The sequence below is a fragment of the Melopsittacus undulatus genome, chromosome 7 (genome assembly GCF_012275295.1).
Source record: "Melopsittacus undulatus isolate bMelUnd1 chromosome 7, bMelUnd1.mat.Z, whole genome shotgun sequence".
Lineage (NCBI taxonomy): Eukaryota > Metazoa > Chordata > Aves > Psittaciformes > Psittaculidae > Melopsittacus > Melopsittacus undulatus.
Window position 1 is genome coordinate 63,021,520 of NC_047533.1, and position 144,097 is coordinate 63,165,616.

Here is a 144,097-nt window from a genome sequence, read left to right on the forward strand (position 1 = left end):
ACCAAAACCAACTACACTAGTGCAAACTTTCTCAACAAAGAAATGCCTTGACTGTATGTCCCACAAAACTCCACAATGCTCTTTGTTAGTATTGCTCTGCAAATATACATGGGGATCATTGCTTTTAAGTACAAAGTATTTTCACTTTGCTCTGCAGTTTGCTCTTTACTTTCTGGTCATACTTCATATCTTTAAAGTATATGGACAATTATGCAAGACACCATCATACAATGGGAAAAACAAGCAAATGCTAACATTGAGGACAGAGTTTTCTTTTGCATTAATTTGTGCCACCTTGACAAACCAAAGGAAACAAAATCCTCAGTGTTTTCAACAATCACTATTTTTTTGGTAAAAATTATACCTACAAATTATACTTACACAGGGATCAAAATTCTGCAGCACAGAGGTCTCCCAGGAGAAAGTACGTGTAGTTGGAACACATTATTACAGTTCAGATGAAATGAAGGAAAAGAAAATAATCTGGGGGGGGGGGGGGGAGGGGGGAGGTCTAAGTAAACTAATTCATTGCTATCCTGAAATTGTCTTAAGTATTCAGACACAGGCTGCCAGAACTCAAAACTCTGCCTGACTTGTACTTCTTCAGAAGCCAAACAGGTGAAACTGAGCTAAGACAAAAATTAGACACCGTAACTTCCGTGTTCAGAAAATCAAATTTTTGTAAGAATTATCACTTCCAGTATTTTAAGTCGATTTATGTAAGCAACAATAGACTCACAAAACCTGTTTTACTGGGTTTCTGACAGGTCTCCAAAAATGAGCTTTTTTTCCACTTTATCCTTCTTATTTAGTAGATACTAGATGAGCTCTGCTTTTTAGGTCATGGCTCAGAAAATGCTTCCTCTAGATTTGTTCTCAAAAGAAATAAAGAACAAATAACAGAATGGTACTTTTGGTTATAAGCACCAATGTATTCTATAAGAGAGTGGGAAAAAAAACCCAAACACAACTGGGCATTCGTATGAACCCCAAAAAATTAAGTGAGATCAGAAAACCTCAAACCATTATTACTAGAGACAATTATCCAAATATAAAGACATTTGCTATTAAACCATCGTGGGTTACATTTTTCCATCTGATGTCTGAATTTTAAAAATTTCTAATTAAATTTTGCTTTTGTATTGCAACATCTATTTAGAAACTGAGATTGTTAAAATTCCCTTCTCCTAGTGTACAATAACTATAGTTTCCAAACAGGGACTGAACAGCACTATAATCTATTTATATGCATACAATTTATTTCAAACTAAAACTGTGGTCAGGTGCTGCCAGGGTGTCCAATGCTCTTGCTGTCACTCAAAGTGAGGAAAGAAAATGCAATCTACACTGGCAACAGCTGATGGTGTATTAGAATGGAGAGCTGTGGTGTCAGTTGCTCTAAGATGGTCCATAATTGAAACAAAACTCTGCACCTCCACAAACCTTTCTCTCCAGCCCTCCACAAACCTTTCTCTCCAGTCCTCCCCAAATCACGTTTTGACATGGGCAGAGATGTTTGATCAGTGGGTCTGTAGTGTCTACAAATTAGACTTCAAAATGCATTTTTTTCCAGTAAGTCTGTAGTGACTGGATTTGTCATGGTTGTCGAATGTACAAAATCCTACAGTATTTTTCTTTCAGAGTACTGGATAGGTATTCTACTAATGTCTGCTGTAGTGAAACATTAGAATCCACACATACAAAAACTGTATTTAATGTTCATATTTACATAAAGCACTTAATAAGAGCAAAGTAGAATATAATGCTTAGAGACTATCTTTGAAGGCTTTCAGTAGCAGGTCAGCTGCTAGCCCAGGTGACAAGACACCACGAAGAACTTTTTCTTCTAGAAGTGGAATCTTATCCTTGACTGCCAAGTGACTCCGGAAATGTTCCAACATATTTTCTTGGATGAGATTCCACATCCACACTTTCTGCTGCTTCCGTCGTTTGGCAATCAATTCGCCACTTGTGAGCATGAGGTCACGGAATTCTGTCATTTTATCCCACATATCTGAGATACCTTCTCCAGTTTTGGCAGAGATGCGCATTACCTGTTTGATTCAGAAGAATTTTTAAAGGCAAGTAACTAATGGGTTTGAGGTTTCAATTACTGCAGCAAGTAAGATTGTATGAAAATTAAGAAATGGATCAGGCAAGCTTACTTCAGTACACTCACTTCATGAAGCTATAAGCAGCTTTGTGCTGCTTACTTTTTTTAAAGGTCTCAGAATTGGAATTCTACCAACTGTCAGGGGACCCCAAGATCCGCAGCATTTGGGGTAAATAGGCCTTGTTCAACTGCTTGTATAATGAGTAAGAATCCTTTTTAATGAGTTCTTTAGCTAAGTTATAGTGGTGCCATTTTACTTCAATGTAGAGTTAATTACTTATTCTGGTAGATATTCCCTGGCAGCTAGTCTTTTGCACTTAAACTATTCCAGAAAGGATGTATTTAGACTACGTTTTGGGTTTTGCGTATGCGTTCTAGACTAGAAATTTATTCTGCCAAAAATATTTCAGATATCCAACATGATCCTTTAAATGAAATAGTTAGGTTTCGGGGTTTTTTTGTTTGTGGCGGGGTGTTTTTTGTTGTTGTTTTTTTTTTAAGAGTCTCTCTTTCCCCAATCTAATGGATAGCATACAGCCCCTACATATCAGTATTTTATTTCTTTAAGTTTTCAGACACTGCGATCACTGAAAGAAATTTCTGATAACCTGTTTAATTCACTTGTCTCAAACAGTTATTTTGGCTCACATTTATCATGTGAGCTCTCCTCAGATCTAGAAACAAAAATTACAAAATGATGGCTAGCCTTCAAGCAGTCCTGCTGATTTAGACTTCATTCAATAGGTCAATTTTAATACCAGGGTAGGGTGTGTATATATATACACACACATATATATATATGTGTATATATATGGTATATATATATATACACCCTATCTATAAAAGGCCCTTTATATATACACATCTAAATAAAAGGAGTGAGAGAGTATGTGTGTGCTTATTTTATATACACAGACTAAAAATTAGTACTGAATCTTTTCCTTACACTTTACCATAACCTTTTGATAGACTTAATACTGCATTAAAACTAAAGGCCCACAGGATGACAATTCCAATAATCTAGACACTGCATACACAAGTAGATGAGGTCCTTGCCCCAAAACTTTCATTATGTGTGAAATAATAAAAAAAAAACTAAAGCAATAAAGAAAGCACATGAACACATGAAAGAACAAAAATAATCATAAGCTTCAGTTATGAAAGAGGGAGAAATAGCTTATGGGACATTTTAAGATATGTATAGTTTATAAAAAGCAAGACAAGCTTGTACCACTATGATGTTACCAGTAGGTCTGCTGGTGCTGAGAGTGTAGCTCGGGACAAAAATCATAGGGAGCAGGACTGGCTTTGAACAGTGTTTCATATAGTGCACCCTGAGACCAGAGGTGAAACAGAAACAGCAGCAATCAACTCTAGCACGGTGTAAACAACAGAACTGAAATTTTGATCAAAGAGCCCAGGGAGACTAGTATAGCTAGATGAGAGGATAACAATCCTAACTCATTCAGCACTGGGGGGTAAGGGGAGGAAAGAGGGGAACAAACAGCCCACCACCATCAAACGAAACAAAACCACACCCAAAATCCCACATAAACCATAATGAAGTACACAAACCTTTGGTCTCCAAACCTTTGAACGTCTGCGAAGCAGCTTCATAGCGCTAACATATTCAGCTTGTATTCTCCGTGCAGGCACAACTAAATCACCATCAGCTTTATTTATAGCAACTAGATCTGCCATCTCAATTATACCTCGTTTGATACCCTAAATGCAACAGGGAGAGAAATCATGAATACCCAGAAGGACTGTGACATGGTGATTTATCACAAAAAGCATGTCAAAATGCTTTATTTCTTTCTAGTGGCTCTTTCTGACTTTTTTATATGGGCATGAGTTAGTCATGCAAGAGTAGCACCAACGGCCTCAGCTGTTACTCGTTATGACTCTACTTTGACCCAAGAACCCTAGACATGGATATTGGAGTTTACATGATAACCTATTTCACAGGTAGAGACTTTAGTTTAACCAAAATATGACCAAGTCTGAAAACCTATTTATACTGATTTCTGTTTTCCTGCACTACAAAGCCACCCTCCAATATATAAGTAGTAAATAGGCCAAAATAAGTCAGAGTATCGTAATTTTACAGTCTAATACTTCCAAAGTCAGGGGCTGATATCAGATCCTAACTGTGCAATTTGGTAAAACACTGAAAAGACTTCAGTAGTCGCCAGTGTAACTTACAGAACACTATTGACTATGGACATTCTGCACAGATACATCCTGGGTTTAAGTTTCTCTTTCTAGTCCCTGGCAATACATAAATAAGAGAAACTGAAAAGTACCTGTAATTCATCTCCACCTGCAGGTGGTAGCAGCAATATAAACATATCGACCATATCAGCCACAGCAAATTCTGACTGTCCCACACCTAAAAAATTAAATCCAGAGTTTAGCATTTATTGCAAGCTTTCAGTCACATTAATGACAGTAATCATGACAGATCCTAGAATTGCACCATGAACAAATCCCACTAACAAAACAGAGACAACAGAAAACACAACAGTTTTTACAAAACATACAGGACTAGAAAATCGACAGAATGGGCATTAATTTTCAACTAGTTATCATGTACAAAAGCATGAGCAAAATCAAGGATGGAAGTACGCGTCTAGTAACACACCTTTAGAGATCACAACAGGCTAATTAAAACCTTAAACACATACCTACTGTTTCTACAAGAACAACATTGTAGCCACCTCCTTCACACAGCAGAATGGCTTCATTTGTGGTCCTTGTTACACCTCCGAGAGTTCCTCTGGTTGGAGATGGTCTGATGTATGCATTCATGTCCCTTGATAGCTCAGTCATCCGTGTTTTATCACCCAAGAGAGAACCTTAAACATGTAACATTGAATGATTTTTAAAAGTGCAAGACAGCTAAACTTTCCCCTCCCATCCCCTAATAAATGAGAAGAGACTGATCTCTTGGACAAAGTCAGTCAAATAAGAATATCCCAGTAACAGTTGCTCAAGACTTCGTTGAGGACTATAAAGTTACTGCCTGGTTCTTCTGTCTAGCAGAAGGGTGCTGGAAGGGTGCTAGCAGTCCTTGCTGCTACTAAACATGAAGAATTTGTTCTAGGTCAGAATGAACCTGAATGGCTTTTGTTGAGGTCTATACAGAGCAGGCCACACAAGTAAATCTTTGCTGTTTCTCTCCAAAGGGACAGGTGACTACCTTATGATTCCGATACATCTTGATGGTCTATTGTTATGTTTTTAAGAAGGCTGACATACATCCCTGCCTTCCTTCTATTCATCCAAACTTTAAATGGGATTCAGTGAGATCTCCACCTATGATGCACATTCCAAAAGATGAGAGATGCTCAATTCTTTGAATTGGTGCAGTCCTGCTATAATATTTTGCTATTCCAAAATGCATCTTGACTGTACACATTCAAGAACATCGCCTCAGCTACAGGTCACTGCAATCCTGAAGGGTTTTTTTTTTTAATTCATAAACGTTGCAGCATCTTCTGTAACAGTGGAGAAGCTGGAAAAAGGAATGATATTTCCACTGCCCATTAGAAAAATATCAAAATCAAGGCTTTATTGTTTATGTCAGAGAGATCATTAATTAAGGCATGGTTAGCCTATAATTTCCCTACAATTTTTTATTTAAGAGTGACAGATTACAGTCACACAACTTTGAAGAATTGTATATTTAGAAAAAAAAAGTTAAGGTACAAGTCAGACAAATGGTCAATGACACTGCACCAGGAGACTTAGAAACCAGTAGAGTAAAAGAAATCAAAAAATGCTTATTGAGAAGAACTAATGAATGTTCTAAAATCCAACCTGATCTACATGTCTGGATTGTAGCATCCTTTAAATAGTTTTAAATTAGCACATGCTTCCTGTCCAGTGATCAGCATTGCCACTGCTGAAATTCAAGCAGAAATGAGTGCCCTTCTACTCCTTCATTCACGGGAAAATAGATAGATAAATGCTGCTAGAGAAAGAAAACCATGGCTATCTAAAGTTTCAGACCAGAAGTTGTAAGGCAACATTGAGAGACTGGAAGAGAGGAACCCTGACAAAGTTAGGATAGCAATACGCATTTCGCAATTTCATATCACATGGGGAAAAAAGAAAACTTGATCCAACATTTTTAATATTTTACTTTTAAAAGGCCCAAAATTTCCCTCCATTTGACCCAAAGAGAGACTCCTATAGTTGAAAGGGTATTAGAAACATGAAACAAGCTTCAGTTCACACTCACCACCACTTGTACTAGAGGAAGGGTCTACAGCCAGCACAGACACTTTGTATTTTCTTTCTGTAAGCATCTTCCCAAAGCATTCTATGAAAGTTGATTTCCCAGCACCAGGGGGACCAGATAACCCTAAATAATTACATTAGAAAGAAAAAAAAAAAGTTTTGTTAATCAAATAAATACAACACAAAAAAACAACATCTAATTTGGTAACAATTCATACTTTAACACAGTATCACAACAAAGGCAAATGGACACTACACCACAACTAAGCAGTTGTAATTTGACTTGAAATACACTACCTTGGTCCTTGCAACATAGCAGTACTCACTTCACCACCTCTCATCCTACCCATACCAACAGAACATTCCAGTTTTTGGTTGTTCTTCCCCTCCAAGTAAGTTTATTTTTACTGATTTTTTCCTTCTGAACTTCAAAATATCTTATCCTAAGTAGCAACTTTTCAGATTTACTATTTCTAAAAGAAGCATTCTAAAAGCAAAAGCCCTTACCCTGAAGAGCTGTTATTTCAAAACATGAAGCAACTTACTTGCATGTCAAAGCATGCAAACTAAGATTATGACCACTCACTCCCATGATTTCTCACTCCCATGCCCAAGTTCTTGCTCTCACTACCTTTGCACACATACAAGAGATGACAGCTGGCCATTGTATAATTTAGTCACCCATCTCTTTGCAAGGGCAAAGTATTTTATAATTTACAAGAGAACCAGATTCAAGACTCCTCAGCTGAAAAGCAAGCTGCTTTAAAGTAAGGCTATAAAACAGGAAGGAACATGTTTTTCCTTTTGTAGACTGAAACAGGGATTCAGGAAGTATTTGAGAAAACACTTTCTTCAGGTAAAGGCCAGGTCTGCTGAAATACATCCTGCACTATCTAAGTGTATATAACAGTGGTATCTATCTGCCAACTACCTAATATATCAGTTTGTAATAGTTATAAAAAATAAGCCAAATAACATACCCCCCAGGAAGCAAAGGTAATTTATAGAGCTTTTCAAAAGCATTTCCCAGCTCAGTCTGTAATTCTGCTGGACAGCTGAAGTGATCTAGATTGGTTACAAACCACCAGAAGCCAACAATCCAAGACTACAGACCATGATGCTTAAAGAACAATTGTGATAATGAAACGTGTGGTCTCTAATCCCACCAAAGCAACTACCGGACAGACGTAAAAGGACTAACCCACTCTAAAGGCAAGTGGCTTTCCTTGATTTAACTTTTCTTGTTCCCTGTGGTAGTATAATACCTTCTGAAGGAGCACCTGTGCTATTTTCTTCTTCCTACTCTGAGTTGATTCTACAAGTGTAATGGATTCTGCTAAACAGGCTCTATGACCCTGGATTAGTCCACTGTAAAGTCTGTCTACGAGTCTTTGTTCTCTGTCAGAAAGTTCCTCTACTTGCTGGTCAGGGGCCATCTGCTGACTCAGCTCTCTCCTCAAACTGTTTGATGAAGATATCCATTTTGTTTGATAGTGCTGTGCTGGCGTAAGAGATGCAATGCACAGGAAATCCACTCTGGAAGTGAAATGAAAGTTCGGGAAGTAAGCTCTTCTAGAGAAACAACAATGAGGGAATCTCAGCAGCAAAGATGGGATCTTCATCTTGTTTGGAATTAGAAGTATCAGAGATACCAGTTCAATTCTGTTTGTAGACAACCTAAAGAGAAAGAAGAACATTTTTACTTCCTTCTAAGCACTCAAATGCCAGTCATCAGCTTTTATTTTATCCATACTTACTCTTTTAAACAAGACAGTTCCCTCTTTCTATTGAAAATACAGAACAAAAATGAGTTTTCAAATCTTGAATAGTACAGAATTTATTATCATACTTAAGAAACTATTGTTTTTATAAGTAAGCAGATAAATAAAAAGCACTTTTAAAGAAGACAGCCTCTAAAAGCACACAGCAGCCTAAAAAAACAGGTACAAGCCAACCAAGCCAACTCTTACGCTTACTGAAATTACTGTATATCCTACTTTTGCTGCTGCAAAAGTTTTAAAACAATTACACAAGATGAGTTTTTTGCAGGAAAATTCCAGGAAAAAAGATATTAAAAAGACATGCAATACACAAGAACAAAAGATCACAGAATGGTTTGGGTTGTAAGGGACCTTAGAGTTCCAACCCCCTGACACAGGCAGGGACACCTTCCACTAGACCAGGTTGCTCAAAACCCCATCCAACCTGGCCTTGAACACTGCCAGGGATGAGGCAGCCACAGCTTCTCTGGGCAACCCGTGCAAGTGTCTCACCGACTTCATAGTAAAGAATTCCTTCCTAATGTCTAATCTAAATCTCCCTTCTTCCAGTTTAACGCCATTTCCCCTTCTCGTCCTTCTCCAGCTTTCTTGCTGGCCCCTTTAGGCACTGGAGCTGCTCTAAGATCTCCCTGGAGCCTTTTCCAGGCTGAACAACCCCTGCCCTGACGCACCTCAGCACGGCTGACCGCCTGCCGCTCGGCCTACGCAGAGGCCCTCCGCAGGTTAACTGGCCGCTCTCTCACGAAAGCTCCTCTCCGAACCCCTGGGGAGACAGGGCTGCTGCGGGAGGGTCCTCCTCACCCGAGGAAGCAGCTGAGGATCCCCCTTCCCTGCCCTGCCTCTCGGGGACCCCCCGCAGACACCCAGCGGCTGCAGCCCCTCCCCGGGGAAGTGACGCCCTCCCGGTGAGCCGGAAGCGCGCTGCACGGGGAGAGGAACTCGCCGCGCCGCTGCCATGCTGGCGGTTTACGCTGAGGCTGCACTCTATGGTGCTGCGGCCGTGAGGCGGCTCCTAGCTAGAGGCTGGCGGATCCCCCGCCCCGCAACGGGGTCCAGCGGGACAACATTCCTGATGTCAGGAGCATCTCCTTCACCCTCCCTGTCTCCAGTAATGCGCCTTCAGGCAAAACAGAGGGCACCGTGGGACTAAAGAGGCACCTGGTTGATCGCTCGTACCAAGGCAGAATGTCAGCGGCTGACATAAATTGAACGTTGAGAGAGAGAGACACTCCCCCTACTGTGCACAGGAGACAATGCCCAATGTTGCAGCATGCCCTAAGCAAGACTTCCACATCAAAGGGTGACCCTAAACACTAATCCAACACCTTGGCTATCTCAGAAACCAACTAATAAACACAGTCAGGGCAAAAATAAACTTTGAAGGAATGCTAAAGATCAAAGAAAGACACTGTAGGAACACAACAGTGACAACCAAATACCTCTCTTTGGAGATACACTTCAAACTCAAATCTGGTTATTGCGTGAGTACACAAACTTCCATGCCAATATAATACCAATTTATTTGAGCTGTTCTTACGAGGAAGGATGTTGCAAATGATCATTTTGCTCCTGGTTTGAAATCTTATAAAATACCCACTTTGAATTTGTGCATGACAATTTGCTATTCCGTGATTTCATTTCAGGTTGTAGGAAGGTGGAAGAAATGCTTAAACCCAACCTGCACATATGTTTATTAAATCACACTTCAGTTTTCATTTTGCTAAGTTAAACAAACCTGAATTCCTTTTGTGGAATGTTGATTTTTTTAATGATTTCTCTAGTCACCCTACCACCACTTTTGTACATCCGTTTATTTCCAGTAAATAGGAATGCACATAACTGGCTGCTGAGCTGTTACTAGTGCCTTACAGTGATACTAGCGCTTTTCTAGAATGCATCAGACTTGTTCACAGTCCTATCAGATCAGCAGTGCAACTCATGGACTGTATGAAATAACAAAAGTTTTGTTCCTGACTGCTGAATGCATGATTTAATCTCATGCCTATTATTCTGGTCCACAAGACTATCATAGACAGAGAATTGAACAATCTGTTCTTCAGAGTTGAGAAAACGTGCAATTTTGTGTCCTATCAGCATGTTATGAAACCACAGCAGAAAGAGACAATGATCCCTCTTCAAAACAGACTTGTGTAAGTCATTTTGTTTAACCAGATCTTTATTCTTCAGAGCTAGCATGTATCACTATCATCTCTTCCTTAAATAAGTTTCCCCAGGTTCTGCGATTCAACTGCTGTGCTTAAACCTATGTAGCACATCCCTGCTATTTTAATAACAGCACCACCAAGAAAAAATGCATTTGCTGGGATTTCATCACAGATCATTGATCCTGCATTTTATTCCACTTTGTGTGCTTTCATCTTGAATACTTTTGTCATTGACCTTATCACAAGAACTAGATGAATGTGTAAATAAAATTGCACGTTTTGTCAGTTCTGAAGAGGACAGTGGATTGTTCAGTTCTCTTGTCTATGATAATCTTGTGGACTGGAATAATAGGAATGAGATTAAATTGTGCATTCAGCAATTAAGAAGAAAACTTCTGCTATTTTATAAAGTCCGTCAGTTGCACTACCAATCTGATGTGACTGTACACAAGCATGTAGGTGTTTTAGAGTAGTCTTCCTATAAGAATCATTTTCTAGACCTTACCCACTGGTGAGATGTAGAAATCCAAATTGTTCATGTGACCTCTTTTTTTCCCTTTTGCCTTCAACTCCATTATTCAATAAGTTTGCTTTTCTCCATTCAGCGACTATAGTCCCCCATTGTCAATTACACACCTCTTCTTTCAGTATTCTGGAATAGAGGTTATGCAGTTTTCCTAAAATTGTGCCCTCTTCTACCATCTCTGGTTTTATCTTACTCTAACCTCTTTCAGAATAGGCAGAGTATTTCCTTAGAAGTTGGACTACATCTAGAGTCTCTTTAATCTACATTCTGTCATATATCACGGAATCACAGAATCCCAAGGGTTGGAAGGGACCTCGAAAGATCATCTAGTCCAACCCCCCTGCAAGAGCAGGGTAACCTAGAATACATCACACAGGAACTTGTCCAGGTGGGCCTTGAATATCTCCAACGTAGGAGACTCCACAACCCCCCTGGGCAACCTGTTCCAGTGCTCTGAATACAGCTCTTATGCTTCTCCTGCCATTTTTTAGTGTATGCGGCCAAACATATCTTTTTTTGATCTTTATGAATTTTGGTCAGACGGAATGTTCTTGTGCTTTCTAATCTTCAACATATGGAGCTCTCTTGGCTTATGTGTTCCTTTACCTGGTCAATACTAATTCACTTAACATTGTGGCTGAGTTGTTCAGGAGCATACTTCAGTAGCTTTTCGCATCACCCTCTTTGTTTCTCTCCCTTTTTAAAAAATTGTTGTTTTTTTGGTTGGTTGGTTTGGGTTGGTTGGTTGGTTTTGAGGTATTTTCTTTTGGGGGGGTTGTGTTGTTTTGGGTTGTTTGGTTTGAGTGTTTTTTTATTTCAAATTTAAGTCATCTTTCATTTTGTTTTCTCTTGCCTTCTTTTCCCCCAGGGGTGTCAGAAGAATAAAAATGTGCATCCTGTGCTTATTCTATCGCAGTCTGCAAACCTGTCCAAGATTTAAGGAAAATTATCTGATATAGCCTCCTTGCTGCAAATCTACCCCAGATGTTAAAGAAAATGGTACTGCTGGTTACTCATGAAATGTCAGTTTTACTTCTGCACCAGTACTAAATCAAGCATCCTGTAAAGTGTGCCATGGAGCAAGGGTGTAGAGAGGCAAAAACCTTCAGACAAATTATGCTACTGAATCCCAATCATAAAATTATAGAAAAGGAACCTTCTGTAAATTATCACAGCAGGAACAGTATTAACATTAGCATCTTTGCTGAATTCCACCATGAAAAATTACATTTTGTCTAACTGTCTAACTTTAATACAAGTTTTAGTTGTATTTTTTCTTTCCCTCTCTGGCAGCACTCCAATTTCCCTGCTCCATCCACTTCCTTTTTAAGGAGACCCAAAGTAATCTGTGTGCACATTACTATCACAGTGATATTTAATATGTTCATAGACAGGGCTGTAAGCAACGTGCTGCAAAGGCAGATACAAAACTAACACTTTATGATCTAAATGAAATTACAGCAGGACAAATAATCATTGGAATTAAATAAACAGCATCAGCTTGAAACTTACCAGCTTTTCCCTGAACATGTAAAGATGTACTTGTATTCCACACTCTTTATTGGTCCTTCCATCTTTATGTTAAAGTGTCTGGCATCCCTACTACAGTCAATACTGGTTATGGTTACAGAACTATGAAATTTGCATCACTTTCAGGAAGAGGTCATGATTTTTGAGTGATGAAGTTTTATCTCATTGTTTTTTTCTCCTCCAGTGAGGATGCAAAAAGTGTTAAAGAAGGCTCTGCCATGCTCCCAAATCTCCTTCTCCATTATGCCTTATTGCAAAATGAACTTCTCATTCAGGAATACAAATTCAGTGGCAATTCCTATGCTGACTACTCACATCGTACTTGCAGTCTAACACCTGGATGCTTTCACTCTCTCTCTTCCCCCAGCATTTCTCTGTTCTGTATTAGTCCACTCTGCTCACTTGCAAATGCAAGTTCTTGGCTAGTATGAGTGAACTAAACTCATGCATTTATTGTTATTACAAGCAGTCAAAGGAAAAGCCCAAGATATTTCTTAAACTATATTAGAAATTTGGCTGACATAGCACATATTGACAACTCCATCAGGGTCCATCCTGTTGAACACACCTGCCTGTCCCTCCATCCCCAGGAACCAGCACTGCACCACTTCTCCTTCTGCAGCTATGAGCCATAGCCATTGTCTCCCATTGCACAGGAGAAATGAGGGGTCTCCTCCACTGCATCCTTACAACAGCTGACGAGAACAACAAACAAGTGTCCATTTATAGTGAGGGTTAAATCTTACCTGCATGTCAGGTTTAGCCAAGATACAGAATAACTACCCTGCGACTGTAGAGCTGAAACTATAGCAGCAGCTGAATGACCATTTGTCCTTTATATCAGAGGACAGCCCTCAATTCATTTCAGATTCACCCAAGCAGAGAACATTGAACCAGTCTCCTCTTTGCAGTGCAACACTAATCATAGGACCATAGAATGGTTTGGGTTGGAAGGGACCTTAAAGATCATCCAGTTTCAACTACCCCTACCATGGGCACGGACAGCTTCCACTAGACCAGGTTGCTCAAAGGCCCTCCAACCTGGCCTTGAATACTGCCAGGGATGGGGCAGCCACAGCTTCTCTGGGCAACCTGTGCCAGTGTCTCTCCATTCTCATACTGAAGGACTTCACAGTATCTAATCTAAATCTACCCTCTTTCAGCTTAAAGCTATCCCCTGTTGTCCTAAGCAAGGTAACTGGTGATTACAGTCTCATTTTCAGTAAAGACCATTAGCGTTTTAAGAACAGTCTTAGCACTTGCTCCAGCCTCTTTTTAAAAGATAACTGAACACCTGAAATAAAAACAATGGAAAGCATATTCAAAGCTGAAAGTTTGCCTGTTTAAATGCAGCATAAATCCAGGCCTCAGATTTTGCATTTGTGACCCAGGCAAGGAAACAGCGCAAAAGAAACAAATCTCCCCAAAAGCTCACTAACAGCTATACAAGCAGGTGTTTACTGCATACCTGCATTGGAAGGTTTTACTGCAAAGTCCGGGACAGAGCAGCAAGTCAGCTCCCTGGCTAGGTCTGGAGACAAAACTTTACCACAGCTCTGTAGTATCAGCAGCTTACAAAGTGCTAGTGAGGAGCCACAGCGTTGTCAGAGCTGTCTGAGAACCTGGAAAAAGAGATTTGAACGTTGAGCTTTGGCCGAGACCTACAAGAGAGTTATCTGAAAAAAGAAGAGGAAAAATTAATCTTCAGCAATTATGGTTTATATTCATGTAACATTTTTATAAATAACGGAGGTTGAAGTTTCTTCACAAAACCTTATGGCAGTGACTTCAGTGGTTTTTAGTTGGTATGAACTGAGCTATGATTGCAAATTAGTAATGGCATCAGCCATTACAGGAAAGTTTTCTACTGCTTATGCACAAGTTTTTTAGTTCGTTCATGATGAAATGCCTGATATAAAATGACACAGAGAGAGAACACATTAAAAATATTTTCTTATAAAAGTAGTTACTCTTTCTGTAAATGTTGACACTTCTTAGAAAAAAAATCAGTATATGGGGAAAAAAAAAACCCCAAATATTATTCATATAGTCTGCTTGTTGTAAAAGCAAGTTAAATAACACTCTGCAAGACCGATTCATTGTTAGAATTATAAACCTGGAAGGGCAAGTCAATTACCAGTAAAATGCTAATTTTTTTCTCTCAATAAAGTAAGCATTGGCTCAATTAAGAAAGCTTGGCTTAAAGAGCATGTTTTTAGCCACCAGTGACTCATGGTATCAAAATATTTCTCATGTAGTTCATTATTGCACAGCTGAAAAGGAAATAATTAATTGCTTCCTCCTGATTATTTTCAAATGCAGCAATGGAACCATAGCAAGTATGCTAGCAAACATAAGAAGCGTAATACAACCCAATGCTTGACTGTAACAAAGCACTTCCATTCCTAGCTACTTTTCGCTTAAGGAAAGGCTTGATCGGCTGCAATTTGTAAGTTCTGTAGCAGCTGACAAAGACAGGAGCAGAGGACTGACACTTTCAAGTGACTAAGTACAATCTTCCTTCTTCCCAGTGCTAAAGATTTAAGTGAATATGAAATAAGCAAAATGCTATACACCAAAATGTGAATTGCCTTAGTTCACAAGGTGAAGGATACATCAGGGCAAGGAATGAACAATGAATGCATAACTTAGTTTACTGTTGTAGACAACTCAAACATTAAGAGTAAAGACATAATCTTTCTTGCATTCAAGTGTTCTTCCCTGCATCTGCAACAGCATCAGTACTCAGAGGTCTTTGTCTCACTATCCCTGCACCGAGTGCTTCAAAAGCAGGTGATAACCACAATTGGTGGAAGTGAGATAGTGGGTAGAATTGTCCATAGGAACATAACATTGCAGCAAAACGTATCAAAACACATTTTCAGTTCCAGAATGACACTTACAGCCAAGATGAAGAGGAAAACCAAGCCCATGATAAATCTGATAATCAAGATTCAAGAATGAAATATATGAAAGCCTGAGTGTTTCCAATTTGGACCAAACCCGTGGAATGAACAGGGAAGCCCATTTCCTGCACTTAAATGAGGCTGTCATTTTATCACGCAGAAAGCTTGTGTTTCTCTGGGATGCCTGTATGTGTGTGCATGTATGTTGTATTTGCATATTCACTCTCCAAAATGCCCACTAAAACAAGACTCTAGTCTTTTTATAATGCAAAATTGTTTAGTCATTTAAATGTGCTATTTTTCCAGGCAGATGTAACAGACAGGAGGCAAAATTACAGAGAGGAAAGATTCGGCTAAAATTCAATGTTATATAATCTAAATATCCAGAAACATAGTCATACAACATTGTGAAAGGCTATCAAACTAACTTGAAAAGGGCTTGTTAAAAGAGTATTGGATCATGTTGTGTGTTGTTGCTTTATACCACAAAATAAACACCTTTATGCTAGTATGCTCTGCATTTACAAAGCGTATGCTGATGTTACAAAATGTTGTGCCATAGAATTGAGAGAATTTTTAAATAAGACAAAAAAGCCCCAAACTCAAGACAAAGGTACAGTCACAGCTGATGCAACTGCATAGAGAAAATTAGCATACAGAATATGAAAAGCAGTAGAATATTTATTTCTAGCACCAAATAGGGGTCTAGAAGGGACACCAGGAATCCTTCTGTCCAGAAGTTGGTATTTTTGTCTAATTGCTTTCCAAATTAAGCCATTTCAATACATCATTGTATTATGTTGCAAGCAGCAAAGATGTTCCACCAGTACTTCCCTTCCTCAGTGGTAGTTAAGCATTAATTTGTTCTCTAAAAACTAGTGTTTAGCACATAGAAGTAAAACGGAAATAATTCGTGTGACTCTCGCCTTCAGGATCACTTACTTCTTTTGGCCAGAAGGGGAAGCTAGCGCTATGTATTTTCATCACGCAGCTTGGATGTATTCTGAACATAAAGGAATTCAGTATTATTTCATCCCCATGGTAAATCTACCCTGTTTGGCCATGGCAGATTTTTAACAACCTGAGGAACTTAAACACATTGAACACCTATTCTGAGTGCATTCAGTAGGCTTCAGAATATAAAATATAAAAGTCACATCTCTGCCAGCATGAATTCCATCTCAGTTTTGTTTTGGAGAGTTACTCGCAGAAGACTAGCAGCAAGTGGCTATAACCCTATTTAGGAGTCCTTTACAGTGAGTTTTTTACCTTCCAGCAGGATTTTGCTGTTGCCTTCTCTACAGCTGCTGCAGTAAGTCAGGGATCTCTACGTAACATAGGAATGTCATCTTCATTCCCACATAAACCAGAAATGAAATACAAAGCATATATTTTAACCAGTAGTTCTGTTTCTGTGTTAAGACACCTTTCAGAGTATCAGTGTGAGGCGCAAACTGAAAACTTTATATGACCTTCCTGCATAGGTCAGTGTTAAAGGACTTAATGTTTTATTGTTGAGAATCATAGAATCATAGAATAGTCAGGGTTGGAAAGGACCTTAAGATCATCTAGTTCCAACCCCCCTGCCATGGGCAGGGACACCTCACACTAAATATACCTGCTATATTCACCAGAGATGGCTCTTGGTCATCAGCATCCTTCGTCCTTTTCAGACCAGATTCAACTATTTATTTGATGCTCTGCAATTTCAGTAGATGAGACAGACTGAACAACTGATCTTTTTCCTCATCAACTATTTTATTTAAGCTTCTCAGCATTAAAAAAACGGCTATTTCATTAAAGCTGAACTATCAGCCATGTTGGATGGCCTTTCTCACAGTGCTGTGGAAACAAACACCAGCAGTCAGATGACAAAAGCTGTATCTAGTTCTTTCCAAATGTTCTGGTTTTGTATCTATGTATATATCCCTAATCTGGTCTAGACTCAGATTTTCTGCTTGTTTCTACTAGCGGCTATACCAATGTCCAGCAGTGCTCCAACTCTAAATTCTGTGCTCAGCCAGAGGCTGACTATTCAAACTGTCAAACTTTAGAAAATTAACACAGGAACACCCATACAAGGTTTTGTTACATATATAATATATATGTGTGTATGTGTGTGTGTGTGTGTGCGCACCATTTCTTGCCCTTGTTTGCTGCTTGTTCCAGGAGAATATATTCCTAGTGCTATTTCCTTCTCATGTAATAAGACTGATGCTAGAACACAGTAAACTGGTGCTGAGTACTTCAGTGAGGATGACAGTTGCCAGTAGTGGAGGTCTCAGAGACCCATTAGATCTTAAAAATTACCTAAGAGGATAAGCAGAAATTGATAGTGTTGCATTAAAAGTATTCAAGAAGACCCCTTTCGTTGGAGAGTCTCTACACCCTCACCATCCCCTTCTGCTGTGAAGTTCTTGTACCTTTTATTCTGAAAAAGATGGAATGAGTGAAAACTCAAAGGATCAAACCAGCAGAATTATTTGGGGAATGAGAAGTTTCTTGATGGAATCTTGATTTTGTCTTTAAAAAAGCTTCTAATATTTTATACCAAATACTTGGCTATGAAGACCTTTTTGTTAAAGAGCAACATCTTTAACAAAAAAACCCCTTCCAACCAAATGAGAAAATCAGAGATCAAGGAGATAAAACCAGAACTCTCAGGTCTTAAGCCACAGTTTAGATTCATGTCAATGACATTTCACCTCTTCTGTGTTTCTGTTCAACTGAAGGAAAAGTAAGCAGTCATTCAAATCTTCACTTCGGCTGCTGTTCTGGAAAAACAGCATTTCATGAGTTAAAGCCTCATGACCTGTTCATCTAATTGTGGAAAGCATAAAATTTGTGATGTCATCTCCTTAGAGTGAATCCATTCATATAACTAAGCCCATGACAAGAATAAAAATGGCATCGACAGTCTGTTTTTATGACAGTGTTTGTATCATTTCCAATTACAATAGTAACATTTCTCTACAGTCATTAGTACCCTGCCATTATAGCTGTCACTGCTTCTCTGGTCTTGCTGCTCTGACAACAAAGAGAAACTGGGTAGGCTCCTGTTAGGAATATTGATAAGCTTCAGGAAGAGCTCTTTTCCAGATGGTCTTGTATGAGGCGTTCATACACCAGCCATTTCCAATGAAGGTTAAATGTTATTTAGCAGAATATGCTTCAGAAGAAAGTGAGGTTTGTTCCTAGGATATCTGTGCAAATCACTAAATTTTTTAGCTTTAATTCATCTTTAACTATACAGGCATATGGAACAAAGAGGAGGGGAAAAATATTCTTGTCTGTTTCATATTACATCAATATGTCTCAATAGGAATAAAAATATGCTCAAGTGACAAAAGAATCCTTAACATCAGCATCTCTGACAGCATTCAGTTCTTAAATGTTCAGACCAAGCCCTAAACACTCGGTCATAGCACACAGCAGGAAAGCATCCAAGAAAGCATAGAGGACACCTGTGCTATTCCCAACGTACATTTTTCTAAACCATTATTAACAATCTCCAACTACCAATTCTCCAAAACGCACCCAGATCACTTGTTACAGGGTTTTACTACTTTTACTGATAGGAATTTCTCCCCCCTGCCTCAAGTATTAAACTAAATTTTATTCTCTGCAATTTATGCCTGCTCTTTCTTGTTCTAGTCCCCCTGAAGTAAAGAAAAGGGATTGAACTCTCCCTCCTCAGTGTAGCTTTCTATGCACATTTCAATACCTTCGGGTTTGCTGCAAAAATGTGAGTACAAAACAAATAGGTCAACTAGAACCAGTAAGGACACTCTTTCCTATCTAGTCCTTATATGCACACAGTTGTTAATTCTTGTTGCAGAGCTGGATATCACATTTGTCCCTATTAAATAGCAAGATATTTTTTCAGCTACCAAGTTACCCATCTCAGTACTTCAAGGGCTTTTGGGGTAAATGCAAGTAGAAGGAAAGCTACTCTCCTTGCTCATCTTTGCTAAAACTAACTGAACAGAAAAATCCTCTCCTTCACCCCCAACTCCCCTGAAAAAAAAACCCCAACAACCAACCACAAAGCTTTTCTCCTTTCACCTCTGCACAAATTTCTACCTGCTTTTAGTATCAGAAATTGTCCATATTTTTTTCCTTAGAAATCTGTGGGACATACATTTTATCATCGTCAGATCAGAGTAGCTAGAAAAACATGCAAAACTTCACCATGAGTCAGCCCCATTATTCTGTAGGACAGTGACATGCCATCAGCCTACATAAAATTAACAGGGAAGACCACAGATAACTGCGTGTTTAAACAGCTGAATCAGGCTTGGTTTTGTTAACATAGTATTAAATGCCAAGACAGGTGATAGAAAAAGCTCCTTAACCATAAGAGACAAAATCTCCTCTCTCTTCCATTAAGAGCAGAGGCCACTGACCAGAATCTTCAAAGACTTCCAATTAAGTACAACCCTCATCTGATATTCCTTAGCAAGCAGAACACAACTGTATCTGGAGGGGGAAGAAATAAATAATAATTAAAAGCTCAAACATCATTTATATGTCACAAATCCATTCCTCTGACCTTTTCAGTTAATTTTAAATCATATTTATTTACCATTTTATTTTAGAACAAAACATTTCATAAATAACAACAGCAATACAGTAAGCACAGTGAGTTCTGATAGGCAGTTTCCTCCCTTGATTCTCACACCATGCATATGAACACTCCCAGATTACCTAATGATGACTGCAGCATCTCAGACAACAGGGCAGTATGTATTTTAGCAAAGGTTATTTCTGAAGAGCATATGGTCAGACTTTCTGGAAGCAGGCTAGGAGTACAGACCTAATACCAGTTATCTGGCCACATATTTTCTGAATTCATACATCCTAAATAACAAAGACCACATTTTAAACTCTGAAACAGAGTCAAAGAAAAGGCAAGAACACAAAAAGTTTGATCCAAGGAAACAACCTTCACCGATTAGCTTAATTGATCTTTTTTGGAGACTAACTGGACATTCCCCATGATCAGTTTCCAGGGGATATAAAATATAAGATTTTGGTTCGATTATGCATGTAAGAGTCTTGCAATTCGGGCAGCTTTTTCCTTCCCCAAGAAAAGACTTCTTTCTCACAAGAGCCATAAGAAAGCCTTATGAGATGATAAATACATCAGGATTTCCAGGAAAATACAATGGAGCCCCATTTCTAAGGGTAATTTAGGTATCAATCACTAAAGGTAAGTGCGAGAGACAACATTTTGTATAAAATAAATACATACATACATAACTGTAAACAAAAACCATTTGGCTAGGCACTCATCCTACTAAAAAGGCTTGGAAACCACAGACTGGAAATGCTGTTGCAAACACACCTCAGACTTGCACTTAAGAAGTGAAGTCATCATTTCACTTTACTCAGCTGTCCACTTGATAGTTTTAAAGTACTGGTGTGGCCTGAAGTAGACTACAGCACCCTACTAGAAGAGGTGTAAACAAACTGAATCCCAGAGGAAAATTTCACCAAGTACATGTAAAAGTGAAGAAAAGCAAAGAATTTTAAAAATGAGGTTTTTGACAAGAGGAGAAGTAGAAAAGTAGGGGCAGGAGTGGGAGCATGCCTTCCTTCAAGCATAAGGTGTTAGGATGACAACAGTGAATGATTTGCTGCATCACCACCAAAAGCAGACTAAGAAGTAATCAGTTTCATCTGCAGAAAGGGAAACTTAAGCCAAATCGTAGAAGAAACATTCTAACTACAAAGGTGATTAAGAACTGTAACAGGGTACATAGGGCATTGCAAAATACCTTCCATTTGAATTTTACTTAATCACTACACAAAGTCCTTCTGTCCATACCATACAGCACCTGAAAGCAACCATACAACACCAGAAAGCAAGCATGAGGCAGCCAGCCCATTACATGATTGGGATTTACTGCACTTGTGAATATGCTTGACATGTATGAGGCTTAACTATGCTACAGATGCAGTATTCCTAAACAAATTGCTCTCAAATCTCTATGCAATCGAAATGTTATTTTGGAGTTTTAAAATGTTTTGCCTCCCTTCATAGCCCTCAGGCTTTTAGGCTGGTCCTTCTAGAAGCTGAAATTCGTACTTCCTCTGAAGAAAACAGTAGCTGTTCCACTGGGAGATCTCCCGCTCTTGCTGGGTCAGCTTTAGCCAGAGGGAAACCACATAGAGTGAGTCCCTCCAGATTTTTCCTTCTCGTCCCTTAAGATCTACAGAGGCAGAATTCATTTGGGGGAAGTGCCAGGGAAGGAAGTGAAGCAGATCTCTGCACTCCCCCTCCCCAAATATTAAGACTGTACTTCTTCTTCACCTCTTTTCATCTACTTTCCAGAGGGGGGAGGACCAAACAAACCCAACAAAAGACACACACACAAGATCATTACTTAAGCACAGTTGATGAGACAAAATCAAGTGATATGCCTAAGTTCCGTCCAGTCATTAACATTGTGTATTTCCATGTCAATATTACTTCCAACCTAGCCTGTGTTTGATTCTAAACACTGTGCATGTTTCATTTTGTCCAACACCACAGTCTCTCAACTTTAGTTTCTTAACACTTGGTCCATTATCACTTTGAGAGGCGCTACAGCATATCTGCAGAGTTTAAGCACCTATGGAGCAAAACAACTGCAGGACTACATGAAGACTTGGGCCCTGTGTAATTGCTGTGCCAGTTAGTAGCTACTGTGTACCATAAAAATGGGACTGAGCGCCATTTCTCAGGTACTCTACTATTCTGATAGTCAGAGAAAACACCTACATAGCTCACAATAGATGCTGCTAGAGAACAGCAACAAACACAGACAGCTCCTACAAACAGCACTGACCCATTTGGTTATTATCCTCAAATAATAAAAATACTCCTTTGAAGTGACTAAAGGGTGCAACTGCCACACACATGAAACCTACATTGAGCAAAGTTACTATGTTCTACTCTCACTTGTGCCTTAAAAATGAGGTCTTGGAGAATTTGGTTTCTCTAGAGAACAGGAATTTAATGTTTAATTCCAATCACAGAATTTGTACTTTAATAGTGAACAAGCAATGCCAGGTTAACCATGTCAAATTTGCAGTCTGGATGCTACACTCCCAACAATCCACAAACAGGATACTTCAAAACAAAACAAAACAACAAACCCCTCAACACAATGGTTTACTTTTCCAGGAATACACTATATACCTACTCATGGCAACACAGTAACTTATACTCTGCTTACTTTCATTAACCAGCCCTTTTACTATGCTTTCAAAAACCCATGTAAGAGGTCAGAGGAGAAAGGTTTTGGAGATGAAGCAAGCTACAAGGAATGAGAGGTAGGAACTTCACACGGAGCATTCTGGTTTTACATTTAAAAACCCCAAACCAGACACAGACTATAATACATAGGTTTTTATAATGAAAATATGGAATTTGAGAGTGCCTAATTATTATACATGCCTAAAAAGGATGTCACCAGTCTGTTGTATTACCTGGTATTCTTTTTAAGAAAATTAACTCAGCTTTTACTGGTACTTTTAAGCTCTGTCTACTGTATGTGGTATTCCATCTCTGACAACTACATCTTCAATGATGTACACTACCTCTCTGGCTTTTACTACCAGAAACTTCAGATGATCAGAGAAACATCAACTTTGCTTTTAGTGGTGCAGGTCCAGCCCTGTTCTTGAAGAGCCGTTTCCTGTTTATGTGACAGGCATGCCACATTTTTCAGGCATCCCATATAGAGTTGTAGAAATAATGAATTTTGACTGGCTTATTGAATACACCACCTGTGTGAGGCCATGGTGATTTCCAATGCAAAGAAACATGCAATGTTTTTCAAAACACAAGGGTGACCAGAGCATGGAGAAAAACAAAGAGAAGGACACATATTCTGCATATGCTTTCATCCTCCTTACTATTGAATGAAAAAACAGCAAAAGCACACAGACAACTCTGAACCAACACTGAAAATAAACACCACACACAATGAGATCACTGATTCCACAATCAGGTGATCATTTCTGCCCCCCACTCCAGCCCAACATGATTCTCACCTGCCTCCGTGCATGTTCGGCTGTGAAGTTCCAGGTGTGACCAACATGTCTGGGATTGTTCCATGTCCCAGCACACCTATACCGCAGTCACCCACTCACAGCTGCCAGCATAGACAGGAACATTTCCCATACCTTTTCAAGTGACACTAAGAAAACCGAGCTGTGAACACACTCCCTTGATACTTCTTCAACCATCTACTCTTCCTGTATCTGCTTTTCAACAGCTCAGCTTCCCAGCTACATCTGTGTCACCATTGCTGCTCCTCTCGCTCCTCCATGACAAGGCAGTTGCTGACACAGTGCTGGCTTGAGCTTATTTTTTTTAGGGTGACTGGGGCAGAGGAGGAAGAGAAATTAAGACTAAGAACAGCTTTCAGTTCATCTCCCTAAATAATTTTATTATAAAGCAACACCATACCCATGTCGAATTGATAGTGGGGTGTGTATATTGGGGGAAAATATCAGAGGCCATTACTCTAGAAAGAAGATCATGAAAAAAAAAAATTTAAAAAAGTTTAGTAAGTTCCATGAAGCCTTCCTTGCCACTGTATGCACACCCTTTTTTGCTTTGCTTCTGTCCATTATTCACAATACAGATCAATCTGGGACTTGTGTGTTTGCTAACAGACCCTATGAGCCAGAATGGGTGGCTGCTTCCTCAAAGTATGCTCTGCTGAATGTGGCTCCTCAAATTCGAGGTTCCTACCTGCCCTGGGTTTAGCAGTAGCAGTCATTTTTAATCCTTCTCAGTAGCTGGTGCAGCACTGTGTTTTTGACTTTCGGCCTGGGAACAGCTCCGATAACACTTCTGTTTAGTCTGACCAAGGACTTTGTGAGTCTCATGCTCTGCCAGGAAGGAAGGACAGGACACCTGACCCAAACTGACCAAAGAAGTATTCCATACCACAGCACGTCACGGCCAGGATGTAACTGAGAGTCACCTGGAAGGGCTAGGGCACTGTGGGGTTGGACTACATATTGGTCAGTGCTTGGATGGGCTGGGTACTATCTGTCGGCAGGTGGTATTGTATTCCCTTCCCTTGTTATTTCCTTTATCATTATTATTGGTGGTAGCAGCAGTGGTTTGTATTATACCTTAGTTACTGGACTGTTCTTATCTCAACCCATGGGAGTTACATTCTTTCAATTCTCCTTCCCATCCCTCTGGGAGTGGGGAGAAGAAAAGAGGGGGAGTGAGAGAGAGACTGTGTAGCTGACTTCAAAACAGGGTTTAAACCATGACACTACCTCAAGATGACTTGTTAAACTGTCACATGTGCCCATGCTAAGATTAAAAGATCTTCTAGGAACCATTTTGAAGATTACATATTTCTAGAAAGTTTCATGTTTTATTATTTTGATAAGAATGCAAATAGCTCCTTTGTATCAATGTTAAGCTCATCAAATTCAAACTGAGCCCTATTGCTACATCTGTTCAAACCTGCTTCTGGAAATCATAGGAACACTCAGGGACTCTTGAAAGACCAAAAGCAATACAGATTGGCTACAATGTCCAGAAGGTACTCTGAATTAGCAGCAAATCCATCGTTACCAGTAGTGGTACAAAGGAATCCCACAGGCAGAGTAAAAGCTACCCCATGAAAGAGTATTTACAAAGTTACTCTCCTGGCACAAGATAAAAATCCAGCTCCTGGAACTGTAAGTCTTCAGAGCATGCAGATCAAAGTAGCTTCTTTCTGTACTGCTTTAGAAAGCAGCATGGACCAAATCCAACAGACACAGGGACCAAGCTGTATTTGAGAGGTTTGTAAAGTTTGTTTGTATTCAAACCACTGCCCAACTCAGGTTCAAATCAGAGCCATGCCTGGATCCAGTTTTTAAACAGTGCTGTTTCCAGCACTATGGCCTGTGGTGATATTGACTTGAAGAGGCTGGTCCACAAGCTTGAAGAAATATCTGATGGGGCAACAGCCCTCTTCCAGTCACCACACGTATGTGTGAAAATACCCAGCCTCAAAAGTATCAACAGAAGGCAGAAGTGAAGGTCCCAGAGGTAAGACAGACACTGCTCTCCTGCCAAGAACCAGCACTCTGGGAAAAAAGCGAGTCTTACTGCAGCCCTACACACATCAAGTCTTTTCAAGGGTCTCATCAAGTCTCATCAAGTTCAACTCAGTAATACAATAAGTAGAAAACCAAGAAGTACAAGTCATCATATAAGGAAGGGTACAGGAAGGGGAAGTCAGGCATACCATTTTTCTTTCATAGAATACTTAGGGTTGGAAAGGACCTTATGGTCATCAGGTTCCAGCCCCTCTGTCATGAGCAGAGATATCTCACACTAAACCATGTCACAACAAGGCTTCATTCAACCTGGCCTTCATTCCATCCGGAATGAAGCATTCACAGCTTCCCTTGGCAACCCATTCGAGTACCTCATCACCCTTACAGTAAAGAATTTCTTCCTTATATCCAATCTCAACTTCCCCTGTTTAAGTTTTAACCCGTTACCCCTTGTCCTATCACTACAGTCTCTAATGAATAGTCCCTCACCAGCATCCTTATAAGCCCCCTTCAGATACTGAAAGGCTGCTATGAGGTCTCCACACAGCCTTCTCTTCTCTAGGCTGAACAGCCCCAACTTTCTCAGCCTGTCTTCATATGGGAGGTGCTCCAGTCCCCTGATCATCCTCATGGCCCTCCTCTGGACTTGTTCCAACAGCTCCATGACGTTTTTATGTTGAGAGCACCAGAACTGCACACAACACTCCAAGTGAGGTCTCACGAGAGCAGAGTAGAGGGGCAGGATCACCTCCTTTCACCTGCTAGTAATGCTCCTTTTGATACAGCCCAGGATACGGTTGCTTTCTGGGCTGCGAGCACACACTGAAGCCGGCTCGTGTTCATTTTCTCATCAACCAACACCCCCAAGTCCTTCTCTGCAGGGCAGCTCTGAACCAGAGGCTGTGCCTGGGATTGCTCCAACACATGTGTAGGACCTTGCAAGTTGGCATGGTTAAACTTCGTGAGGTTGGCATCAGCCCACCTCACAAGTATGTCAAGGTCCCTCTGGATGGCATTTCTTCCCTCCAGTTTATCAACCAAACCACACAGCTTGATGTCATCAGCGAACTTGCTGAGGGCACACTCAATCCCACTGTCCATGTCACCAACAAAAATGGTAAACAAGACCGGTCCCAGCATCGATCCCTGAGGGACACCACTCGTTACTCGTCTCCAGCCAGACATTGAGCTATTGACCACAACTCTGCATGCACCCATCCAGCCAGTTCTTTACCCACTGAGTGGTCCACTTATCAAATTGATGTCTCTCCAATTTAGAGACAAGGATGTCATGTGGGACAGTGTCGAACGCTTTGCACAAGTCCAGGTAGATGACATCAACTGCTCTACCCCTGTTCATCAGTTCCATAGCCTCATCATAGAAGGCCACCAAATTGGGCAGGCAGGATTTCCCCTTAGTGAAGCCATGCTGGCTGTCACCAAGCACCTTGTTGTTTTTCATGTGCCTTAGCATGCCTTCCAGGAGAATCTGCTCCAAGAGTTTGCCAGGCACAGAGGTGAGACTGACTGCTCTGTAATTCTCTGGGTCATCCATTTTCTTTCCTCTTCTTGAAAATGGGGGTTATATTTCCCTTTTTCCAGTTGTCGGAAACTTCACCTGACTGCCATGATTTTTCAACTATGATAGACAGTGGCTTAACAATTTCATTCGCCAGCTCCTTTAGAACCCTTGGATCGATTTCATCAGGTCCCATGGAGTTGTGTACATTCAGGTTCTTAAGATGGTCCCAAACCAGATCCTCTCCTACAATGGGCCCAAGGTCTTCATTCTCACAGTCCCTATGTCTGCCTTTCAGGACTTGATGGTGTGGTCAGAGCATTTGCCAGTGAAGACTGAGGCAAAGAAGTCATTAAGACCCTCAGTGTTTTCCAAATCGAGGGTGGTGAGTTCTCTTGATAGCTTCCAGAGAGGGCCAAAAACATACCTTCATATAAAGAAATGTTTTAACATGTCACAGGGGTTGGGAGGGGGGAGGGGGAGGAGCAGGGGAAGAAGTTGCAAAGGGAAAATTAGAATATTCTTTACAAAGGCAAACTGTGTTTTTACTATCACGTCTAAGCAAGCAACCTGTCTACTTAAACCAAACTCTTTGATCAAGAAAAGCCCATCTGGCAGAATCCCCTCTGTAATACAATTACAGCTCATTTTACATATACTGCAATAGACAGTCGTAAGTGGGAGTTTTTATTACTGCAATGAGAGATCTTAAGTCCTGTTTACCATCTGAAGTATATGAAGATGCTCATTTCTTCCAAATGCTCACTCTACAGTAGCCTTCTCTGAGCTTTATGGATTTAAAGTCTCAGATGAGCTGGCAGAATCATAAAGAGATGATACCGACTTTTCAATTCACACCTTAGCAGCAGGATGAAAAGGGTAAATCACAAACCAGTTTCTAAGAGAAAACTAGGAATCTGCACCCACTGGAATAAGAATTCTTGTTTTCCTGAAAAATGACTGTATCAAATTCAGAGTTTTAGACTTAGTAAAATCTGGGTGTTTGACATTACTGTCGATGACTTCAGCTGCACATGACAAGTAAACATACACCAAGTTTCCACATGCCATTTTTAACTGTAAAGCATTTATCAGACCAGATTGAAAATTATACCCATCTTGTCCATTCACTGCAACAGACCTGCTCATCTCTATACCCAAGTCAAACTGGTGGCAGTTTGCTGCACCACACAGATGTGTCACCTGCAGTGGGACAGGATCACGCACGGCACATCATGAGGATGGCAGCCCCTGGGAACAAGGACCACTGCAGCCAGCCCATGCATACCAGCAGCCCCTGCAAAAGAAAGCCAGGTCCCAGCTACACAGCTTGCTTTGTTCCACAGAAGCTTCACCTCTGAGCAAGTCACCAAGGCAAGCAGAGTACAGGAGCTTCATTCTACAAGCCACACAAGTTATTTATTCTGGAGACTGTCAGGAGAGATGATGAGAACAAGTGCAAGGCTTGCTTGTGAAGCTGAATGCAGCAGTCAGACAACACAACCTCTAAATACAAAGCCCAAGCACCCTGGCTGACAATTTGTCATTTCAGTCAGATGCAAACCAAGTGATATAGTACTGTAGAGTGGAGGGAATTTTAATATTTGTCAAAACCTTTAAAACAATAATCTGAAGGAAAAGTGAAATCCAATAGCATGAATCTGTCTCACTTCACCTTCCTCTTTCAAAAAGCATTTGAGGTAACAAGGATTGAAAAAGTGGTGCTGGTGAAGCATGCTTATCTTTATTGGTGTCTACTAGTGCCTACAGCAACCCATCATTCTTTACCTGCCTTGAGCAAGCATATTGTAGAGAGGTTTTTATCTGACTGAAACATATAATGTCCAGCAAGTATGAGACAAGAATCACACAAAAGCTACTTGCAAAGAGGTAAGAAAAAAAATCAAGGGGAGTCATCAAGAGTACAGAAGTAGGGAGGGGGGCTTAGAGAACAGAGAAGAGAGAATGTCCCCTAAAAGGATAACGTAACAAGGTGTCTCTCCTCATTGAGCTGTTTAAGTCAAGGACAGAAGGGGACAGAGTAAAGACACTTTCTTTCTCTTTCACTTCAATCCTGCACAGAATTACAAATGTATTTGAAAAAGATGAGCTGTGAGATGATACATGTAAAAACCTCATTGCTCTGCCATGACTGGTGATGGTAGAGTTATGTTGTATATTTAGGCATGCATCCAGAAAAAGGTGACTGCCAGTTCACAGTTATGAATCATGAATTTCAAGAGCAGCACAAGAGGCTACAGTGTGCTGAACAGAACCAACCAGCAGAATTAACAAAGAGACCATCAAAACACAGGTAACTTCCATGATGTCAATTCAAAGATTTACAGTGTGGCAAGACAGAGGAAGAATTGAGATAGGCACACTAAGAAGGGACCATATAAATTTCATACATCACTGCATTGATTTATTGTCTTCAATTGACAACAGACACAGAACTGCACTCTGAGACTAAAAAACACAACTGCAGTTGTGGAAACATACCTACAGTAGCAAGAAAAGCGATTTAATAAGAAAGTGGCTTTATCAAACTGGACAGCCATACAAAGTTAGTGAGCATTATAAAACCAGGTCCAGAATTCAGATACAGGATATGTTAAAACATGAATTATTTCTCTCCATATCTTCCTAAAACCACACAAGTAACTATGACTTCCTCTCTTAGCTTTCAACAAGTCTTCTAAAGATTCACTAGACTTAAATGATTAAGAGGTCATCTCCACCTGGGGAGAATTATTTTCTTTCCAGCAGTTATAAGCCAAAGCACAGATTTCAAAACACATTTAGCTCCATGGAAGTATTTGTTTGCATATATGTTCTCTGATTTTCCCTCAGTTCTTTTTCTAAAGCACTTATCCATACCTTATCAGTTTCTCCTAACAGGGACCATGTCGGCTTTTCACCTTGAAGTAGTGTCTTCTGTGTTTAACTCTGCTGTTCAGAAGACTAGACCCAGGACATTATGGGGAAAGAAAACCAAATACGTAGCAGGAACTCACCTGGTTACAGAACTGACACTGCAGACTGAGTTTCTAGCTCTCATAATTCTCTGCTTTGTGAGAAGTCAGCAAGACACACTTTTCCTTCTGTCTTGTCCTTCTCTCAGTCCTTTCTGACTCTAACTATACAAAGTGAAGAAAATCAGTAAGAAAATTTATCCAAGGCACTCCAAAAGTCTTCACAAAAGCATCAGGCTAGCAGCTACTTCCTCCAAGGTAACTTCTCTATTAGTCTGCTGTGGTTTAACCCCAGCTGGCAATTAAGCACCATACAGCTGCTTGCTCACTCCTCCCTGCAGGGAAGGGGGAGAAAATTGGAATAGTAAGTGGGTTGAGATAAAAACAGTTCAACAGGTAAAACAAATGCCACACACACGAGCAAATCAAGAAAAGGAATTAATTCACTACTTCACATTGACACGCAGGTCTTCAACCATCTCCAGGAAAGCAGGGCTCCACCACATTTGATGGTAACTTGGAAAGACGAATACCATCACTCCCAATGCACACTCCTGCTTCTTCTTCCCCAGTTTTATATGCTGAGCATGATGCTATATAGTCTAGAATACCCCTTTGGTCAGCTGGGGTCAGTTGTCCTGGCTGTGTCTCCTCCCAACTTCTTGTGCACCCCCAGCTTACCTAGTTGTGGGGTGGGGTGAGGGTCAGAAAAGGCCTTGGCTCTGTGTAAGCCCTGCTCAGCAGTAATAAAAACATCTCTGTGTTACCATTACTGTTTTCAGCACAAATCCAAAACATAGCTCCATACCAGCTACTGTGAAGAAAATTAACCTAATCTACCCCAGCCATAATCAGCACACAGTCTCGGGTGCTACTCCAATCCAATCAGTTGGGTTAATACTGCGCAGTTGTGCCATTACATGAAGGCACACTTTTTCCTTACATCTAATGCCCCCTCACCACAAACAAAAAGCAGGGTAACAAATAAAGAAATTGGAATATACACTTCAACAGTATCAATAGCTACAAAGACTGGAAAGTATTATCAGAAATATTACCACTGAAAGTTTCTTGAGACACTGCAGAGCTCGTATCTTCTCATTTTAATCCCTGTTTAGGAAAGCCAGAGAGGTATTACAGCCTAAAACATAGAAGACACTAGCATTCAAAAGCAGTCACAACGTAAAACTGTCTTTTCTTACTCCAAAGCTATTTCAAACCTGCACAGAATCATCCAAATATGAAACCATCCAAACAGAAACGCTCTTAAGACTTGCATGATGGATAGTTACAGCACTGATATAAAAAAAGTTACTACCTCAGTGCTGCATTCCAGCAAAAGAAAGGAAAGTGGCTGGGAACAGCTGGAAGTTAATGTAGCAGGGGCTGAAAATGGAAAAAACAAAGACAGTGACTGAACAGCAAAGAGCATTTTTTCCTCTTTTTGGTCATCTTTAAATTCTACTTATGTTTAAGACTTACATTTGTGCTATGAATGCTTGTTTATGAAGAATACATGTTAAACTGAATTAAAAAAAATAAATAGATCTGTTCATGGAACTTATAAATACAAAAAAGCCACTAACCATGCTCTCCTAAAAAGGGAACTTGAACATTATGGACTTTTTTCTCCCTTAGCAGAGAAAAGAGGGTTAGTTTAAAAAATGTATACTGAACCAAGCAAAGGAATTAACTTTATTAAAAAAAAAAAAAAGGAAAAAAAAGGGACTGACTCTCCCAAAAGGGCTATTTATTACTCATTACAGTGACATAAAAATACATACATACATGTGGCTAGACACACATTCATCTCTGCTCTTCAGCCTTCCCTCATACTCCTCATGCTCAAGCACTGCATAGACATAGGCATAGACACTGGATCTCTAACCAAACCCCAGTTCTCTCAAACTCCATCATCCAGCACTTGACAGCCAGTTGGCAGCTGTAAAGGGACAGTCCTTCCCTCACCTCTCCTGAGCAAAGGCAGAGTCATAGGAAAAGGAGCATGGAAGCTCTTCACCACAACCATGGGAAGGAGCAGTGAGAGCCCACTGACCATGCAACCTCAGCAAAATCTCCTCTCATACAAATATTGTATGTTGAAAACTCATGGACATTTAACTAAGTGGCCAGAATACTGTAGTGGTACTGCAACCATTCTAATCTTTCCTGGCTAACAAATCTTTCTCTAGAGTACCCCTTTAGAGTATCCATTTATCTCATATGCTGAGTTTAGCAGTGTTACTAACCCGTACTGATCATAAGTGTCTAAGCTCAGCGCATCTTCATTTCTAGTTGTTCCTTCTCCAAGACTGTATCTTTATGTGGTTTGTTAAGAGTCTACTAAGAAGTGGACAAGACAAGGTTTTAATCAAATGTAAGCAGTAACAACAGGTTTTATTCAAAACTTCCAGTAAAGAGGACCCACTAGTTTTGGAATAAAGGTACTTGAAGTACTACAGCTTACATGAATATAAAAGATCAATGAGAAGAAAATAAACCAAGCAGTAAAAAAAAAAATAAAATTAAAAATATATGTTTTCTTTAAAGTTTGAAATAGACCCACACAGGGATTTTTAAGTCCTCCAAACAATCAACAGTTACTAGGTTTGGCAAAACAAGATTCTCTTACAAAATTAAAAGCCTACTTCTGTTACATAAACTGTATAAAACCGCTCAATAGTTTAAGAGCACTCTATACAATTTTGTCTTGAAATACATAGAGCTGCATCTCACATACTGCAGGAATAAATCATTTTGCCCTCTTCATGGGTAAAAGAATTAGCCAGCTGCATGATTTTTTGGGGGGAAAACGAAGAGGCAAAATTAGTCAGAATTAACAAGACGAAGCCACTATAAAAATGAAATGCACAGCAAAACTCAGACCTCAGTTTAAACTAACAAGCTATGGTTACAATATATCCTACATTTATTTCAGTTGTCATTTTCCCTTCCCCCTCCCACCTCCCCCCCATCAAATATTCCTAATTCCTTTATGGTCTAAATCTAATTAATTTCTAAACTTTCAAATACACCGTACATACATTTAGCAAAAACATACCTAACGTTCTTACAGCAGTATGGTCATGACACAATTTCAAAGGTTATTACACAGTTACTGAGATTAAACCTTATGAGTTGTTTTTCTTGGTTTTTTTTCCTTTTAGAGAGAAAAGCAACCATCAGCTTAGACAAATGGTTTTAAAATGTACTGCAGAGAGCCTGCAAAGAGCAGGCTTCACCAACATCACCCCAGAGGACAAGGGGATAACAACAGGAAATTGAAAGAGAATCTCAGAGTGCCAGCTACTGGAAGATCTTTCTGGAGCTCGGTCTGACAGATTGTGGTTTTGGCTCGGTCGTCCCTGTTGCTCTAAGCCCCACAAATCAACTTTTCAATAGTACATTACAATGTAAACTAAAATTCTTGATAGCAACAGTATGTCAAAGGGCTGTTGGTTTTTTTTTTCTTTGTCTGAATCCAACAGTTGGTCACAGAAGTCAAGTATTTTCATGGCTCTTATTCAGCTGTTGCCAGTTTGGGGTGGGGAGAGAGGGGGAATAAAAATGCGTGTGTCTGACTCATACATCTTTCAAGTACATGCAAGGCTCAATTATTTCCAAAAGGCAGGAGCTTGGGACCTTTTAAGACACTGAAGAAATAGGATTATGAGGAGAGCCCATCTGAGTAAGTACTTTATCCAGCCACTGAAGGGGACCATGAAGATGTATCTCTATCCAGCATGGAGTGCTTGTCACATCTTGGCGATGATATTCAGCTCCCCAACCCTGGAAACAGAATGGTAAGCAGGGAAAGGAAAACTATCACCTTATTTTATAATATCAAACATGTTACAAGCATACTTCAATCATCCTCTTTCTTACCGAAATAATCTAGCTTTTAAGTCATTATCAGCAGAGTAGCATAATACCCTTGAGGCACCAACTATTAACACATTTCAACAAACAAATCTGAAGGGTTGGGTTTTTTTTAAATAATTAAATTTGGAGGAAGTGCCATTTTGAGATCTTTTGATCTCATAGAATGGAAGTCTTGAATTCTTAAAGACATAACCTGTGGCAGTGCAAAATTTCCCCGTATCTCACTGCCAGCTGCATGATGTCCCAATAAAGCCTCTGAGGAGGAGGCTAATCAAGTCTTCTCTGCCAAGACCAAAAATAGAACAAACTGGGGGGTAATGCTGCCAAACAGATTAATAAATTTAAAAAAGAGGTCATAAAGTGACAACATGGAAGTGGGGGTGAGGCATTTGTCTGACAAGAACCAAAGCATAATTCACAGGATGAACATGATAAACAGAGAGATAAATTGAGAAATATTTCTCTTTGGAGAAAGAGTGCATTATCATTCCCCAGTAGGCTATTTCTCAAATTAAAAGAAAACAGATCTTGTTTCAGCTCATACCTGATTCAGTTGCAGTAATTACTAAAGATCTAAACAGATATTTAAACAGCATGCAAAATCATTTTTTAAGTGAAACATTTTGGGGGTAGGTCTGGAGACAAGACTAAAACAGCCACAGGTACACTTTGCTCTGCTCTGTTTCAACCCCTAATGAAGGAATTCCCCAACTCCAACAGAGGTGTCAGCAGCTCTAAACTGTGCAGCACACAAAGTCCTATGCAACTGTTCAGACAACACTGCCACACAACTCTTACGGATGTAGAGCTCTAAACAACTCCCTCTGTTTTAGGAACTCCTGTCCTAACAGATCTGAAAATTTCTGTCCTCCTGTCAAGCAGAGTACTTCAGCATATTACCATCTTCATTTGACTACTATGCTGACACAGCCACATTACTAATCTTGACCTTGCATGCCCCCTAGAACAGAAAATTATATATATTTTGGGAGTTGAAAGTTATATATATTTGGGAGCTGCTGGTCAAGACCGATTTAGAGGGCTATGCTATCTACGCTTCCACAACTGTAATGGCATACAATGCAGTCCCAGCTCAAGTCTCCAAAAATACTACCCCCAGGAACAGGAGCATGATGTTCCAATGGGCCTCTTACAGAGCAGGAGATGGCCTGGACAGTAACAATCGACAAAAAAAGGGACAAAAGATGATGCTACATAATGAATTGGTGTTTTTTTCCACTTTCAGGCCACATAATTAATGACTCAATTCTTTTCAAAATTTACTTGTACTGTATCTTGCCATATCCCACAAAATTAAAAAGACAAGCCTCATAATTCCAGAGTAATTATGCAAATAATTCTATATACATACAATTTATACACGTATTAAATGCAAGCATTCAACTGAAACACTAAAAATTTACAAGAGGCAATTCAGTGAAATTAGAACAGTCAACAGATGTAATAGAAATGCTTCACAAGTGACTACAGACTTATGTGAACAAACACCTTCTGCAAGCCACCTCAAGCTTTCAAAATATGTGCATCAAGACAGATTTTCGTCCAGAAAGGCAACTTTGTTTCATGACAATCTGTATGGTCTTACACTTAACAATAATTATTCTGTACCTAAGACTCAGAATTTACTAACAGGTCATTTGAGGGAGACACTGGTCCATTCAAAATCATGTCATTGAGAAAAAACAATGTGTTTTGCTTACAAAATAATCTCAAGCAAATTTTCACATACCTTCACAAAACTCATACGGAGAGTGCACATCTTCGTAAGCTCATACACTGTCTCAAAGCCGTGGTTCACCGACTGAGCCAAAAGCTGAGCAAACTCTTGATTATTGAAAATCTTCAAACTGCAGCCACTGGGGATTTTGCAGACTGTTGTGGGATGGAACCCATGATGGTAGTTGCAGTTCCGACTTTGCACAAAGATACTGCTGTCGCTAAGACATTCAGCATATACTTCCCCACCAACATAATAGAGATGAACACCTGAGAGAAGAAGGTTGACATAAAGAGGTTAGACAAATTCACACTGTGTATCTACTTTTAATGCTCTGCCTCAACAGAGATATATTTCTGCTTAGAGGTAAACATTAATTGCATATCAAACCACAGAATCATAGAATGGTTTAGGCTGGAAGGGACTTTAAAGATAATCTAGTTCCAACCCCCCTGCCATGGGAATTGCCCGTCTTTAAATTTCATTTTTACTTTTGTTTCATCAGCAGACAACTTGAAAAGAGGGGTTTTACCTTTGTATATGTAAGGGGAATCAGCAATTCCTGAATTTTAGCATGTTGTATATCCAACAACAATGAACGAGCAGTAGTTTTGATGCAGTACATTGGATGGCTTGACCACTTGAACTTTTTCCCATTATATTTATATAAAACAATAACTGGGAATGCAAGCAGAGATAGCAGAAACCTACTGCATAATCTGTAGATACTAAACCAGCCCCAAGCTGGATTCTCTCTGGAAATGTCCTCAAAGCTAGTTTGGGTAGCATGAGCTTTTTCAGCTTGCTTTGATTCTAGAAAGCTGGGGAAAAAGACTGGCCCTTACATTTCTCAGATTTAGCCATCAAATGGGCATATACACAAATCTTATAGTACCTTCCCATTCTACTGCCTGCTCCCTCACCTGCCACTGATGGCAGCAAGCCCCAGAAAAGCAACATACATGGAACCTTTGTGGAGATTTGCTGTCAATGGAACTCAATTCCAAAGGCTTTGAGAAAGTAAGAGAATTCGCCTTTCACTTTCAAAAATGGACTATTTGCTGGGTAGATCTTTAACCTCCCACAAAGTCACAAGTCAGAGAAGTGAACACATAGACTTTAAAAACTAAACCAAGGTCCAGTCTTACATGATGTGCTCCACCATGTAAGATTTTGCCACTTACTATGTGTGTACTTGTGTGAGTACATATATACTTCCACCTGATTTGCAAAAACATTTACGGTTATGTCTTCAAGTTTGGGATTTACTCCTCCCTCCTTCCTCAAAGACTAACAGTTCTACATCATTAGCTGCATACACCTACTTATTCAAGTGCATCTCTTCCACACTCTGCTTCAGTATATAGGCAGAACTCTGCTTGCAGCTGGGTTATTTTTAACAGGAAAATTAATGAGGTGTTAAATAAATATCCTGATACTTGCTAAAATGGATGGGAAAGAAAAGAAGAAAGAAGTATCAGGACTTGAGTGGCACAACACAGGTCTGGTGTACTGCATGAGAGCTGCACAAGTCATCATGTACAGTAAAGCTCTCCAGATCGAGAGCTCAAACTTGAAGACCCAACAGTTCTCTTCAGTTTCAATTCTTTCCTCCTCTAAGAAGGAGGAGACACTTCATTAACTGGCATTTACAACAATACATCCCACTGCCTGGGACATGCTGAACAATACACCCCACTGCCTGGGGCATGCTGAACCTTCAACTGTCTCAGGAGATTTAGAGTTTACTACTAGTGTAAACACCTTAAAAAATGTCTTGCAGGAATGCTCCACTGCAGAAGGCAATGTCAAGCTTTGCCAGTCATTTGCATGGAAAGAAAGCACAAACTCTCACTGAAAGAATCACCATCTTGAGAAAAATGCATTTGGAAAAACTCTTTTATCAGTTTGTCTCTCTAAATACGTGTTAGGATAGTTAATTTACAATGGAACTAGGGCTAGCTAGAGATTTCATGCCAAGAACTAGAAGCTGGATTTCCAATATACACCAATAATCAAGGTAAGTCAAGACATTTAATTAGACAAACTTCCTTAAGCTCTCCTAATTAAGACCATAAGCCTTCTGACAATTAAAAATTGATTAAGGGTAAAAGGTTCCTGTAATTACACACCAGGTGAGAGCAATACTTTGCTTATTAAGATCTGGCCAGAAAATTATGTACTTACCAACAAAAGCACTTAGTCCATGTACTTGGAAAGACCAGTTTCATCTTGAGACAAGTGACCTAGGCTGTCATGTCTAAGGTAAATGCTCACCCTCTCCCAAACCCAAAAATAGATGGAAAGATCCAAACCTTACCTTTGCCAATATGCCGCCTTGTATTCTCAATGGTGGAGTTGCGGTTAACATTCGAGAGCAGCCCCAGGCAAAATCTGTTCTTGTTGTTGGAAGGATCAGTGAAGCCATCCACCAGGACACTGGTGGAAGAAGCATGGAACGCCTCACCAACACGATTATTCAGCTCATAGTAGACAATGGAGCACCAATGCTTCGGCTCTTCGTAAGCAACTGCCTGAACATCTGTAAAGCAAGGACAGAAAAAGACGCAATCTAATGGCACCAGAATACAGGCTCAGGATGCAAAGATCAATACAGCTGCAGATTTTGGCTGCAGATCACTGAAAGATGAGCTGGATAAGCAACTGCAGCTAAATGAAGGCTTTTGTATTATCATTTATATTTGAACTTTTCATAGCCACAGACATACAACGGAATATTTCACCGTACCTTTACAAGACTCACAAAAGACAAAGGTTGGCACAAAGTATCAACAGAAAAGAGCAGGAAGCTCATGGGCACACAAGAAGCAGTGCTCCAATATCCCTGCTCAGTTTTCCACACCATGTCATGGTGCAACCCTGAACAGCAGAAAATGCTGTGATTATGTAACTCAGCTTCCTTTCTAATTTAGTAAATGAACTTCTACTTTATTTTACTCAGCTACCAAATCATCACCTCTGTGCTTACTGCAAAGTTCATAGAATAGTTAGGGTTGGAAAGGACCTTAAGATCATCTAGTTCCAACCCCTCCGTCATGGGCAGGGACATCTCACACTAGACCATGTCACCCAAGGCACAGAAGGCCACCAAATTGGGCAGGCAGGATTTCCCCTTAGTGAAGCCATGCTGGCTGTCACCAAGCACCTTGTTGTTTTTCATGTGCCCTAGCATGCCTTCCAGGAGAATCTGCTCCAAGAGTTTGCCAGGCACAGAGGTAAGACTGACTGGTCTGTAATTCTCTGGGTCATCCATTTTCTTTCCTCTTCTTGAAAATGAAGGTTATATTTCCCTTTTTCCAGTTGTCGGAAACTTCATCTGACTGCCATGATTTTTCAAATATGACGGACAGTGGCTTAGCAACTTCATTTGCCAGCTCCTTCAGAACCCACAGATGGATTTCATCAGGTCCCATGAAGTTGTGTACATTCAGGTTCTTAAGATGGTCCCAAACCAGATCCTCTCCTACAGTTGGCCCAAGGTCTTCATTCTCACAGTCCCTGTGTCTGCCTTTCAGGACTTGGGTGGTGTGGTCAGAGCAGTTGTCAGTGAAGACTGAGGCAAAGAAGTCATTAAGACCCTCAGTGTTTTCCAAATCGAGGGTAGTGAGTTCTCTTGATAACTTCCAGAGAGGGCCCATGTTGTCCCTGTCTTTTATTTGCAATGAATCCCTTCCTGTTACCTTTCACATCCCTAGCCAACTTTAATTCTAACTGTGCTTTAGCTTTCCTAACCAGGTCCCTAGCTTCCCAGGCAACATCCCTGTATTCTTCCCAGGCTACCTGTCCTTGCTTCCAGCTTTTAGAAGCCTCTTTTTTCCTTTGAAGTTTCCTCAGCAAGTAGTATAGTGTCAGGGAGAAACAACATCACACCACTGCACTAGAGACCATTTATAACTTTGGGTACCAAGAAGCATAGCAAGGTAGCTTAAATATATATATAGTTGGCAGATCAATATTTCAGCATTCAGAGTGTGCACAAATCTTTCTCCTGAGCTTCTTGAGGGAAGGGTAGGAGACTTCAAAAACTAAGAGAGAGAGATATTTGTCTGCAGAACACACATGATGCACATCTTCAGTACGAACAGATAATGCTTGGGATTGAAGGCTGAACAAGGGTATAATGTGCAGGATCCTACCAATTACGCTGGGCTGAAGAGCTGATGAAATAGAGGGAGACATTATTTGATAAGAATCTTTTATTCATCAAGTGCTACCAAATGCAAAATCTGCAACTGTTCATCACCAAAAGAACTACTTGTTGAGCAATAGCAAGGATTTCCTGGAACATGGTTTTCCACCCTAAAAACAAGCAGCTCCTCACTGAAGCTGGGAATTGTGCAGAATGCTGACAGGAAATTCCTGGTTCACAACTTCCACCCATCAAGCTCTAGAAACACATTAATTCTTGAGGTAACACTTGCCGTGGACAGGAAACAATTTCTCCAGATGACACCAAAGGTCTACCAAAGAGTTTCTTTCCCTGTGGGTGTCCAACAACAGCATAGGTTTCTTCAGACATCTCCACCCAGTGCACATTCTTTCAAGTGACAAATGCAGCTACAAATTATTAAACTGCCTCCAAACAAAAGCAGGCTAGTGAAGGGATCTGGTTGTTTTATGTGGTTTCCTTTAAATGAAAGAGACTATTTCACTGCTAAACCTAACACAGGGACTTGCTGCTAAAGATACTTTGCAGATTAAACTTCCAACTAGAGGCTGAAGTGCTAAAATGAAATCCAGATTGGTATTACAGGAAAATTTGTTTCTCTGGCCACAGATTTTCTTCTCCTAGCCCCAAATCTTTAGTGAAATCAGCAAACTAAGACTAGAGTTCATATTTTCCTCTGTTCACAGATCACACCACTATGAGTTTTCTGACACATGCAAAGCAAAAACCATAAAGTCCCGTCCCGTCTCCCCACCAACCCAGCAGATACAAAGGTGGTAAACAATCAAGATAAGGATAACACACTGTGTTATCACTGTGCCAAACTTCTGAGTATAGTGTCTACTGCTGACCAGTAACTTCCTTAAAACCCTGGTAGAAATGAGCTGATCTTTCCTGATATCCTTGCATTGTCTATAATTTCATGCCACTGTAAAAAAATATACAAAAAAAACCCACCAGTAATTAATTATTACTAAGATGTTACTACCCTTTTAATTCCCATGAAGATTATCAAATTATCAAAGCTGCAGCTTTGTCCCAGTTCTCAAAGTCAGAAAGAAATCTTGCCAGCTAGCCATTCTTACAGAATTAATCATATCTCTCTCACAGATTTCATACCAACTTCCTTACGTTTCCTTTAAGTCATGGAGAGCAGGTGTGTTCAGTCTCTCTATTCCCAGCATGGGCCAACAATGGAAATCACCCAACTTCATTGACAGGATGCAGCTTATTAAATCAAATCTCCTAAGACTAACAAATCACCATGAAGAACATGCTTCTAAAAAGTCTGCAACTAAAATGCTGTAATAAATTCACAGTAAAAGCTCTTCTTGTACAACCTGCTGCAGATTTTTTTAAAGTAGTGCAATTCCAGCAGAAATACATGAATAATAAACACATTAAAGCACACAGATGTAAGGGTTGGTCAGTTTGTTTAAATGGTGGAACAGACATGAAAATCCATTTACTAAACTACTAGGATGGCAAAATGTTAATAGACACAGGTTTTATTTTTAGATGGTAAAACGTTAAAAAGCAAGAAGAAAAATGCAAACCCTTTTTTTTAATCAGCTGTCATGTAATAGAGGAATTCTGCAGTACTTGTATATTTTAAGGGACAACCATGCAAAGGACTGCAGTTAGGCATAAACGTTGATAAATGTACTTCAGGCCAGCAAGGACTATACATACACATAGAGTGTATGGGGCCAAGAAAAAGTGGAAATGCTACAGATGGATTTTATCACATGCAAAACTCACTCCGTGCAAAGAGTAAACAGACTTAGAACAATTTGGATAACTTTCGCATAAGGGGGCAAATATACTTCCTGAAACCAGACATTAAGCTTTGCAACAAAACAAGTCAAAAGAAAAAAAAAGAAAAAATCAAACAACAATTAAATTTTTCATACACTTGTGACCTCGATAACCATTCTGGCACAGCACCCAGCTTGCTGCTCCTTCTTGGCACAGGCCACAACTGTGTAAAGCTTATGTGTTCTCTAAAGGGCCTATTTCTCACAATGTGATGAATGCACTAAACCCTTTAGTCAGCAGTCACAGTTGGCTGCAAAGGCTTTAAAAAGCAATGTGCAAAAAGATGTCTGTGTCATAGCACATAAAGCAACAGGGTTTTTTTTAATACAAATTTTGAAGTCTATGGCAATGCCACACCACAGGCCTACAGCTCTGAATTCTGAACCAAATACCATCACTGCATGACTCACAGATGAAACAAAAATGGGAAGATAGCATGGAACAACACAAAATACAAAAAAAGCCCAAACCCCACAACCCTCCAATGCCCTTATGACCAGAGGGGTAAATTGTTACAAGCACAGCATACTGAAGTTTGGAATTTGGGACAAAAACTTAGTAAGAAAAGGCAATTTTATAAGATTTACTGTCTCACAGATAAAAATACAGATACTCCAGCTGTCCATGTAAAATGTCTCTGAGAGTTTACATAACTGACAGTACTAGCATCCATCTAATCTTTGCTTGGAGAGTTATACATGAACATATTAACTATCATCCACAATTCAACAGGCTTTATATAGTATTAATTGCATTATCCCAATAAATCAATGTAATCATAAGAGAGGAAGAGATTCCTTTCCTCGCACACCTGTAATTTCAGCATCACATGCAGAAACGTGCAGTATCATAGGATTCCTTCTGTTTGGGGATTAGTGGAAGTTCCAGATACAAAACATAAAATTACTTTGGTCATTGAACTGGTTGGGAGTAAGAAAGTAATAAGCCCCATACAGTTTACATTTTTAAAGAGTCATGTGATAGCTACTTGTCCTAAATGAATATTTACAATTTTTTATCTCTAGATTCACTGTTTCATCCCTCACAGCAACAGAAATAATTACATGACTGTTTTTTAATAAAGATAAAAATTTCCATAACACATATCAAAAATTGAAACTCAAGTTATTAAAAGTAAGCTCTGAAAATTCTTTGCTTTTAAGAAGTGAAGCAGAAGACAAGAAGGAATTGTTTTTACCTCCTCTGTGTATGTCAGGGGGAATTGCAGGTGCCATCATGTTGGTATCCATTGGCTGGGAGGTATCATGTGTCATCTGATCTTCCGGAGGCAGGTAAGCAGGAGGCGGTGTATCAGCTAAATATAGAAAAGGCAGAGTTCTTCCTCTCTTTAAAGTATAGTTACATACCTACATAAACAGTTTTAGCCTGGAAATGCTTCCAGCCTGACTCAGCTATAAACTTCCACCCACCAGAAATCTGAGAAAGCAATCACAGACCTTGAATCAGGAAAGCAAAGAATTACTGTGCATATTAAGCACAACTGAAATAAAAACAAGTCACTTCACCCCTGTCAAGACACAAAAGAAAGCTCAGCTGTGTTTCCAACCCACAGTTTTTGGTTGAAAGTGACATATAGACATTAAGGCACAAAGGTCTCAGGACCAGGCCAGAAGTAGATGTCAGATATGGTAAATGTGAACAGAAGTTGGAGCAGAAAACTTCCAGTTTGAAATTTCCTGTTGCCAAGATGTTTTCATTAAGAAAGTGTGCAAACATGCCAGATATATCCAAGGACCTTATTATTGTCATTGCAAAGTGTTAGCTCTATTTCCTTACATTGGGAACAATAGAGTGTTCAGGAACCCAAATTCTACAGAAGTAGCCACCTTGGTCTGGAATTTATCTGTTAGTGTCTCTTACTGGTTTTACTGACCTGTTCAGGATTGAATCACTAGCATAAAACCAGCCCATGCACAATGACTGTACTCACTAACACACTGCCCTATTTGAAGCTTCCCAGACAGGTACTCAAGTTGCTCTTCAGCGGCCTATTCACTTCTGGGAAAGCTTCCCAAATGGCTTCTTAGAAGTTGCAGGAAGTTGCCAATGTCATCATTTTCCAATACACCAGAGGACACTCTCCTCCAAATCAACTGCAGAGAGGTTCATGCAAAGGGAGATTAGATTACCACTGTACTATCTCTGGCAAACAAGGCTGCTGCTCACCCCACATTTACTTCCATTAGTGAGAGCATTGATGACAAACTACCACAGCAAATAATCACAGGGCCTCCAAAACTCTGAAAATCAAATTAGCAATCAACAAAAGGCAGGAGAATCACTGCTTTGTAAGCACTGGGTTTTGTGAGGTGGCAGGGGTTTTGTATGGTTTTTTTTTGGTTTTCATGAAATCTATTAACTACTTATTGCTTAGCAGATAATCTGTTGAGAGCTTTACATCTAATGCTGGCAGGTACCTTGCTAATTCCCTTATGTGTATACCCACAATTGGATGATGAGCAAAAGAGAAAGATGGAGATGATTAACAAGGCTGCATTAAAAGCTTAACAATCTGCATTGGAGTTTAAGTCTTGTCCATCACTAAGCCTTAAATGTTTGTGTGTGTGCAAACATATTGTTAGTGATGCACAGGGTGGGAAACAAGATTGTAAGGCCACAGGCAACAAATCAGCCACTGTCTAGAAAGTTTCCAAGATCTCTGGATAACTGTGTTGCTCCCTTTTTTTGTACTTTCCAAAACTCAAGCCTCCTTCCCTACTAATATAAGACTAACAACTGTACAGAGCTAAGCATCAAAGACATCAGTATCTTGACCTCCCCCCTAATTCAATTTCTTCACTGCAGCTGCTGACTTGTCTTTATGGGCATGTAGGCAGTACAGACCCTCAAAGATCAAGTGAACTTCCACAAGCCAGTGCTCAGGAAGATCTTCTTAGAGAAGCCTTTATCTCTCCTGGATGAGTCCCAGCCACACCAATCATATTAAGAAAGAAAGGAAGGAAAGACAACTGATTTTGCAACAACTTTTCACATTTGATAGAAAGCCAACACAAACTCTTTCCTTCCCTCCTGCCCCTGCAAATTCAGTAGTCTCCACTCACAAGAAAAAAAATTTAAAGAGAAACAACTATCAGCAGCAGACATCTAAGGATGTTAACTTCATGTAATAGGAAACAGATTTTCACAGGTCTGTCGCCTTGTTTACACACATCCTCCCTCAGCTCCCGAATAAAACATGCAAACAGAACATCAGTAAGTATTTGGCATCCTTCTCCTAGCATTTTGATAAAGAAATCTGTCTTGGACTGCTTCTGTAGTACTTTAATCCACCCACTTGCAAAGACTAAAAAAAGACAGCTTCACAGAATTTTCTAGGGACATCAGTCAACAAAGAAAGATTGTTACTTCTTTGACTTTAGGAAGTAAAACAGCCTGAAGATTTCTTTCCAGGGCCTTAAGGACCTGGTTTTTAGTTGAAGTGTATTTGTTTCTTGAAATTACATTTATGTGAAGAACTTTTATCAAATAGCAACAGCGTGATGCCCTTGAGAAACATCCTTCTTCAGCAGAAATAAAGCCTTGTGCCAAATTTATGATAATCTCTTTCCTAAGCAACAATTCTCTCTAGCATTACACTTCTTCATTAAACCCTATGTTTTGTGGGCTAAACTGTTCAATTGGTCCCCAACATTCTGAATCTCTCCCCCGTCCCATAAGTTTTACTGTAATGTTTTAATTGTGACACGATATTAAAATACTTAGAAAGCACTTACATTATTACCTTGCATCTCTCAGCTTGCTGTTGAACACAACTGTTGGCTGATAATTTGGTATTATTAAACAAAAAAATCACAATACCAGAGATGGCCAATCACCTTCTCCCTTCTGGAGAACCGAAGTTGACTTTACCTGGCATCTGGAAAGGACTTCCAGGGTCTGAGCTGGCTGGAGAATGTGGGTAGGTGCTACTGCTGCTTCCAGGCGAGTTTGGATAGCTGCTGTTGGGCGAGTGGGGGAACGGGTGATTATTGGGTTGCTGAAAAGAGTCCGGGAAAGTAGCGTTGTGCGGCATGTGGGGCTCATTTTGTCCCAGGTTGCGGAACTGGGCCAAGAGGCTGTGCTGAGGGTTGTACTCACTGTGCCTTGGAACCAACACTGGAGGAAGGACTGAAAAGGGAAAAAGAGAGAAAACACACAGCGTCAGACACTCACTTTTGAAGGACTAGGTTATACAGGGGAAAAAAACCCCACATTCTTCCTTCCCTAGGGCATATTCACATCTGCCTTAAAAACAAGGTAGTCAAATCTAGGAGTGCGTGTCTAAGCAAGTATTCTTTTCCTTATATCCAGTTACTGCACAGCTTGAATTCATAGCAATTGTGCTAGCTACCTAGTTTGGCAAATGGGAGCTTATTTTCACAGAAGGCCAGGGAAGAAGAGCCAAGAACAAACCACAGTTCTGCATTCTAGTTTTATTCGCACACGGAAATGCTGGGAAGTAAGCACGTTACCATGCTGGCATGCAGTTCATTCTGCTACTGTTGTGATCCTGCTAATAACGTAACGGCCTGTAACCCAAACCCTTGCTAATAAGGACAGATACTTTTTCCTGAAGACAATACTAATAGGCCTTGAACTCAGGCTGGTCCCAGCAGCTGTAATTTTATTTTTGACCTGGACTATGTTCTTACAAGTTAGTATTAAAAAAGTTATTAACTCTTCAAGTCAGTTTACAAAATGTACAATTTAGACAAAATTACGTAGTTCAAAAAAACCAACTGAACAGCAACTGAGCTCCAACTATATACTGCTGCGGGATCAGAGAAACACACATCATAAACTACTAGTCTAGTCTCACCACACTCCCAAAGCCTCCTCACCAGCAGAGAAACAAAGCTCTCTTTTTAACTGGGAATATGAACATGATACCAGAGACACTAAGATAAAAGAATCAGCTCTTTTTCCAGTGCCTCAGCTTCTACCTTTGAATGTTTCACAGCAAAGCCCAACCAACTCAAAGGACTAAAAAAGCTAGTTTTGTTATACATTGAGATTTTGGGGAGACGAAGATCCATGAACAAAGTAGCAGAAATGAAATAATGAAGTTACTTGTTTCCACACCTGTCCCCTTTCAGCACCTTCATTTCCCAGCTCTGTAGCTAAGAGTGACTGGACGAAACCCTGTGGCATAGTCTGCCTTCAAGAGAGGGTGCCAAAACCCCACAAAAACCTGTGAGAGCAAGCCAGGCCCCTGCCCTGTCCTCAACACATGGTGGGCACACAGAAGAGGAAGAGGAGCATGTATTCACAACCATGTTATACAGACATAACCATCACTAAGATTAAGAAAGGTGTTTCTCAGCCAGCTCCTGCTACATCTTGCTAAAACAGCTTCTTCCAAGACAATGGGGTATCTTTACTTGTCCAGAAGCATTCAGATATTTATGTCAGTGTCCTGGAGTCTGAGAGTGCCAGGACACTGCTCAGTGCACCAGGCCTGAGGTCTAGATTTATGCTTAAAATGGATACAAAACGATGTCACATGAAACTTGCCCTTTATGCCTAAAGGAAGTCATAGATTAACAACAAAAAAGGCAGGTTTCCCTTACCCTTTTTTTTCCCAGCATATGCCTAAGAGAGAAATTAAGCCACCTGATTTTTGCCCACTAGTGGCATTAATGCACGTAAAACCTGATCCCAGAAATCTTCATTAAACAGACACTGAGGGAAAAAAAAACCCCAAACAAATCTCTCACTACTGAAATTAAGGCTATCCGTTAAAAGTCAGAAGCAGGTTTTAAAGATTTATTCTGATGTCTCACTTCTTAGAGTGGCTTCACTGAGATTCCAACAGATCTCAAATATTTGAGGGAGGTGTCAGCACTAAGTGGATTTATTTAGATGTGAACATTTTAACTAACCCCATTTTACAAGAAATATATGAGGTTTGTAATTACAACATTTTCTGAAACAAAACATCCAAACCATCTGCCATCCTATGGAAGTTCTCAATTGCAAACACCCAAGGAGAAGCTGCATCTGCCTTGGCTGTGCAGACTGTCCCTTGCCTCCAATGTAGCCATTCATTTTTATACATCACTGGGGAAAAAAACTACAGAAAAAACATTAAAACAAAACAAGTTACTCAACATTCAGGATGGATCGCAAATCCCCTCATTCACAATGTGGCAAATGTCAAATCCAATCTCTCTGAATATTAGGATCTCTCAGAAATAAGCTCATTCTGTTAAACCTCACAATCCTTTTGCAGTGAGGCTAAGCCCTATTTAACTGTCATAGTCCACATTTGCTGGGCTAATAAATTAACAGTGAAAAAAGTAACAATGAGACCATGTGTTAAAAAGCATTTTCCCTTTCCTGCTTTTATGATTCTTCCTTACTTTTCCAAGCATTAAAAGCACAGCTTTGTTATCTCTTCCTTTCCTGTGGATGAAGGTCAAACCATTACTTTGCTGAAGTTAATTTGTGCAGAAAGTACATCACCTACCTTTCCCACCCCCTACCTCACATTAAACAATGACACATATGACATCACAGGAAGCCACACAATGTATAGCATTTTAAAATAGCAAAACAGGATATTTTATGTATGTTTTCTGTAATTAAAATAAAGCAGTGCCAAATTCTCCCATGGTGTATACACATGTTTTCTCCTGTTGGGCAGAATCACTGGTGACATTTAGAAGGACTCAAAATTAGAACAAGTCTCTTCCCAGCTCTCCTTCACACATACCTATGCTTTTTCCCCAAATACATCAAATGTTTAGATGCCAACTTCAAAATACACATGGAAAAGGTGGAAAGGGAAGAGGGGAAGAATACAACTGTTATTGGTAACAGCACAAACAGTCTCAAAAACACCATTGCATAATTTACTTTGAGTGCTGCCCCTAATTCACATCCTCCCTCTGTATACAACCTTAAATGAGGAGGAATAGCCCTGAAAGGCCAAGTCAGGTAAGACAGAGACTACAGCACTCCAATTAGTTCAATTCCAAGACAGTCACTCGCTGCCGTAACCTGATCTCCCTGCAGCTCTCAGGCTTCTTTGCAGGCTAGCTGCTCCTACTGAAGTCACATAAGAGTTAATGTGAATCCTGCTCACTCAGGAGTGAAGATATGAGCATGGACGAGGACCTTACCAAGTATGGAAGGATGCCAGGAGTTCAAAACCTAACCGGGAATACATACCCTTCTTAGTCCCCACGCCCCTGTGTAAGGCGCTGAGCTTCTGGTCAGGCTGTAGACCTCAACCATATGGAATAACAAATTACTGAGGCTCAGTACAGCAGGGGAGAAGGCTGATCTCTGCTGCAGCTGCCAGCTTCAGGAAGAGGTATAATTGAAGGGGAGAAAGCATGCAAGAGTTATACTGTGCTAAGCCAACACACCTGTTGCTACAGAATAATGAAGCCGCACACATCTTTGCTGTGTTGATCTCTGCAGGGTGCTGCCCTAACAGCTTGCAGACAGAATTTTCCCTTCCTCTTTACCTTCTTCAGCAGAACAGAACAGAGATACCAAAAAACAGACAGTACAATTTGTTCTTAAACACAATTGTTTCTATTCACTAGGGATGCATATATTTAAGGGAAACTATTGAGTACACAGTTTGCTTAAAAAGCTCCTGCAGCAGATTTGCAAATGCAACCTCATTAGAATGGTGAAAACCAGTTAATAAAGTAGAACTACAAGTCATCAGACACCTTGATTTCTGTACTTTCTCAAACACCCGATTTAAAGGTTTTATGGGCTATACCATGGCTAAATTTTGCTCCAAGATTTTGTATCAATGTGGACCTGAAGTTGAGAGTTAATACGTGACTACTAGCAGTGAAGAGGAAAATAAACCACCTGGAACATAGCTGCCTGGATAGGTATGTTTGTGGAAGAAATCCCGCATCTATCAAGACAGCCTGGGAATTGGGTAGCTTGTTTTTACCATGCAAATAATACCCAGAGTATGCCAGCATTAAGCAAGTGTAGCTGTATTCAAGAAATTACAGCAATTTCACCCACAGGGCTATTCCATCTAAGAGCCAAGAATGCCAAAAATACAGAAGATAGATCTAAGGCAATCTGGCTGTTCAGATAAATGTTCCAACTAACCACACCAAGAAAGAAGCGCTTTTATGAAAATGTAATTGTGGCCTTTGAAGAAAGCTACTGATCTCTGCTCTTTGTAATCTCCAGCACATCATGCTGTTCTTCAGAAAGCTAACAGGTGTGCTGTCCTAGAGTAAAGATTTTCTTGGTTTGGTTTTTTTTTGTTTTGTTTTCACATTCCACAGATAATTTTAGAAATAAATTAGAAACTCTGCAATTTATTATTGTAACTTTTTCTTTTTAAGTTTCTCGATTAAAACAAAACCTGAACTCCACACCTAATCCAACCCAAAGGACCTACTGTACTTTCAAAGTAGCATATTTTCTACACAGATGCACAAGCCCAGATGACAGCTAGTTTCCCTTGAGGGCTCATTTTTTTTCCCCCTTTGCATGTTACGCAAAGATTTGGGAAGGTCTCTCTGCACATCTGGAAATTGAAAGACCAAGCAAAGAAATACACCAAGGGGCCACATATATAAGAAAGCAGACTTTGATCATCTTTCATTGCTGAAGTAGATTCCATTTCTTATGTGAGCTTTACAAAACAAAAGAAAGAAAAAAATAAGCAATTGCTGCTGCACTTTCTGCTCTAAAAATCATGATAACTTGGTCAAAGTATGTTTGTAGAAGTGTTTATACAAGCTTCTTATCACAACAGGGCCCTCAGCCCTAATGAAGGCCTGAGGTCACTACCACTAGACAGTATACTTTAATTTCCAAGCACCATATACCTGTGTTTTCATATGAATTTATGCAAAGTCATTTGTTTTAGTAGGAAAATAGAACTGTATGTTGGGAAGGAGGGAAATCCTCACACACCAATTTGTGCTATGTTGAAATGGGTATGAAAACATGGGCGGGGGAGAAGCTTGAGGATCATACTCCACACTCTAGATACAAAATACTGCAAAAATGAAGTAGTAAGAAAAATGAAGCATTAGCAGGAGAAAGGGAAACAAAATAAAACACAGCAGCAGTGTTAACCTAATGAATTTCAACCCTCTGAAAGATTCAGCTTAATTTCCTGGCTTTGAGGCCACAATAGCTTAAATTGTCTGTGGCATCCTGGAGAGCAGCCCAGTCCCACAGTGGGAACAGGACAGGTATCACCATATAGCTCAGCTCAACGTGCTTACTTTTGCTCTCTGCCTGCAGCAGAGTCACCAAAGCATGCTGACTGAAATGGGACTTTCAACATCTTGCTTGTAAACAACAAAATGCCAAGTAGAAATAAAAGGTTTAATGTCATTAGGTTTTCCCGTGCTGCCTAAAACAAGACCTGGCAAAATTAAGTATTCTTTGACCAGAGGACAAGTTCTCACATACAAAGACATTTACATGTCTATACTTAGGATAGAGTTTACTCTTGGTTAAAAAAAAGATTAATAGTGTTGTGGCAAAAGCAGTCTCTGAGGATCTAACTACTTTAGGTTGTTCCAATACCACCTGGCTTAAGCAAGGCTGTGCCACTGGCTGTGGTAGCACAGCTTTGCTTTAATGTTTTCTCAAAAAAGCAGAAATGTCAGCCTTTTGGACTTTTGTTACAAACCTATGTTCTAATAATTGCCAGTGAAAAGGCTCAATAATAGTTATTCAGCAGCCTGTTTTGGGTAACAAACATGCCAGACTTCCTATTCCAGGAGAAAGCTGAAAGCTCTCTTGTTTTCTCAACTCTTAATTTTATTTTACAGTAGACCCCATGGCTTGATTTGTCATTTTACATAGTTACCACTGAAGACTGCACTTAAAAAGACAAAAGAGTTGTTGCTTTACTGCCTTTACTTTCACATCAGACATCTGGTCTAAATGCATTTGGCAAGTAATATTAGTACATTTCCTGCATTACAATATTCAGCTAACATTAGATTTTATTTGCGGATGCTCTGATAAGCTAATATTGTGATTAAACTGACATTTGTCAAGGCAAATTTCAGAATTTAGAACTAATTGTATGCACATTAGCAAAGGAGTTCTTGTAAGCAGATTTGGGGGAGAAGCAGTCCTGATACAGGACGAAGTTACAGTGTGATACTGTATATTAACTTGGACATTTACACAGATCAGGGTTCAGATTATCTGTATGAAAGCCATCGTCACTATCCTACCGAGTAGCTTAAAACTTGGAAGGCTGGTCTTTCAGTCAGAAGAAACTTCTGAATCTGGTTAATTTTAAAGAAAGAAAAAAAAAGGACACAAACATATTCTTCTTGACAACTTTTATTCCTTTATTGCAGCTCGTTCCTCTGACATGGGGTGAGGTTAGGCAAGAAAACCCTGCTGTTAAGATTATTCCCTCCTTTCTGCCTCCTGATTTCAACTCCTGCTCCCCTGGTCACCACCCCTAGCTCTGGCAGAAAATTTTAGAACTGAATCCTGCAAATGTGAAGAAAGTTTTACCCTGCTTGCCAAGCACATTGACAGTTGCTTGCTATTTTGGGAAACCATCCTATAACTGTACCCACCTGTTGTAGCATGCTATTTTTAAAGTTACACCAAGCAGCAGCCTTACACAGCAATACAGCAAAACCCAGGCACAGCCTGCAGAGGTGCACAAATCCTGCTGTGGAAACCATGAGGGAACAAGGATTTTTATAACTGGGTTCTACATACTAACTCCAAAGGGATGCCTCTCCCTTACATCCCCCACAGCACCTTCTTTTTTGCCTTTGGTCCCTTGGCATCCCTCTCTCCAATGCCTGGCACTGATGCCATTATCCTCCACCAGGCCTGGTGCTGACAGGACCTGCTCCACTGGGCTCCATCTGGCCTGGGCCATCAAAGCTCTTCCATCTTGCTGGAAGTGGCATGGAGGCTCTCATGTCAAGCCCTGTTCTCCCAGGTGCTGGGTGGTGGGAGACAGCAAGCAAGTGCCAGGACCCCAAAGAGCTCAGCCAGACAAGCTCGCAGACCCAAAGGGACTTGCTGCTTACTCCCAACTTTTCTCTTTTGATTCCAAATTTGATCTGGACAGACTCAATCTAACGGTCTCAAGAGCCACATCTGAACCCTGCTGTTTGCAGGTGTGAGCGATCTGAGAGGTGACTTGCTGCAACAGGCTGAGTCAGGTTTGAAGCACAGGGGAAGTATGCTATGACAGGTTTTTAAAGTCGAGAACTAGCTTGGGAATATCATTTTTTTATGTAATGATCCTACAATTAAATACAGGTAGATAAGGCAGACTAACTCATTTAATTTTTCTGTAAAGTACTGAAAAAAGAGAACTCACAAGCATGACCAGACCACTATACACAAACAGAAATCTGTTTATTTCAAATAGCATTAAAAAGCTCCTTTAAACATGCCTTATTTTCTTTCACTGAGGACCAGAGCTGCAACACTGTACAGTGGAGCATTCAAGCAACATTTACTTCCAGGACCACATGAGTCTAAACCTGCCTTACCCAGGATTTCCACCATTTCAAGTTTCTTTCTGCACCCCTGGTGCCTGCAGTAGGTGTGCAGCCTCATGGAGTCTCTGCTGTTTGCTCTAAGCAAGGAGATCAAAGACAAGTATGAAAACAATCAGGTTAAAGTCACAGGCAAGTAGTCCACACCGGGAGCAAAAACAGCATGACACACCTACTGCTCCCGTAGAGCCTGCGGACCTGGCCTCTTCTTGTGGCAAAAAGCAGCTGTACATTTAGGTAAAACATTTCTTGCCAACAACAAGCTTGCTGAAGCACATGTCCACTTTGAATTCTTGGTTATAATGTAAAGGAACATCGTGATCTTTAAGCAGCACTGACAATTCAACTGTATTTGCCTGTGTCATGAAAAAGCAACTGCTGCTCACTGCCCAACTGGGGTGGAACACAGTCACCATCAGCTTCATAAAGCCCTGTGATGTAGAGCAGACTGCAGCCAGCCTTCCCAAAGAAGAGATGCTTAACAGAGGAAAACATACAACCTTATTTATCTATACTTTATTGGTAATTGCAAAAACACCTGAACCAGTGTAGTTATTTTCTACCTCCAAGCAGCTGCACTGACAAGCTGATCCATGGTACTAGAATATTTCAGAGGACAAACTGGCTGCTTCTAGACTGACTGGTTTTAGTAACCCCAGCACAGCATCTTTCAAACACAGCAGACCATCAGAGGCACCTCCAGAAATGAATACTGAAAAGTTAACAATTGCATTTCCCAAGGCAGGTTTAAGCTCACTCAGATCAATGAACACAATTTCTTCCCAAGCCTGACCCCTTGAGGAGGTATCAGCAGATTCTGGACACTCTGAGGAGACATCATGCAGCTGTGGGGCAGCAGGTAAGAGTTTACATAAACACTCTGTGCCTTCAATCACTTCCACATGTAAAGCATAGAAGTGAAGTTAATTCCTTTTTTGTCTCCTTTGTAACGTATTATAAACTCAAATCCTCTTTAGCCTCCTAGGAGGCGGATGAGCAAGGATGCAAATGAACACAATTCCGCACCAGATGGAACCAACAGCTAGTGTTCACTGGTATTTTAATAAACTGAAATATTCAGTTTCTTCATCTTCCTTCCTTCCTGTTAGCTAAGGCAAAAGAACTTAACTGCGTCCCCTAAAGTCACATTATGGGTCTGATTTATTTTTACGTCCTTAATAGCAGTGTCAATTCAAGCACCTTTCATCCTCCATGCTCCTTATCCCATTCCTTTTGTTCTGCTGTTAGAGCAAACAGGATCCAGATTTAAAAGAAGAATCCCATTCCACCCCCCTAAATTCTGGATGACATCTTTCACCTGATCCTATTGACATAACTGAGTACAGAGGCAAGTGACAGAGGCTGTTTCTCCACAGAAACCAAAGAAATAAAAGAAGGGAAAGGATTATCTCAGGAAGAACTTCCAAGTGTCATTTCACACATTCACCAGCAAAACCTGAGAGATTATTTGGGGCATTTTCAGAGAGATGAAGAACATCATGTTCACTTTTTTTTCCTCACACCCTCTACCTACACTCTACACCTAATTATTTGTCAAGTCTTGATCATACTTACGGATAGTCCCAAGCCAGGTATGAACCTGAATTCCAGATATCTCAAAACAAGAGTAAAAAACACTGAGGAGAAAAAGCAGATTCAGCCAAGTGAACACACCAGTTAGGCTGAGCGTGCCAGTTTATAAAAGGCCTCAAATTTAAACCCTGCCCTCCTTAATTAAAAGCTTTGCTTTGCCTTGCCAAAGGAGAAATTTGACAGCCATTAACTACCCTGCACCAGAAATAATTTTGCATACAAGAGACATATGAAACAGCACCAGTGAGCTATCGTAACACATCTCAATGAGATATTTCTTCCTGAGAGTCGAGTACGAGGTTGTATTCCCATCCCTAGCAACAAAGCAGCCTCTACTTTCTCCTCACATTTCCTACTACCTCCACTCCTCCCCATGTCATCCACAGGGCTGTGTTAGTACAGATGTTCCCCCAATCACACAGTGAGCCCCTGTGCTGCTCTGATCAACCTGGAAGACAACACAGCCAGGGAGGGAAAAAGTGACTGTGAGCCAGTTCAGCACAAGGCCACACGAACAGCTGTGCTGGCACAACACAGCAAGCAGGAGCTGTTTATGCACCCAGCCATGGATCAGGTCGTTATCACCTGGGGGGTGGGGGTGGGAGGGCTTGCTGATAGCAGGCTGACCATGACAGGAAGGTCACCCTTCCTCACCTTCATCCCGTGCCCCCATGTTGCCTTGCCCCCATCTGACCCCACAGAGAGTGAGCCAAGGGCACCAAGCTTGCCAAGCTAACCGTGCCAAAATGTAGTTTTCTGTCTGTTTAGTTTTCTTGATCTGTAGGATCAGATAGGCATCCGTGCCTGCACAGAGCCTCTAGGTCAGGTTAGGCATTCATATGTACTACTGCATCTTACCCTGCCAGACGCCACATCCCCCTCTTTGCACAGATGCAGCAGCACAGCCTGTGCTCAGGGACACCTGGGAGGCTCCCTATTTGAGACTGCTGATAGCTTTCCACCTCCTTCGACTGTTTACAACCAGTTCCTATCTACCCTACTAATACAAAAATCTCCTGTTTGCATTCAGGTGTATATTTGTAGCTTGCAGACACCACAGCATGCCAATTCTCATGTTTTCCAAGCTTATCTTCAAGTTGAACAGCAAGTATGATATAAGGTATAAACACAGAAAATCCATGCATCCCTCTGGCACCAGGAGAAAAAATGATGCATTCATAGCACTAACTTCCCAACACAGAGCTTTAACTGATTTTATGTATTTGAGGATTTACTGCTAATCTGTTACTCAAAACTTACACAACACTGAAACAAACCACACACAACCAGAAGAGTTAACACAGAGATGCCATCCAATGCATGCACCGTACGTTTCAGTTCTCCAGTAACTGGATCTACACAAAGGAGTTTTAAACACAAACCACACTACCAGACCAGAATTTCACGATGTACCTTGCACACAAAATGTGCATCATTTGCAATCTGAGCTTCAATTTTATTTTGTCAAGAGAAAGTACATTTCAAACCGTCCTGGCTGCAATGATAGCCTTGGAAACACAAACCTTGATATCTGCTCATGCCCATAGACTGCTGGAAACAGTGACTCATGCATGAATTCCCACTACCCATTAATCGCAAAGCGTAAGCACTTAATGCAGCAATAATGGTGTTTTAATGTCCTGGCAAAAATGGGAAAAAAGGGTTAGCAGAATTTGGGAGTGACTGTCAGGAAATGAAGATAAAGATGACATTTGGGGAACAGCAAGGACAACGAAGAGACAGGAAAATAAGTCATAAGGTATGAAGCACAGCTCTCCAAGCCAAACAGGAGTTCAGCTACCACCCATTTCCAAAAGCCATGCTTTCCCACCATCCCCATGTTGTATCTCCCCAAACAACAGCAGGTCTGTGGATGACTAAATATATACCCCTCTTCCTTTACACAGCCAGCCAGAGAACTCAGTAAAACCACAATGGGCTTCAGCCCCACTCTCACTCACACAAACTGTTTAAAGTTCAAGACACAACTTCATCATGCATGTAACAGTTGCTCCAGACCTGGATTTAACAGGGCACCTCAGCAGAAGTCAACAGTAGCGCTCAGCAGCTACCTCCAGGATATTTTTAAGTGGTTAAAGCAACACATTTAGCTTGTGGAAGACTGAATACTTCTGTCAGCTCTGTCAAACTGACTATAACCCACATGCTTACAGGAGAACTGCCCAGCTGCCCTTCAGGCAACATATCTAGTTTTTCCTGAAGAAGGGTATTCTCTGGACAAAACAGAAAGCATTTTATTTCTACCATCTCCAACTTAAGTTACTGGTTTGGATTTTTTTTTTCCCCAACAAAAATTCTGTAGCTATGTGACTGTAGAGATTTTTATCTCCTCCAAAAACAATTAGAGCAACCCAGCTTACAGTTAATAACTTTTGCTTCATTTCCCAAACACAAAATTCATAAGATGACTTAACATGCAAACCCCAGCTTTCTAACACTTAAGCTACTTAGCAGCACTCAGCTAAAATGCACAGTTCAGTCATCTTTTGAAAACTTTAATCTATTTTTATTTTACATATCTTATTAAAGTAACAATAGGTTTACGAATACCTATTTTTAAATGTGGTATAGATGGTTCCAATGAGAATGTTCTGAAACAGTAATTGTTTTCAAGATTACAGCAAAATGAGTTAGACCATGTCATTTGACATCACAATAACAAAGCCCAACTGTTGCTCAATCTGACAGGAATAAATGTATTTCAGGAATTTTAATTTTCAATATTTTGGAACACTGAATGTAAACAACTAGCAGAGAGATATGCAAACAGCCAGCAGTAAAAGGACATAGCTATTCTACTATCCCACTTCTGCCTAACATGGAATTGTTAAGAATTTTTACCTTTTTTTTTATTTTAAATTTTTTAAGAACTGTTTTTCCAGTGCAGAGCTCCTTTGTTCAAGCTTCTGCTGCATAAATACATACATTATGGGTATTCTGTAATTCACATGCTTTCCAAGTTAATACTAACACACCAAAGGGAAATATTTAACATCTCGATATGCATTATTTATTGCAGATCCAAGACAAATGCGATTTCCATCCCCAGGAAAACAACCTTGCAACAACCTGATTTTCACTGTAGTTCTCAAAGTGTCCATGCGAGTCTGGAGAGGCAGCTTTGCAGTTTATGGAATGCCTAACATACATGGACTTCCCACATTTAAAGCAGTGAAGTCCACCCATGCCTGCAGTGCATTTCTGCAGATGTCCCCATACAACCTCACAAGTAGCTGGAAACTAGTGTAGATGTGTACAAGCACATCTCATCTTAGTCCCTGGGAGTATTCTCTGATAATAAACTTGCATAAGCTGAGCACAGATTTATCAAAAAGAGATTTGGCCTTTTAAGAGGAGACAGCAAGAATGGGTTACAACTTGAAAAAGAAGTGGGTAACAGGTAAGCAAATTGTGCTTACAGAAAGGCTGATAGTAGAACTTCAGATACAATGAAACACTGCTTTCAAAGCTTTAAACTGATGGGATTATATTCTGCTGCCTAAAATTACAGTTTTTTCAAAAGGACAAAATTGGGACATCCTAAAGTCAATTTTTTTTTTGGGTGTCTGAAGAAACAGAAGTGACTGAAGGTAACAGTAATTCGGAAATAATACCACTACTGCAGTATGTCAGGATGGCTTTCATGCACAGACTGCAGTAATCCTTTACATCACCTTGCAGTGTTTTGTACAGACTGGTCCACACAGTAAAAATCAAACTAATTGAGGGACAGTGGTCACCAACAAAACCAGGTGATACCAAGCCTAGCAGCCTAAGACACATATTAAGATTATGCCTCTGTATAGTAATAAAACATTTACACAAGTGAAGTATTTGGCATGTGAAACAGAGAACTGCTTATTAATGCTTACATTCAGATAAACTGCAGAGGAAGAATCTGACATGTGCAAACAGCCACTTCTGCTTATTTAAGTTGGTGAGTCACAGGATTAATTGCCATACTTTGCATTGTTCAGATAAGGTGTAAAGGTACAAACAAGGAAGAACTTACCAGGACTCTCTACCCGCTTGTAGTGGTAGGGATTGATGCAAACCTCCTTCTGTTTTGAACCAAAGGGAAACTCACAGCATTCCAGTGGTTTCAGTTCATGATGGCTCTGAAGGTCCGGCCAGCGCCACACTCTACAGTAAATTACATGTGGTAGCCCTTTCCGGTGCGAAACCTGAAGCCTACCATCCAAGGAACGAGGAATTGTGACACAGTTGCTGGGCTGACCAGGACAGCTTAATGCTTTTTCCAGTTCCTCCATAGCACCTTTTTTCTTCTTCAGTTTTTTCACTAATGCATCAACAGCCTTTTCTGCCCATTTTTCTTCTTCATCCCCCTGCTTCCATCCCAACAGCCTCTTCACTGCTGGGCTGGTGAAGGAGAATAAACTTGTCACATTCATGGTGACCCCACTGTGGTGGTACCACAGAACCAAGCAGCAGAGATTCTCCTGTTCTTCCACCACCACTAGGGTAGAGCAGATTGTGTCAGTAGTTAAAAGCAGCCTGTATCAAATAATTCTGGTCCTTCCCCCTTTTCAGTTCTCCAGTCCCAGGAAGGCGGGGCTGACATCCCCCCTTGACAGGCACAACCTCCTCATGACTCTAAACCCTTCTGGCAAAGAACCTACAGGAGAATATCAGAGGGATAGAAAAAAGACTAAATTAACATAACAACACTTAAAAACATCCACCCACCCACAAAAGTGACCAAAAACCAGCCAACAACAAAAAACCCGAAGTGTTGACAGCCTCCAGAACTCTACTCAAGGCACACCTGATGAAGACCTTTAAGCCATAGGGCCTGCTGCTGAACTCTGTATATCCTTCTCCACAGATCACCCTGGATTTTTGTGCCAGGCACCAAGAGGGAGAGCAACTGCATTTGCCAACTTCAAGCAACACTTCTGCTTGATGTCTGAGCATGGCCTCAGTACCACAAGAGGCTTGATAAAAAAAAGCTAAAACACAAGAAGACATGGCTGTGTTTCCACACATACTCCACAAAAGGGCACAGAATTGTTAGGGTTGGAAGGGACCTCTGGAGATCACCTAGTCCTATATTAAAAATGCAGTTCACATTAAACCAAGCTCCTCAGATTTCATCTTTCACTGTTCAGTGTGAAGGGCACTCCCCTCTACCAATTACCTGTTGTAACCTTAACCAGCAAAATGTCCCAAGGAACCTGTGCAAGATCACTGATGCTTTAATTATTATATACATATACATATATAACAACAGCATTGTGCTCCCCTGCACTCTTCAAAATACCAGTGATACATCTTAAAAATCACTGCACCAGACTTGCACATACCACGATCTGAAACAAAACCAGTTCAGCTCATCTCTGACTTGCTTTGAGGAACAAACCAGAAGGAAGAAAAGAAAGACCTTCACCCTCACTCCTCTCACATAAGAAAGAAAACTACATCTCCTCATCACACTAAAAATCCCTCACAGCTCATAATCAGACTGTGAGGGAAAGATATCATGAACTTTTACCGATTACATCCTGACCCTTCCCACTGCAAGCTGAGTACATTGCCTGCCCAATGTACTCAAGGACATATGAAGGAGTGGGAAGGACGAGGAAGTCCTGATAAGAAGATTTCAGGCAGCACAGTGGTCCTTGACTTGGGAAACATGGAACGGAATGCAGCAATGGGTGAAGAGGGTGAGGAACACCACATATGAAGAAGACCCTGCTGTGTGCAGCAAATTTAACACTTGTCCAGGCTGGGATCAGACAAAAGGCTCTGCTGAGGGAAGCAAGAGAGACCCTGTACTGTCAGGGAGGAGAAAATGAGACAAAGAGCACTAACCCACCAGTTTTCAAACAGAGCATGAAGACAGACAGGAAACGCATCCTGGACTGGATACCAACAGGTTGCAGAGGAAGAGAGAAGGGGAAAAGGATATGAATGTTTTTGTTGCCATCAGAAAGACACAAAAACCCCTAACCAACCAGCAACGCACACAGAGAGAGAAGGCAGCACACCCACATCAAGACAGAATTTCATAGTTATACTAAGAAAAGATTGCTGCTCTTAAAATCAGAAATGTTATTTCACACTTACCCTGCTGACAATACACATTGTAATGGTTTCATAGTGTACCACTACACCTGAGGTACTTTAAGCTGAAAAACATTGCAAAGGTTCAGTTTTATTAGGATGAATGCATAAACTACATTTATGTGAACAAAGATTATGGACTAAGACGCAAACCATATCTATCTGCACTTCATACTGTACATTTATGCTAAGAACTGTATTTCAAATAATAATGTTAATGCAATGGAAGACTTGCACGAGCCTGGTGCAAATTTAAGAACTTACTTCATAACCTGGGCATGTGCAATACTGTTAAATGAATTGAAACTCCATTACTGTCACTGCCTGTACCCTAGGTATACTTTATCCTTACACATATCATAAAGTGCTCTATTAAAATGCTATGCTAAGAACCATATTACCAGAAGCCCAGTACATGTGCTTCAAATGTATTTGTAAGTAACAGAGTTATTCTCCACTCATACATAGGCTCCATCTCAATCAATACGCTATACCTTCTTTCTTCTTATCTTACAAACAAAATATACAGGTTCCACACACAAAAGTTAGAAGTTCCAGTGATGTATCGCGAAGAAATCAAGCCAAGCTTTCTACTTCATATTCATCCAAATTAAACAAAAAAAAAATTTGAGACTTGAATTGAAGTTCTAATCAAAAAGGAAGTATGAAGTATGAATCTTGATCCAAACTTCTGTCAACATTAACAATGACTGCAGACATGGTTCTACTAGGCCTGATCCATTTTCACCAAACTATTTTAAAAATAAGTGGCCAACCTACTTGCCTCAAAATGCAACCCTAACACGAGCTAGTAGCACACAAACTCAGCAAAGACTAAGATGACATTCAGCTGCAACCCCAAGTAGTCAAGCCATAGGAACAGATTTTCCAAAGTTTTGGGATCAAATCCTCCCAACATACACACATCACACTCTCAAAATCATAGAACTATTTTACCATCACAGTCAAAGGTATTATCTTCATAGCTGGCATCTCTGTCACAACAACTGTGGCAAGAAATCCACTGGGAGCAGAAGGAGCAGTATTAGGTACTATAGATATGCTTGGAAGTAATGCAGCTCGGCAGGACCTAGCTGGCCAGAGGCCTCCAGCCCAGGGACTCCTGCCGAAGTCCTGCCTACCTGCACAAAACCTAAGCACACTGCAAACCCTGAACAAGCCCCAGGATAAAGTAAAAGGGGAGAAAACCCACAGGCTGCTGTACACTCCACACACTAATCTCCAATACTAGCATTAAGCTAAAAAAAAAGTTTAAAAGGCAGTGTAGGTGGAGTTTTTCATTTCCAAGAAGCAGAGAGAGCATCCACAGTGCTGAGCTCTTGCCAGTACATTCCGTTTCCCTTTCTGCCACTCTTGGTTTTTGCAGTGCATCATTTCCTGTATTACTTTTGCACAAAGTGGTCTTATCAGCTGGAAGTGCAAAATAAAGATTAAACCACGAGTCAGCAGATGACACAGCCTGCATGTTTCTTCCCCAAATACGTTGTGCCCTTCTGGAAAAGTGGGAGTTAGTATTTCCAGTAACTGAGTGACCACCAGCCCTTGAAGGGTATGTTTATTCACAAAGCATGGGTGAAACAGAAGCCTAAGCCAAGTGACAGGACACCCTCCAAAAGGCAGCCTGGAGTCAGTTTAAAAGAAATGGAATTGTTACCCACTTATCTGCCACTCTTTACATATCAAAACCCATGCACGTTTTATTACATGTTCTGTCTGCTGATGGGTAAGTTCAAATCAACAAATTTCTTTTAAATGCCAATGCTGCTTTATTTGTCTTCCTTCACTGCTGCTGCCTCTTGTGTAGTCTTTGGATTACATACAAACCTGTATGAAGCCTGTGAGAAGCTAATAAAAAAAAAAAAGAGGTAAGCATTATAGATATAGCTGTTTAGCCAGCCTTGTATTTAAGCAAATGTATTTAGGCAAAATTTCATGGAATGAAATTCTATTTTTCTAGCCCTCAAAGAAGGGATAGTTAATTCTGTCAGCAATACTAAGCAGACAGTAAAATATTCAATGAGAATGCTTCCAAATTCCCACAGGAGAGCCCATAGGAAACTGTCTCACTTTGCATAAATTACTGTTTTTGGTGGGTGGAGAAAGGGTTAGGACAATTAGATGATCCTCTCCTGGAGGATGGGAAGTGAAACAACTCCTAGCCAAAGTTTCAGGCAAAGAAGAAGCAGTTCTAACTTTTCTACTAATTTCATTATTTGTATTACAGGCTCAGTGACGCAGGCAAAAAGTATCCTGCTAAATATTTTTAATATATGCTCAGCACAGTTCAACATAAGTTGCAGGAACCACAGTGAAGAGAATCTACATAATTGTAAGAGAAAACTGCCTAGCCTTTCACTACAGTATAAAAATTCAATTTATGTTACTTATTCAATGTACCTCTTCCCAGAGTCCATTACTTACTGACAATATAAAGGAATAACAAGCAGAGAGATTTTAATTTGCTTCTTCAAAAATGCTTAGTAACTTACCTTCTCTGAAAGACACATCTTTTCAGCAACTCATGTACTCAGTACAGTATTTAGAGCTTTTTTACAAACAGAAAAAATCAGATTTTGGCATAGAAGCCAGGGAGCTGTCACTTTACTCCTGCAAGAACAATTTCTATGTCTTACTAAGCACACAATCTAAGCAGCTGTAATGCTAGAATGTGTTACAAAGCTTGAGCACTAACTTCCTTTGGCTCCATATTCTCTAGAGCAAACAGAAGAAAGCTTTGATTTCTTTCTTCAAGAGATGTGACTTGTAAAACAAAAGTCCAGAGTCTTCTGCTGAATTACTCTGGTTTTAATCAGAGTTCTTTCTTTGCACCTTCTTATAGTAGAAGGTCAGATCTTGCTCATCTTGGAAAAATGCACAAAAATCCAGTAGAAGCCTCAGTGGCATTACAATACACATGCAAATGAAAGCAAGTTTCATTTCAAAGTATTGCAAAACTCATTAGAGAGTTTATACAGAACCTGACTTGGCTCCCCTTGTATTTCTGAAATAGGAAAAGAAGAAGAAGAAAACCAAAACTTTTTTATGTGTCTTCTTGGCATGGTAGAAAGAATTCAAGAAAATAAATATGTGATTCTGTGTTAATTTCTGACACATATCACATTATTTGAGGAAAGAGGAGCATACTGGTGCTGAAACACTTTTAACATCCTTATTGGAAGTTGGCAGCTTTTTCCCCCTCAAGCTGCATTAGACCTCCCTTACTTATGCCCAGTAAAGGCAAGAAGGGTATTTCCAGCCTGTTCTGTGAAGCAGCCTCTGCCTTGGATCCTGAGAAACCAAAAACCCAAGTCTGTGAAACCTTCCCTAGGACCACTGCTCACACTATTTGCCTGAGGGACTGCCCTTCTAAGAAAACCTCCCATATATCATTTTTCCACCCACAGAGAAAATCTTTAGGTACCTACACGCACCCTTTAGTTCATGCACCCTTTAGTTCAGCAGGCAGTAGGAAAGCAAGAGTGTCACGTAAAGAGAAGGTGCTGACTGCACCCCAGCTAACTCTAACAGCAGCTCGTACAGTTTCTTGTAAGAAACACCTAGATGTTCTCAACAGGGCAGTAACATTTGCCTTTAGAAGAAGGACTTGTACTAACTTACTTGACAAGACAAATCAAATCCATGAGTTCTGAGTGTGACCTGAACACCAAAGAGCAGATTCACCACTTGGCCAAAATGAGGGAGTAGGGCCAGTGTATGTTTTACTGAGAAAGACAAGTGGGGTAACAGTGACACAAACAATAAAACCCTCACTGCCCAATTAACTCCAGAGCATGAAGAAATAACTTCATACTATCATTATCTGACAGCTCCTTCCCAATGCTCACCACAGTTCAAACCAAGTACACAATGTCCAGCCAGTTCCTACAATGAACTGCAGCTTTTCCTCCATCTACACCACTCAGCTCCTGGCAGGCAAGGTCCTTGCCCTTGAAGACTCCATTATGCCAATTACAAGAGTAAAACAGCAGCAAATTCTTACATGTTTTCTGGATTTATACTTTGCCTTCTCAAATTGAAGTTACTAGATATGAAAGATTCATTTTTGTCTTCACTGCTGCATCTCCAGAGAAAATACCAAGTTTCTATATACATTAGAAACTGAATCCTGTAATTCCACTAAAATGGCATAAGTCTTTGTAAGCAAATGCAGAATTGTGAGGAAAGAACATAGCGAAGGTGCTTTCCCAGTTAAGAGATGCACCAATGCCCCTTTTCTGATTACTTCTTCACAATGCCTTTGCAACTGTTTTGATGTATAAAAACTGTACTGAAAACAAATTTGAACACATCTTACAAAAGTCTTACACCTTCATTAAAGCACAACTCCTGCCTGTTTACAAGAAACACTTAACACATACAGCCTCTTAAATGATCACCAGATCCTCAAATCATGCAGTTCTCACCAGAGTTGAGAAACAATGGCAGCACTGCTGAATTTTACGCATTCCTGTGTTCAGATGAACATAAGACTCCACAAACTGCCAGCTCTTCCTTCAACACCCCCTTGTCTCCTTGCCATGCTAGTTTGACTTGCCAAGACTACAGAAAAAACGTCTAACACCAACTTTGCCAAATTACTTGGTCAGGAAGCTGGATAAGCCTAGTGCACACCAGGGTTAGTACAAGTAGGATACATCAAAAGGTACACCCAGGTGTGGACAAATCCCTTCTGGTGTTGGCAAGCAGTTGGGACTAAATCGAATGTGTTATCAAAGATAACTCTAAAACAGCAATTTAATATTTTAACTGAAGTCAGGAAGGAACTGTAATTTGATGATTCAGTCAAAACTCCGGCACAGGTGGGATTACAAAACCATGAGCTTCACTAAAATAACCTATAAAATGAACAAAATGTTGTGAACCACAAAACTTGCCAGATTGGTGTTCATGAGGTGTGCTTCCCCAGCCCCAAATACTGTGAAGAAAATTATCTTCATTTTTCACACTCTCTCCAAGCTGAAGAACTCAAGAAATTTTTTAATTAAGACAAAACATTACAAAGAAAAAGTTAGCTGAACAGTTGTCCAGAGACAGAATGAGTTACCAGCCATCCCAGTGGGTATTTCACTGTGAAATTTGGGGCAGGTTTATCCTCTTGTGCTGGTTGGTATTTAACTCCACTAATTGTCTCGCCAGGCATGAGGAGCACTGTGGAGTACAGAAGTGTGCAAGCAGCTTGGTCAGCATCGTTAGATGACACAGGACATATCCTGACAAATGCAGGACAACCGATAGCCAACTTTGGAGAACTGGCTACAGAGCTTTGTGAACATGGGATATCCGCAAAGATGCCAGGACTATTCTGGCTATTAAAGTTGGAAGTCCTTTTCTGAAAGGTCAAAAAGCTGAGGAAAACAGTGGAGGTTTTTTCCCTTTAATCATAAAACTCCTGCATAACTCCCTTTTTCCACAAAGACCATTCCCTTTCCTGACTTTTTGAACTGTCTTTAGAAAACAGGTGTTGTTTACAACAATAACAAACATACATCTGTGTGGGTGTGTTAATACACACAAAGGCAGGATAACTGAAACCTCTTCCTATATTTAGATCTGTCTGGTCAGCTCTAATTGCATAATTTAATCAAAACCCTCTCCAACGGAAACACATCCATATTCATCACAGGCATCAAAGGAAACATCTTTACAAACTATATCCTTTTACAAACCAACACATGGTCCCACGCCACTTGTCCAATTGTTGAATTCCTCCTTTGGGAAGGGCATGGAATTTTATTTCTTTTTATCAGCTGAAAAAAGCATTTCCCTCCAATTCATTAGCACAGGGCAGGAGGAACTTCCTTCACAGGTGAGATGGGGAAAATTTACTGACATGTCACTTTCAGGGATTCAGGTTGTGGAGTTTTTTACAGTAGTTAAAACATCTACTTGCAGCATAAAGAAAAACCTTTTAAAACAACAACAATAAAAAAAATGCCCCTCACCACCCAGGCATTGAGATTTTTGAGTAAAGCTCACAAAATGCAAAATACGTTTTCAACTTCACAGAATAGCAAAGCCTAGGACAGGCTGCACGGATTTAGAAAGGGGTTTGTCAGCCCCAACCAGAGTAGTGCCACAACAGGGTATTTTTTAAGAAGGAAACCCCACTAGATGCACTCCAGTTATGCTCAGCTTATGCAAGCCACTGTTCCTACAAATGACTCATTTTACCAAGAGCATGCGCCAATACAGTTACGTCAGCTGCATTAAACCACTTCTAACTGTGACCCAGACCTCATTTATCAGAGATTAAGTAAAGATGTTAAATTACAGCTCAAGATCCCCAGCTTTAGAGCAGAATGTTTCACCAAAGTGAGAGACAACAAAAGCTGAGAAAAAAATTACTTATCCAAGTAACAGAAGCACTATAAGGTCAAGCCTCAACAAAGCAGAAAAAACTGATTAAAATTAGACCAAAAAGGAATATCATTAAAATAAATCAGTTAATCTTCTTATACATTAGTCCCCCACCCACCATTTATGTACTTGAAATGAGAACAGCCTCTTCAGTTTGCCAATACTGAAGATATTTCAATGCATTTCATGAGATGCATGTTTTACTTTTTTAAAAGGATCTCTCTAGTTTTCCTATTTTTTGCCTTATTTGCAAAAACTAAGGAGCTATTTTTTCCCCTAGAAGACCTTTAAAGCACTGTACCTTTATCATGTCTTTAAAATGTCAAGACGCAGAGCGAAATATATAGGTTAAATTTTGTAAAGAGTCCTGCAATTCACAAATACCATTCTGGACACAGTAAGTGTTTAAAGATGATACAGCCTTCCAAACCAAGTTAGTACAACCCAGAAACAAACATAAAGATTTGCCAGATTTCAATCATTGCAGCATATGACTAGTGGCCTACTGAAAACAGGGACAGGACTTCAGATGACACAAAACCCAGTCTGTTTCTGGTCCCTGTGAGCAGAGCTGCACTACCACATCACAGCAGGTTCCCTTGAGTATCTTAGTATGCATCAAGCCACCTGAACTCAACAGACCCTTTACAGATGGAAGGAACCAAGATCACAGTATTTAGTATATCACAGTATTTTGCCATTTACACACAAGAAAATGACTCTTTAAAGATTATGATTTCCAGCCAAATACAAATTTGTAGGGATCCTCCTGATGATCAGGTCAAGGAAACTTCAGGTTTGTGTTTAAAATACACCAGCAAGCCCAGATCTAGGTTGATCAAGGCCTTTACTGGCATGTGAGGTACAATTCTAAGCCTATGCTAAAAACTTGACTTGCCTTCAATTACACCCCAGTGTAATCCTAGATCAAGGTACAATTTCACCAATACTAAAACCTATACTTGCGGAAGAATAAAGTTGTTGACACACTAGAATGAAAGGATCTACATGGTCTCTTACTTTTACAAATGTTTTCCATCACACAATTAAGTCTATGGAACCAAAGGAAGAATTCTACAGGTTCACCTGTAGACCAGGCATTAAGAGCACTAGCTTTCCCCTGAATCTACAGGTACACTTGGAACAAAACAGGTATCTCATGTTATTGTGGTTAGAGGCCAGCAACCTTCCAGATGATGGTCGTTTCACCAATGAAGTCCAAAGCCCAAAAGCTTTGTTCTCAGGGTCATTTTAATCCAAACAAGTCTACTGACTGCAACTGGTTTTGCTATCAGTGCAATTTTTCCCTGCCAAAGCTGAACCTGTAAAACCTTGTCAGCACGAGTACTGTCGTGAAGAGTGCTGGGCTGCTGCTCAGGAGACTCGGCTCCCATTTCCCTTGGGCATGCCACTTTCTCATTTCAAGACTTAGCTTCTGCTGCTAACAAATAGAGAACGAACCTCTTGAAAGCTACTGACTGAGAGGCAAGTCTTAGACAAAGAAAGCCACAGAGGTGATCATCAGCACAAAACATTTGTTAGCAGTACAGCATCGAGACAGCTCTGTGAGAGCACACGCCATTCCCCCAAGCAACACCTTCACACCACAGAGGAAGAGGGCATCAAGTCATTCAGCCAGAGGCAGCTTGCCCTGAGCAAGAGCATCAGTTCTTGAACTGACCACTGCAACGAGGGGCCTGAGGGCAAAGGCACAGGGACTGAGGCTGAAGTATATGCCAGCACTATCACACTCACCACAGCCAACAAAAGTGCCTCCAAACTACTGTCCACAGGGAACGGCTGAGCACAGACCCAAAAGTCACTCTTCTGAAAGGGCAAAACAAGGGAGTGCCCATATGTGAGGAGCCAGAAAGCTCCAAAAAAAACGGGATGAGCCAAAAGCAGCTATCGCAGCCCTGTGCCAGAACATCTGCAGAATCTCACATCAAACTATTTTCTCATATTCCTGAGATCAAGGCTTTGGAGGATTTTGTACAAAGGCCTCAACCCACAGATAGGAACTGATAATTCATACAGCACTTGGGAACTGCATAACTTGAAAGGAAGTGGGAGATATCCTCCTACATTGCTTACTGAAAATACGGAAGTTTTACAATATGAGAAAATGGCTGTAATTTATCTGTCTGATCCCCTGGTTATCTGTAAGCTTTTTATTACTCTGAAAAAGGAATCAAGCCACATAAAGAATTACTCAATACCCTTTCTTTATCTGCAAGCTTCTTTTAATAACAGAGTCTATATGATTCTGCATATGGAATTCAGGCAACTTGTTATTCATTCCACAATAGTTTTCCAATACCAGTTTCAAGTTTCAAAATTCAGGTTTTGCAAAGTTACAGTACTGCAACCTTACAGCTGAGACAAGAAGACATGGTAATTCCCAAACAGCACAGACAGGTTCTGTGAGGTTGTCAGCAGGAAAGCTAAAACAGCCATAAAGTTTCTAAATTTTCCACTACATTCTGCTACTGAACAGTTATAGCGATCCTACTACAGAGGACAGGACTCCAAGCCCCAGACACGCTGCTGAGTCAGACTGCAAGGGTGAACTTCGAGAACTTACAACTCTCCATGACTACTTACTTTCAGGCTGAAAGCCAGTGCACAAAAAGAGCACATGAAGATTTCAGATTACTTTGCTTTAAGCAATCTAAATTAAGCCTTTAATTCTGGGACTAAAACCAGTACTCCCCAGTTCCTGAGATAACAAGCCTTTAGGCTCAAATAACCCTGACTGCTGGCCTAGAACACTGAGAGCCCTTGTGTCCCAAGTCAGGGAAGGTGAGATGCCAGGCAAAGGTGTGATGGAAACCTGCCTGCATTCACAAATACTAGACTTCAGCTAAAGCAGCCTGCCACCAATGCTCCCAGTTCACAAATCACAGGAAATACATTGGGTCTGACCATAAGCAAAAGTCACAGCTGATAAACTAGTGGGGACAAGGGCAAAGGGAAGAGTTATCCAGTAAACCATAGTAAACAGCTCTGGAGTGCTTATGCCATTTACGTTAGGTGATGTTTTCTGCATAGAACAAAATTTTGAAGAAGTCCATAGCTAAGTCAGAGTAAAAAAACTTCCCACATAACAGAAGGTTACAGGGGAATTCAGCAAGAACATCAATCACTACAGCAGTGCCTCTGGGGAAAAAATCTTAAGTTTCTATTTTAAATTTATACATAGTCTGATTCCTTGAAGAAATATATTACAAACGTGCAGTGTTTGAAGATGTTAAATAGCTAGCAGTAACAAGAAAAAGGGGGTTTAAATATATCTACCCTATCTCATTAAAACAAGTGCTTTCTAATTTTTTTTTTAAGTGGATTGAAAGCCAAAAATTTGAAAGCGACTTACACAGCGGTGAAGAATCCAAAAGATGCACAAGCAGTGCACTAGTTTACAGCACGTATCAGCTTCAGGTGCCCTAACTGTCCTCACTGGCAGTGATTTCTGGAAACATCAGCCTGCTTTTACAGAAGAGTTTCTAATGGATTTAATATTTAGCTTTTCTTTACTTTCTTGATAATGCTACTAACAGTACCTGGCTGGCCAGTTGTTTCAATTTATTTTCACTCTCTAAAGAGGAAAAAAAGGTTTCCACTACTAAGAAGTTAAAGTTTGAGGACATTCTTTTCCCCATGAGGAAAAACACTGGTCCTGTCTCATACATGCACTAGATGTGCTCTGCTTATGCAGTTGCATTAAACCAGAAAAACATTTCTAATATAGCTTGCAGTTTATAATAGCGTATTTCAACAGAAAAGCTTTTTCAAGTGTTCCTTCCCATCCATCCTCCCTCACCCCCATAAAATATACTGTATCATGAATCACTGTCGTTCTGCTGCCAATGTAACTACACTGGGGCTTTGTGGCTGACGTAACTGTTGGCAGTCTAACCTCACCATGCTAATCACCAACGTAAGTATCTGGGAAAAAACCCTGTAAATTAGACCTTTCCTTGGCAAGCATATTAAGGAAGTCTTCATCTGGGAGTACTACAGTGCTTGTTTATAACTGGCTACCTCCAACAGCTGCCTTGGGCCAGCAAGGTCACAGGTCCACAAGCAGATGAGCAGCTCAGCTTGCTCCCACCCAAAGAGAAAAATTTTCCCTTAACTCCCTTGTGCCAGCTTTGATACTCCCAGCATAATTCCCCATCTGCTTACATTCTGTTGACCAATTCACCTTCCTAGCCTGGCAAAAACAACAACAAAAACACCACTGTTGTGGTCCAGCAGAACAGCTGGAACAGCTCAGAGCATGATGAGCACCCAAGTCACCCAGCCAGCATATGCAAAGAAATCTGTGGCTGAGGCTGAAAGGAGCCAAACTGTTAAGAGTTCTCTCCATCTTGTGGAGCTGCCACCCCTCTGAGTTTACATGATACTCTGGACAAAGATTAGCTCACACTCTGACCTGAGTACTTCAGTCGATTTGCAAAACCTCATCTCATCCCCAGAGCAATAAGTTCTGCCCCAGCTGGTTCTGAATAACCACCCTAGGAAGCACTTCACCCCCTGCTGCAGCTAACACTGCCTTCTGTTCTCAGTAACCAGACAGCAAACTACAGCGAAAAGAAAAATTATTCCCTAATCATCTGTCAAAAAAATACCATACAACACAGAGTTCTAAGCTGAGAGTATTTCTAAAATATTTTCCATATGAAATATGACACATTACAGAAGCTATAATTACATTATCTTAAGGTTTTAGGTTAATAAAAACAAAGATTTTTTATTTGGCTACCACATCCAAGTGGAAGCATTTAACACTGACACTAGCTAGCATGGATAATAAAGGGCCTATTATTAAGTATGGTAGACTGTAAAGCCAACTGTGGGCAAAAAATGCAAAATGGGAAACTGTAATACCCAAGATGGCAACCTGTACATAAGCCAAGTTTTCCAAGACATTCAGCAAGGTCAAAATTCACATTTTTCAAAATCACAACATTCACCAGGTAATTAGCAGAACACAAAGACATAACCAATGTCTGTGCATTCTACCTATCTCCTCAGTGATAAAAAGGGAGAAGCATCTGACACCAAGAGGAAAGACCAAGAGGCTGTGTGACAGGAGATGAAACTCTGCTCCTGAATGTCAGAAATCCATGGTGAGACCTCAGTAGAGCCACACAAGTTGAGTCTGTGTTCCTCATCTCCCTCTTTCCAACCTGTGCAGGGAAGCACATACTTTAGATGTGTTTGAAATTCCCCAAAACTACACATTTGAAATTAAGCCACTGTAATCACATTAGGCATTTAACAATCCCTGAAGCTATCCTATCTGTGAGAAGGTCAGGGCAAATTTCAAATTAACTTTCATTACTGTTGTGATAAAACAATAATGCTGTTGTCATACAACTGGATAAAAAGGAGTCATCTGGACATGGTCCTGGGCAAGCTAGGTGGCCACACTTGAGCGGGAGGCTGGACCAGATGACCTTTCCAACCTCAACCACCCCGTGGTTCTGCCAAGCTCTCAACACAACCACGTGCTAATCATCTGAAAACAAGAATTTGATCCACATGAAAAAAATGACGGTTCCAGAAAAACTGGCTAGAACTCTGCTTGCCTCGGCACAAATACAGAATCACATCAACTGCTATCAGGCAGAGGTAGGGCCCAAGCTCTATTTGCCATGCACAGGCAGAGTCACACAAGAACTGCTTTCTAAAGTAATATTCTAGTAATTCTAAAGTAATTCTACAAATAATAGACTCTCATGAGTCATGATAAAAATCTCAATCAGATCACTGTTTCCCTGATTTTGACCACTTCACCAAGTCCTATTAAAAACTGCCCATCAACTTAACGGTAAGAACTATACTTAAGCAAGTACTACTTTTAAGAATTTCAAATCCAACCAAAGGGGAGCAGAAGGCAAAGCAGAGGACAATACCATGAGAAATAATCCCTCACCAAATTTTACATAACTTTTAGAATATTTTTGAATATTTTCAAAGCATCCAGAAGTCTGAGTTGCCTCACTCATCCTTCCTCCACTGCTTGCAACCTTGAAGTTTGGCTTCACATATGGCCAACAGTGAGCAAAGGTGTCAACTTTTTTGTCCTACCAGAACACTAGCAGTTTGTTCTGCAACATGTTGAGGGAGCTAGAAAGAAAAGGACAGAGCTAAAAACCAACAAACAAGAACAACCACAAAACCCCCAACCCATGCACTTTTGCTATTCTTTAGCTTTCTAATTTACATGGACACCACAGAGAATTAAGCCATTAAATGAAACAACATGAGATGTGTCAGTGCTATGCTATCTTCCATTCTCTCGCACACACACACATGCTTCCAAATTTGTCTTGGAGAAAATTTTTAAGAGCCCTCTTTCCCCTGCCTTGGAAATACAAATAGTTACAAGCCACATATTTTGCTCCCAACACATCAGCTGAAACTCCTTATTAGTAATATATATGTAAGTCCGCAAAGACATTTAATTAATTCCTCTTATGTCAATATTCAAATGAAACCTAACAGGTACAAAGGTGAAATATATTGGTAAAGTCAACCATGCAGCTCATTAACAGCATCTGACCAAACAGCAGATATTTCCTCCTCCTGTCTCCCATAGAAACACACTTAAGTGGAAGCCACAATTTGTTGCAACATGAATCTCTAGTTATTCATTTCATCTTTAACTAAAATTGATTTTACGCTTTTAAGCATTTAAACAGTATTTAATATTTATGTATAACTAGTATTACATAGACACACCTTGATGAATTTACAAGCTCTTCCCAACTATATATAGGTTTAGTCTACTTTTATCTCATCCAAATAACTTGCAACAGCAGTGAATGTTATTTTAGGCACCCATATGTGCACAGGGACATACTGCATAGCTATCAAGTGTGAATAACCCTATATACATACCAGCATAAGAATAAGGTGTCCTCAGGAGTCTCATACCCTGGTTTTATCACACGACACCAGACAGAATGCTGCTATTACTGTCAATGCCTTAAAATGCTTGAAATCAAAAACACAAAATTATTTATAAGAAGAATACCCTCAGTAAATCAGTCTTATATGTAAACACAGACAAATGAGATAGTAATTCCCAATATTTAACAATGTGACAAAGAAAAGCAAGCAGAAGTATGATCAACTATGGTCACTGCTTGCCCCTAGCAATTTGAACATAAAGAACTCTCTGAATTCATCAAAGACTTTTTGACCTGCTGCATCAGTGTCAAGATGTTAGCTCTGTGTGCACACACGATTTTTTGCTTTCACTTACCTACACAGATTTTTAAACTGTACAGTCTTGCAACCTCTGTAGAAGAAACTGTAACGCTGTAAATCCTGAAATTCAACTTCTATTCTTGCACAAAATCTGTATTTAGAGGCTACGTTTTCAGCTTCCCCTCAAACAATAGATCAGACCAAGTACTGAGCGAAGGTCCATCAGTCAAAGCTGGAGGACAGATGTTACCCTACACCCATGATGGGGACAGCAGCAAGGAGACAGTGAAAACTTGCAATTCTGTCTAATCACTTTAGCATTGTACAAAAATTTTTAATGGGTATCTTGCTTCCAAGTTACCCAATACAGGACCAATAGTCCTTACATCACTTTGATGTGGATTGGCATTTTAATGATTTCAATGACAAAAACTTGCAAATTAAATGTTTTTGAATACCATTAAGTGCTAGAATTCAGACTGTCCATATTGACTCTCAGTCTCATCTGCTGCCATATTGAGATGAGTGTTCCCTTTGTAAGCACAGAAATATGAAATAATGCTTCAGAAATCACTGGTGAACCACGTTAATGATTTGCTTACATGCCAATTCAACATAATAGTTGTCTTCAGATGATACTGATTTGAACAGTGCCTAAATATAATTACTTACATTAAATGCATGTTTAAAAATTATTTTTTCCCTCCCTACACTCTAGACTTTGCCTGTACATGCTGGGGAAAAAGTGGGAAAGATTAAAATCAGAAGGACTGGTGACATCTAATATCAGTCTCCCAAGTGGGTATCTCATTTTGAAATACAACTGATATATAGAACAATTACAGAACTGTTAGAACGACTGAACTGTCCAAGTGACCAGAATAGCTGTACTGGTCAAGTTCCCTGCATTTGCAAGTCTAGAGAGACAAAAAGCTTCAACTCTTGATCTGAACTCAGCTTTTATGCAGTTTCCCAAGACACAGCACCGGCAAGAAAGTACAACTGAATAAAGGAATCTGTACTTGCAGAAAAGCCTTTGTAACTCAATGACAGCTCAACCCAGCAGCTGTGTCTCACACACTAGTGCTATCAGAGGGCAGCACCGTGGTCCACGGCTGTTTAACACTTCCACCATCATAACCCCAGTGCCACAGTACCTGATATACATCCTTCCTCCTCCCCCAAAATAAAATATAAATAAACGCGGACCCATTCACACAACTCAGCAGAGTTCAGCCTTACTTGCACTGAATGCTTGACCTCACACAGTCTAATTAGAGGTAGTGTGCTCTATCTTTGTTCCTATTCAACCAGGAGGCACTTCCAAAGCCAGTACATACACACAAAAAGTTGAAGGAGGGAGAAATCCTGTACAATCTGGGTTCACACTAGAGAATGTTTTACTTTCCTTGAAATTAGCCTGTTTATTTTATGAAATGTTTGGCTTCTCAGTTAAAAAACAAAGACATCCCCCACTCAAATACACACAAACCCCAAAACCTTCTGTAATGCAAATTAACATTTGTCCTCTGAGGACGATAGGGATCTTTGTGGCAGCCATTAGCAGGCAAAAGTGTCCTTCTCCTCACCCATGAATCCACTCTCTGCAAAGCCCTTCACAAAAGGCCCAATCTAACATATTCTCTGCTTATTTTGAATCTTGAGAAATAGTGACATTCTAATGGAAACAGTTATAGGGCAGCCTGCAGGGATTCAACTCTAGCAATTAGAAAGTATCAATTTAAAATAACTTCTTTCCCATCCCAAAGAAAAAACACTGTTCTAACACAAAAATCCTCTGTGCCCTTCTAAAGTTACACCATCATAGCTTGGGCAAAATAGCTACAGAAGTCCAAGATGCCTGCATAGAAATCTTTTAAATCACCAGCATTTCAAGCCACACTTGCCAGCTTGGTGTTTATGTTTTAAACTTCAAGTGTAAACTTCTAGGAACTGCGTATCACCTTTTAACTATTAAGACTTGCATGCATTCAATTTTTTCAGACACTGCTACACACAGAAGAAAGGCCTGTGGAAGTATACCAGTCTGCAGCTGCTGGAGAAAAACAAGTGAAGTTTTTATGTGTAGAATACACCTTTCCCCACTCTGAAAGCACAATTGGGTGAGTTTGTCATCAAAACCTAAACCAGAAATTAAAACCAAACAAAAATTAGTAGAATCTATTAACTAGAAAGCAATTTGTGAAATGTGATTTTATAGCTCTCTCTTCAATAAGGTAGTTCCATTTATTCATCTGCATTCACACAGCAGAAGAGTTCCATATACAAATTTTGTAAGTCACTGCACCCAAAAGCGAGCTTTCTTTTATCTGCCACTCAGAAAGCACCTTAGCTAACGCACATGCTATCGAGATGCAACTGAACTTGGAGAGCGGCACATCTCTTGCCATTAGTGACCATTTATTTTCTCAGCTTAAATCTCTAAATTTTTTTTTATTTTTTTTTTAGTTACACTGGTGACTATACCCAAGAGATGTTTCTTTCTCGGCTAGGAGAAGCTCAGGAGATCCAGTGAAGATTTCATACGAATTCAGGTATCAGAAATTGGTTTAACCACTAACACATGCAAAACTCAAATCACCAAGCAGCACACTGACTAGTAGAAAGAAGAAAAAGGAGTTTTAACAGGGTTTTCCTAAAACACTGCACAGTGATCTTATCAGCAGAAACAAGAAGATCTAAGATGTTTGGTATATAATAAAGATTTTACTATCTGTGGCATGCAACTTCCTAAGCTACTTACAGATGAAACATGAATCCAAAGCCACAGATACCTTCACTAACAAGAGCAGTGAACCTACGCCAACCCATATTCAAAATTACAGTCTTGGTTCCAAAATAAATTTGGTCATATAGTTCAAGATATGACTAAAATTCTTATGCAAGAACTCAGATCTGCAGGAACACTTCAACAGGCTGTTACAAACTTTAGTAGTTTAAAAATACTAGGCAATGCCTGTTTGTCCCTTTAATATTGGCTAGCACAGTCTGCAGGTATAGCCTAGCTGATTTTCAGGCTTGAAAAGGATATATAAAATTAAGAGAGATTCACTCACAACCATTTCCCCTCACATACACCTCCAAGCTGCACATGCCTTCATCTATTTCAGTTGCCAGTAACTGCAAGAAAAAAGAGTCAACCTAAACTAGTTCAGCATTTATTGTTGACAGGGCTGCAAGCTTTAATTTCAACTACTCCTTGCATAAATTAAGTAATACACACGGTACTCTCTGTATTTAATTCTTCAACCACCCATATCTGAAGCACAATGGGACATGTCACCGACACTTGCTTCGCTGCCCTCATAATACAGTTTAATTATGATGAGTGAACTAACGGGCTCACATCATAGACTTTTACAGGTTGACCCTGTGTCATCCTGATGTATCATTTTGCACCAGTTTAGTGCTGCAAATCAATTTAAGATCTCCAGCAGGTTGAAAAGGCTGGTAATGATGCTTTCTCTGCAGCCTCTGGGGATCCCACATTATACACAACTTACATTATTTATAAAGCTGAGATGATGCCTCCATTAGACTTGTGAGACTACTCGGATGAGCTTTTATTTTACACACACAGCCTGGGCTTCATAGAGCAGAACATTGGCTATATGTAATAAGCACTGTAATATTGAAGCATTCACGCTTCAATAAAAGGAAAAGGTCATAACCCCTTCATTTTTTAAAATTTAAATCTTTGTACTAAGCAAAGAAACTCATAATTTAATCTGAGTAATTTCCCAAGATAGAGAAACACTAGCAGCACTTTTATTAACCTCTGTATTGCTTTTCTTTATGTTCAACTCTTTACTTTGTGTTCAAACTACAGAGGAAAAGCAAACACTCATCAGCTTCCAAACATTTGATTGTTAATATTTATACAGAAACACTTCTATCTGCTTATTTAGTCACCTTTTCTCAAATGTATTGGATTATCACATCTTCAAGGGTACACAAAAAGACAGAACAGAGCAGGGAAAAAATGTATTTGATTACATATCCAATGGCTGATGGGATCAAAACCAAAGGAAGGACAAATCCCTACCCTTAGGGTAACCTGATCATGCCTTGAACAAATCCTCTCTGGTAGCTGTGAAGGTTTCTGGATCACCCAAATCAAGAGAAATTTCTCCCAAGTGCCTCCTTACAGGCTGAAGTAAATTGCAAGATTTCATCCCTAAGACCAGAGCAAGAACTTAATTTTCATAATGATGCTCTTCCAGTCATAGTAAATAAGTGATCACACAAAACTTGCACTAAAATCCAATGAGAATCTCTAAAAAGCTTCACAGCACTGCTCGCTGGTTCTATGGAAAATAAGGTAAGTATTAATCAGTTGCAAATAGAAATTAATCTCCCATAATTCAGCAGTTACTGTTACTGACAAATAAAAGAAAAAAAATGAAGTAAGTCAATGTTAACACCTCAGGTTCCCTCACATGACTGGCTCCTACTGTTTGACAGGACAAGGTGCACACTGTTAGCCACACGAAGCCTAAGCAGAATTACAGACACATGCCAGCAAAGAAAAGTGGTCTCTGTGGGCTGTGCTAGCTGCAGTTTTCAGTCTTATTCTTAAGCACTGCTTAAAATCCCATATAACTGTTGGGGGCAAAAAATATAAAGTTGACTTCTGGGTGCAAAAGAGATCTGAACTACCTGCTATAACATGTCTGAAACACAGCTTTTTCCTAAGCACATTAGTTTCAAGATGCCATATCCTTAAACGCTGACATCCATTAAACACTGACATGCTTCATGTGATGAGCTTTTCCATTTGCTTGTATCTGAAATACACATCTTTTACTCCTCCCCACCTGAATCTAACAATACTTCTTCCCCAAATAAAACTTTTACATTTTTAACATGCAGCAAGCATCATTTTTTCCTAAAATACACCAAAATTAAGTCTTATTGTTCAGAATAAGCTCTAATTATTCAGACACAGTAAAAGCAACCTGTAAGGTCAGACCATGCATCTTCTTCAGATTGATCTACTAACAAAAGAGCAAGCACAGCAACCCTTTCTCACTCAGAACTCCAAATGACTTCAATTTATTAAAAAAATAAAAAGTCAAGATTTGGCCAAGATCCTTTTGAAGGCATGACTGAATATTTCCACACCAGTAAGTTATAATAGGCTTTAAAGATCTATATTCAGCTTGGCTGTAGAGCCCGAGTATAGGAAGAAACTACACTGTGGAGGGGAAAATCTCATGCATTCAGACCTTATAACAGGGAGGAGGAAAAAAATAAAGTGAACTTTCCCTGACCTCTAAGCACAGATTTGTCATTAACGGGGGGAGGTTAGAATAAGGAGGGGAAGGGGCTGTGGAAAGAAAGGAAGGAGGAAAGAACCCCCACTTTCAGTGGTCAGGCATACGGGCCGGCCGGGGCAGGCTTTTCCCCACAAACACAAAGGAGAGCTTGCCCCGGACGGCCGGGGCTGCGCCGCGGGAGCAATCCCGCGTTCGCCAAGGGGCAGGAGGGCGGCTTCCCGGTGGAGCCGCGCTCTCCCTCCCGCCGGGCCCGCCGCGGCACCTACCCCCAAACTTCGAGCCGGGAACGGCCGGCTGGCAAGCGGCCCTGGGTGTCCCCCGGGCTGCCGGAGGGACGCCATCATGCCGGGAAGACGAGCGGAGCCGCGCTCCCTTCGCGGCGCGGAGCAGCCCTTCCCGGCCCGGCCCGGCGGGAAGGAGAAAGCAGGAGGAGGAGAGCGGCGGAGGCTGCGCCGCCCGGCGCGATAAACGGGGAGAGGCGCAAGGGGTTGGTTACGGGAGCGGGGTGGGTAACGCGAAGTTGTCGTTACCGGCGGCGCGGGGGCTCCGCTCGCGCTGCCTCAGCGCCTGCCTCGATCTGGTCTCGCTGGCGTCAGGCAGTCGGAGCCGCCCTGCCCCGCCGCGCGCTCCACCGCGAGCGCGCAGCTCCCCAGCACACGCGCGCTCCCGCTCCTTCACTCCCTCCCCCCCCCCCCCCTCGCACCGGCCCGGCCAGGGATCCTCTCCAAACTGCCCCGCTAGGAGCGCTGTGCGCGCCGCCGACCGGCAGCGCCCTGAGGGGAGAGGAGCTGGAGGCGGGGTGGATGCAGCCCCTGTTCCGTCCCGCTGCCAACCCGTGTTGGCTCGACCGCCCTCGGGCCCTACGGAGGTTAAAAAGGCGCTCACGGATCCGTGCCGTGGTGTTGTGGCGGCCGGGGGTGAGGGAAAGCGCCAAGTGCTGGGAGAGTGGGTATTAGAGTTAAATCCTGAAGGGCTCCGGAGGAGCTGGAGTCCATCCTGTCTCTTGCTTACAGGTGATTCATCCCCCGAGTTGGTCAGTGCTTAATATTGCAGGAGCTGCTGTAACACCTTCCAATACCAGGTCACTGTCCCCAGGTGTTTTATGTGTGGACCTCATCCTGGCCATAGGTACTGCTGTGGTTACTCCTGCTTTATGCAAGTGAAACTATTAAAGCGCTTGAGGCTTCTTGTGCAATCAGATATATAGCAATGAGGTCTCACCCTGATGGCCCTCTGAAGTGAACCTGAGCTCTAGCTGAATCAGCAAGTGTCTGGTCGAAAGGGGACCTAGCTGGAAGTTCACAGCCCACCTGAGGAACAGTAAAGCCTCTCTTACCTGCTGTGCTTACAAGGAATGCTTACAGTAATCGGGTGAGCACAGTGCAAGCTGAGCTGAACTGAAACTGATTATTTAACAATTCCTTTGGCTTTTATCCAGTCATCGTTCCTGGAAGGAGATATGAAGTAACATGTGCAAGATATTTCCACATGGCAAAATATTACAATACACTGGTGTAATTACACCTTGTACTTACACCAGTGAATTTTCACATGTATATGAAGTTCTAGGTACAGTATTAACCTCCTTTTTAAACCCAGCAGAACTGAGGCCCAGAAAAGCTAAGGCTCTGTTTTTTACAGATGACCAGTAGTCCTGGGGTCACCCACCTTCCCACCCAGGTTCATTACAAGTCTGAAGATGCAGAACTGGAATGGCTTGCCCAAGGTCACAGAAGGATCATGTCAGCAGCACTAAAAAACACCCAATGTTGTGGCTGTGATGTTAGCACTTCTTTTTAACTTCATAATCTAAAATCATTGATTGCTTTCTGGAAATACTACATAAATTGCAAACAGGTAAATTGTACTACATTGCTAAGCAGCTTGCTACAACAGAAGCATAGTGAGGAACTCCCACAAAGAATGATGCCATAATATTGATGGGGGAAGTCTGGAATAAAATTAGTATTTTACTGCTGAAGTTTTGAGCCTTAAGTGATTCAAGATGAGAGAGCTTTGGTAATCAGTTTTAACTCATATTTTGGGGTTGTACTGTATGCAATTACGGTTAGCAAGTATACTTTTTACATGCAATCATGCACAGATACAGTACAGCACTGGGCTGCAGATATAACTGGTAAGGGTTTATCTCAAGACAAACTAAAATGCCTTTAAATTTTGTCAATGTAATGGGGATATTTGCAAGCAAGGTATGAAAAACATGAGACTACTTCTGGGTTTTGTACTATTGCAGTGCTTAAATCAGGGCCACGTGTCCTGGGTAAAGAGTGGTGGATGCAGCAGTAGTGTCTGCCCCAAGATCTTGGCAGTCTCAGTGATCCAGTCTCACAGAGAGAAATACACGGAAGAGGCCTTACATGTGTCTGAGGTCTGCTGTGCTTTGCAGCCTGACTTGGCAGGACCATGGGTGGCATCAAGCTCCATCCACTGGATCCTCAATGCTTGACTATCTTAGTGCATGATTCACACTAAGCAGATATGACAAGCAGATAATTAGGGAAGCACTGCAGTTTGTCAGGTGTCTTGTTAGAACCGCATTTTTACGGCTTTTGCTGTTGTTAAGGTTGACTGGTTAGTTTGCTTTGGCATAAGAGAATCAAATTATTTTCTACTTACATTGAGGCTTGGGGAGAATCACATTAATATGCTCCTTTACCTAAAAAGGGCTATAAAACAGCCTAATATGGCCTTTTGGTGATGTTTAATAACCAGAATGGCTGTTCAGGAGAGAGGTGGTTAGAACTGGCTTCTTGTTGCATGAGAAGACCAGAGTTCCATTAGGGTGGAGAAGAGCAGTGTTCCATGGTCAAATCTGCCATAAGGCTTCCCTGGCTGGGCTGTTTTGGTACACAGCTGAGTCAAAACTTCAGGTTAAGATGTCCAACTCGTAGCTAGCTGTCCAAACCCATTACTCTGTGTGTGAGTAGTATCAGCAGTGTCTTCCTTGTACGTTCACCACTTCCAACTCCATTGGCTATTTTTATATACTTTAATTAAACATCATTAGCATCTGCCTAGGTATTCTGAAAAACATGAGGAAGATGAAAAAAGGAAAGGAGAGGAGCACATACACCTCAGTGTCTTGCTTGATGCTACTTCTATAACAGCGTTCCTCCTCTGCATTAGCCTGAATAACTGCTATGTCAAGAGGTGACAGAGAACTTGGGTTTTTTCCTCTTTTTACTCTGCAACTACATGATCATTCAGACTGGTGCAAGGAAAACAGGACATGAAGCTGGGGCAATGAAGAAAAAGATGAACTATCCCTTCTGTAAACAGCTGACTTTTCATCAGATCACGTGTACAATCCAATGACCCCATCAGTCATACGGCCTGCGAACCTGTATTATAATGGACATGGGGCACTTCTAACAAGATTCTCAAAGGGAACTTCAATCTCATAGGCACTTTTTGACATCTCACCAGGCACCTGCCTAATCACCCTTAAAATCTGTCTCAGAATCAGCATATCAGAAGGCAAAGTGCTAAAAAGATATTAATTATGCTGCATGTTTTATACTACTGTATTATGTAACAAATATGTAAGAAATACTGCTACTAATACTGCTACTACTACTATTAACTTTCAATCTTCCTCTAAATTCAGAGGTCATATGCAGATTATGATTTAGTATTCCTTGTTAACCTCAGCCAGGCTTCTGGCTTTTTCAGGAGCTTCCAGGGGTAGAATGCCTTCTGGAGACAGTTTAGCTCCAAACTCAGTAACTTTGCTTCAATTTTATGTACACCAGCTTTCTGCAAGAAAGCAGTTTCATGGATAATTAAATTGTATCAAACACATATTATTTACATTAAAATCACTGCAGTAATTTTCTTTTTAGCCATTACAGTGTTGCCCTGGTGTGGGAAAATACCAACAATATTTTCAGAGAGAAGAGGCAGTTCTGTCAAGAAGAGTAACAGCTTTCTAAGGATATTTTATTTCATTATTTCCTTGCTACCTGGCCTGGCTGGTAAAGTTTATCAACCCCTATCCTTCATGGCTTGTCTGCCTCTTCTTTGCATAGGTGATGTATTAAGCAAGCCTCCCACCTCAGCATTATTAAAATAGGATATGCAGACTGTTTAGCAACTACACACATGTGTTTGGGAAAGATGCCTCGGGCAGAAGACAGCATGTGGGAGAAGGTAAGGAGTATTTTTAGGAGGTCATCATAACTGTGCAGAGCTGCATATTGTTTTCCACACCCATCTGGATACAAGGAGCTTTCTAGCCACAGCAGCACAGAGTTCATAGCTGATTTCCACTGTCAAGAAAGGCACTTGGGTTTGCGCTAGTTTGAATACTTCAGTACTGCACCACTGCAGAAGTGTTCAGCCCATGCCAGTATGGTGGGATGGGCTGAACTGTGGCCTCCAAAGGCAGACTGAACAGGGCAGCAAAATGATAGTAGCAGCAAAGTTTCTCATCTGACACCCTGACCCCATTAAAGAGGGCTCAGTGGCCTTCCTGTGTCCACTGGCTGCTGTGGGCAGCTGGAGTGAAGGGGCTGTTGGGACTGCTCTCCTTCCCATCCACCTCCCTCCCTACCAACTCCTCTGCTCCCCAGCAGCCTCAGCTGCCCAAAGCACCTGCCCAAGGCTGGCTGAGTGGGGCTGAACACAGAGGCCTATCACCAGCACTGTAATGGGCATGCAGAAATATTGCTACCTTGAGCTGTTTAAGAAGACTGGTGCTTGGACGAACTATTTTGGTGCCATCCTCACAAAAACTACTTCTGCATTCCCCACTGGAAGACAAAGTAAGCTGTTTTATTACATAAGTTGACCTGTTCTCATCCTTGAGGGCCAAGATTCAGTTTTACCTCATGGAAGAGAAGCTTTGAGCTGGCACTGTGTAGATCACACATAAAAAGGAACTAAGTTGTAAAAGGCCTTGAAGACAGAGACATGAGGTCTCTCTATACTCCTGCTTTGGTGTGTCTGTTTATTTTCTAGAATGAACCCTTCATGAGTTTGTCTCTGTAGAGTCAAATGTCTGTTTGGGACCTGCCTTAGTTTCCTGGCTCACTCTCATATGCGAAAGAACAAAGAACCCATTTTGCCCTTAGAAGTTCTTCCCAAACTGGCCCACTGTGATTAAGTGGTATTCATATAGGATAAATGTAGAACTGATAAGTTTACAAGGTTATGACATGTATTTCCTGCTGTTACATTAAATAAGGCTCCTGCCATAAATCTGCAGATACCAGAAAGGTCTTTGATCAGAATGAGCAGTCGTTCATCCTTTCCACCCTTGAGATGATGAGATTCAGACCAAAATTTGTTACTTTCTTAAGATTAATGTACCCAGCTAAAGCTGCCAAGATCTTTATTAAAAGTTATGAACCAAAAAGGTTTGGGCCGAAACAAAGTAATAAGCAGGGCCCTCCCTTATCTCCTTTATTGGTTGTTTTGTCTATAGACTTTGATGTAAGGACTTTGCTCCAGCAATATATTGCTGGTAAAGAAGGGAGATTGCACTCTGTTCTGATGCCTAATCATATGCTGCCACGAAGCACAGTACTCCTGCCCACTGTACTGCACCAGTACTGTACTTTCTAAAGAACAAAATTGTCCCTTTTCATCTTGCCTGCATCCATGTAGAAGCTTCTGAAGGTAGTTTCACTTTCTCCTGGCTATCACTTCAGCAAGAGATAATGAAGACCATGTAAGCCAAACATTATTGGCTCTTTTAAAACTAAATTCCTCTTCAGTCACTCAGCTTCAAAAAGATTTACATAACTGGAATAACCTAGCTCTGTTACTGGTTTCTTGGAAGACACCACTAAAAGTAATCTTATCTCCCAATTTAATTACTGTTTTCAAGTTCTTACAGTCCTTGTCCCAGTTATATCTTGTTGCAGAAACCACCAGAGAACGATATATTAAAATTTATTCAGACAAGTGGCAGATACGAAATTAAAACTAATAACTCTATGAGAAAAGGAATCAAAGGTGGTTTGGCTATCCTGAGCTCTTACATCATGGTCATTTGGTTGCACTGCCTGCACTACCAGTGTACTAATGACCAGTGCTGTGCAAGTGGCTATGTGTCACAGCTGGCTATGCAGGGCTAAGGAGTGCCATGGTCAATAACTGCACTAGCATCCACGGGCTAAAGAAGCCATAGGGAGGACTGGATCGTGGCAATGGATGAAGGCTGGGAAAACCATGATGATTGTTTGCATACAGGGCTCTATCTCCTTTATGCCTGTAGAGGACACAACTATGTTACACCTTTGAAGACTAGCAAAATCATAGAATCACAGAATGGTTTGGGTTGGGAGGGACCTTAAAGCTTACCCAGTTTCAACCCCCTGCCATGGGCAGGGACACCTTCCACTAGACCAGGTTACTTAAAGCCCCATACAGCATAGCCTTGAACACTGCCAGGACAGTCACAGGCAGCCACAATTTCTCTGGGCAACCTGTGCCAGTGCCTCAACACACTCATAGGGAAGAACTTCTTCCTAACATCTAATCTAAATCTCTCCTCTGTCAGTTTAAAGCCATTACCCCTTGTCCTGCACTACCTGCCCTTGTAAAAAGTCCCTCTCCGTATTTCTTGTAGGCTCTGCTTAAGGTAGTGGAAGACTTATAAGGTTTCCCCTGAGCCTTCTCTTCTCCAGGCTGAATAACCCCACACACTGCACCTAAATGCATCCCTTTACTTCCACGTTTTGTTGATATTTTGTGACAAAATACTCAGCCCATTTTATATAATGATTAAAAACTTAAAAAGGCACCATGTCTTATTTTTATTCCCCATATAAATGGTACTTACCTTGAGTAATTTAGAAACCTCTTTTCAATTTGTCTGAAATGGTGCAAGTCTAAGTCATGGTGCCCAAGTTCAGTGCCGCTCTTGGCTGTATAAGTCAGTAGTAAAACAGTCCCACCCTTCCTCCTCCTCCACAACGGCTGCTCATCCCTAACCCCATGTCACCCACCCCCTTTGTGCTGGCACAGTTGTTGGTGCAGCTGCAAGCTAAACAGGCCCAGAGAACTGATCTGGCTGGGGAAAACAAATGTTTCGGGGGCCAAGCTAATTTTTAATTTGGAACAATTCCCTGATCTGGTTCATCGTGTGGCTGTCCAAATCCTTGTGCTGATCTTGTGCAGGGGCAGGACTGAGGTGGGAGAAAGGACAAAACTTGTCTTTTTGATGATGTTGTTGGCTTCAGCCAGTTTAAAGTGGTTATTTGTGGTAGACTTTGTGAACTTTCTTTTTAAACAAGGAAAAAATACTTGCATGTTGAACAAATCTGCAAACATGCTTAGAGAAGAACTATACTAAGCATAGGAGCAGTGCTCACTGGTGAATAACAGGAAGCTAGGAGAAAGCATGGTAGTACTGAGGAATTTAGTGAGCTGGTATGATTACTACCTATTAGAAAAGGCAACTGCTGGACACTGCTTTATATAGTAAAAAGCAAAAACCTGTTGCCCTTCTGTTCATAAACCAACAGAGGCCAAAGGATCACAAGGATCCCACCAAAAATCATTAATTGATTCTTCAAAAGGCAGAACTGTGCTCAGCTGGCTTAAAGAAGCCAGTACCTGGGCAGTGTGTACACCTTCATTCCCATGGTTTTTTTTCTTGTATTCTCCAGTTCCAGAGTTTTAATTTGTTCTTTGCTTAAGGTATGGAAGAAACTGAACTCCAGAGAGTAAGTAAATCAGTATTTAATTAGTCATCCCAAAACAATTGGTTCTCTGCGAGTTCTCAGTCACAGACAGCCTTGATAATAAATGTACATGTTTTGTATTAGCTTCCATTTGCACCTGCAGGAGGAATTTACCTTGTACGTTTCAAACATCCTGGTAGTCACACCAAGTGTTGAAAAAGGTTGCATACAATACAAGAACATTTAGACTAATTTTAAACTCCACTGTTTTCTTGCTTGACCAAAAAGAACCAAATTTTTTACAAACAAGTCTGAGCAGCTTTAAAAGCTTTAGTTTTAAAAGCAACCACCTCCACACTTCATACACTATTGGATAAATCACATCTGTAAACCTTCTTACAAGTAAAAATTGTAAAACAAATATAAGCACCTAAAAGTTGTGACTGATCAAAATTACTACTGCTGATATAATCTTACCAGTAGTTTGGGTGCATCTTTAATTTCATGCTCATATATGTTCCTTCCTAAAGACCCCTGTCTCATTCAGTGAACAGAACAAATAGGTCAAATAATGGAGAGTGATTTTGCTTTCTCCTCAGGTTCATGCTGCAGGTAGCCATTATGAAAACTGTTTTTACAATATTTAGTTGCAAAACTGAGATTGGCTTACAGCTCATAGCTCATCTCTTGACACAAAATTCATCTTTCCTTTCCCTGAGTGGACAAGAGCACTAGACCCTCTCTCTGAGAGAAAAAAAAGGTTCTCTAATATATTCAGCTTTGGCAAATCAATTTGTTATTCTTTATCCTGTTTTCAGAAAGACTTGAACTTTTCGCTGACATTTTCTACGCATATCCTGCCTGAAGCACACAGGGAGGACAATTAATGTTTGATGAAGTTCTGAACACATAAAATCAATATAGTCTCTATGTAGGAAGTATTGGGCAACCTGAATTACAAGTGATGATCTCAGTCTACTAATAATACAGTTAAAGGACCAAGGCATGCTACACATACCAGAGATTCTGCTGGTGGTGGAGGTATCAGAGAGGTAAAGGACTACACAGCTACATGAGTTACTAGCACTTAAGAAAACTAAATGGTTTTCTAAATACCACAGTCAATGTTTCTTTAAAATGGGGAAGGACATTAAAAAAAAAAAAAGGCAAGATTAAGGCACCCATTTCCTCTTCAGACAATAAGGTATAAAGTCGTTTTCAGTGTAAAGCATTTTATCTGGATGTCTAAAATTATCTTCTTTATAGAGAAGGATCAAACACTCAGTATGGACATCAGCACAGAAGGTCCCCAGAAAACTGCAAATCACGAGAGATAGCAATGCTGCCTTATTCTGTCTGGAAAACTGCAGTCTAGAAGTGGACTTACACTTAGTGCACAGTTGGTCCAGCTCCTGCAAAGTCCAGTCACACAGTATGTGAACCCTACAGCTTGGGGAACCCTCTTGCTACCCCACCCTGTTCATATGCCTAAGGCACCTAGAAGACAGCACTGGCAGACTTTATCACCCTGGTTGAGCAAAGCATATGCTTGTCAGAGTGCGACCAGATGGAGGATTACAATTTATGGCCTGCAGTTAGACAGGCTTGCACGGTGATCTCATCAAATCTTGAACAAAATAGGTCAAGCTTGGTCAGTGTTCAGATGAGATACACTCTAGGGAAAACACAGAGACTCTAAGAAACAGTTTAGGATTCAGATTTAGGATTCAGCTGACAAAACTGGTAAGGCACTGTCCCAGTTTTAGGCTAGATTCCCAGCGGTCCCTGGTCTGTCATGGAGACAGGGCACTGTACTGCTGTAATCATATTCCTCATTTTTCAGATGAGAAATAAAATTACAGTCATGCCTTGTGATTAATTAAATAAATCATTCTTGTCTTTGTTTGTGGACATGGCATTTGCAGAGGCAACATTAAATAGAGAAAAGCAGCTTGTTTGGTTTCTATGATCCTGGTACAACCTGCCTGCTCTCTCTGCAAAATCTCATTTGAAAGCTTTTCAATATTAGGGCACCAAAAGCAAGAAATTTAAATTCCATTAAGACTGCAAACATCATGAGAACTTTCTAGCCAGACACATGCAAAATAAATTATATAATCTATTGCTTTACAAATACACTTATTTTCCTTTACATTCACATTTCCCATCCAGTCACTCTTCCAGTTACCAACCTTTACCTCTGCTCATTTCCCCAGATGCTGTTCTAATGTGGTTTCATCCTTATGTTGATATTAAGCTCCTTGCTTCAAATACTGTATCTTTTTCTTTGCTTGAAAAACACAGTATGCATATAAAATTTTATGTGTTAACTATAATACTCAAAAAAACCATGCAAATTTTTATCTCTAAATGATTAAAGACAATGATAGTTATGCTTTTGGGGAAATACAATAGAGTGTAACTAATTAAGCTGAAATTTAGCCATGAAATGGCACCACTGGCTCAAGAGGAATGTACTCACAAGGATTCTGGTAATTGTAAGTTGTCAGGACTCTACTCTCCTGTCTCCCCAGTGTAACAGCTCCTGCGTGCTGCATGGTGCAGGATCCTGCAGCGTGAATGCTAAGGCCAAAATGAATTCATAAACCTCACATTCTTTCTATGATTGTATCGCTTAGATGTATCAGTCTATCAGTCTACAAGAGAATTAATTTCTAAATTTTTTTTAGTCTGAAAAGCATCCACATATTACATGCTTTGTTTTGACTTTTGTTTTTCTTTGCTTTATGGTCATTCATCTTTGGCAAAAGTGAATCACAGAAGCAATGCCTGCCTTATCGTTGATTTGTGGTATATAATCATGTTAAAGACAGATCACTGGTCTCCTCCTTGCTAGAGTGCCATTTATAACAGACAATTATCTCTGCATGCTGCAGTTGTCATGATCTAGTGATTGTAAATGTTTGTTATCAGTGCAGAGCCCCTATATGCTGTGTGTTTCTCTTTAAAGCTGATTCGATTTTCCAGAACTGTCATCCTGGAAGCTCTCTCTAGTGCAGCTCAGTTCTCCATCCACACACCAGTGAGGTCCTTGTGATATGAAGTGTGTGGGGCAAAATTGTGTACTGCTCCCACCTACTCCAGGCAAGGACCTTAGTCCAGAAAAAAAGAATAGCAGCATTTCTACACTAGGCAATCTCCAGCCATTGCATTGAAAGAAGCCCTACTAATGGCAGTGACAATGTGCAAATGCCGAAAGAAAGGACAAAGGGGGTTTGAATACAGTGTCATTGTCTACAAAAATGAAATGCACCAAAACTCTGTAGTTGATTTGAAGATTAACTGAAGAAGATGCAAAGAAGACTAAGTCTTAATGAGCTCGGTTCTTCAACATGCCACTAATTAGCTCTACAATGAATAACTGGGAACAAAACAAAGAGTGACAGACTGGGTCAGCCAGTGGTTTGCTCAGCCCTTGCCTTGTCTTTCCTACTGGCGTGGTAATTTTTGATTGTGTCTACACTATCTTTTAATGGTAGTCAGGCCTGCAACTGCATTGTGTTATACACTGTACATACACCAAAATACTGCACTTGCTTTTTGATCTTGTAAAGCATGGGCAGAGAGCTCCTCTCCAGCTGATACCTGTGCAGCTCTGGCTGGTGGGCATGCACATGCCTTCATTTTTGTTCTTTGCTAACCATCTCTCTACCTCCTGATGTGCTAACCCAGTAAACCCCACATTTGTTTCTCCTCTGCCTCTTTCTGCAGTTTACACTGTGCCTATTCTCTATGATTATTTTTCTCCTCCATGTATTTACCTCCCTGGTCTCACTCCTAACATTTTGTCCTCTCTCTCTCTCCCTCCTTCCCACAGAATGAAGATCACATTGTTTCAAAGGAGTATCTTATTTACCCCATTTACATTTCACATATACCCTTAGAGTTCCCTATTCACCTGTTCCTCCACTGAACAAGGAAAATGTGACCTAAATCTGTCAATACACTGCCTGTGTGTTGAGTGTGCTGGAGACCCAAAATACCTGTTGAGGGATGCCTGCTCTACTCTGGTGAGCCCTACCAGAAGCAGATAACCATCAGAATGCTGCAGTAACGCTCTGCTCCACACTACTGGTGAGAAAAATAAAAGGCTGAAAGTAGCCTTAAGCCTGTTAATAAACCCACTGCTCCTCAAAGCAGCAGCCTGGTCCCTAGTAGAACTTCAGCAGTGTGCATGTCATGAGGCAAAGAACATGATCCTCTGCATATTTTCCTGTGAGCTAACGATTTCTTCTTAGAGCAATACACATATATACGGCTTGGTGAAGAAATATTTCTGGAAGCCTTGAATATTGTATCAATCCCAAGTGCCTCGCTCCTCCTTAAAATCCAACATGCTTCTTCAGACCTCATAGGATTTGTACTGTGAAGATTCCTGGACGTGTTATACATTTCTGTATCCACAGCAATTGCATAAACCCCCAATTCAGCTTAACATATGTCAGAAGCAGTCAGTCAACACTAAGAAACCACTCTGAAACTCTATCAGTTTGCTGAGAAGACTGTGGTGTACAGCTCCCACAGTGCCAAGCCATACGGAATCGTTTTGTATTGTGTGTGTGTGCCTTTTTTTTTCCTTTTAAAACTCATCAGCCCAGTGGCTACCAAGAACACAAATGCCACAGAAAGGATATTAGAAGCACTGTAAGTTGTTACATCACTGGGGATCTGGCAACTGTTAGATCAATGTCCTTACATTACTAAAACAGATGGCTAAGCATTGTGAACCTAGACCACTCCACCGGCATACATTATCAAGGTGTACAAGCCATGGAGAAGAAAGTACCCCGCAGGTATGCAGGTGTTGCTTATGCAGAGGTGGGGCACAGCAACAACATTTAGAAAAGGAGGCCAAGGCTTTTAAAGGGACCATGCTCCTCTTACCAGTGAAACAAAACCCATTAGTAAATAAGTCTTTCTTTTTTCCATTAAAGGGCTTACCATAAGTAGAATGCTATAATTCCATTCACATTAATTAGCTTTTATTTCGTTCATTCCAAGTGCTTTAACTACCAGGTACACATTTACGAAGCAGTGGGTAGTAGCTAGGAGGACTTTGGCCCTTTCATCGGTCTGGGCCAGTGAAGTGTCCATGACGTAGCTTTCCTCCCCTCCCTGTTTAGATTAGTGCTGTTTTATCCCCAGTCACATTTTATTAATGGCTAGAGCAATTGCCAGATTAATGCTCACCTACTGATCATGCATACACAGGTATACGTGCAGCAAGCACCTTGATGACACAACTTTCTTCCTCTTTACTGTAAGGAAAGTGATGTCAGCCTTCTAGCATTATCGTGTACGAAACAAGACTCAGTTACACACTTACCAGCAGATCTTGTGAACCCAGAGCCTTGCTTTCAGCAAGGCAGGCATGATAAAATCTTTCCTCTTTCTTTAACAACATGACTAATAAATGTAGAAATTCCCTTCTCCTCTCTCCCTTTGCCACTATGTCTTATCTCTGGTTCTTCCTTAGACGTGTCTGTACCATGAACAGGCAACCTTAATTCCATGAGATCGTGGCACTTTGCAGTTTAGTGCTACAGAGCTGAAGCTTAACATCTGGCATCTACAAAACACAGTAACTGGAATTTCTGCTGCTGACTCTCTGCTTGCTGAGTGATATACTGTGCCTGGAGTTAGCATGCTCTATCTTGTGAAGGCAACATCAGGCTCCACTTCAGATTCCTTTCCAAAGCAGGTGCACAGCTGAAAAAACATGACAAGCATTTCTGAAATGGGTTTGCCATTAAACACTCTATCCAACACATAAGGGGACCATCCTGAAGCTTCCTGGAATTTTGGCAGCATTTCTGAGAGATCATCTGCAAATTACTAAGATGGGTATTACATGTCTGCTGTAGGCAATAAATAAGAGTGATTTTAAGGAGCAGTGTATATTGACAAAGTAACATCTCTAAGAATAGAATACAACCACTAGAATAAGCAGTAGAGAGATGCTAATAAAACTGAGAAGGACCTAGGGAGTGTCTTTAAAGTATCTCTAATAGCAAAAATACTAGTTTAAACAACTAATTAAAAGTCCAAAGAATGCAAAAGGCTACAACCATACTAAACCCACTCAGTTAACTTGCTGGTTTATTGTATCCAAAGATTACAGTAACTATACCTTAATTAGAGCACTCAGAATACCCCCAAACCCCTGGATGTGCATCCCAGCTATGTCACAAACTCATAGCAGAGACATATCCATTCATCAGGCTCCCACTTTGGCTTTCACTACAGGTAGAGAAATAGGCATGTTAGCTCAGAAGGAACCATGGCATTCTTTGGCTAGGTCTCTGGTCTAGAAGGCTGGGAGACCAAGAGCATGATTGTCATCCAAGGGCTTTTCACTTTAGTAACTTTTATTTACTGTTTGCTCAACACTACATGGCACTTTCTATCAAGGGAATATTTAAAGGTTAAGCTAACTAAAGTTGTTGTTTCTTAAGAGAGGACACTAATTCAGTGGGCATCAATGGGAATTGCTCTAGTGACTTTTATAGGGTTCAGATCCTTTAGAATTGCTGGATATCTCAATTTTAGAGCTATGTTATCTTTTTTCAAGATATCCTAAAGCTTTCTCAGAGATGAAATTTTCATTTCAAAAAGAAGTAAATACTTTGGGTTCATGTTGTGATGACCCAAACCAAAATAACCATATTCCCTGAATTCTGACAGATAAGCCTATCTGTATTTTGCCCCCAGATCTGAATTTTGCAAATGCAAGCATCTTTATTCATTTTTTTTTTCTGAGACCATATGCTTTTCCTATGACTTTTTAATTTCCAGTGCAAGTGGCTACAAGGAAAAAAAACAAATCCTCTTATGTTGCCTTATATGCAAACACTGCACCTTTGTGCGTATGGAGGAAATCCTGCAGGCAAAATTGGTAATTAGCAGAAATAAAATAGCTATTTCCAAAACCAGGCATGAACACCACAATACTGTGTGTTGTGACACAAGTCATAGAATCAGAGAATCATAAAACGGTTTGGGTTGGAAAGGACCTCTAAAACTCATCTAGTTCAACCCCCCTGCCATGGGCAGGGACACCTTCCACTAGACCAGGTTGCTCAAAGCCCCGTCCAACCTGGCCTTGAACACTGCCAAGAACAGGGCATCTACAACATCTACATATACAATTTTTTCCAGTGTTTCACCCTGTTCATCATAAAAAAATGTCTTCTTTATATCTAACCTAAATCTACTCTCAGTTTAAAGCTATTACCCATTGTCCTCTTCCTGCAGGCCCTGCTAAAAAGTCTGTTCCCAGTCATGATCTTGAACCTGTACTGAGACTCTCTGAGATTCTCCAGTGAGGAGTCTGGTATTTCTGTACCATGGATTGGAAGAGTTAGAACATATGTTACACAGACAGGTGTTTTTCTCAAGGCATAATTAATTTCTATGAAGTAATACCAAGGAGAACTGTAGCATTCATACCATGCGTCACCTACTTCAGTAGGTTACGACATTTCTTTCGCAATACTTTTCCAAATCTGAATCAATTCCACATTAATTCCCCTTGCTCCACTCCCAGAGTCAATAAGATCATTTGCTGGGATGCTGTCCAAATGTGATAGATTCATTTAGCATTGGACAGTGTGTCTGTGGGGCAATCTTTTGTATCTAAACAACATACTTTGTACAGATGACAATTTGTTCCTACTTATGCTCCAAGCTGACCTAAAGCCCTTCAGCTTCATAAGCATCGTGCTGAGCTGAAACTAGACAGAACTGCTGAAAGTGCCAAGTTAGGACAGATCTATAACTTTGTTGTCTGCTTGATAGCAAAAAGGCATATGTCTACAATACATCAAGCTGTGTTCGAAGCCTTCCCATCGAAGGCCAGCTGCTTGTTCTTTTTCAAGAACTGATTCACTAATGTTTGAAAAAAGTGGAAAGACTCCTAACTAAACACAGAGGGATGACATAAGAGGTTTTAAAACTTCTGAATGACCTTCCCTAACCTAGTATCTTTCAAAATATACTTAAAAAAATAAAACTAATGCTCTCCTTTATGGGAAAGGCAGGTGTCCAAGTTAAATCAGGTCCGTTCATCATTAAAATACGTTCTAAAACTGTGTGGTTATCCAATCCACTTCAAATTTTAAAGCATTAGGCAACCATGTTACCCTGCTATGAATGACCACTAGCTAATGCCAATTGTTTATAAAGGAGCACTTTATTTTGTCCTATCTGTTTATATAATACACAGTACAACTAGTGGTTCTGCCAAACCTGGGGTCATAGCAGAATGGGAATTTGGTAGGGGTTTTAGGCAGATCAAAGGGAGGAAAAAAAGACATGAACATTCAGAATTTGGCCAGTGACAAAAGAAAAACCAGAACTTTTTTTCTGTTGTGTTGCCCTCCTGAGCAGAAATAACAGGATGAAAGTAGAGGAGAAAGTGTTTTTGCAAACTCTCATAGATGTAAGATATCATAAAGCCTTGAAATTCTGCTGTCTTGAGACTTTTTTAACCTACTGTTGCTTTTGTCTGTGAGTTAAGACTATTTCCCTTGCCCAGGAAAAGCAAATACTGGGATCTGAATGCTTTACAACTTTGCGCTAGAAGAGGCCACAGATGGGGAAGCAGTTTGATCAATGTGGGAGGGATCAGCCCAAAATAACAGTAAGATATATCATCAAAAAATGTCATGTCTGGAAGGAAAGTTTTGAGCATAAATTAATACTGACCTTAGCCAGAATAATTTGCTCTCTTCAACATTTGCAGCTGTGTAGTTACTAGGGAGTTATCTGGCTTCATATGCTTTTTCACATCTGTCTACTAAATCAGAGATAGAAATACAAAAGTCTGGCACAAAGGGATATTATATGGATTTGTGATACTCCCTGAGGGACTCGGGGTCTTTAAACTAACACAGATATTACAATGGGACACAGGTATAATATTCTCTTTGTGACAGGTATAAAATTGGCCTACCATTGTGCCTCTTCCACTGTGCAATGGAAAAACTTTATCTGTTTTCCTGTAGCAAGCTTTCTGAAACTTCCAAACATGGGTAAACAGAACTACAGTATATGATAAGTTTGGCATACATGCATGAAACTTCATACTTCTGGGATGAGCAAAATGAATAAACTAAATTCATATTAATTGCCTTACAGCACCATGTGTGAATGAAAGCAACAGTGGGAACAGTGGGAGAGGACAGACCCACAGTTTAGTTTGCACAGTATTTTCATAATTCTTCATAATTTTCAACATCACTAGCAGCTTTCAAAGATTAAACTGTGAAGCCTTAATAGAAATGGGCACAACAGGGTTATTTAACAGGAGGAACAACATTTTTCAGCATGTAGCATTTGAGTTAGTGAAATGAGTGGTATGTTGTATTTCCCCTGCCTGCATCATCTCAGGTTATGTTATGGTCCAGTCTAAATGACAAGGTGATGAAATTGCATAGGTGTAACATGCCTTTATTTCAGCAGCATGCATGACACAAAATACTAAAATCCCTAAACTATAACAGTCTTCAGTAATATGGTTCTAAATCTCCAGGTGGCAGTGGGATATTTATATGTTATTGCCCCATGCTTGCAAAATATGGGGCTTGTTCTTAAATTATGTTCTGCGCTTACATAAAAACCTTAACCAAACCAAAATGCAATAGCTTTTGCCCTCATTTTGAGCAGCTGAACTTTTAACTTGTAAATAATTTGTATTCTTTTATATCTTCAGAGTACAAACATTTTAGGTTAAAGAAAAAAAGGTGAAATTTCAAATGGGTAATGCAAATTGATGGAATTTTAATGTACCAAGAGATTTAAAGACACAAAGCCATAAACACGTAACCAAAATCAAATATATATGCATGCACAGACATAAACAAAAAAGTCAACTTCAATTTATAGTCATTAGGCAAGGTGAAGAAATTCCATGTGATTTCTTCCATACAGCCACCAGTATAACTTGTATCTTACAGGAAGCAAACAATTTTATACAGAAGAATAAAGAACAGAGAAAAGGATTGTAGACACAAGCTTAACAAAAGTAGTAGTGACATATGTGAAAGGTAATAGAGATATTCCTTTCATGGCAGAAAACTGTTTACTACTGAATTTATTTTCTGCTGGATTACCACAATGGATCAGCTCAGACAAATGGCAGTACTAGTGCAAAAGAAGAGCTGCAGCAGCAAGATCAGTTTAGACAACTAAAAAGAGCCTGGAAGAATCCAACAGCTTTGTTGAAGGAAACCAGCAAGCTGGTTTTGACTGAGGATAGGCTTTCTAAATAGCTCTAGTACCATGCAGTATCTCTCCATCATTATCATTAGTAATGTGGTAACATGAGCCTACCTCTCTATATTTATTTCTTCAGTGAAAATGTTCTCTTCTTGCTTCTTATAAGATAATGGACTTTGCCCAAAGATGGTCTGTTCCTAAAGGCATTTTATATCATGCTAAAAATATGTGTACATGGCCAACCTGGTTTAAGTGATTTTAAGGATGAGGTCTGCTTGTGGAATGAATGCTTGGGATTTGGGTTTACTTGGTCCGAGTTTTGACTGACTTATAATAACTTATTGGATGTCATTTGGTGATATCTATAGCTCTGACTCTCATAAAATACAACTTTAAATTACCCTGAACTCATCTAATCTGTGATTCCAAGGGTTAATTTGAAAATGCACACATTAAATTAATGGAGTGGATTACTTAGAGCAAGGGAACACAGAAGTGTGGTTACTGCGGAAAAAATACTAAAAAGCTAAAGTGAATTTAAATTTTAATATTAATTTTCCTCATCCTTTCTTTTCTTTTTGACCCTTCTTTTTTTTGTCACGAACACTGAAGCTGCTCTTGTATACATATATACTGAGAGCAAATTTCAGTGTCCTGCAGGAGCAGTAGGAGAAGCTCCATTTCTTTTCACATCCAAGGACAGGTATGGCAGAAAAAATACCTCCCTGTTGATATAGTGTACCTGGCCAATAACACTCAATGAAACATAGGCATCAAACAAATAACAGAGCTTTACAGATGTGCATTAAATATTGTAAAAAAAAAATCAGTATCAGAGGAAATGAACCAACAAAACATAACCAGAGAAAGCTGCTGGAGTTGGTGTCTTTTTTACAGTGAACTTTGCACTCAAGTGCAGTAAAGAGATTGCAATGGGGCAAAGTGGGGGCTTTTCCCAACCACAGACAGAGAAATAGTTATTCTAAATACTTGTAAACAAGGCCATGGCTGCTATGAGGTTTCCCGGAACATGGTGTTTGGTAGCAGGCTTAGTGTAACACTGCTCCTCCTCGCACCCCTCTACTTACTCTCTCTTTCTGACTGATGCCCACCAGGACATCTCCACGGGTTACAACCATACAGACATTTCTTTCAGGGGCCTGGCTGTTATCCCATTCCTCCTCCAACCTCACCACCTCATTCCTGCCCTCTGCTCCCTCCTCAGTCCTGTCATGACCGCTCTTTGTGCAGTAGATTATCAGGGCTATTTTTAAGGAAAACTGTGTTTGTGAACTCTGTTCTGCAGCTGATGTGTGGGCTACACTCACATTATCAGTCCAGCTTTTCCATTTTTGGCTCTATGCTCTTTAGTCTTGTGTAATCTAAAATATAAGCTTTTAAACATCAACCATTACAGCCAACATTAAACCACATCCAACAATCTCTTAATATCTACAAAGTTCTTTCAAGTAAATCCAGGATTTCTTGAGAAGTTAAATCTGGTTGTTTTGTGATGATTTGGAACTAAAAACAGACAGCCTGGGTAACTGGAACTTGAAAATGCAAAACTGAGAGCTAATCCAGTTTAGGTTTTGGCACTGTGTTGTGTTTGTCTTAGCAGTAATAACAGTTATTATGTTTTAAACCAAATATCTAGCAAACAAACAGGTCAGATGTATTTCAAAAGAGAAAGTCAGTGTAGGTGATTCATTTACACACTCCTTACTAAATCTCAGGGTGACTTTAATAGGAAATCTGGGTTTGCCTGAGATAGGTAACTGGGTCAAGTTACCCTTTGGAAGAAGTCAGCAAACAAAATGTGAATCAGAGAAATCCACTGCCTTTCCCCTTTGAGCTTCATGCAAATATGCTCTGGAAACTCAGTATGTCTCATTTTCTAGGACTCAACCACAGTACCAGGCCTCCAGGGATGTACTTTCACTAATACCTCAAGCAGTCAATGCGCCTGAAAAACAAAACCCTTTTCCTCCTCTCCCATACTCCACTCCTTCCTGCCCCCTTGCCACTCATCTGAAAAACTGATCTTGGTTAAAGCTAAACAATGGCTTTGCTGCTTTGGCTCTGATGCCTGGCGCAATTCAATAGCTGGCTGTGCAAACGCTGGGGCTGGCACAAGGAGCTAGGTGGTGGGGAAGAAAAACACAAGAGCCAGGTGGGACTGAAGCAGGGCTAGCTCTGGGTGCGGCTGGAAGATGCAGCAGAGCCAATTTAATAGCTTGCTGCTGCCAAAAACATCAGTCCGACAGCCTCCTTCCCCTCTCCTCAACACCTGTCTGCAGCTGTGGATCCAGGTCCTTCTTCTTTGTGCAGCCCTAAAGCCCAAGTCACCTGGTTGTGAGCCAGCTCAGCTCATTAAACCATGGGACAACTGTTGCCGTGTTTTAACTGCATGGGAGCTGGAATGGCTCATTGAAAGGTCAGAGGAATAGCAGAGCCAGGGCAGCAGAAGTATAGGGACTGCAGGGCCAGCAGCAGGGAGGCAGGTCACAGGGGCGGACAGAAAAGCCACCCCCTTTCAGCAGCAATTGCCTGTTAGTTTGGCTCAACTGGATCTTCTAACTTCACCCTAGAGCTGTTCTGGGCAGCAGTGTTGGCTTATGTCAGGTAAAAGTATTGTGAAACAACATCCTGTGTCTCATTTCAGCCATGTAGGTAAGCAAGACTTCAATGAGCAATTCACATACCTACAGTTAAGAATATGCTGATACACATTTTGCATTAAAGCCCTATCTCAGGAGCCACATATAATTTCACAGGAAGCCCCACAAAATGGCCTTCAGAGAAGTTCACCGGTCTGCCTTACAAAACTGTGGGCCATTGTGCCCGTGGTAAGTCTCTCCTTGATGATAGCTTTAAGCACTTGCTATTGATTTAAATTTTGGACTGGTTTGTTTTGATTCAAAACAACATTACACCTACGGCTTCATTTATGCTGAGTTACTGTCCAAGCCTTCATGTAAATGACTTCATCAGCTCACCAGAGGTCCATGGCTGTGGTTCCTCATGCAGGCACTGCCAGCTGCAGGAACTCCCCCAAACTTCTGTGTTGTCCTGACCTCATGCTGCTGCATCCTGTGCCTTTCAGCATGGCCACTCTGTGGGGCTACACTGCAAAGTGCATAACCAAACTCAGACACAATAAAAATAGTCCAGCTGCCCTCTTTTATGTATTGTTTTGGGGGAAGGCAGTGCCTCAGGCTGTAGTTTCAGCAGTAATACTGGCTTATTGTATACCCAAATACCATAATTTCCCCCCTGCACGCACACACAGTTTATACCTGCCCACATTTCACTTATAACAAACACCCTTTCCCTTGCGTCAGCCTGCACGTCTGAACTGGGAATGGGAATAAAGGACGCATCAAGCTGTAATGTAGTCTAGAAAAGAAAAAGAACTAAAGGTACTTAATTCCCTTCTCTGATTCACAGCAAAGGTACACAGGTAGTGTGATATGCTGGTATGACTGACACCGTGGTTAAACAGGTATCCATAAGCATTTGACTTGCAGAGATCCCTACTGTTCCTTTCACTTCCCCAGTGGCATATTCTCATCCTTAAGCTCCTTTTTGCATTGTGCCAGAAAACAGGCAATTAGATTTCTGTGTTAATGTCCATAATGTCAGATAGCTGTGAGAAACAGAAATGCACTACACACCTTGTTATTTATGCAGGCATTTTGTATAATGCTTGTTTTGTATTTTTAAACAAGCTGAGGTTCAAAACAGTCTCAGAGCTCCCCCAGCCACAAAATAATCAACAGCATCAGAGTCTGTAGTGACCTTCTTAAGATCAGCCAGCCTGGAAAAGAAAAGCTACCTAGCAAGAGTGAAGCACCCTTGGCACTACCAACAGGCACAACAGGCTACCCTGGGTGCCCCAGGCACTATTGGCTTTGGCAGAGCAGATGAGCCATATATGAACCAGTTAAACTGGCTCCAGAAGTACCGCAGGAGCCCAAAGGCTCCTGTTCATCTGACTGGGACACATACAGAAGCTGCAAACAGTGTCAGAGGGTTTTTTCCCATTATTGTTGTAATTTTTGATTGCCAGTGTCGCTAAGCTGACAAGTACAACTGGGAAGTACGTGAGCTGTGGAGATGATAATTCCGCTATGTCCAAATATGACACCCCAGGTGAAATCTGCACAGCGGCAGGTTCTGCACAGCACTGATCCGTCCACAGGGAGTATGGCAGTCAGTGTGCTCTGATGATGAGCTGGCCAACAGGGTTTTGACAGAGCATGTCATTGCTGGCAATGTTGCATCGGTGGTAGTTTTCCTGATGATGAAATAGGGTTCCTAGTCTGATAAGGAAGCAGTGGGGCACATATTAACCGTATAATTTACCAACCAAGTAGCTGGGAGCAAGTCCTGGGGCATTTGTGTAATAGTTCCTTGGGTGGACTGTACTTGATTGGGAGAAACAATTTCTGCTCTTTATTAAACAAACAGTAAGAATAATTTATATGTCAACACCGTTAACTGTTTCAGCAGTAGGAAGGAGATAAAGTCACAGGTCTGTTCAATTAACTGTGACCAATGTCTCATTTTGGTGCCAGGGTTCAATGATATCTGGGAGATACTCTGATTTCTGTGCCTCCCAAGAAAGAAGCTCATTGGAGCTCAAAACATTTTCAAGTCAAATCAAGATGTCCAGGCAAGCAGAGCAGCATCACAGCCTGCTGCCTTTTCATGACCCATATGAAAAGGGCTCATTTGCGAATGGGACTTTAAAGAGAATGGTCAACTCGTCTCTGGACTCCACTGCTTTGCTTTGTTCACCCTTCCAAAACTGTTCAATTTCTTTGTAAAAATGAAGTTACACAAGATGGGGCCAGAGGAGCCAGCAGCTCACAGCTCACCACAGCTGCTCACCTTGTCTCCCTGCTCTTCTCCCAGCAGTGTGATTATTCTGTCTTCCTGCTGCTGTTCTCAGAACCTGTCAGACCCGTTTCCTCAGCCAGTTCAAATCACTAATCACAGAGTGATAGAATCACAGAATGATGGATTGGAAAAGACCTTAAAGCTCATCCGGTTCCAACCCCCTGCCATGGGCAGGGACACCTTCCACTAGACCAGGTTGCTCAAAACCCCGTCCATCCTGGCCTTGAACACTGCCAGGGATGGGGCAGCCACAGCTTCTCTGGCAACCTGTGCCAGGGCCTCACCACCCTCACAGAGAAAATCTTCCTAATCTCTAATCTATATCTCCCCTCTTCCAGTTTAAAGCCATTCTCCCTTCTTCTGTCACTACATGCCCTTGGAGAAAGTCCCTCGCGGATTTCTTTAGTCCCCCTGCAGGCACTGGAAGCTGCTCCAAGGTCTTCCCCGAGCCATCTCTTCTCCAGGCTGAACAAGCCCAGCTCTTGCAGCCTGCCTTCATAGGAGAGGTGCTCCAGCCTCTGACCATATTTGTGGCCTCCTGTGGACTTGCTCCAACAGGTCCACATCCATCTTATATTCCCTCCAGAGTACTGACCGCACTGCACAGCTTGGTGTCATTGGCAGATTTACTGAGGATGCAATCGGTCCCACCGTCCATGTTGCTAACAAAGATGTTTAACAGTGCTGGTGCCAATACCGACCCCTGAGAAACACCATCAGTCTCTGATCTCCTCTTGGACACCAAGTTGTTGACCACAACTCTTTGAGTTCAACCATCCAGCCATTCTTATCTACTGAGTGGTCCATTTGTCAAATCCATGCCTCTACAGTTTAGAGACAAGGAAGCCATGTGGGACAGTGCTGAATGCCTTGCCCAGGTAGATAACATACGTCACTTTTCCATTACCCACCAATGCTGTAACCCCAACATAAAAGGCCACCAAATTTGTCATGATTTGCCCTTAATGAAGCCATGCTGGCTGTTACCAATAACCTCTTTATTTTCCATGTGCCGTAGCTTAGTTTCCAAGAGAAATCCAGGAGAAAAGTGATCCAGGAAAAAAAGGAGGTTTCTAGTCTTTTACTAGGCAAGAGATCTGAACAGAGTTTAAGAGCATTGAACATTTATCAGAAGTGATTTAAAGGTGGTGGGAGAACACACAGCTGAAAGCAATGGAAGTAGTTAGTTTTCAATAATTATCTTCCTACTACAGAGAGCCCATAAAGATTCAAGATTCCTCCCTTTCCTTTATATCACCTGCTCCAAACTAGTCCAGTTTTGCCTCAGTGCAATAACGAAGTGGTTATTTTATTACTTGTTTGTGAATGAACTCTAACATGGTCTAATACTAACATGGTCTGATATTGACAAGGCAAACTTCATTAGCATGTTCATGGGATTAGAGCATTAGGTTGAAGCTAGCTAACATGTTCTCAAAAATTAACCTTTTACCCAAGCCTAGATATTCACATCTAAAGAGTGAGAAATTCCACAGGCTCATATACTGATTTTACCAATAAACTGCTGATAATCCACTGTATCACACTTTTGCATTTTCAGGTACGGTCAATGAGAAAGACAGTATTAGCAGGAGATCAATGACGGCAGGAAAAGCAATTTGCAAATTCAAAAGAAACTAATGTCAGCAAGAAGGAAAGATTTTGAGGAATTTGCAGACATTCTAATATAGCCACTGTGGAAGCACAGTTTAGGATCCTAAATGACACAGAGAACTATGTGTATTTCACAGAAACATTGGCATAAAGTATTCCTCTGCTCCTGCCATAGGACTGTTGTTCCCACAGCAGCCCATTGAGGGAGGTGGGACATTTCATCTAATTTAAGTAACACAAATGCAGGTCTTGTAATGTATTCCAAAAGCCTGCATTTTTTCACTGAGCTGCCTCACAAGGATGCAGGTCTATTTCCTAACTACTCTGTATCACAGAAAGACAACTTCACAATCAAGACAACGTCATCACTAAGTTGGACAGCAGGTCACAGTGATGTGTTGCTTACATAAAAGGTTTTATGTCAAAATACTTTAAAATGACCAAACATCATGAACACAGAAAATTGCTTCTTCCATCCCTAGCTATCCAGAAAGCTGTTCCACTCAGCTAGCTACTGACGGGCAGTTTCTTTAACCTCCAGCTTTGCTTCCCAAAACAGTCTTCATTTGTCATTGAAAGCAAGAAAAAAAAGGAGTCCAAGGCTTATACAACCTTCAGATAACAATCAGTTCCGCTTTGGGAAGCTTTCCAACTCCTGTTTGTTCTGGAAAAATATTTTTCACTTTTTCAGTGCTTTTGTCATCTTCCTTTTTTCTGTTCCCGTTTATTCACACCTCCACTTTCTTGCCTGCCCCAACTTGGGTGTCCCAGTTTTCTAAGTGAAACGGCGCACACCTCCCGTTCTCCTTGCCCCAAGTCTTTGCATGTACAAGTATATAGCAAAGTATGTTCAGGCTCCATCCAGGCAAAGCTGTTCAAATCCTGCTGCCTGTGTTACAGCAGGGGCCCTTTGTACCTCTCTGCGCTTCTCAGAGCCTCATCAAAGCACTGCCTCCAGGGCCTTCCCCTGATTTCCCTAATACCTGCATCTTCTGCTTGCAAAGGCACCTCCTGATACAATTGCCTCTTGCCCTACAGCCTTGCCCTTCACAGTTCCATTCCACCACTGCCATGCCCAAACCGGTAAGCCGGCTCTGGCAGAAGAGGAAGCACCTCTGGGCCTGCAGCACCACGGCACCAACATTGCTTGCCATGGGTCAGGAGAGGGAAGAGCACAGACGCAGAAGAGGCTGTTTCTCCCCAGTCCATTAGCACTGCTGCATGCACAGAGAGCAGCTCAGCCCCAGCTTCCACCCTTCTTCCACCCTGCCCTTTCATCCTGAGGGTGCTGGTAGAAATGTTACATTCTTTGCAAAACTGCTGAAAAGAAGGAAATTTAGGGGGGTGGCCGGTTAGAAGGGGTGAAGATTTGGAGAATGAGAGAAAATGAGGTGGGAAAAGACAAAAGCTGAATATTCATGACCTTCCTGCATCCTCATTGGGTGAGCCATTCCTTCCCACTCCATCAGATGTGAGCACCTGCTAGCATCACAGGCAGAGTAACAACAGAACTTTCTGTTTATCATTTTAACATCATATTTGATGTTTGTCACCATTTTCTCTGACTCTAGCCACTTGAAAGCAAAGTTTTTTTCCATGAGCCATGTTATGCCCCAATTTCAACTTCCTATGCTATCTACTGTCATATTCTCTCCAGTCAGCTGCCTTTCCCTCTTCTCTTTTCCCACTTGTCTTTTCTCATCTCCCAGGGTATGCATATTATTTTTTCTCCCTCTTTCAAGCTTCTTCAAATATTAGGCAGATCTCCCTGGGGAGGTGCTATCCTCACCCAGCAGAAGTGCAAGACTGAAATACACGTAACATCAGTGTCCTGCTGGGAATATGCAGTGTTGTCTGTATAAGACAGTGGCCTGGCACTTAAAAGCTGTCTATGAGATTTGTATCAGTTTGTCATAAGCCTTTTCTTCCCCTTGGCAGAAGAATGTCCTCTTAAAAAGGCCACAGTCAGTATGAGGAAACCAAAATGGGATTATTACCTTCAGTTGCTAGACTTTGCACTAAGCTAGCAAAATAAGAATTTGACCTGGGTAGGTCAAATGGAAATCATCCACCTGGAAAAGGCAATTGCTTCTGAAAACTCCAGAGAAATATTCCTTCATTTTCACACAAGATGTCAGCCACAGAACACATCTTTGGTATAAACTCACTAAATTTAAGGGAGTCAGACCCTTATATTTCTTCACAGGCTGGAGAAGAGATGCTACCACAGGATTTGAGACTATAAAAGTGAATGTCAGGAGATGTATTAGTAATTAATCTTCCTTCCTTTTCTTTCCCATTACAGTCTAGCCCAGATCTGGTGTCAGCTGTCTTTGTGATGCTCACAACAAACTTCTCCCTTGGTTATATTTGTATGTTTCTGTAGAACATTAACAAAATGTCATGCTTTTCCTGAGAACACTGTTAACAGCTAATTACTCATGATAACTACTAAAGGGTTGAAGTGTTTGCTTTACTAGGCTATGCAAAGATACATTTCAAATGCCACAGGATAAGCTGGTTGCAATGATAAGTTTGTTGTTGGTTTTGTTCTAAACAATTCTACAGTTTGAATGCGGAGGTATGCAATTAGGCAGATAGGTTTAGCCTGGTGAAAATAAAAACCTGAACAGGTCATTCCTATTTCCCCTACAAATCTATTTTTAATGCAAAGAACTATGTATATAATTCTTGTTAGAAATAATGGATGCTAACTTAAAAATGTGAGTCAAAATTAATAGTATATGCCCCTATTTTTCCACCCCTATCTGCAATATTTTTCACCCCATGACTGCCATCTGCCATTAGCATTGCAAGAAATCACAAAATTCTTTTGCATCCTGCAGAAAGTTATCCTCACAGGGCATCACTTTGCTGCTTTTAATGTGTGAGTCACCAGTCCCATTCCACAAGACATCAGTCACATTGGTATCAAAGCTGTGAGTAAGACAAGCTTGGCTCTCCCTCCTATTAAAGACAAAAAACCCACAGCAAAATCCCCTTACTGTTATAGTTCAGAAGATATTCCCATTGTGCACTGATATTCTAAGACATTCATAGTCTATAATGATTTTGCCTGTAACAGCTATCAGACAAAATTTAACTATTTTTTAACATAAGGGGAATTTTGGCTGCCTTCCTAAATTAATCCTCATGCACAACTTCATCAGATGTTATTCCTGTTTATAAATACAGCAACTGAAGTTGAAAGATAAGATGACTCTCCCGCCATTATTCATTAAATCAGTGGCAGAGCTGATGTTGGAAAGTAAGGCCTTCCTGGGTCCCCAAAACATGTCCAAATCATGATGACCTACCTATGTACTTTATATATGAATAATACAGCCATGCAGGTGGAGGAAGTGATATTTTGACTGCAAAAGAAATGGAAGCCAACCTTTCTCCAAGATGTTTTCAAATCATGTAAGCTTCCAGGTGAAATTTTTCATCCCTCATATTTCAAAGAAAATGCTGCATACTGCCTTTACTATATCATGATAAAATTAAAACCAACTGCATTTCCAAACTGCAACAGAAATATGGTGAAACTCAAACCTTAATCTGTTTACCAGGCTACAAACTGGTGCAATTAAAATAGATCAAAGAACTTGTCAGGTATCAGTACAGTTGGCAATAGTTTACCCTGAAGAATCTACAGACTTGCATTTGCGATGTCCTTGATAGATGTGTCTCCAGGGCAATTAGATACACAAGGCTTTAATTTTTTGGCCACTTCCTTGCTTTCTGAATGGGCAATCTAATTGCTTCTTTGCTTCTTCTGCCATTCATTACCTAGTATAAAACCCAGAGTCTATATAAAAAAAATAACAGAGCACAAGGTAAGAAGGATGTATCTGAAAATAGAGGTAGGACTACTAGCACCAAAGAGGAATACTGGATGATGTCTCTTTTCACACTCTGATGTGCAGTCTGATACGCCATTCCCTAGAGAGGCACCCGGTCCTTAGAAGTGGACATTCATGTTAAGTCCCACTGTGAACCTCCTCTCAACAGATGGGGCTGGTGATGGAATCTCCATGCTGCTTCTTAACCAGCTTCTGAAGTGATTGCTGTTGAACAATACTCACATGCAAATGTTAGGGAATGGCTGAAAGACAAATCAGCACTCAGTCGGGAGACTATGTTGAGTGATAAATATATTGAGTGTCAAATTCATTGCAGTTCGTCCCAATCAATGAATCAAATTCATTGCAAAAAGATAAGTATTAAAATTCATCTGTTCTTGCAAAGAGACCAGAAGCTAACAGGCAATAAGGACGGGGTATTTTTAGTAAAGACATAGAAATATATTTTTTTCTCCAGTGAAAATAAGCAATTTTGGTTTTGCTCTTCAGTTTAGCTATAAAACCTTTGTTCTGGCATCCTGAGAGTGCCAGAGGTCATCAGGTGTGTTCGTTTTACTTCCTTTCCACTTTTTAAATTATTACTATTTGTTATACCTCTGTCAGGTATTTGGCTTCTTCTCTAAAAAAAGTTCTGTTCTTTTTGGTCAGTCTTTCAGAAATCTCTCCATAATAACCTCTTGGATTCCTTCTATTTCTGCTACATTTTACAGTGTAATGAAGCAAGGTTTGCAGGAAGAGATAATGTCTTTTATTAGAAGAAATGTTAGAGATGGGAAAAACACCCAAGCTTTCAAATATAAAAGTCAGGACTGCTTTTTGATGTAGACAGTATTTAAGCTTAGCAAAGGCTCCCAGGTGAGTATCAATCAGCTAAGGAAGGAATTAAAATATGTTTGTTTATTGAGAAGACTTGAATTACATTTCGTTTTAGAAAGTTTGTATTTAAGCAAGTCTTCACAAAAGCATTAAGTAGTGTGAACTTTACCAACACTTTTTGTTCAACGGTTAATCCACACCCACATCAAAACAAAGACAGAGCTCTTTACATATGAGAAGGTGACTTTTCACACATAAACGTAACAGTAAACCTTTTGCTTTTTTCAAGGAAACACAAAGCTCTGAGATGATAAAGTTTCCTTAATTTACATATCTTCCAAGAAGTGGAAACTGCAAAACTACAGACAACAAACATTGGCTAACCAGTCGAGGGAGAAGGTGCAAAGGGAAAACTCAGAAATGGGTTTGTGTAAAAGCTAAAGAGGCAGAAAGGACCTTGAGCTACGAATGCTTTTGTTTTGCTAATCTACCTAATGTTTTAGTGACAGAAATAATCCATGAATGAATGATTCTGACTTTGTACTAGTGTGAATTGAGTAGCTTCTTAAAAGGGTCCAATACTTGGTTTGTATTTAAACAAGTCTTCCTGAAGACCTGTTTTCTCAAACAAGTCCTTATGGGAAAAACAACGACTGTTGATTTTGTAGTCATCATGTGAGTAACTCCTATTAAAGTCAGCAGGGCTTTGCCTACTGTGAGGTTTTTTGAGTGTGTAGCTCTCAATCAGTATAGCTGTCAGCTGTAGAGCCTGAGGAAGCTGTCATACAGACAATATTCAAATGTACTTGTGTTTTTCCCACAGTGCTGTTGAAAGGAAGCCCTTTTGTTACCACAGCCTGAGAGACATTAGTCTCCTGAAATAGAAACAGACTGAAGAAGGGTGTCCTAACCCCATAAAGACTTTGCAAGCACAGTGTGTCCCCAAAGCTGAAACAGCACACCACCAGCGATTTTAAAATCTGTTTCACAAATACAGGTTAGAAGTGTTAAGAAGTGTTAAGAATTTGTGGGAAAGTTTTTCTGCAGTTGGACCACGGCTTGATGTTTATTCATACGCTGTTGTAAGCAAATGAGGAACGAGGCACTTTGTAAATGGTACATCATTTTCACTACTTGAACCACTCTACTGACACAACAGTTTGGTGTAATTGCTGGCATACATAATATTTTCAAATGACAATTCTCCAAACAAGCCAGGGCCTGAGCTACCAGCAGTGAAAGGTGAAAAGAAGCTGTCTACGTATTTAGCTGAATTCTAGGTTATTAAATGCTGCAGACAGTGAAGATTTATAGCTGATGTCCACAACAGAAGTGCATTCCTCTACTTTCAGTTTTTCCAGTTCCACAGCATGTACTGGTATCTAACTTCATCTGTTGCTTTAGACGTGAAAGGAAACGTCTCTGCTCAACACTTTCCCTGCCATTTGACCACAAATGTTTTGAAATAAGCCCCAAATGTCTTCAGTGCTGCCTCTATGTGTAGTTTTGATTTAACATGGGTAGTAATACATGTAGCTCATGCTGTTGCTTCTGAGTCATTGTCAGGCAGTGGCTAGTGGAGTAGCTTCAACTCCATGCTACTGTGTATCTTCACTCCTAAGGCAGGCTGAAGTACACATATGGTTGCCTTGCTAATGGGAAAAGTACATCATCAGGAGTAATCAGCAGAAAACTATGAGGAGCACTTTAAAGAAATACAAGAGACAATAAAGAATGGACAGTAACAAAGATCCAGGACTTTCAGCAACATCGCTATTACACTGATGCTGGGATATTGGCATGGGATTAAGATGGAGAGCCTAAATTTTTGAACACACCTATTTTGTTTTGGTATCTCAGTGTCTGGCTATCAAATTCCCCAAAACTAGCTGCCACCACAATTAAAGAGCACCTTTTGTAGAAGCAGTCAGACAAATAAAGATACAGTGACAGCAAGGAGACTGATGGCAACCCTAATCCTAATCTTAACCCTAACCTCAGAGCAGGATAGCCAGTCAATACACATTTAGTGGCTGTAGATATGCCAGCTCAGAAGAAACTACAGAGGAGTTTCAGCTGTGAGCATCCTGTAATGCCACAAGCAGTAATGTGGAGCTGGTCAGAGTGCCCACAGGAAAAAGTTGTTCAGGCAAAGACAAAGATACCTCTCTGTAAGAAAAGGAGCCTGTACAGCACAAACTATGAGCTGTTTTTAATATATCTCTTTATACCTGGTTTCAGAATAAGAGCTCAGGATTGAAAGTGTTTTCCTTATTGCCAGAAAGAATCACTTTTCATTTTTGTCCTAAATCTTCCAAAGGTGTAATGGCTACAAAACTTGTCAACACTGCTGCATAAAGCAGGTTCTGAAACCTTAATTTGTCTTCCATAATAGGAGAAAATCCAGCTTTCCTATCCTGTAATGCTGTTTGGAACAAGAAAATCTTGTAATTGATAATACAGTAATAGCATACATAATGCAATTTTAGTTTCTTTGAATGTTTGGCCTATATTAGGTCAGCCAGGTAGTCACTATCAGTGCTGTCTACTCCACCTGATCCAAACTGCATCTTGTGTTACTGAGATGAGATGTTCCTTCCTGCTACCTATTATGGAGCTTGCTGTAACCTCATGCTTTGGTTGATAGCACCACAGACTGCCTTCCCTGCAATCCTGCAGCATATAGCTATGTTCTTCTTTCCAGAACTAAATTTCTAAGAACTGCAAATAACCTGTTAGCTCCCAGAAAAATCTGTGGCCACTTTGCCACCTCAGTGATTTCTTGTTTTTGAATCATGCCATATTTTCAAGGTTCTCTTTGTAAGGAGAAAGATGAGAAACATTCTAAAATCTTTTTATCTTCCAGGCCTCACAAATTGGAGAGGATAGGCAGTCATAGGCTTTGGGAAGCTACAAAATGCTAGCTTCTACTTTGAGCTGACACTTTATCTCCCTACTCTGACTACTAGCAAAAGTAATAACCGTGATGATAGTTATAATGATTTTGCTGCCAGACCAAAAAAGCTTCCACAGCAGCACATCCAGATTGCAGACCAATCTAATCTAATCAATAATACAGGAAAAAGATACCTACATGGCTAATAGAAGCCTGAGAATGACAGCTTTCTAGAGACATATCCCAGACTGCATTTTTTCTTTCCCAAATTAGTGTTTAAGATCATGCTAAGTAGCCATTTCTCTTAAATACAGTAAACATGCAGTAAACTCATAGTGATACCTTGCCTTCTGGAAAGGTACTACCAGCACCGCTATATACCACTCATTGTGTGTACATACCCTCTTTATTAACTGTAGATGCATTGTCTAGATGACTCTTATGATTTGAGTACAACAGAGGAAACAATTTGATGCATACTCCAGATGAGCAGCTACTTGATAGAATTTTGATACCTCCCACTCCAACAATAATGTATCTCTCCCCTCCTTGTGGTTACTAAGGTAAATGCACAGCCTGAGAATGAGAACTTTTTTGGTTTTACCACGCTGATAGAATTCTGTTTTTAGGCTGAACCACTGTCCTTATGTCAGTTGCAATTATATTGCAACAAGACCTATTACAGAGAGGGTGAAGATAGGCATGCTGCATTAATACATAAGAAATTTCTCCTTTATCATGAAAGAGTTTTGGAAAGCTGAGTAGTTCTTGAACTTGTTAAAAATTACTTATAAAATTTCTCTTTAATCTTTGTCCTAATGGAAACAAAATCATTATGACCACAGAGTCTCTGCACATGTCTTTCTCCCAACCTTTTGCATCCCTGTGGCAGCTGCAGCTAGATTTGAAAAAGCATAGAGGTCTCATGGCAATTATTCCTACAAGTTTTATGCAGAATGGGAATGCACAAAGCACACAGACCCTGAAAGTATCTCTGTGTGTATGCCTATCATGCAGGAAAGTACTGGGGAAAGGCTGAAGCACAAAATTATTAAATAACCTGGAATCCACAGAGTCCTCCTTTGTTGACCTTGTTCTGACACTTTGCCTCAGTTATGAGAAAAACAAACCTCAGTCAGATCTTGCACATTCTTGGACACTATGTCAAACAACAACAAGAGCAAACCAATGGGAAAACTAATCCCAGCATTCAGCTAAACACACCCACAGACCAGCACATCTCATTCCAGCACTTGGCCTGAATAACACAGTCATTATTTTCCTAGGTTTTGACCTTGAATAGTCAGGTTTGCCTTACTGGGTTTCCTTTAGCCTTGGCATACCAGCTTTCTGAATTAATTTCCAAATCCAGTATGCAATGACTCTGTATGTAGTAGCACATCGTACCCTGACCTATCATCTTAATGGGGCAACGCTGGTAAACTATGTAGAATGTTCTAGTACACAGCTGCAAGGGTCACCTGAATTTCCAGCTTGTTTTGAATATGATGACAAACTAGCTCAGAAGATTAACGAGAAGATATCACTGTGTGTTTGCTAATTCTTATTGTCTTTGTCCTAAGCATTTAGGACTGGCCACTGTTGCTCCAAAATGGAAGTTACACTACATGTATTAGTCTGTGTTCATGGGAGCAGGAGAAGCTGTGGCTGCCCCATCCTTGGCAGTGTTCAAGGCCAGCCTGGATGGGGCTTGGAGCAACCCGATCTAGTGGAGGGTCTCCCTGTCCATAGCAGGAGGGCTGGAACTGCATGATCTTTAAGGTCCCCTCCAACCAAAACCATTCTATGTTACATATGATTCCATGATTACCCCCTAGGTCTTCATCAGCCTATACTTTTAGTGTTTCTGTCCAGAGATAGTATCATAAGCCATACCTGTTGCTTTCTGCAGCTTTTATGTTGGGACATAGTCCTGCTTTTCTATTAACACTTTAAAAAAACATTCATATACTGAAATTATGCAAGGTGGAAATACCTACAGTTTTTATAATGTGAGATAATATTTTTAGCTTTGAGCAAAGAATTATGCTCAAATCACATTGTCAGTGTTGTTTGTGCAAGGTCACCTTTTGCTTATTGAACACGCAACCTGAAATACTTAATTGATACATGCTAGGTAAAAGTGTCACTGTATATAATGGTGTAGATTAAAAGAGAAGCACCTTTTCATAATGTCACTGGCTTTAAATGTCCTAGCCTTTGATTGCAGCTATTTGTTGTTAGCATAAAATCTAGTTTATGTGAACAAGTAGAAGTTGTTAATCAGATGAGCCAACAAAACATGGACAAAGCATGGACATCACTGCAGGGCTGCAGGGGAAAAGCAATTTTGGAATGGTTTTGGTGGTGGAAGCCTGGAATGACTCCCCACAGAGACATTTTTATTCCACAAAATCATTGATTTATTTTGGAAGACAGTACACATATGCACAATTACCCTGAATAACTCTGGCCAACAACGCTAGGCGGGCAAACATGGAGAGTGATTTTCAGAGCCATATGCAGTTTTATTGTTGTCTGACTCCCTTCAAAATCTGTGGGAAGACTGTGGTTTAATTCTGTCAAATCTCAGCACAAAAGCTCAGGTCTGTAGCTAGGGCAGTCTGAAGTGTTAAAATTTATCTTAGCAGTATTTTATTTCAACTTATTTAAAAACATAAACTCCCTTCTTAAAACCTATTAAGTTTTAAATGCAGATTAAAACCAAGAGAAAATGAACTGGAAAACTTTCCTAAGTTTTCCTCCTCATATTTTGACTAGCTAAAAAGTTAACTGGATTTTGATAAAGGTCAGTATAAAACATATACGTTTTATACTGAAAACAAAAGTTATTGCATCTGTGCATGTATGAATCAGTCAGGAGTTTCAAGATAACTTAATCTTTCTGACCATTTTTTACAGCAGTTCTGTCAATAGGCCTAGAGCAATTTTCATCTGGTGAGCCACAGAACTGCAGGAACTTGTGGAATTCAAGAAGTCCCTGGACTGCTTCCAGGGGGTCACAGAGAGATAAGAAAGAAAAATAATGAAAGTTTGCTAGCCTGATAGATGCACAGCTGTAAGAGATGTTTTCTGACTCTGCAAATAGGGAGGCTGATTTGGACTGTTACCAACAGTTAGAGAGGAGTCAGCTGTGCCTGTACAAAGTCCATGAACAGAAACATCTAGAGAAGTTTGCAAGGCCACTGCTGTCTGTTAGCCTTGAATCATATCTGTACAGATTGAAGTATCAATATTGTTGAAGAGTTTTCAAGACTACAGTTACCAGTTCCAGCTGGGATGTAAAAAATTCCTTAGTGTTTACTGCTTATTCAGGAAAATGAACATGCCAGACTTTAAGCTAAAGGGTTTATATTTCATAACTTCTAACACCACATAGGCAACAAGTTTTAAAAGTCATGTGGTGAAGTTAAGAGTGAAGCAATAAAACAAACAGAAAAATACCTGTGATGAACAACATATCTGTTGTTCTAGATTTATATTCTTCTCAGAGGCCACAGCTGTATTTATACCAGAATTTCTGTGACAAACAGGTTTCATCTCTTTCATAAATATGGACACATATTTTTCTTAACTGGCTTTGAAAAAAATGAGATAAACAGAAAAAGTAGTAGTAGATGCAAATACAACAGCTAGGTATAAACTCCTCTGCAGCTGGGTACACGTTCAAAGGTACTAAGCTTTAACTTTAAAGCGCTGTACAATAGTTATATTTTCTCCATTACCCATGCCCCATAACCAAGCCTCAGCAGTAAGGTTAAATGTGTGATAACCAAGCAGATATCCCGATGTTTTCAGATGCACAAATAAATTTAAAAAAATTTAAAAATCTCAGCAAGCTCTCATAAACAAGCTAAAAATAAACCAAAACAAATAGAGAGCTATCAGAAGAGTGAAAGTGGATTTTGCACAAGATTAACTGCTTAGAAAGGCTAAAATCAAGAAGCATATTAATCCTAATGTAGCTGAAACACTGTCTCCTATTCAGCAAATCATTTAAAAAGCCTGTGTGAGATTTACTGGAGCTAATGAGAGTTAAAATGCCGAACCTTATACTCAGATTCATATTGTTTTCTGAATTGGCATCTTTGATAATGAGGGAGTTTGTTTAAAAAAGGAGAGAACAAATAGTTCATACAATCTTCATGGATGCAAATCCTGTCTACAGCTTACCTTCCACTGAACTGAGCACATTGCAGGATAATCCAAGCCTTATTTGTGCATTTATTGAAAGTGAGCTGTGGTATCAGAAACACACTGAGAGACAGAAATAGCTGTCAAGTCATTTAGCTCTGTCATGCAGTACTTGTATATGTACACACAGACATTTTCACACTGATAAACATTCCTTAAAATTGTCTGTTTGTGGGATAAGAAAAGACAGTCCCATTAATGCTTTGGCACTTCTGTTTCCAACCAATTTAAAAAGCCACTGGACTTTGTTTCCAGTTTCATGCAACCACAGAAATAGAATAACAATTGCTAATAATATATTACAGCAAAATCTTGCAGCCACCTTGTGGTATTTCAGTCTCTACAGAACTTAGATACTGTTTTCAGAAAATTCCTAGCTATTTTGGTTATAAAGAAAACAACTATAATATGAAACAGTCCTCTCTATTTTAGTTGTTTCCAGACTTGCCAATGCACCTATATCCTCAGTGTATTTCTTTTAATGTAAAAAGCACTTCAGATCTTTATTTTATGGCAAGCATATTGCTGTTGGTTAACAATTATGTAAAAATTAACATTAATAAAGGATACTGATAACTGGGAACAGTAACTAAGAAATGGTATGTACTACTGTCTCGAGCCATCCTAGGCTGAGCACTGGCTCTAAATCTGAAAAATGACACTACAGTGTTAGTACTTGTACAAAATTTGGTATCCATGGATTATCTGGATTGGGTTGGAAGCCACTAAAAGAAGAGTTAGAAAGAAATGTTACTGCATCTTGTATAACTCATCAACCTCCATTTCTCCCTACTTGTTTTAACACGTGGAGCATTGGAAAAGGTAGTCCCTTTGGAGAGAACTGAGAACTTATGTATACAGCATACATATAGCATATAAGATAAAGGAACATATACTACTTTATTTAGAAGAAAAAAAAAAAACCAAACCCAAAACATAGTAGTACCTAGGCTGACAAAGTAAGTTTTACAACCATACACAACATATACCTAAAAAGTCATTGTAATTGCTGGCATTATGTTTGCAAGATAGAGAAGCTCTGTGGAAAAATCAGTATCTAAGAGATGCAAGAGAAGTACCAAAAACCCAAGAGAGACAGAAGAATATAGTTTAAAAAAAGAGAGCATTTCAATTCTGGGACTACATGTCAATGGCAGCCTGGAGGATGTTAAATTAGGGATTTAACAAACACAGACTTTATTGGGGGTTTAGCAAGAATACAGAGGAGGAGATGTTTATGGGCTTTAATGGCCATGGCAGCTGCCCCACATGGATGTGGAAATCCGTGTGGAAAAGATGGTATTTCTAACCAAAGTGTGTGGGTTTTGTGGTCTTTTTCGAACTTGACATAGCTACAATGGTGTTTGTTAAGCAAATGCTCCCCATTGCACAATCAAAGCACAGGTAAAAATATTCTTCCCTGTGAGGGTGGTGAGCCACTGGCACAGGTTGCCCAGAGAAGCTGTGGCTGCCCCATCCCTGGCAGTGTTCAAGGCCAGGCTGATGGGGCTTGAAGCAACCTGCTCTAGTGGAAGGTGTCCGTGTCCTTGGCAGGGGGTTGGAAGTGGATGAGCTTTAAGGTCCCTTCCCACCCAAACCATTCTGTGATGCTATGATTCTATGATTCTACGATTCTATGCTTAGACTATCACCAAAGTAACCTTTAGGTCCAGAAATAGTTCTGATCCCCCATAGACACTAGCAAAGGTCTGGGCACCTGACACAGGTATTCTGAGCCATTCTGATGGGCTAAATACCTGCTTTTTAGGTGTTGTAAATGTTAAGCTAGGCCTTCATGGCTAAATAGACATCACTTAATACATAGCAGACTGGTAAGAAAAAGAAAGAAACACTGTTAGGAAGTTTATTTAAGCATCTCTTCTGAGTGACATGTATATTCAGCAAACTCTGGCTTAACAGAAATGGTCCTCGTGTTATGAATTCCAGTTGTCTCAGTAACTAAAGCTTTTGATTTCTTCCTGAAATTGACTTCTTGCAAGATAGTTACTTTTATTATGGGATTTCTTCAAGACATATTTTTACAGTCATTTATAAGAGCAGCAGCATAAAATAAGGACTGTAGTAACCCACACTGGTATAGTTTACAGTTTGACCATTAGCCAGGTCTGGTACAAGCAACAATAACATACTTGCTAGTTAGCTCAAATATTGTCATTTTCTCCAAGGATAATCTGCTCCAAGTAAATGAATAAACTTCATCTCTAGCCATGTTCAAATCTCAGTAATTATCACACTTGAATGGGAAAGCAGGGAAATTGTCTGTGATGTTAAGATCTGGAAAGTGTGTCATAAATACAGCAGCAAACAAGCAAATTTTGAAGACAGAGACTTGACTGGTATCACTGAGGGTGCCACATTTAGTAAGTAGCACTACCACTACTTCCCTTCTCCTAACCAGTAGTTCTCAGTTATAAAGAGAAAAGCACTTAGCACTCTCCTAGAGGCCAGTTACATCTGTAACCTAATATAATCTGCCATCTGATGCTAGGAAAAAAAAAACTTAATTTGTGTTAATGTTTAAAAGTCCTGATTTAATTAGAATTTAAGCTCTAAGAGACACTTTCTAGAGATAAGAGGTATTTCAGAGATACTTACTGGGCTTCACTCACAGCAGCAGCTCTGTCATTTCACCCTCAACCATAAAAAGTGCTGAGGCTCATGTTCTGATCACTCCTCTGAAAGTAAGGCAAATAAACAGCCACTACCATTTGGGTTCTGACGAGGTAAACTGCTTACACATAGCAGTCCACCTCTTCTGACACTCTGGGGACTGACACAGATGGTGAGTCAAAGTGCTTTCAAGTAGTAGCTTTATGTTCATGGAGTCCCTGCTTTTCAGACTCTATTTTCCCTTAAGAATAAGTATTTTTAAAACACTTGCATCTCTTCTACTTTAAAGAGTCCAGCAGAAAAGCCTTTTAAGAAAGCAATTTACTGTGAGGACAGAAGGGAGGGAAATTCAATTGTTCATATCAGAATATCACCAGCTATCACACACTTAATGTGCTGTAAGGCAAAAGGCTGGAAACAAATGTCTGTCACATTACCACAGAGTTCAAACTCAGTTGCTTAATAATATGACCACACTGATGTAGCTTCTGAATAGAAGACCATGATTTGGACTGAGCTTATTAACTTCTTGTTGTTATTAGACAAGCAATTCAGAATAATAGGAGCAAAAACCTGCTTATGGTCCAGCTACTTGGTATTACTTGTATCAATGCTTACAGAACAGATAAAAGCTATCTGTGTACATTATTCATGTACATTTATATGTCAGCAGATACAGTTAAAAACCTCTCCATAACTACTTTCAATATTGATTAAAATAGTGTGCATATTTTACCATAAGTGGAGACAATCTTTTACGTATTCAATAAGCAATGCTTGAGAACTCACTGGTGAATTACCAGGTAAATCAGTCACATTTATTTAAAAGATGGAGCAAAATTTTGGCTACCTTAAAGTTATTTGATAAGCATCATAGAAATCTGACTTCTAAACTGTAACTGTCATGGTGCTGGAACTCTGTATTGACAAGTTTCCTGTTACATTCACTAGACTGTATTTATGTGGCTGTGCTAAAGGAGACTAACGGTTAAAGTACTCACATCCCTTTGTGGCTGAGGGAAAGCATCAGAGCTCAACACTTCACAGATTTCTGGGAAGCTAAAAAGATGCGTGGTTGATGCTGCATGCCAAGAAGTGGGCAAATGGCAGCAGAAAATCATTTCAAGTCACTTCAGGATCTTTGCTGAGTCATATCAGTTTCAGTGTCTGTGTGGATTCTACATCACACTTGAACACTAACCAGAAAGGATTTTGCTTGCCTTCAATATTTTGATAGTTAATTTATAACATCTGCCTGAAAAAATACCACAACAAACTGAAAAATGCAGCCTCAGATGGTGTGTTTGAACATCCCATATAACCATAATTCGACAGATCTAAATCCAATTGCACAGGCACCATTACTGAAAAAGTGTTCTCTTTACAGTCTGTTATATGGTGAAGCTATCATCATGCAGACAGAACTACTAGAGTATAACATTACTACTAATTCCTTCTTATTTTGTGATGCAGCAGCTGATGCATCTGTTACTCTCATCCATGCCTTGCCTATTTTAGGCCCAGTAAGTGGCTTAAGGCACCTCCTTTCAACAAGGTGGGTGGGAGGAGTAGCAACTGATTTATTTGTTAGAGGAAGCACTGAGAGGCCCTTCCATCCAGAGACATGAGTTCTGGACCCCAATTTTTCATATATATCTGGTCAGAAGGCAGAATTGGCATTCATTTTATTTCCCCTCTCTGCTTGTCTTTTTGCTGAGAGCCAGAGGAGAAATAGCACTCAATAATTATTGTAGATTTAATTCAAACCTGAGTTAAAGGCTTAGGTAGCCTAACCAAACACAGTGCAAGTAATTTCTGTACCAGTTCTTCTTTTCTGTGTTGATATATTAAATAAGCTCCAATATTGCATATTCCAATAACCTATCCCTTAGTAGATAACGTTAAAGATATACAGGCACATGCTGATTCCTATTTTCTGACTAAATACAGACAGAACATAAGCCATTTTCAAAATGAATGCTGTTGCTTTACTGCCATTGAGGAACTCAAACTGTTCAGTAGAACACAAATGGCAGCTATATGCCATCCATAAAAGAAACAAATACAATTCTCACCTTACTTATGTCTGCTTCTAGTGTACCAGCATCACCTTAAACTTCCCTCTAGATAACTCTCACGTGTACTCACCTTAACCAGACAAACATTTCAGAGGTTGGAGAGGGATAGGCCTTGGTTTCAATGGCGTATCAAAGCCAAGCCCTGAAACCCACCTTTTTGCTGCAACCCCTTCAACAAACCCCAGTTTATATAGTTTATGGCTGGACAGAACTAGTTCTGAAGAGTCTCATTACTATGATAGAGCTGTGTTAAACGTGCATTTACAAATTCATTTCTTTAGGACTTTTTATCGTGAGTTCATCCTTTTTAAACAGTATGTCAAAAAATTTATACTTGGAATATAAACCACTTTATGGGATCATAATTTCAACAGACCTCCAAAATTAAGATTTGCCGGTAGACAAGAGCAAGTCTGTCAGGGAAAAATAAACATATTCTCAAGCTCAATACTACCATTTGTACTGTCAGGGAGCTTCCTAAATCCCTAGATCATAAAGACTTAGAACAATATAGCCTAGGAGTCAGACAGTGGTAAAAAGATTTATAAAGTCATCCTATTTACTATAGCAGTGTGTTTTGCTCAGTCTAGAGGCTTTTTCCATATCGCTTAGAAGTCCATTTGAACTAAAATAACTGCATCAAAAAAATTACACTGCAGTTTATCCCATCTGCCTCTAATTTAATCATACTAATTAGCTGAACAATCTATCATATTCTCCTCCTGTCATCACTGTCCACATTCTCTGTGTTTATCTGCAGATGCCATAAGCACTTACGTGTTCTTCCTATATGGTAAACATTGTTATGTCAGGAACCCTACTGCGATAAAGCTTCCCTTTAACAAACAGCCACCCTAAGGGAAAAACAGTGTCCGCAGCTCAGTAACAAGTGGTAACAAGCACTCAAAGATTTTTACATCTAGCAGCTTATCATACATTAGCAGTTCAATATTATAAAGATAAAATAAAGATTTTCAGGAGCAGAGGACTAATCTGAACTATTTCTCAGATCTTCATTAACATATTAGCTACGCAGTTTAACCCTGTATTTTCTGTTATCTGCAGGGAAATAATATACCTCTTTCTTTCCAACCAAATATGAGAGCTAATGTGGTTACACATGGTACCATTTTGCAACCACGTAAAAATTATCAGTGCCTGTAAACCCTTGGGAACACCAACTGGAGTTGCAGCTGATCAAAGAGAAGGAAGAACAAGAGGACTCTTAAAATTTTGCTATCATTGAAATATTTGGAATCATGTTTAAAACCACAATTTGGTGCCACTGCTTCTACTCAACTGTATCTTAGCATATGATTTGTCTGGATACAACAGTCACAAAATTTAGTTTGAGAAATTTTGCAGAAAAACATACAACTTATATTTTTGTTTCTCTATTGATATTCAATAAACTATAATCAGGTTGTGCTTTTTAAGGACTCCCTGTATTATAAACAGGGAAATAAAGAATTGAAATAAAATGTTCAGTATCACGTTTTGAAGTTTTTATACAATCCAACTGGAATCCAGGTCATGGATTTAGAAGATACATTTTTCTTACGAAGAAGTGCATTTTGCATAATTCAGGAGATTCTTTATACAGAACCATACTCTCAGATGGATAAAGATGTGTAAATACCTCAAAATCAAAGGGAACTGATACCCAGGAGGGCAAAGCAGACAAAACAGCCCATCAGCAACTCAACCACATGAAAGACCACAAAGAAACTCCAAAGCCACCCACACAGCTGCCCGAGGAGCCTGTCAAAGAATGAGAGGCTCTTGTTCAGCTCATGCTGCTGCTGGAAATGTGTTTGAAGAGCCTGGCAGTACAGCTGGATTGTACGAGTGGCACAGAATGAAGAGAAAAATTAAATCAGATTGAATTATGTGCTGCAGTACACTGGCAGTGTCACACCTCAGCTAACTAGCATGTAATTTCATTTACAAAATAGTGGCACACTCTCCTGCATTTGTTATTTCCAGAGGGGCAGCTGCCAAACATATCCAGGGTGTAAGCACTGACTTAGCTAGATAGCCACCTAAAAGGCAAATTAGACGTGATTTTTTTCATAGCATCTTAAACTATGTCTATTTTTAAAGATCTCTAGAAAGCCTCTATTTCTGAAATATGAATATTTAGGCCTTGAATATCAGAGATGTATAAAAAAAACCCAAAACAGGTATGGTAAAGAATCAACCCCTTTGTTTCGACACCCTTCAAAAACTACCAGTACTTGTAGAGTAACAGAATAACACAGCTATTATATCACTTGTTATTATTTCTTTCTACCTATTTGTTTTATGTAAAGCTGACAGAAATGCCCCATCTTACTGTCTTCCCACCTACAGATCTGAAGACATCCCCTCTCAAAATTCTTTGCTTTCCTTAGATAGAAAGAGACATTTTCAAAATGTGTCAATAAGCATTCAAAACAAGTCACCTTAAATTTTGATCTCTACTACACCAACACAGCCCAGCTAGCTGTACTGAAAGGTGAAAAGACTTTTGGTGAGAAAGTACTTATTCAAAGTGCTTTCAAAATAAATTATTTTAGACGTCTTCAAATTGCTGCAGGGAGTAAAAGGGAGAATGAGGAAAAACCTGGGAACACTGAGGACACTTGAGTTCAACACCTGTTAAAGGCTCCACTGTTTTGTTCACTTTGTGAATCTGTAGTAAAATTAACAGGATCTTAAATACACATGGTAAAGGCTGAGAACTCCTTATTCAGTCTCTGTTTAATCTTCCACAACACTTTTTGTTTAAATCTGTGAGTGACTCACCGCAGTGGCTTCAGCCAAGCTTAGCACAGACAGACTTTGTGTGTGCCCACACAAATACTGATGAGTTTATTCCCACTGTTGGCTTGTAAAATTCCCACTATCACTATCCCAAGCTTTTTTGAGGAGGGATTATTCTTTGCATAGGCCTCTGCCAAAGTATCTCATATTCTGGTGAGGGGAATAGTCAGAAACAAGAGACTCTATACATTCCTTTACATTTATGACCTAATATAGCAGATTTGTTTTTTTGCATTAGTTCAAATGAAATATTTGTCCTGTGAATTATGCTTTTATAGGCCCCTGCATAATGCTCTTTTATTTATAGCTAAAAAGCTCTCTAGGCTGTACCTTTTATATAAAATAATTTATGTTGCAACAACATTCTCAAAATAAGAATCTACTCACATGCCATTGCTTATTGTTTCACACAGTTAGGAGACTTCAGTAGCCAGAGAAAAAGATTCATTAGCTTTGACCATCTGAATTAAAATCTTAAATCCTCTTTCACATGAGAGTCCTTTTCCTTTTGCAAATTTTCAGCACATGACTAGCTTAAAAATAGTTACTGTATAGCATGTTGTGCACTGTAGCTGCCCTTTCATTCCTGCATTAATTAGACAGCACTCCTGTTCAATATGTAGGTCTTCTGCTTAAAAATAAGGCAGGATGTGATTATCCATTAAGCATAGAAGGTCCAGCTTAGGGGATCATTACTGTGTTAAAAATGATTTAAAGTTTTAAAGAAAGGGTTCTACCCCACCCCATTTTTCTCAGATAGATAGATTATTTTCTTCTGGTGACATGGTTTTTAGCCAGATCAATTTTATTTCTGGCCTTCTCAAATGCCACTGAGGGAGGCTGTGGAAAAGCACTCCTTGGGGCAGACTACAATCTTCCCTTTTTGCACTGCTCCTGAGCTTAGATTAGTGTAAATTATGCTTGCACCACACCTGAAGATTCTGGTGGCCTATTATTAAGTGCACCAGCAATGGTGAAGCATAACAAGGTGTAGTTGTACTTGAAGTTTTGCAGCAGTTCAGCAGAGTGCTCTGAAACACTCTTGCATATTTAAAGGCCTAAGAGCCAAATGGGTCTAATTCCTGGCTCTTAGGCCTTTAAATATGCAAGAGTGTTTCATATATGACATACACTCTACTGAGGCACCATGGGAAGGTGTATACAGTTTAGTATTAGGATAGGGTTGAATGAATGAAATTTGACATCAAAATTGAGGTAGGAAAGAGCTGGCTATACTAGAATATCATCCTAAGAGCTTTTACATTAATTTTTATGTAAACCCTGTATATCCTTTAGTGGATCTGATAACAGGCTACTTCTAGCACAAGGTCTGCCTCAAGGTGAAAAGCATACTTGTGAAACTTGTATTCAGGGAATGAACTAAAGCCAAGTGTTTTCCTGAAGGAACTTGGTGGTGACAGCTCTGTTTTCAAGTATCACATTTCAGGACCTTTTCTTGGTATTTATGCAGGTAGACTAAGGCTTTCTTTGTCTGTAAGGAGACTACTGTTGCCTATGGGTCCCATAATGGACCAATGGCTCTGAAGATTTTCCTGCATTTAGATACAAGATTTCAAGTAAATAAATTCTGAACCCCAGTTTCTGGTCCTCCACCTTTTTAAAGGCATCATTTGTTTCTCAAGCTTCACACAGCACTATGGTAATTTTCTCTGTATTTACAAAGTCTCATTTTTTATCCAAGCCACTTCAGTTAACCTTTAATTGAAATTTTTAGTTAAAAACCTTACCTTTTGGTTTCACAGCCAACTTAGACTGACCTAATACTTTCGTGCACACAGCTGGAAGACTCCAGGTGTAACAAGACGTGCACTTGACAAGGCATAAAACAAATATATATATTGCCAGAATATTCTCAAAATACAAATCTACTCACATGCCATTGCTCATCGTGCATATTAAGACCCTTGAGTGTACAATGGCATGCACTAGGTCAGTCTAGACCTTAGGGCAGTAAATATGACTAATTTCTGTTCTGATTATATCATACTTTTCCCTGATATGAGACCTATTTCTACAGCAATCCAATTGACAAACTGATTAAAATTTGGGCATCACATGAATAAGCTTAAATACTACATAATGTAAAATACCTTATAAGAAATGACAGTAAGAGAACTATCTAGAAAATTATGAGTGCCTCTGATCTGTTGTATTCTATAATACAGTATTGACTTTTAAAACGAAAGCTGAAAGATACTACTGCATGGTGATAGAACTATTTCTTCTGTTCCCATTCTGGTATAGATCATCAAACACCAGGATATAACGATGATTTAGGTGCCTTTCACTGACAGCAACATTCAGCGATGGTAATGAATTAATGGTAAATAACGCAGTTGCTTTCCTAGATGTTTTTGAAATAAATTGTCTTACAGATGCTTAAACATATACATCTATGCATTTAGCTAAACTTTTGATTAAGAGTGTCCACATTCAAGCATCCTTCAAGCTTCTGAGAAGGCTGGGAGAAGTTCATAAAACTGCTGCTAATGCTATAACCTCATATAAGCTTTGGGCTTCAGATCAGTTATGATGTGTTCACAACAATGAGGCATAGAGAAAGAAGAGGGAAGTTGTTTCAAACACAAGTTGGGTTCACATAGTCTGAATGGCTACCAGATGGAGCTCTGAGCTGCCTGGAGATTCCACCTGGGGGTTTAGAGTTGCCCATGCACTCTGTAGCACGATGAATAGGCTCTCTGTGTCACTACTGCCCTGAGTTTGAAACCCAGCTGATCACATCTGGTGAGAGTCTTGAGATAGGCCTCTGAAGCAGACATCAGTGGGGAACCCAAGGGCAAAGGCTGACAGTGCTTCCTAAATTGTCCAGGAGTTCCTTAACTGTGTTTTACATGATTTACTAGTTCTCTGGGATTAGCTTCTGCAGCTAGAGACAGGAGGACAGTTTCAATAGCTGCATGGATTTTAGTGCTGTCCTACCAGCTGAGGCTGGGGAAGGCTTCAAAAACCCCTTCTCAGTCAGAGGTCAGGAGTTACAACAAAGGGAATATGAAATGAAAAAGATGACTGAAATCTAAATATTTAAGTTTCCATTAATCAGAATATATAATATAAATACAAAAGCACACCAGATTACTTCCATGTAATAGAGGAAAATTTTAGCAGTAGTTGTCATGTTTTGGTTTTGGTGTATCAGGTTTAACTGTGTACCATACAGCTAAAATTACACCTAATTTTCTAATGCTTGAAATATATGTTCTCAGAGTTGGCAAATAAATGTTTACCTGTGGTGAACTTAAAAATATGGCATAAATTTATACATTAGTCTAAATAAAATCTATAAAGCTTGCTTTCTCCAATTCACATATTAGTCATCTATTAGAGACAATGTACGTGAAAGCACTTGAGAAATGTAGAACTTAAATACTCACTCACAGCTTGTGTGTGTGAAACCACCTGTTCTAACAAGCTACTTCATTTAGAAATTAAATCTACTTGTGCATTATTGCACAATTAATAAACATTTAAACTATAATATTTTTTAGCTTGTTGTACTTTATGCAGTGGGTTATTTTGGTTTTATTAAATATCATATTAGCTATTTGTTATTTTGCTTCTTAACATGTATCTTCTTGTACATTTATATTAGTGAAGTCAGGTCAAGAAGCCTATCTTGTATAGAGAAAATGAGACAGTATGACTTGCACAAATTCTTAGGAACCTTTGAGAGATTGTTAAGAAAATAATGTCTCAGTGATGAGTTTTAATTTTCTTATGGTGAATATCAGTGCATGATTAAGCTGGACACTATATCCCTTGTCTTCTGGCCCAGTGGATTTCATGCATGTAGGCAAGACACAACTGGTTCCCTACAAGAAAAGGAGAAATCTTGTAGCCCTACATAATTGTGGCTACATAGGTAGACTCCACCTGTCAAAAGTCTTGGGCACAGCAGGACATGAGGCTTTCATGGTTTTGCTTGCCAGTGTGGAATTACTCCCATTTTGAGTGGCTGACAGGACACCACAGACCCCCACAGAAAGCAAGAGGAAACAGCACTAGTTAATCTTTCACAGATTTTTTACTATTTAATGAAAATGCTGAAGTATGTATCTGCATACTTTGCAGGCTGAGCTGCTTGTAGAATTCTCACCCCCATTATGCACAAAGTGTTGCTGAGTTATTTGACATGACTCCCAGAATACTGGCACTGGATTTATCTTGTAGCAGTTTTGCTTTGTCTGGAAAGCAGATATCATGGGAGGAGGCACATCTAAGTCATGTTTTTATGCCTTTATTAGCAACTATTAGGAACAAACTAACCTTTTAAATGAAAACTTTAATTCTGATGTAATGACATGGTGCCAAGAAGAAGAGCTCTAAAAATTAAGCTCATATGTTTGATTATGTAGTGAGTAGCACTACACGAATGCCTAAGTGTTGTGCTCCTAAAATGCCATTCCTTGCACAAGATATAAAACTGGAATCTAGTGCAAATGATTAAATGAAAGATGAATAGAGAAATACTGATATGGAGAACTGCATTCCACTGAGCTGACTCTCACTTCTCTTGTAGTTCTCTCAAAGTTTTTCTCTGCACTGATAATCAGTAACTATGATTAAACCCAGAAGTAGCTGCCTTTAATATTGACTGTGAAGACAATTCATGTCTAGGTACTGACTTATACTGTGTATTATTTGCACTGAATGTGAACACAAAAGCGTCTGACTGTTGTGGTATGTCAAACACAAATGAAAACACTTAAATTGAGGTTTTCAATCTGATTTTTGAACTAAACCATTTAAATTTACTTCAGAAACTGATTCCATCTTCTGAACCCTTATTGGAAAAATACCTGAACCCCTAATCTTTACACATGAAACACCTTTTCTTCTCTTTCAGCAACACCAGACTTTCACTGATTTCACTTCTTATTTGGTCTGTCCTTTATTATATGCCATAAGGGAAAGCAATCTTCTAAATAAACAAGTTACTCCAGGTTGTATGTCAAATACTTTGATGTCAGATATACCTGTCAAGGAGTCACCTTCTCATTACATGCTTCTTGTGAGATACCATTTGATTCAAAAATGTTAAAATAAAGGAAAAAAAAATCCCTTTCAAGGTTTGCTGTAGACTAGAATTCAGCTTTGAGATACAAAACAAAGCACGGTAGCAAATGCTGAAGCAGGAGTGAAAAGGCAGCCTGATCAGTGTCTCTGAAAAGCTCCTACTCCTTCACTGTTTTCTTTACAAAAGCAGTTTTATTTCAGTTTTCCATTCATTTCACTCTTCTTGTGTCTGATGTTTTTTAAGTGAAGCTAAATAAGAAAATTGATGACACAAGAGCTTTTTATAAAAGTAAATGCTGTGCACTTATGCAAAACATTGTCTCTTTTCGACAGAGGTTTTATGTATTTTCCTTATCTGCTGCACTATGGGGAAACAAACTTGCGTTCACTTTGTGCAAACTGTAATCATCTGTACCCTTGTTTTACTCTGCTCTGTGCCCAACGATGTAATTAGAGAAAATTTACACTTCCTGAAGAAATATTTTGTAGTTTAAAAAATACACATATATATACTTCTGAATATTTTGCAGTCTGAGAGAGAGGAAAGTTACTCACTGGTTTGTCAGTTTAGGAGCTGATGCTTTCACTTGGTATTGCACTGGTCAGAATAAGACTGATCTGTTATAGGATTTACAAAATATGGCTACCCAGCAACGACTAAATACAAGCTCTGAGAAAAAAATACTTGGACAACTGAAATTAATATGATGAATTGAATATATTTCCTTACTTTCTATCTCATACTATGAAATGCTTGTTTTGTTGGGTGTTTATCCACTAAAAATATCAACTGACAGAAACTTCATAAAATATGGTATATTTGTATGAAGGCTGAGAGTGAGCTGAATAATTCAGTGATTAGTATCATGATGACGGACATAATGGCTTATTTCTACCCATAGGTGACATCATGCATTAATTTTGCAGAATTATTCAGGTCTTGAAATGAGGCAGGGGAACAATCCTGATGTCTCTCAAAGGACAAGGTATGGTAGCAGCTGGGAGAATTACAGCTGATGGAAATAGAACTTAAATGTTCACGAAATGTGTCAAGCACTGCAGACTCTAGTTAGTGAACCTAGAAGACATATACAAATGCCCAGAATGAAAGTTTAAGATGGATGGAAGAAAGATTTGCAATTAAACGTAAGCGAGGAAGACAATGTGTCACTGCACTTCAATGAGTCAACTTCAGATTTTAATAAATAAGTGAAAATCTCTATAAATGATGAGCTTCCACTATTTCCAGTTGTAGGTGATACTGATTTCTACAGACAATGATAAGGACAGATGTCATGCAGTCATCAAGGAGATGTGGTACCTTTTAGGCTATATCTGAACTGGGAACTTTTCTGCACAGCCCAGTTGGGCAAGTCCTGGACCAGTGCAGACCTCAGCACAAATTTGACAAGCTGTTCCAGCTGACAGCTAGAGTGACCTGGAAAGAACTTACCACAGAGCAGCATATCTGGACCACAGATCACCCCAGCAACTCACCTGCTTCGTCTTCATATGTAGAGACAGCACTGACTAATTCTGCTGTGGAACACTGACAGCCAGAATCCTATGAAGCAGACAACTCAGTTACTGTAAGCACATGGACATCAGAATATCAAGGCTGGGGAGCCTGAGTGGGTAAATACTACCTGGGGAGGTAAATTTATCAATTATTCTACATGTACAACTGAGCATTCCTACTCCAATAGCCAGGATGTATGGAGATGTCACCTATGTGTTCAAAAGTTCAGTCTACATCATTCATATGCTAACCTGTTTGCTTTTGCTTGCTTTTATTAATTCATTTATTTTAAAAATCACAGTATTCTGAACACGTTAAAAAAGCAGCTTCACAGGCGAGAGAGACTATGAACTGCCTACTAACCAGAAAAAAACTAAATTCAAGAGCAAGAATTCTGCAGGAACCCAGGAAACACCTGCAGGTTAACTTACTGGCTAGCTAAAGAAATGTAGAGCACAGCTGAGATGGAGCAGAGATGGAGAAGGTGTCTGACACGTACAAGGCCTGGGCAGCAGAGCTCCCAACTTCTCAGCCTGTCCCACCTAAGTGTAACAACATGTGGCAACACGAAGAGAAGAAACATAAGTGAAAAAAGGTGGGAAAAGCGTAAAAGAATAGAAATCAGAGGGCTTCCTTTACCATGCATGAAGACCGATGAATGAGAGAGAAATAATTTTCTTCCTAATGGTCTGTACAATATGAAAAGGTCTTGAATCTGAAACTGCATAGCTGCTGCTTATATAAGGGTACATCTGTGTACATGGGGGTGTATATACACATCTAGTTTTGGATTTGTAAGGACAGGTTGTTTAGCTAATGGTGAAGATTACAGTGTTAGGACCATATTTGGAAAAGGAATTACTTTTACATTTCCTTTCCAATCCTTGATATTTTTTAGTTCAGATTTTTTTATGAAAATTGATTTCTTTTTATAAATACAGAGACAAAACACTGAAATGAGAAAACTTTATTCCTACTGAAATGAGAAACTTACAGTTAACCATAGAATCACTGCTGCCACAAATACACACTATCACCACAGGAAGGGAATCTGGTCTGCTATGTAGCTCCCAGTACTGCTCTCAGCCAAACACGTAGAAACGTGTAATTTTAAGCCTATGCTTAACCCTTTCCTGAACTGAGGCCTAAAATATTCCTCGTATTCTTTCCAGGCTAGTAGAATTATTGGATTAGATGCATGGAAAGTGAACAGCATAAGGGAGCATGCCTATTCTAAGGGAGAGATTCTTTCTTTTAGACTTTCTACACGTGCTATATTTTTCCCTGTCCATTCCTGCTTCATTGATATTAATCAAAGCTTGTGTACTCAAGACATTTATAATACTGAATTACATTACTCAGTGGCTCTAATTATGTTATTTCTTGAATTCTAAATGGACTCTCAGCATTACTCATTTTACCAGGTCTAAATAAGAATATGATTCATCATTTACAGAAAGCAAATTACATAAGTTACACAGTTTCACAACTGAGCACACTGTCTGCATTGAAGCTACAAATAGGAATAGAAATGGAGAGGATTTTCTATCCTTAGTTTGAAATTAAACTTAGACTACTGTATCAATCATGTGAGCTCTGGCTGAAAGGAGAACAGAAAACATTCATCACATGTTTTAGATGTTCCAAACTAATAATAGTCCAGACTGGTTTTCAAAGAAAGATACAGCTGTGCTTAGGAAGGGTGTGAATCCCAAGCACAACTGTTGCAAATAAAAGCTTTGTTTCTTTTTTTTTTTTTCAGTTGGATTCCTCATGAGGAACATTTACTCTATATGTAGTACATATAATGGTTTTGCAATGCTAATGAAAAGTGTTAGCTACAGGCAGATTGTACAGCATTAAAACTCCAGTACATTCAGCAGTGCGCTCTGGCCTACAGATGTGACTCCAATAATAGAAAGTGAGCTCATCCTTAGTGTGGAAGATTATTCATTAGGGAGAGAATAATGTAAGTGATATGATCATTACATCACCTTTTCCTGTACATTATTCTCATTGCAGCTGACAGGGAAAACATTTCTCAGTTTTAAGTTACATTCTTTTCAAATTTTGCAGAGTCTAGATAAAAGTGGCATTTGAAAGTATATGTACTTTAAGTTACATTTGATAATTAAAAGAAGAGCTAATGCTGCAGTGTTGCATTACTTATCCAGTATTTCTGTTTTCTTAAAAGTTACTCCATAGTATTATATCCTATATCTAACACTAGCTATTTTAAACAATATTTTAAATCTATATAACCACAGATTCACAGGCTTTTGATTGAAAGATAAGAACAATCCGATTAGTATAAAGAGGTGTTCATATTAAACTCAAAATTGCCAGAAGTCACAAACTCAGGGAAATCTATATTCAGATAACAGCAATAACATGTTTCAATGAGGGTGGAGTCAATGAAGAAATATGAAAAAAGACTTCTTGGCTTTTTCTGAGTTTTTGGTAGCAAAGGTTTATACTCCTGTATTCAAGGATGAGGAGGAAGCCACATTCATTATGATTAGGGTGGAATTTATAATGACAAAATGTATTTACTGATACTACAGCATAAGAGAGGGAATAATGTAAACCAACAGCAAGTCCCTCCTAATTTTGAAGACTGTGGCATTCATAATTTCTAAATTATGCATATTTTGGTCTTACTTTCCCGTATCAGACTGCTGTTCCACAATGTTCTCAGCACCTACCATCAGAATGAGAATTATTACCAACAGTATGTAAAAGCCTTCGCCTAGACTAGATTAGTACAGACAAAACACATTTGTATATCACGGCCTAGCTTTTCATACTAAGTTTCCACTAAATAAGGATGTTGTGAGGATATGGAATGCTTATGTTCAAATCTTGTGTAGCATTTTTAGAACTAAATTAACTTAGCAAAAAGAAATGCCAGTTTCAAAATGTAAACAGTAGTCCTATTCGTGTTGCAGACATTCTTTGGACAATTACTACAATAAAGTTTTAAAAATAAACTCATTTGCTCCATTTAGTGTATTTTATTGACTATTGAGCTGTAGAACAGGCTTTTCCTTCAGTTCTGCTGCTTTCACTGGCATACACCTCTTCGCATAATCACTTGCCACTGTCACTACTAAAACAAACGTTGTTTGAATCATACAAGAGTGCAACTCATCCAAGTATTTTAAGGTAATCATCACAGAATATTTATCCTGGTTTTGGCTTCTTTGCTATGGTGTCTACCTTATGCACTTGTCTTCACAAGGATATCCTGCTGTTGTGTGCACCAAGCTGGTTTATTACATGTGGTTCTACTTTTGCACTATATTGGTTTTCCTGCCTAAACATTTACCAAACAGTGCAGTGTCAGTCACCACGCAGTGTAAATGCTACAACACCAATACACAAGTACCTCACATACAATTAAATGAAATTCTGGAAACCTGCTCATAGGTATAAAATTCCTTTTCTTCTCATTCCTATGGTTCCAAGATGTGAATAGAATAGCAAATGTTTTCTCTTTTTTAAACTCTCACCATGTGTGAGAACTATGATTAATAAGTTGCCTTTAAATGTAAAATTTTCCTGATCTAAAGCATGATGATGCTCTGAGAGTCTACATTTCATGAATGTAGGTACACTTGCAGACTGGTAGTCTCAGAAAATGGTTTGCAGGGACCAAGCCAATTCAGTTAGTTGTTCAATAAAGACAATCTGGTTTCCTCAACTAGGTCAGGTTGCCCAAACCACATCCAGCCTGGCCTTGAATGTCTCCATGGATGAGGCATCTACCACCTCTCTGGGCAACCAGTACCAGTATTTTACCCCCCTGATTGTAAAGAATACCTTCCTCACACTGAGCCTGAATCTCCCTTCTTGCAGTTTAAAACCATTGCCCCTCAAACTATTGCAACAGGCCCTGCTAAAAACTCTGAAGTTGTTAAAAGTAACATATGAAATGTTACTGGTTAAAAAAAGATTGTTATGCATGGTGGCAGAAGCCTCTAGGTGCTAGTATTGTTATGTCATTAGCAGTGTAGTGGCTGAGGATTGGTGTGGTCTGGACAAGTTTCTTTCAAAGGAAGGGTTATGCTTTCCCAGTTTACAAACTTGTGTGGGAACACAAGGTAACTTAGAAAACTTTGTAGTGTAGATGAGGCCCGGGGAAATGAGGCTTTCTGGTTCCAAGGACACTTCTCACACTAACAAAGCTAGCTAAAGTGCTTCCAGCTCCCTTTCCTCACTGCTGATTATTTCCACGCCTGTGCTTACGCCCTGTTTGTTCTAGTGCGACTCTCTGTGTAGCTGAATAACAAACCAGAACAGAGAGCTGATCCAACCTCAAAAATGCACCTCCTCCCCTCCCCTTTTTTCTATTTTTGAAGGATATGCTGTTGAGAAGGAAACATCCACAGAACCAAGACCTGCAAAATGAGGGACCAGATACTTAATAACGTTGAAGCCAAAAAAAAAAAAAAAAAAGAGATACCTAACTAAATCTGGGAATCTGAGCTTATATTACCTGCTCAGAATTGTGAGAATCCAATCTTCCAATTCTGCCAGGTTTCACCAGATTCTCAGATTCTGCCAGATTCTTCTCTGGCACCCTAAAACTCAGTTTATCTTTTTTCACTTAGTAAATGAATGATACTTTAATCTGTTGTTTTCTTGATGCTGAAGTTTCACAAATTTAATTTCAATAGAGGTACTAAAATGTTGACTTAAGCCCTTGTTGAGGGATCTGTAAATACAACAATATATCAAATATATTTGCATTAAAGATCTAATTTAATTGTCAACACAGCTTCTACACAGTCAGCTTATCATGGCTTCCTTTGCATCCTGACTACCTCAATTTTTGATAGATTTAAAAGGTTTTCTTCCTTCCCCTAGGATTACGGATGGTGAAGAGCACTAATTAGCCACCTGCTCCCATAGCACAGTGCTACCACTTGTTTACCTTGCAAAGCCTGCTGCACCCCTGGGGAAAAGTCATAGGGTGGTGGGCTTTTTTCCTTTAACATTTCAAGTTCCTTCACAAAAAGTTTAACAGTTTACGCATTTTTTAGCATTACTAGGAGAAGACAAAGTCCCCTTTGCTCACAGCGCTATCAGCAGAAGAGAAAATAAATACTCTTTACTTTTCTCCTCTATTTAACTTTTTCAAGAAGCGATTCACACATTTGATGTTAGCAGCAGCACTTTGGTCCTTATAACACATCAAAAGGCGATATTAAAAATAAACGTAACACTTAACAATCACAACAGCTCTACCCATGTTAGCATGACGCAGAATCCACTAAATAGCCAATTAAAATACAATTAAAAAATCAGAAATATATAAATCTCTTCACAAATCCTTAATACTTAAGTAGTTATACTTAAGTAGTTTTTATTGTCAAATTATGTATTTGAATGAAGCACTATTTCGGATGAGCAGTGGATGTAGTTATAATTTAAACTATATTCTGATTCTTGTTTGCTATTTTTTCCTTAGAATGACTAGGTAAGGATGGCAAAAACCATTCTGCTTTGTTTGTCTTTTATAAGTTCTGACTCAGTGGCAGGCAAGTCCTACTTATGGGCCTGATGTAAAGCCTAGTGAAGTCAACTGGAATGTTTCCAATTACTTCATTAGACTTTGGATTGGGTCTGAAGTGCAGCAATTTACTCAACTCTAGAGCATAAATTACAGACATAAAAACCAAATTATTTGTGTGTTGCTGGATTACTGACAGCAAAATGTATGATGTCAGAAAAATAATAGGCAGAGATAGCCTGCATAAGCTGGAAATGCTTAAAATATAGCCAAAGATAGGGGAAAGCTTTGACAAGAATAGACAGTCTCAGTTCCACTGCCAATGGAGGAAAGTTCAGTAATTTGACAGACAATCATGTGATTAATCTAGTAGAAGACACTATCTTTCTCACTCAGTCACCACTCTGCTGCCTCATCATTAGACTAGTATGTGCATGAGACGACAGCCTGCTATCACAGCAGGGAGAGCTCTGAATCCATAACAACCCATGGAAACCCTTTTGGAAATGTCAAGAATTCCAGTGGCCTAAACTCAGAGCAGAGGTGAACACTTTCAGCCAAACACATCAGCTCAGTTTGTTGCCTGAGTAAGGGTGACAGTGTTGAAGAAAACTGAATGTGAATGTTACTCAAACAACAAGAAATCAAGCAATACCCACCCAAATCGTAACATTTTGGTTTAAAGAAAAAGCTCCCAAATATTGTTCTATCTGAAATTTCATACTATATGCCTTGATGAGTTAGGAGTCTTGCAATGAGCTAGGTTCTGGTTTCAGTGAAAATTTACCTAATTTCCCCTTGTTTGAAAATCTCAAGATACCAACACCTTACACTAGCTGCCTCAGAGAATTAACAAAAATATTTGTTAAAAGTATTATTTGGTTGAACTAGCTCTTCTCAGGTATTTTATTTCAGCATACAATAATCCAATCATTGAAGAGTAATTCTACTTTGTAAAAAGATTTATTATTTTGGAAAAAAATCTTATTTTTGTGATGGAAGAGCCTATCCAAGCAAAAGGCATCATCCTGGAATATCTCATTACGCACCAGCTATGCCAATCCACTTCTAAAAATATGTAAACCTGTAACATTCAAACATTGATTTCTCCCAGATTGGAAACATTTTTATCTTCTACAATTTTGTTCACGTTATTCTAGGTAGACATACGTGTATATATCTCCAGCTTCACCTTATGAGCACATCAGGACAGATTTTTATGTAGAGAAATACTTACATAAAATAATTTTTATTTTAAGAATGTTAAAAGAAATATAAATTGGGATTTAATGTGGGTAAAACACCTTTACATCAGCAGGTAATATGACATTGTAAGCCACAGAACTTAAAGATGCACATATTTTGTTTATAGAGATGATATGCAAAATAAAATTGCATGTGTAGAAATATATAAAGATACAAGTTGCACTCTAAAATAATACAGTGTGTATCTTAAGAATTTTTGCTTTATATTAATTCATATGCACAATTTATTTATACTGTAGGATTTACTGATTTAAGTAATGTTTTACTACTAGAAGCCATCTCCATCTCCCAAAAGCAAACAAACCGCACTGTGAATAAGTTAAAAAAGACAAAAAGAAATACTTTTAGCATGCATTTCTGTTCAATTTTCTCCATATTTTGGCCCACTTTGTTTTCACAAATTGTTTCCACAATTGAAACAGGAATGCACAGGGGAAACTGGACTGGCAAATGGAAAATAAGAGCCAAGGGTCTTTTATATTATCATTATTAAACCAATAGACAGAGTAACAAATACGGATAAGGTACTGAACAAGCACGTCTTTTCCCACATCACACATGTGCCTAAAAGTATGGCCATTTTTTACCACACTTTCTAGTAACAGATTCACCTTCCAAATCTTTCCTCACTTACTGCCTAAAATTGTCATGGTCATCATAATACTATCCAGGCTGGAACAAATTCAGAAACAATGGGAAAGGGAGAAGTGTAAAGTGAGAAACCCTTGGAATAATACTTGGAAGAAAAAAAAAAACCTGAGTAACTGGAAATGCTTGTCTTTTAAAAATCACTATACAAGAAAAGATGCTTTCTGAGATAGTATTATTCCTTTTTTTTTTTATATACTTGCTACAGCAGAAACTGTCATCCTTTTCTTAAACAGCACCTATTTTCTGCTGGGCAGATCACTGATACATTCACCTCACAGATGCTGTGCACTCTTGCTTTACTGTGGTAAAACATGGATTCAACTTCATGTGTGTATGCTCCCTGTGAATTAATGTCAACAGACAGTAAACTATTTGATGCAAAAACTTTGCTTAAACACTATTAAAATAATGTTGGTAGGATTCTCAGGCAGGATTTTTACAGACTTTTTTTTCTGTAAGATGGGCAATTAGATAGTAAGAAAAGTGAGTTTCAGTTCTTAAAGTTGCATTTTGTATGGGAGCCAATATGATTTAGCAGCTGTATTAGTTTAAAAGACAAGGAGACAGGTAACATTTTCAGGAAGACTGAGCCATTCTCTGAATTACCTTGGGATAACCACTTAACTATTATGTTCTTTAGTGAAAACATGTGTAATACTGGATCAAAACACAACCCAACATCCCCCCCCTAAAATACCCCAACTAACAGAGAAACAGATGCTTAAGTTTGGTTCAGTTTTCCAAAGTAAATAAATAACAAAAAAGAGCAAGACAAATATGGCATGAAAACAAGACAGTCCTTCAGCAACCTTTCTAAGTCAAATTGAGATGCAGCTGCAGTGAAAACCTTCTCAACTGCAATATTTTTCATCACTGCCAGCATGTAATACATTTTGATGTCTGCTCGATTGTGAAATGTTCACTTTGAAACTAGAAGGCAAAATTCAGATTTCACTTATATAGCTACAACCTTACAGACTTTAGAAAAAACAGTGGAAATCCATGGAGTAGCATCCTGTGAAGTCTAAACACACACAAACGACGACACTCAAACAGAAGACAACACTTGAAGTAAAGGAAGCAGGCACTGGCAGCATTCAGTACTTCATGTTCTTTGTTGACACATATGCTCACTTTAAAGCACTGTTCATTTTTATGAGAAAACAGTTGTCATAGCCATTGTTCTAATCTGGACACTAGCTCAGACTATCTTGTGGAAAACAGCTACACTATGGTCATATAAAAATGTAGAGCAAATGGGAAATTAATCTGGCAGTGAAGGCACAAGAACAGAGGTTAGAAACCCACCCAGGTTCCATTTCCAGATATGTCAGACACTTCCTGCATGATCATGTGCATATTGTCCAATTTTGATGTTCTAGTTTCCTCATCCACAAAATGGATCTAGCAGCACTTGTTCTGTGTTTTGAGGTGAAAACAAGGCTCAAAAAGTCTGCAGTTAAGGAGGAATTGCACATTGCTAACTATAGCAGCCGTACTCAATTCCTTTTTGGTTAATGAATCATTCAGTTAATTTGTCATATAATTGAAAACATTCTGCAGTAAAGGCATACACACCTTAATTGGTCTTGTATGTCATCATCAGTTGAATCAATACTCTCTTACACAGAATGCACATTAATTTTGTACTTAAAAAAGTGCAGAAGCCCTGTATCTTACAGAAATGCAACACAGCATGTATAATTTCAAATAACTTCACTTGCAGTGGATCACCAAAGCTAGGAATACAATGGCATTTTCAGCAAAGCAGTGTGCTATCGGTTATACTTCTTTTCATAACCTTAATCAGAACTACATACTGCAGTATTGTGATTTCACACACCAACAACAGAATTAGACCTAGCCACAGAACAAGGAGCTACGAATGGACCACTGCAGCATACAAACAGCCTCTCATGGTATCACGCCAACAAAACAGTGCATTTCTGTGCCTTTATACAGCTGGCAGAGACAGAATAGATGGGAAAACAACCTGACTAACCCCCTGCTGCTTTATTTGTACCTCAGAGTTATAGTACAATGCCTGGGGACAGGCTGACCTCAAATGTAGACTTTTCTCAGCCCTGTGGCCTGGAGCTGGGCCACATCCTTGATATTTTCAGTCAAAAATACATTTTTTTTGTTTGGTTTTTTTTTTTCTTTTCTGAGGGGTGAGGCAGCATGCATTGAGTGTACTGTGTCTCTCTTACAAAAATACCAGTTTAGAAGTTATTGCTGTGTTGTTCCCTCATCTTCCACTTGGGACACGTTAGAAAAATTAAAACCTGAAATGTTCAAGCAGCTAATGCCATCTAAAGACTAAGAAACTGAACTACAATATATGGCCACCAGCCTTAACCCATAAGGAAACCCACTGCACCTGTTACAGACTTTCATGTATTCTGTTGCTGAGAACAGCACTGGCTTCAGCTGGAATGTTAAAAAAAAACCTCTGCAAGATTGTCTTATATAAAGTCCAAAAAGACAAAAGTCCATCTCTTTTTATGTTACTTTTTTATTTATCACTATAGCTTTATTAGTAACATGACTTACCCTGATTTTGAGTATTATTCCACTGCACTTGCACCTACTTTAAGCAAAGTTGATGGTAGTGTGAATTGCTGCTCCTTTCAAAACACAAGTCAAAGAACAAATATTCTGCAGAAATATTACAGATTTATACATTTGAATGATATTTTTCATACCCTTGCTAAAAGAGAGGCTCCTCCAATCATGTACAGCTTTCTTAAACATGAAGAAAAGTACCTGGTTTCTAGAAGATCCCGAGTTTGTGCTCAATTTAAGTGTAAAGCTACTTCCTGGTAACTCCTCTGAGTCTCTAAAATAAAATAACAGTAAGATCAATCAGGTTGGTTAATTTAAAATTCAATTTTAACTATGTTTGCTTTACAAAACAAATACTATGGAAGTAGTATTATTAAGCAGTACGGACTTTCTGTTCAAGCTGCAAGGAAAGTTAAGCTGCTGAACAATTCATCTCGGTTTGCTGGTGTTAAATCAGTTTTTGACAAACATCTTTTCCTGCAAGCAAGGTGGCAGTATTTTCTTCTTTTCTATTTATTCAGCTAGCTCACTTAAATGAATTATCGCAGGTGGACTGGGTTTTTTTCCCCATTATTTCCATACACAAATAAAAAAGAAACAGATAGAAAGGTCAGGATGACCTCTACTAGTTCCACACACTTCAGACTGAGGGATAAAGCCAGTTGAATTATCTTCCTACAGTTGAATTATCTTCCTACAAGTATACTTTTTTTTTTTAGCAAACCCTATTTCAGTGCGAAACATACTTAATCTTCTTAAGGTTCAAATACACATATAGTAATCTTATTTAAATAAAAGCAACTAAAGTGTTTTTCTTATTTATTTTCAATTCCCATATTTATTCAAAAGAAGTTTGATATGAATCAAAAGTAACAGAAAATAATTATCTAGTAAAATAAGAAATTAAAGTCCTCATCTTCTAAAATAGTAAAATGTACATAAAAATTAAGAATCCATATAAATGTTATGTTAAAGTCTGAAATGTCTCAGATGTATGTAGATATATCATGCCTTCTTTGTTAGCAAAAAGAAATGCTAAATTATGCATAACAACTATAATCAGCACATTTTAAAGGTTACCTATCAGAGAAATATCAGTCTTTGAGAAAAAATACTACTGTAATTCAAGATGAAAACGATCATTTAAATCAGGGGTTTCTGTTCATTGATTTGATTCATTTTCATGGTGGCCAATTTAAACCACTCCTCTAATATATGCTACTGCTTACACATTCTGAGTTACAGAAAGTATTTTTTCTGCTTTTGAAAGAAAACAGTGCTGCCAGATTCCTCTTTTTTTTTTCTAGCTGAAGTCACACATTTACTTTTGTAAAAAGGGGTTTTTCTCTTCACTTCCTAACCCTAGCCATGGACTCCCCCTGTCCACCTTTTACTGATGTCAATGTACTTGCAATGAAGCAGCCAGCTTCATCAGTTCCTTGATTCAAATGAAACAAATTCGTTGAAAACATCAGCAAACTGGTTTTTATGAAGGACAGTCTGGGCACAAGATGAGAGAGGTGGAACGAACCTGTGGAAAAGGTGGGACTTCTCCTCTGAAACAGTTCCATGGTGGGTTGACCCTAGGTGGACAATAGGTGCCCACCAAAGCCCTTCTGTCATCCCCTTCCTCAGCTGGACAGGGGATTAAAAATACAACAAAAGGCTTGTGGATTGAGATAAGGACAGGGAGAGATCACTCAACAATTACCATCATGGGCAAAACAGACTCAACTTGCAGAAATTAGTTTAATTTATTAACTAATTACTTTAATTCATTTAACTTTAGTCCTCAACTATCTGCCTCCTCCCCCACAGCAGCAGGGAATGATAGAGGGGATGGGAGACAGGGAATGATGCTTTTCACTGCCACTCCTTCCACAGGGGGAAGACTCCTCACACTTCCTCTGCTTCAGAGGCACTGCAGTTTTTGGATACAAATGGACTTTTAGGTGGGAAAACGAGGAGTGACAGCAAAGTGGGTGGCACCGTTGCGATGCCAATTCTCTGCAGAAGATACGCAGCCTCCTGGCTCTTTGGCTGTGGGAGCAGAGGCCAAACGTTCGTGCTCTACTCTGCTGCTGGGGTCCCTCCCATGGCAGGCAGTCTTCCACCACGTTCTCCAGCATGAGTCCTTCCCATACCATACACTGCAGTTCTTCATGAAGAACTGCTCCAGCATGTGTTCCTTTCACGGGGTGCCGCCCCAGAGAAACAGACAGCTCTAGCATGGGTCCCTCATGGGTCACAAGTCCAGCCAGCAAACCTGCTCCAACACAGGCTCCTCTCTCCACAGGGCCACAGGTCCTTCCAGGCCCCTGCTCCAATGAAGGCTTCCAAGGGGGTCACAGCCTCCTTGAGGCATCCCCCTGCTCTGATGTTCGGTCCTCCCCTGCCTGCAAGTCAGTATCTGCTCCACCATGGACTTCTATGTGCTGCAGGGTCACAGCCTGCCACACTGTGGCCTGCACTATGAGCTGCAGGGGAATCTGCTCTGGCACCTGAAATACCTCCTCCTCTCTTTCACTGACCTTGGTGTCTGCAGAGTTGTTTCTCTCACATATTCTCACTCTTCGCCTCCAATTACTCCTGCGCAGTAACATTTCCCCCCCCCCCCCCCTTAAATATGTTATCCCAGAGATGCTATCACCACTGCTGATGGGCTCAGCCTTGGCCAGTGGAGGGTCCATCTTGAAGCCAGCTGGCATTGGTTCTATTGGAAAAGGGGAAAACTTCTAGCAGCTACTCGTAGAAGCCACCACTATATCCTCCTTCCCTTTACCAAACACCTTGCCATGCAAACCCAATATAAGTCTATGTTACTATAAAGAAACTGGGAAAAAGTACACTTCTGGGGTATAATGTAACTGTTCACATATCCTATGCCAATTTGAACCCAGCTACTCATGTTTTATCATCATAGCATACCAAGTTGGAAGGGACTTCAAGGATCAACTGGTCCAGCCTTTCTAGGCAAAACATGACCTAGACTGTCCAGCTGGCTCTTATGTGTCCAGTGTTGGGGTATCCACCACTTCTCTGGGATGATTATTCCAACAGCTGATTGTTCTCATTGTGAAAAAAATTTCCGTTTGTGCCCAGTCAGAAAACAACTAAGGACATTCTTTCAATGGATGTAACTCTGCCATCTTCCTTTATCAGTCTTCTTGGCCTAAGAGCATACTTTGACATCACACAGCACTCTGGACCATTCATCTAATTCCACAGCTATACTAGAATCCTGTATTAATGCATATGTACAAATGTCTCCCTGTGGTCTAACATTCTTTTCTGATCACTCAACACCTCAAGTAACAAATGTGACCTTGAATTATTTGCAGGTTTCAAGACAGGTAAGTATTCCTACTTTGGAGTCAAAACCTGAATGTGAAAGACATTTTAAACTCATAAAGACAAACCCTTCATTAATTTTTTATGCTAAGACTATCACTTTTACCCTAGTTTGCAAAAATAAGGAAAAAAAAATGATTGTTTATACTGCCTGCTTGATCATCTGTTGACTTCTCTCTCATACATGTTTGGAATCAATTCACAAATTGTGAACAAATATGCCAGAAGAAGTCTCTGTGATGTTTGAGTTAAGAAGAAAGACCCAAATTACTGTCTCTGTTGAACACTGAAGTTACCTGTCCTGTTTGGCCTCCTGTGCTTCAACTGAGCACACATCAAGCACATCAGCACAAAACCACAGAGGATTTCATAATCAGGTATGACACCTGCTACCTCTTTTTTGACTAGCACTTTGGAATCACAGAGGGAAGATTAAGTATTACAGGGCACATGAAAGAGTCAAGAGGGTACCTGGGCAATGTGTGTGTCATCTAGAAACAAGGAAACATGGCAGGAAGCTTGTGCTATTGTTGTGGCAGTACAGGGGTACAGGTGATGTAAAGACAGAGGACATAAAACTGTAGGAAGCCAGGGTTCAGTATGTTTCCTGCTCCAACATGAGCTATGCTTAGAATGCAACCATTCATGACTCCTGAAACCTTTTAAATGACTTTTCTTGCCTCACCTGTCAGTATCTCAACTACATAAACCTTGACTTCAGACCAGTATTGTCAAGACATCTGATGAAGAAGTGTTCCTCAGGGTTAGAAGGAAAAGCTTTTATGAACATGTGCTTTTTGTAATTTCTGATCAATACCATCACAGAACGCTTTGGGTTGGAAGGACCTTAAAGCTCATTTAGTTCC

General features: G+C 39.9%; 2 protein-coding genes across 4 annotated transcripts; both read right to left on the reverse strand.

The window, feature by feature from the left end:
• Positions 1–1,697: 1,697 nt before the first annotated feature.
• MMAA (metabolism of cobalamin associated A) lies at positions 1,698–29,913 on the reverse strand. Of its 2 annotated transcripts, XM_034064569.1 has the most exons (8): positions 29,871–29,913; positions 13,829–13,982; positions 7,560–8,035; positions 6,360–6,482; positions 4,801–4,971; positions 4,420–4,505; positions 3,689–3,838; positions 1,698–2,054 (listed from the first exon to the last, which is right to left on the reverse strand). In XM_034064569.1, the coding sequence occupies exons 3-8, from the start codon at positions 7,978–7,980 to the stop codon at positions 1,767–1,769; spliced, it is 1,239 nt and encodes a 412-aa protein (XP_033920460.1). In that variant the 5' UTR covers positions 7,981–8,035; positions 13,829–13,982; positions 29,871–29,913; the 3' UTR covers positions 1,698–1,766. The 2 variants fall into 2 exon arrangements, with proteins under 2 accessions (XP_033920460.1, XP_005146621.2); XM_005146564.3 differs by lacking the exons at positions 13,829–13,982; positions 29,871–29,913 and adding an exon at positions 8,811–9,014 and having other exon boundaries at positions 1,699–2,054.
• A 2,280-nt stretch (positions 29,914–32,193) lies between these two features.
• SMAD1 (SMAD family member 1) lies at positions 32,194–80,235 on the reverse strand. 2 transcript variants are annotated; one of them, XM_034064568.1, is made up of 7 exons: positions 80,123–80,235; positions 58,601–59,224; positions 45,347–45,604; positions 42,654–42,770; positions 37,769–37,990; positions 35,461–35,717; positions 32,194–33,617 (listed from the first exon to the last, which is right to left on the reverse strand). In XM_034064568.1, exons 2-7 carry the CDS (start codon positions 58,998–59,000, stop codon positions 33,474–33,476), a joined length of 1,398 nt encoding a protein of 465 aa, XP_033920459.1. In that variant the 5' UTR covers positions 59,001–59,224; positions 80,123–80,235; the 3' UTR covers positions 32,194–33,473. The 2 variants fall into 2 exon arrangements, with proteins under 2 accessions (XP_033920459.1, XP_030902672.1); XM_031046812.2 differs by lacking the exon at positions 80,123–80,235 and adding an exon at positions 79,859–80,088.
• Between the last annotated feature and the right edge of the window lie 63,862 nt (positions 80,236–144,097).

What these genes read in the sequence shown, in the direction of transcription:
- MMAA (XM_034064569.1), bottom strand. Translation starts at nt 7,980, where the DNA reads ATGAAGATCCCATCTTTGCTGCTGAGATTCCCTCATTGTTGTTTCTCT. An exon ending in GCCACTTGCCTTTAGAGTGG is followed by an intron (nt 6,483 to 7,559) that starts GTTAGTCCTTTT and finishes GTAATTATTTAG; the next exon opens with GGTTATCTGGTCCCCCTGGT. An exon ending in CAGGTGGAGATGAATTACAG is followed by an intron (nt 3,839 to 4,419) that starts GTACTTTTCAGT and finishes TGTTGCATTTAG; the next exon opens with GGTATCAAACGAGGTATAAT.
- SMAD1 (XM_034064568.1), bottom strand. Translation starts at nt 59,000, where the DNA reads ATGAATGTGACAAGTTTATTCTCCTTCACCAGCCCAGCAGTGAAGAGG. An exon ending in CCCTGACATACACAGAGGAG is followed by an intron (nt 37,991 to 42,653) that starts GTAAAAACAATT and finishes CTTGCTTTACAG; the next exon opens with ATGTTCAGGCAGTTGCTTAC. An exon ending in AAGGCGGCATATTGGCAAAG is followed by an intron (nt 35,718 to 37,768) that starts GTAAGGTTTGGA and finishes TTCTTCTCTCAG; the next exon opens with GTGTTCATCTCTATTATGTT.